This window comes from Aquila chrysaetos, chromosome 22, assembly GCF_900496995.4.
Source record: "Aquila chrysaetos chrysaetos chromosome 22, bAquChr1.4, whole genome shotgun sequence".
Taxonomy (NCBI): Eukaryota; Metazoa; Chordata; class Aves; order Accipitriformes; family Accipitridae; genus Aquila; species Aquila chrysaetos.
In genome coordinates, this window is record NC_044025.1 from 11,680,202 (window position 1) to 11,801,323 (window position 121,122).

Below are 121,122 nucleotides of genomic sequence, written 5' to 3' on the forward strand. Positions count from 1 at the left end.
TCATGTTCACCAGCCAGACCACCCTTGCTTTCCCACTTTCTCCTTCCTGTCCATTCTTTATTTCTGACTCCATAAGATTCTGGTGAAGTAACACATCCAATATCAAACTGAAAATTACTTTCTAAGAAACACATTCTTTAACTGCATGGTGCAATTCCCCCTATCCACTGCATGAAGCCTCCTGTCTGTCTTTTCAGTTCCTGGGCAAAATACAGTGGAGTGCATGGAGCTGTATAATGCAAGAGCCCAAACCTCTCACCATTTGCAACAGCTCTTGGAAATATGACATTCACATGGGTGCAAAATCTGGCTAAACCCCACGCTGCAAAATAAACAGTGACTCAAAAAAAAGCCCAGCTAAATCCAGAAAGATAGAAACAGATTCTTACTCTGGGCTTTATTACCAGGCTACACGCTGCTGTGCACAATGCACTCTTTGGAAGTCAGCAGCAAGACACTCAGTGAACTATCCCATCCACCATATATGGTTTTTTCCAGTTTTATATTTCTATCATTTTTGTAATGTGCATCTGCACAGCAAGGCCCCTCTCTTTCCAGATGGCGTCTTACATGCTTCACTCTGGCTTCCATCTGGAAGAATTTCTTTGCATCTGCCTCCAAAACTACAGCCAGCTCAGCTCCAGTTATCAGTCAGTAACATGAAGCAGTGAGAGAGTTCATGCTCTCTTAGATGAGGATCATTGCTATGATCCCTGAGATTTCAAAAGGATTAGCCTCCAAGCTAAAAGCTCTGCTATCTCCTTTTCTCAGCAGAGCTGCTTGGAGCAAACCACTGGCCTAGCTTAGCTGATATTCATGGACCAGAGCTAGATGGAACCTGTGCAAGAGAAAGATATTAACTGGATCTGTGACATACATTAAGGACTGGACTACTATTTTTTAATTCCAGACACCTGAAGCTAAATCCTGACAGAGTTAGGGGGGAAGCAATAGAGAATATTGCAAAGTGCCTCTACACCAAAGGCGTCCTCTCACCTAAGCTTGAAAGGAGAATGTTTAATCAAAACTAGTCATCTAGTCAGAGGAGAGAGACAGACAATTCATCTGGCTTGTCTTATCTTAGGATAGGATGAATTGCTGACAATCATGTTAAACTAGCTGTCAAGCCTGGCTAAAATCAGATTACATGAATCCCAGCTCAAGATAGATCTTGATCACTATTCAAAGTAGGCTGAAAAGTTAAAAAGTGATTTGCTAAATCTTAGAGTCTGTCTGTGACAGTGCTGGAGATGACAGATGTCATCAAGATGTGTTCACACCAACTATCCATTTTAGTTGAAATATTACAGTAGTTTCAAATGCAAGTGTTCAACTATCTGTTAAGAAGTTACAGAGGAGATATCTTCCATGAGACATGAAAATCATTGTGTTAACCTTGTCCTTGGAATAGCACAGGGAAAACTCTCTCTTTGCAGTCATTTGTAGCCATCTCCTTAAAGCTCCCCTCCCATTCTTCTGACATGGATGATGGCGTATCTAGAGCGAATCTTCTTGCTGACATGTGTGGGCCTACTGTCTGCTAAACACGCTGGTTGTGTTCAGTGTAAGGATAAACTTTGACTAATTAAGGCTTATAAACTATCAGCCACAGATGGTACCAGTTTTAAAGTCTCCTTGAATGAGTCTGCATATGGCTGGAAGAACAGGAGCCAAACACCACCAGTAAACTTTCATTAGCAATTATCCAGGACCTAAAGCAGGTCTTTTGAAAAGGTTGGGTTTTATTCTAATTTTCTGAAGTGCCCATGAATTTAAAAGCATGCATCTCCTGTAACTTTTTTGGTTTGGGCATTTCCTTTCCTATGTGTTTATCACTTCTGAATAATCCCATAGCAAAACTTCTACATTAACACACAGGTTGGAAGTTAAATTTAGCCAGGCTATTCCACTTTGATTTTGACTTATTGTGTACGTACAGATAGCAGGTGACTCCGATTGATGTTCAGTTGTGGGTAGGTGTTTATCTTCTGCTTATACTTTGAAAAGTCTCTCTGTGATCTTTATTTTTCCTGTCACAAGTGGAAAAATATTATTTAACGTAGTGCTCTTCTCAAGGCTTCTCTCAGTGGGCGTTTCTACTGGTCACCTCCACCCTAGCATCTCACCTTGCTAGTACGCATGGTTTTAAGTTGACATACAGGTATTAATAAGTGAAGACAGTCCGGTTTGGAGTGTGACCATGGCACAAAAAGTAAATGGCACACCTCACACAGCAGAAGCACTTACTCTTTTTGCACAGCCTTTTCCCCGGGAGTAAAATGGGAGGCTTATATCTTCCACAGGCAGGACAGAGAGGCTTAGTTTAAGTGGTCTCCAAAGTGCGCTGTGATTTTTGAGTGAACTAAGCTGTATTAGCACCGACATTGTATTCCTACTTCAGCATTTCTATTCCTGTCTGCAGCCCAAAAGAACCACAGTATATGAAATGGGACCAAAAAATGAGATCACAAGTAATAGCTTCAGCAAATGGAAACATTCTGGGTCAGAAGTAACTTCTTTTTTTCCTCCGCAGTGGACCATTATCACTGTCCTACAGTCTATGTCATTTGATAACATACTAAGTATTTTACAATCAAGAGGCCGACAAACAAAATAGTGAAATGGAAAAGAATGACACAGTAAGGAATGTTCTTTGACCTTTCCTCAAAAGTTTATCCCACTTAAATATGATGGGAGGTGGTTTTGCTTATGCATTCAATATAGTTGCAACTGCTAACATTCATATTACGCTGGGCTTTTTCTTTGTGGATATTGATGCCACCAGCAGAACCTTTCCAACAGATTAACATACATTGTTTCTTAGCTCTCAATTTATTTGTGAAGCTATTTTTGGTATCAGCATCTTACCTGATAATGCACTTTATTCTTCCTGCAAGATAAAAGTTGCATTTAGCACTTAGGAAAAATGTTTGTACTGGATTAACTCTCAGGAACCGATAAATGAGAAACTGGGCCAAATTCTACTAGGCTGCAAATGCAGATGCACAGTGAAAACACTGATTGTTAAAAAAATATCAGGGGAGGAATCCTGCAAACTCACCTTAACAAAATCTGTAAAGAGGAATTGCAAAATATGCATCTGTCCATAGTCCATGTTTATATCCATCCACTCTTTAACGCAGTGATGCCTCAAAGATATCTGTGTATTGGATTCCTGCCTCTGGTGGATATAAAGCATGGAACTGAGATATAGATAGGACTTATCTCCTCCAGGCAGCTGGCATGGAATAAAAAAGCTTTTTCAGTTCTGTGCGTGTCTGTACAGAAAACAGCCACATTTGAAATGACAGCATGATTGTATTTTAATGGGACAAATTCACGATTAACCAGCACTGAACAGGTGTCAACCCCAAAGTGCACCACAGTTGTCACAGCCTCTGAGCATTAATATGAACTGAGCATTTGTTCTAGTGCTGCAAGAATCTGGTCTATCAAAGCTGTCAGTCATGAGCAAACTTTACTTAGTAAAACCAATGCTGTTACTCAGCAGCTGAGTTATCCACACTTGTGGGCAAGGATGCATTTATGAACACACCAAAAGGAATCTGTCCCCACATTAGCACAATCCAGCGTATCCCATGCTATAGGTCATACAAGAAGGAAATGTCTGTGCTACTCCGCAGGTGCTCTGCTCCACCACCCAACATCAGCACAGCGTCCAGAGCCTTGCCCTAAACCGCAGGCAAAAGGCATGCCCAAAACCTCAGCCCTCTATTTTTTAAGACAGCTTCTGGTACAACTTGGCAGCATGCAGGAAAGTAAACACAGTCTACGTAGCGCTGTTTCTGTAGTGCACCTGCTTTACCTCAGTCCCATGGCAGAGGTGCAGGACCGTACTCAAGCCCTTTGCCCAGTAAATGTATACACAAACATTTGCAAGAGTCCCCCATGGAGAAGAGAGGACCTAAAGCGTAGCTGTTGTGGTTGGCTGGATGGTGTGAGGAGACCACTTAAAGAGATGTGTAGAAAAAACCTCCATAAGATGCAAGGTTCACAATGTCACTTCACTCGACTTCTTCTTTTCAATGATTCAATGTACTGAAAACATGTCTCCCTTCAACTTCAGGGAATTTTATATCATACTGTATGTTTTTTTCATCTGAAATGAATAAAATATAACAGCTCTATTAATAACTGAACAACTTCAGCTTGTCTTCTTCAAAAACTTTTAGAGCATCAGTAATAGAGTAATAGCAGTGGCTGGTAATAGGCCTGCTCCACCCACTCCTTCTAAATAATGGAGTAATGTTTTCAGTACAGCATTTTAAAGCTGGATTTGCCAACAGAGATTGTTTCTCATCACGTGCTATGGTTAGAATAGTGCAGCTTTGCATTTTCCTCCGCAGTTCCAGTCCTGAAGCCCAGCGGTAAGGAAGCTGCTGTATTAGCTATTCTAACTGTGCCAGGGAAATGGTTGTGACAGTGGTCACTGCAAGTAGTACGGTAATCAGATGTAACTGGACATGAAGGAACGCTTGAAGCATGTCACAGCTTATTTTTAACTCACTACCCTGCCCTACTTACTCATTATTTTTGATGCAAAGTACTTCTAATTCCATGTGAATAAATGAACAAAACGAAGCATGAGGCACAGCATGTCCCCAAGTACAGCACTGAGCGTGAGACCAACAGGCTCAGCCTCTGCAGAGGGGGATGCTCTAAGCGTGTGGAAAAGGGTTCTTCCAAAGCCCCAGAGAAAGGCTGCCTGAGTCAATGGAGCATATTCACTGAAGGCAAGAAATGGGGCTGGACACAAAGAACCCACTTAGTATTTTTGAAGGAATCTAAAGAAGCTGAAGAGATTACAGGCAGTGGTAAATGATGGGTCAAATTTCTGTTGATCCAGAAATCACTACAGTGATGATTGTATCGAACAACATAATCAACACAAGAAAAAATCTGGGCCTAAAATTGCAGGGAAATAAATGTGTGGGAATGAGAAGCAATAGAACCAAGGGAATAACATTGTTTATCTGAATAACGGGGAGAATTCTGGAAGTGCTACCACCAAGCACAGTCTTCCTTAAGCAGAGACGACCAAAAGCAGAACTACTCAAAAGATGGCAATACCCAGATTACACTCCAGAAAGGAGTCTTCCAGTCTCAGTACGCTCTTCATCACAATGTTATTTGCTTAATGGGAAATTGGTGATTCCCTGCAGCCAGAATTTCCCATTGCTTTATCTCTGAGTGAAACACATGGATGTTTGGAAACAGATGCTCAGTTGTCCCTAGGCTCAAATCCTCACTGCAGGGAGGCTTCAGGGAAGCTCTGCTCTTCCACTTCTGGACTGGAGTTTCTCCATCCACATCACAGCTTTTCTATTAGGATCAGATGTATATTACCTCGATGCACTACATGGCACTTGATGTCTGTAACTGGTGAGCTGGAGGAACCTTAAGTTTCCATTACAGAAACAAAATTTATTAAAAACCTAGAAATTTATTAAATTATACATTAGGCAGACTTTTATTTAACATTACTAAAATTGCCTATTCTTTCTTATATCGGATTGCTTTTTTCAACTGAAATTGTTCACTTCATAGTGTCATTAACCACCACAGAGATCCCCAGACCTTGTGACATGCTGAATACCTCACTACTGAAATTCCATACACGTTTGGTGGTTCCATAATCACCAAATCCAAAATCATTAGTTTATAAATACAACCTTGCATTATCAGAGGGTAGAACTAGCATATATTTCTGTAACTATATGTCTTCTTCCTTTTATTTATTGTATTTAATACATATATTAAAAATATTCTAAAAATATTTAAACACTTACTCAAAGAGAAACAGAGAGTACAATTCAATTTGTCAAGTAAACAGTGATTCTGGAGGTGTTTTTAACACAGAGAAGTCTGGCCATATATGTGCTTTAAAATTGATCTCTCCTCTGTTCCCACTTTGATTATTTAGGCAGAGAAGCCTTCCTGGATTTTCCTTTCCATGTTTTAAAATTTCACTGCATGAATTAAACTTACTGTGCTTTCACCAGTTCACTGAATCTGTGCATATTCATACATATACCAATAAATGAATTGAGTTCATTCATCCCATATATTTTCTCTGACCTCTCAGGTCTTTAATTAAAGGATTTCCTTCTAGCCTGCATGTACAATGCAAATAAATATTTTTATGCTCCAGTTTAGCGAGCCATTCCTTTCTCATTAAAATGGCAAAGCTATTGGCTCAACCAGGGAGTGAACAAGCTTAGGGAACTGGAAAAGACCTACTACAAGGGAGCAAAGGAAGGCACGTTAGCAGAACATCAAAGCTGCTCAGTCATTAAAGAGTTGTTAGCAGCTCTCAAGTGAAAGGTCCACAGAGGTCAGGAGCGGTGCTACATCTCCCACAGTTTGGCTCACCAACCCACTGAAATTCCAACTGTTGTTGGAAAAATATCAATTAAACCTTTCCAATATTAGCTGAGCACAGACAGGGTTCGCACATGTCCAGTGTGGGACTGTTCGACACCAGACAGCGCTCAAGATCCCTGGACCAACCAGCGTGAATGAGAGCACCTCTTCTCCATGTCAGGTCCCACGTGGTGAACCAGCCCCTCCACCATCAGGGTGCTGGGTGCTGCCTCTGAGCCACGTTAAGCCTTCAGTCCACTTCAGGGTCAGCTGGCATCAAGGCAGCGACATTTTCACCTCTGATATGGCTATGACCGTGCCTTCAGTCTCAGCTGCTTGAGACCTTACTTTATAGTGATGCACGTTCTCTGTCACAACAACATGAAGAAGAACAGAAATATACAGGAAGATAATTAATACCCTGAAATCCAGCACTCTGCCTCAGTGTCAGCCCCAGTCAGGGATGTATCGATCACAGGAATTAACTGCTGCTACTCATCAGGCTGATGAAGCTGATTTACTTCATGTCACTACAACCATGAAAGGCCACTGAGGTGGTGAAGAAAGAGGAGAAAAAGGAAAGAAAACTATGGCTGGCATGTTTTCAGCTTGAATAAGATTGCTTTAGCAGAATACTTTACTGCCCTCACATCTCCACACAATCAATGCATAGAGCAATTCAAGGGCACAGTGTTATCACCTTTGGAAAGCTTTGTGCTCTCCAGTATAAACTCAATATAAACTTCAATATTTATAGAAAGTGAATGGCCCATAAGGCAGGTTACTGGTGTGTGAAAATCCGCTACCTAATGCAAGCCTACTTTAAATTCAATATGGATGGAAATTGAGGGAGGGATTGAATTTAAAAAAAAATATGTCCTGCTAGCTTCCTTAAATTCAAGCTTTTTAATATGTTCTACAACTACGCAAACTGAAAAGTTTGAAACTGAGCTGACTTTATAGAAGGTTTAGGAGAAAAGAGCTAATATGCCAGTTTTCAAGTGAAACAAATATTTGAGTTGATTTCTGTTTTTTAGAAAATATATCTTTTATATTGAACATACAGCCATCTTTGTAAGTGAAAAATACATACTAAACTTAGAAAAGAGAGAACAAAATGAAAGGTAAAAATAATGCCAAACAAAAAAGTCAGTTTGCCAGCTCCTAGTACAGTTATTCAGATTATCCACATGGAGAGTCTCATTTGATTCTCCCACTAATCATCCACAAAAGAGAAATTTACTGATGACAACCTCTGAGTTTAATCTAGTACACTGTAATCCACTCCTTCCTAGATGTCTTAGTCCTGATTTATACCCCGCCGCAACAAAGACCAACACAGAAAATCTGCAGAATAAATCAACCAAGATCAGGCCATTGTTAAAAAGTACCCCACTAACCTCAAGCAACAGAAGAAGCAGAAACCTTAAAATTAATTATCTTGGCCTCATAACTGCCATGCTTCATTTAGGGCCTTGGTGAAGACACACACAAGAAGACACAGCTGGAGAAGCCACCAGCTGAGAAGACCATCAGTTCCACAGATTTATTTTTTTTAATCTTGTATTCAAACTCATTTGCTCCATTCCCAACCTCTGTCCAAGAAAAAGTAATTCTGAGCTGCCCATCTTCTTCATTCCGACTTCCTTCAGGAATCTCACTACAGTTACCACCGTCTAGAAAACCAGAGCACCGGGATACAAACTTTGCTGCCAATGCGTCAAGTCCAAGATCCCTCCAAGGCCAATCTCATTACAAGTCCTCCAAACCTGAAGTTTACCCAGCCACCAAGAACAGCCATCAGTGGGACTCAAGCATGCCAGCAACTACCATTAGGCTTAAACCCAAATGTTCGTCTAATATCCTTGTTACCAACATTGCTTTTTTGCAGGTCCCGCTCCCACAGTACTGACATCTAATGACTTCCTGCAGTGTCTTTGCCTCTTAACTTCAAGGCTAATTCAGAATATCAGTGTTTTGGACCATTCTTTCTCCAGATGAGCCCCAGCTCAACTAAGCATCTAAAATGAAAGATGTGTCAGGATCTGAACACATTGTACTGTGAAATTCTTTCTGTTCTTCATCCAGCAAATCAGCTGTTCAGCCCTTATGATTGTTACCTCCAAATCAGAAAACAAATAATTTCTTTGTAGTGAATCTATTACTAATTTTGAAATCTCCCACTAAAGCTATATGTCTGATAAAATACCAGTATAAAAATCTGTCTTAAATATCATAAATGAATACAATCTCAAAACATCTGGGCACAAACGCTTCTTCTAGTGATTCTCTAAGAAACAATAAAAACATCTACACTACATAAAAATGGTTCTACCTACTCTTTTAAAACAATCCAGGTTTCTGGGGACACTCAGCACGTGCAAACTCTGCAACTCGTTGGAGAATGTTTAAAGCAGTTCTGATAATAGGTGATTAAAAGGCTGTTTTCACATAAATTCTCCAGTGGGAACATGTGCTTCCATGAAAATACCCATTTAATAAAAACAGAAAAAAACAAGAAACTTTTCAATTAAAAAAAAACAAACAAACCCCAGAATTGTAGTGAGCAATTCATAAATGTATACTTCTCAGTCATAAAAATCAGATATGTGCGTGGTTTCTAGGAGAGGGATGAGGTTTCCTGAAGATCAGAAGTGCTGTATTCATAATTACTGATAAACTGACTGATTAATTAAGTACTAGCGAGACATATTAATTCATCTAGTGCCTGATACAATTCTCATTTAGAACTCCCATTAGTAACATTAATGTGAGTTGCAATAGGTATCTCATCCATTTCAGTCTCTCCACCCATTATGCTTTAGGGAGAGCTGATTGAATGCTGCAAAGAGAGTGAGTGCATCTTGGCAAATATTAATTTGCACTTTGAAATGAATTTACTGTGACTGTTCTAGTTTGCCAGCTGGAATACCCATCAGAACAGGGAATTTTAAACAGAGATTGGACATCATTCAACAGAAATAAAATTAGGATGGTATGATATTCCCCAGGAAAGATTTTCTGCATATTTATAAATCCATTCAAGTAAGAAAAATACACTATATGACTATAATGTGCAATAAAAGGAGTAATGTTTTGCCATCTGATATCATACATCAGTTAAGGATTATGAACTACTTCTTATAGCATGTCACAAACCAAGCACTATTCACAGAAATCATTTGATTAATGTAGGCAAAGAGCAAAAACATGCAGATCTGGGGTGATCTTCTGGCTGGCAGTTTGCAGCCAGAAAAAGACAAAACTCACTGAAACACCTTTTCGTTTCAAAGCCTCCTTAGATAACATGAAAGCCTCAGAGGAGACCCCCAGTATTCAGCATGAGGTAGAAACAAGCTGCACATCAGCTGTTATGTTGGAGAAAGGTGGAGCAATCTCTGAATCAATTCACCAGCCTCATTTTCACACTGTAATAGCCCCAAAGCTGACCTATCACATCAAAATTCCCATATCGTCTCTGTGAACCCAGGCTCACTGAAAAACCAGGAATAAATTTCTAAGAAAAAATTCCTTCTGTATTCAATGGTTGGAGAGCAAGAGGAAAAATTCCAAAACATCACGACATATCAGCTGATACCTGTCAACTGAAACATCCGTGAGACTTTCCCCATGACAAAGCAATTCACACGTCAGCCTGCACACTCTTCTTGCTTAGCTCGCTGTTCCCTAGTTTATCCCTTAATAAAACACAAGGGCTAGTCTACTCCACTTCTTTGTTTCAGCCTTCTGAGGACATAAATAGTTTCACGTCCTCAGCATTATTCAACAATTGCATTGTATGAACCAGATCCTTGGTTGACTGGAAGCAATGTTAATCCTATTTCAATATTTCTCTAAACCAGGACCAAAAATTAAGCATGGTTAAGGGCACTGTATTTGTAACTCTGTTTCCCAGTGGACCTAGCCAAAGTGTGTGTGCGCAGTGGGGTATACTTAAGGATAAAAGAAAATCTTTCAGACATTATAAAAGGATGTATTTTCATTTCCATTTTTGGAAACCTGGAAAATAAGCTTCTGAGAGGCACCTCTAATAAGTCTGGCAACTCTTTGCTGGTCTGCCTGCAGACATACATGGTACTACTGCCTGGCTCTGCCTTGCTCTACAGAGGCTTTTAGCTCTCCCATGCAATTAATTTTTTTTAACCAGAAATATGTGAATCAAGTGCTAAGCATTGCTGAGGTCTCTTGCATCTCCTCTAAGGCATCCCTGCAGGAACAGCAGTTTTGCTGCAGCTGGCAGCCGTGGGGTCAGACAGGGAGAGGACATTACAGGATCTGAACTGCTACGTGGACAGATGAAAAAGGGACATCAATTAATTTTCATCTTCATGTCCTACAGTGCCCAGTTCCTGTCCTCTTAAAACACAGTGAAATAAACAATTTAAAACAATATTTCAGCAAATCTTCCAGCTCAAACCTCAGCTGGGTGGCATAACCCTGTGTGCTGAGGGCCAGGACCAGTAATTAACTGATCAGTTGACAAACACAGGGAAATGATAGGGCTGCCTGTTACAAAGATGGCACTCACAGAAATTAAAAGTGCTCAGACAACAAACAGAGCTCAATTTATTGACATACGAATCATGGGCAAAGCTTAAAAAAATGAGAATATAAAACCCAATTCGTGGTATTTAAAGACTCAGAATACTGCACATTTAAATGCTCTTTATACAGAGAAGCTAGCAAATAGCTTAATGTTTCTTTTACAGCCTTCTATTTTCTGCTTCTCAAATTTTGGACACCTCCAGACTCAGGAGAGCAAAGATGGAATTTACATGAAAATTAAAAAGCATTTTACATGTTCGATCCGTGTCACTTTTTAAAAGTTACTTTCATGAGGGTGGAGGATGTTAGATTGACAGCTCTGGAGACTGGTATCTCTATTTATAGCCAAGAGGAAGGGAAAACAAGGGCAGGAGCAGGGCAGGCGCCTGCCCAGATGCCCTCTAGTTTCCTCCCTTCGCTGCCTCCTCTCTGTTTGCCCGGAGCCCCCCGGGGAGCAGCAGACATTGGGTCTTCTGCTCTCCCTGCAGAGATGCCCGGAGAAGAGGTGACAATCGCTGCTAGCCACCGGCCAAGCTGGAGCAGACACCATCACCCTGTGTGTTTGGGTGCTCACAGCCCAAGGGTGATCAACCAATGTGCAGTCGACAATATGAAGAGACTGAGAAATGTAATAGAGAAGCTCGGCATTGTTTTTCCAGCATAATGCCCATCAAAACAGTCTGGGTTGGGCTGTTTCCAGGCTAGAGGCGGAAAGGTGTAGAAATAAGGTTACTGCAATTTAATGCACAGGGCTGGAGGGTGAGGATTCAAGAGCAGGTCAATTAATGATAAAGGAATTAGTGTGAGGCAGGAGTGGTACTTAGCACAGAGCAACAAGTTTATCATAAATTCATCTGAAGCCAGGGATCAAAGGGAAATGTTCAGGTAAGACTAAAAAAGTTTCCCAAGCCTGAACCAGCACAGGCTACATAGACCAGTGATTTACATTTTGGGGAGGAAAACTTTTCATGCTTGCAAGACTGTGAACACTTGATTCAATTGTCAGCTCTGTTTGAATATCTTAACATCTCATTTTGGAGAGGCTCTTTCTTTATTTTTAAACTCTTTTTACATTTCAAGAGCAGACAATAACATGTCAAATATTGACAAGACTGTCCTTTCTTTTTATTTGCAAATTGAAGCAAGGTAATAGACTAAAAAGGCCTGGGGCAGTGGCTAACATGAATTGGTTAAAGACCAGGCAATGGTCATTAGATCAGATATTATTCATGCAAGAGATCTGAAGGATCTCGAAAAGGAATTAATGACAATGTCAACAAAAATGCTGAAACTGGAAACTGTACCCAACATCTGGAGCCTTCTTTTGAACGTCAGTACCTTGATTACAGGAATTTTTAACTAACGAGTTTGACTTAGTTTACCAGGTAATTGATTGAAAATATAAAAAGACATAAAATAATAAAACTGCTAGGAGATCACAATGAGTTACAAATGAAACAGAATAGCTATCTACATGAGAACACTGCTTGTTCAAACCAGTAATGTCACCCGGTTAATGAATAAAAGGAAAAAATATGTGATACAGTCCACCTGGCGTTTCCTTGAAGAAAGTCCATCAAAAAACACTGTAAATAAAACAAAGTATTTCTAGATGCAAAGTGATAGTATTGTCATGGTTGAAAACTGTTGAAGAAATCGGTTCAAAAACCACTGAAGTGAGAAGTTACTTCAGCAAATCTGGAATCAGACTCGAAGGAAGGTGGAAAACCAGGATCAGTAATTTGTATATCCCGAATAACCATGATTTTAGCTGAAGCACCTTGAAAACCTGCAGGCTTAAATTTAAATTTGGAAAAGAGAAGTGAATGGACATTGGTTTTGCAAACCTCCAACCGTAGCTAGAGGTCAGCCACAAAATCCTCCAAAATCCGTGCACCCCTTTACCCAAAGAGCTGGTCATACTCTTCCATGCTTTGCATGCTTCAACTGGCTCATCCTCTAGTGACAAGCAGGGTGACTGTACCTGACTTTAAAAATGTGCCTTACACAGTGCTTTATCCTGATCCAACGCCACTGGGAAGGCTCTCGTGGCTTCTGTGGGATTTGCTTTTGACTCTTTTTGGAGCAGCCTGTTTATTTAAGAGAGAAAAAGAAAAGACAAAGTGTGCCACATGGAAACCTTTCTATTCAGCCATTCCAGCAGCATTTGCATGAGGTTGCAGAGGGACAGGAGGACCAGAGGGAAGGGGAACACTTTCAACAAGCCCAGTGGCAACCAGACCCCCCATTAGGATGGGAGGAGCTCCTCCCCAGGCTTGCAGCACAGGTGCTGCCTCAATACAAGCCTTGCTTCCTAGGCAGATGGTTTCCTAAGCAGACAGGATAAATAAAAGGTGATCTGTCAGACTGTGCTTTCTCTCCAAAGATTTGAAAGGAAGGCTTTTAAAGTTGTGCTAAAGGCAGCAGTGACTCTACCACTTGGTGAGTAAGAAGTGTAACATTAGCGTGAAAACTGAAGCCAAAGAGGGGAACAGGAAAGAGAAAGCGAATGAGTCAGAATAGCGATTGCGGGGGTGTATCAATATTTATAGCAAAAATCCCCAGGCTTCAACTGACTCTATCTAGTGGCATGAAATAGATTTTTTTTTTTTTTAACACTAATCAGGAGATCTGTTTGACAACAATGAGGACCTGTTGATTCAAACCTTGTGCTCTGCAGAGCTACACTAAGCTCTGAAGATTATTTCCTGAGAACTCTGTGCTATTGCCTGTGTATAAGGACAGGGACTTGTTGGAGTGAGTCCAGAGGCGGGCCACAAAGATGACCAGAGGGCTGGAGCACCTCTCCTATGAAGACAGGCTGAGAGAGTTGGGGTTGTTCAGCCTGGAGAAGAGAAGGCTCCGGGGAGACCTTAGAGCAGCCTTCCAGTACCTGAAGGGAGTCTACAAGAAACCTGGAGAGGGACTTTTTACAAGGGCATGTAGCAATAGGACAAGGGGTAATGGCCTTAAACTGAAAGAGGGTGGATTTAAATTAGATATAAGGAAGAAATTCTTCACTGTGAGGATGGTGAGGCACTGGACCAGGCTGTCCAGGGAAGCTGCGGATGCCCCATCCCTGGCAGTGTTGCAGGCCAGGTCGGATGGGGCTTTGAGCAACCTGGTCTGGTGGAAGGTGTCCCTGCCCGTGGCAGGGGGGGTGGAACTAGATGAGCTTTAAGGTCCCTTCTAGCCCAAACCATTTGATGATTCTATGATTCTATGATATTCCAAAACAGAAATGATTGCTAACAGCTTCCTTAAAAGCCAAATCGCTTTGCTTTTTCAGCCTACAATGACTGCTTTTACTGGATTTTACCTAATCTGCTATCCTGCAATTAAAGCAAAAGAAATATTGAAATTAGCTAGATTAATATATCATTTGTTTTCCAGATCCCAACAGTTCTTTCAATTTCATAGTTGAAACAATCTGAGTTTGCTGAATCTGTTGCTAAGCAATTGAAGCCATCAAAGTTTAAATCTTGAATTATTATCCTTTATTGTCTGAAAATATGGTGCAAGTGAATGGTTCAAAATGTGAGCTGATATGTTCTAGTTCAACTCCCAAGGGCTTCTCCCGGTCAAATTTCACCATGATCCATGTGGCATAGGAGTAAGCTCATTTTTAAAAGACACAAATTTTCTTCTTGTTAAGCTGTCTCTTTCAAAATAGCATTTGCCAAAGAGACTTTTGAGGGCATGGAAGCAAGTTTGAATTATGAAATGTATAAATGTATCATCGAGCATGTTAAATGCTTATAATACAGCACTTAGCTTACGGGGAGGCATTTTAAAGAGTGGAGAAAACAGCACTTAATTGAACAGACATTTTCTCACGTCCAGCCATTATCTTGTCCCACAAATGAATGTCTTTTGCTTACAACAGCTAATGATATACTATGCTCTGGTTGTGTTCGGAGTTGTGCTTTGTTTCCTAAATACTTATAATTCTGTTTATTACCCACAGACATTTAATAACCCCTGGCTTAACTTTCAAAGCACATTATCATCACTCGTTCACTTAATTGCTTGTTTCAGACTGGGTTTTCAGCAGGAAATTGTCCTCGGGCAGTATGATAAGTTTGGATAGCCGCTGCTGGAAGCCAGTTTGTGAATTATTGATTGCTGATATTTTCATACTGTGCATATTTTTATTTCAGGTTGGTAGGGATGTGGGATTCTGTGCTCTTTCATGTGGTGTGAAAAGATTTAGAGCAATAAGAATGAGTATTATTGGAAAAAGCAAAGTAACATTAACAGCACTCCATATCATGTTTCTGCTTTGATCTAGCTACTTAGTGGCTTTTAAAATGTAGTTCTTGATTGTAGAAATACTTCTAGAAAATAAAATCAGAGTGGATTTTGGTTTCCTTTTAATGTTCTTGATGATTTCAGATAGACATGTAAGAATCTCTAATGTCACATATAAAAAATATACCGCATGAGATACACAGTTCTTTATTCTTGCACAATCTTGTAATGTTATAGAAAAATTATTCAGTGGAGAATATAGGTACAGTATAAGGTACAGAATATACCCTGGAAAAGATTCATGGCGACTTTTGTGTTTTTAAAATGGGATAAACCTAGGTGTACGGATACCCTGGGACAGCTTCAGGAAGCTGATGTTTCTACTTTTTAAGTGAAACCATCCTGGAAAAGACTGAAAATTTGGCCTTGCATGAATTCACATATTTCAGGCTTTTGTGGATATATCAGACCAAAAGACCATTGAAAACTGTCCCATTAATCAATTATGAATGTGTGCACAGTAATGGTAGTTCCTAAGGGCTTTCAAGGAAGTAATCCACTGCAAATGAAACTTTTCTAGTAGCTACAGATTTTCCATCTGTTTGTCAACAGCAGGGGACACAGAGCTCCTCTTCCTATAGAAATTTTCTCTTTTAGAGTCAGGACAAATACTCAAGCGATGTGACAGCCTCTTCTTCCTCCTTTCTGTCTGTTCACTGGCAATGCAAGAGGGCCCCAAACCCTTTGGAACGGCAAAAGATGAAATTAAACACAGAAGTCAGAAGTTAGTCTCTTCTCAGCCATGGATCAAGGGAATTTAAGTTTATTGCTGATGCACAACTCACAAAGTACCCTATAAACAGAAGCTGTAGGTCATGGACTGTTAAATCAATTGACATTTGAATATCGAACTATGGGAAGCTGTGGAGGCAGAAACAAACAAACAAACAAATACACCAAAGACTGCATCTTTTCAACGGAGATATTTCTCCCCTACCCAGTACTTCTTAAAGCATGCACACATGGCTGGGAGAGCGATGTTTCCTTCCAGCACAATGCTGGCCACATCAGCGTATGAAGGCCAAGATAAGCATCTTCAGGAGGATGTTTCAGGAAGCTGTTGTTTCTCTTCCCCTTCTGACAAGGCTTCTCTCTGGCTCCCTGACAGGTTTTAGCCCTTCCATCCTCTGAGCCACATGATGCACAGCGGTACCTGCATGGGACTACATGTGCTGCCGACGCTCCCTCCCCCTCTTCATAACCACCCGTTGGAAGAGGGAAACACACTCTGATGTGGCTTGTGGGTATTAGAACTGGCTCTGGTTGAATTGTTGAATTGATCAAAAGTACGGTGAGAGTCACCCAAATGCAGATACAATTAAATATTTTTAAAGAAATTGACTGTTCAGTGTGAAAATATTGCTGGGCTGAATCCAGCTGATCAGATGGACCGATTGATAGCAATGCTGCCTGTCAGAACGACGAGGCACCGCTCTAATTACCATCACTGCGTAGGTATAGGCTGCCTACCTACTCACTGCAATAACGTTTCTCAACAGAACTGTTATTTAAAAAAGAAAAAAATTCAAAAATTGAGGCTTTTCTGTGGAGGCTTTCTCATACATTCCTATAATAATAGTATACATAATACATGTGCTCTGTTGCTTCATTTTCTTTCCTTTTACTTTTGATAAGGTAGATTTACTAAAATCTGAAATTTAAATATTTATACTGTAGGTTTTTTGATTAGCATATTTTGAAGCTAATCATAATAGGGCTTAGCTCACTTAGTAGATGTGTCAGTAAAATGAATAATGAATTCAGTGACAGGGATGAAGAGGAAAGGATGAAAAAGAAATAATTTGAAATTGTGAAAAGGATAATGCCTATTACACGGGGACAGACCTACAGGAGGGTAAATAGGAGACTGCTCCTGCTCCCCTTCTAATTCAAGGAACGATTTTTAGAGAATGCACTTTCTGAATATTAAATATCTTAATCTAAAGTTAAAAACTTCCACTAAATTAGTTTTCAAAGCTTCCCTTAACTTTCATGGGAAAGGTTTCAGACTCTTTCAATATATGGTACAAAGCTGATCACCAAAAGCATTTAAACCCTGGTTTGAAAGTTTACAAGTGGACACAGTCATTAAGATTTCAAATACCAGCCTTTTGCAAGTCCAAAATAGAAGATTAATAGAATTGTTCTGTTATCATCTATACATATATAGATATGATCCTGATCTTTTGGAGATCTTGTTTGTTTATTCTTTGCAGCCACAAAGGTCAGAGGATTATTAGGAAGCCAAAACTGATATATTCGCATGACTGAAAGTACTGAGCTTTGAAAGAAATGCCTGGCATCATGTAATTTGTCACAAAATGATGAGAACAAGCAAAACAGAAGTCAACTAAACAGCAGAGAGGGATTTATTTTGTCTTATATTAGACAACTATGACAAATACCCTTTTGTCTCAGCTAGTCAGCCCAGACAAAGAGCATCTCTAGAGCACCATCTACCCAGTCTCCTGGAGAGGTTGACTTTCAATGAGGGGACTGGTGCTTGGTATTGCCTTTTGTTTGCTATCAATGATTTCCTTGATTTTTTATCTTTTTTTCCCAGCCCTGCCACCCAGAGACAGTTCAAATGTTCAAATAATTGTGTTACACAGCAGCTGTGACCTAGGACCCTATGATGATGAATCAGTTCTGCTCTTCCTCTCCCACAGTGCTGTGTGCCAGAAGTCTGGAGCGCGCCTGTCCTCAGAACAGACTGACCTTTCAAAGCACGGGGTTCCAGGTGTTGCACCTCTTGGTGCTATAAACCCCTGCAGGCAGCATTGCCTCAACCATAAATCCAGAGCAGCCATAGATTCATAAGAATGTCTTCATCTGGCTATTCTTCAAAGCAACTAATCGTACATTTGTGTCTTGGGAAAAAAATTGAAAACCAAAATCTAAAATCATGCAGAGCTTTTTCTACCGTGTTTTAGAAAAAGATAATAATATTCAGGAAAGTGCAGTAGGTGTTGTGGACCTCAGTTTCATTTTGGAGATAGTGTGATGATGTTGGACCTTGAGCTTGCTACAGCACAGAGTAACAAGTTTCAGGCATGTTCTGTGGCGTAACTGGCTTTCACAGCAGTCTGCTTGGACTTAAGTGCATTGCAGGTACCAAGAAAAGCCAAGGCCATGAGGAATATAGTCCATACATCAACAGTTAATAGGAAATGGTCAAGCTCTGGGACGCTGTATAAATGTTTCACTGCCGTATAAGATCCTCAGCTTTCCACTTTGGCAGCATTTAGTACACGGCTTCTGTCAAGTAATTCTGGCACAAACAAATAAACCTTTAGAGTTTGGTTTCTTAGTGAAGTATCTTTTTGATTAAAAATATTGAAGTTGGTTTTGGTTTTCCCCTCAATTTTCCTTCATTTATTCCTTCATTTATTTGCTGTCCAGGTGAAGTTCGAAATTCTGCTAGCACAAATCCAAAGTCCTTTATGTTTCTTAGATGGGGTTACAACCCAACTTGACTTGCAAAGACTTTCCAAATTACCTCAAAACTAACCAATGTTCTTTAGAGGAAATTACGTGTGGGAACTTGGAAGGTGAAACTGATGAACTGATGATTAATTGCCTAACCCATCAGATGAAGACCATGTTGTGCAAGATTTGCCACTCAGCATTACAGCAAGTCCAAGAAAAAAAACACCATTTACATCAACTGAAAGCATTCACAAGTATGAGAGACAAATTCATTGACTCGGTTTGGCTAAGAAACCCAGAGACAGGAATTTCAAAACTAAAAAAAAAAAATTGTTCTGACATTTTTCTAATGAAAAGCCCAAGGGCTTTTTCTGTGAAAAACATTGCATTTAGATATTAACTTAAATACATTTTTAAAAGAAGGAGTCATCCCTAAATGAAAAAAATTCATGAATGCATTTTTAAAGGGTCAAATGGGGTGCAATTTTTAAATCAAAACCTAATTTTTCTGTGTTTTTTTCTTCCATCCAAATCATATTTGTAATGTAATTAATGAATTAATTTAGCCAGGCTGATGAGCTGGCACAGTGACAAGCTCCATTCAGAAAGCCAGTTCATTTCTTTTGGAGAGTTCAGGATCAGGAGCAAACTATAGGCATGATCCTGCCAATTTTATGCCTATAGAAGAACAAATTTTTGTACTGGTGTGATGACTTGGTCTTTTCAGACTGTGATTTATTCCAAAATGATTATAACAGTGAGACCCATGATTGGCTTTCACTAGAGCCATTGCTTGTTATCACCCTTCTTGCAGAACTTCCTTTTTTGCCAGCTGGTTGCTCACACATCATTCCCTCACCTATTTCACAAGCCAAGTAGCCTAGACCTATACCGGACCCTGGACACACTGCAGCCCCTCTGCACTCCTTCTCAGCATTTCACCTGGGCTTCCACTGAGAAATCCTGGACAAATGTAAAAATCCTTAAATTCTTCCCAAACAGAATTTGCAGACAGGAATGGAGGCAGTGTTGCCCTGCCGTGTTTCATGAAGCTCTTCATTGCAAACCAAAACTACAATTGATCTTCCCAAAGAGGAGGAAGTTAAATGATCCTGTCTTTTTAAAAGAGATGCAAATCATTAATTTCTAAACACTTCTTTCTGTAACAATTTTCAGAGCATAGCTTGGATCCACTTAGGAGACCAAGGTGATGAGATGATTACGTTCTTATGATGTTTAATGGAATTTCAGCACCTAATTCCCAGAGGCTTCTTTGACAACTGCATTCAAAGTCATTTCCCAAAGAGATGAAGATCTTTTTAAAGCAGTTTCTCTAGTCTATACTTGATATCTTTCTTCTTTCCTTTTGTTGTGGTGGTTGTTATAAATATTCAGTGATTTTTATGAGCCTCAGCAGACCAAAAATTATCTTCAAAGAACTCACTTACATGTATTCACATATTTTAAAAACCCTATGAGTTTCTTTAAAAGAAATAATATTATCTGAATTTCTGCATGTCTGTAACTAGTGAAAAGAAATGCTTTAGAGCAAATAGTACTTTCACTGAGGAACAAAGGAGCGGAAGAAAGGATGAGGAGACTGGAGAAGTGATATATGTTCAAAGAAATCCTATTATGGAGCGCTTGAGAAATACTTGTTTATTCCAACACAAAATGTCATTAAACTAAATTTGTTCAAGGGTTGATTGTGCAAGATAATGAGAGAACTAAGACTCCACTGAGATAAACCAGAGGCTGGTTGTTCTCTAGCCTACCTATTACATGTTGTCAAAGAAGGGAAAGGGCAAGCAGAACTGTTAAAATAACCCTGAAATGTTGTGATTTGTACTCACACTTCCAAAGCTGAATTACCTGATGGGCATTTCAGTTAATGCCTTTCCAGCCTGCTGAAAGCAGTAGAAACAAAAGCTCTTTCAAAAATGGCAGGTGTCAAATGGAACAATTCCAGGAAAAAGCCAGAAGAGTAGGAGATGAAATCAAAGTATGGGTCTAGCTATAACGAAAAAAAAAGTAAGATTACCCTCTCTGTGTCTTTGTGCATGCTTATCAGAACTGTCGCTAAACAAAACCTGGGTTAGTCTGATGCACACTCTGCCCATCACCAGTAAAAGCCAACATGAAGGTCCATGCACAAAGACACTCTCTCCCCATTACAGGGCTACCAGCAGTTACAGCCTTCAGAGGCCCCTCGAGCAACATCTTTTTTATATCCTTCTTTATCTTGCAGGCTGGTTTGTGTGAAGACAAACATTTGTCTCCTGAAGCACAGGAATCCTAGCATATATTAAGCTAAAAGGTAAAATTTCACTCTCGGTTTTCAACCTATCATTTGCACAACTGCTGTGAAATACGTGCAAGAAGTAACTTCAACAGTATCTGGTGTGTACATTTCAAAATTGAAGCACAGGAGTTAATAGCTCTACTGCAAAGCTGTCAGGAGTCTTCAAACGCTTTGGGCTGAAAAATCACTTATTTAGCTCAGCTAGAGCTGAGCTAGATTCAGAAACCACTGTGTGCTGTATTAAAGATGAAGTCCAGTAGATGCTGAACTCTGCATCTTAAGTCTGTATGGTAGCTATCAGTTTACTCAGTTTTGCCTCATGCTAAACAAAAAGTGGAACATGCCACTTGAGCGATACCTACAGGGTAATCTATCACTGTGGGAGAAGGCTGAAAACAATCTGGCCTCCCACAGTAGGTTCAAAGCCACCAGCACCATTTATGGCACATGTTTTATGCATCTGTTATTCCATAGTGGGAAGCCATTCAACAGATGGTTTCATTTTCACTTACGTTAGGTATATAAAGTTATGAGCTTGTTTGTAACAAGTGATAATCAAGTTTGAGCTATAAAAAAAAATGTGTATATGCCACCCAAATTTTCATTACAAGTTTTCTACTACTTTAATGAGATGTAAGGTTTCAAATATGCAAGGACCCGTGCTGGTAAGGACACTGAAGGATTCACCCTCCAAACCAAGATCAGGGGACTGCTGCTGCTCCAGCTCCTTCCACTTTAGCTCTGATGACAGTAAAAGCAGGGTGGGATGCTCAGAGTTTTTCCTGGTCTGAAATTTCAAGTTTTTCCAGAATCATACAATTTTCAGAGCTCAGTTATTCACCAGGGTCAGTTAGAAGTCTTAAGAGGTGTAGTGACTGGAAGTGAGGACCATTACATCTGTGTGTAAGTGGGCAAAGTGTTCAGCATATCTTAATTGTGTTTATTGTTTGAAAAAATTCTTTTCAATTTATTTGAAAATTGAAAAAATTAAAAATGCCTCCACTAGGTATTCAAGAAGGAAGTGGTATAAACCTAAAATACCATCATTATGGACAGTTTGGAATAGTATTGTATTTCATGCTGAATTCATAAAGTCACACTAACACCTTTTCATGTCATACTTGGTGATTGAAACAGTGGAAAAAAATGAGACCAATACAAAAATAGAGAACTGCAAACAACTCTAACCAGACCTGAAGCACAATTCTTGAACAAAAAATGTTTACAAAACACACTTTTCATATTTTCTTTTTATCCCCCGCCCCCCAAATGGTTTTCATTCCAAATTCCAGCACTTGTTGTTTTCAAGACATTTTGAGTTTTAACCAGCCCTGTCTCCAAGGTACAGTTTGCCCTTGCTCTTTCTCTGTCCCTTTATTATTTGAGGCGTATCCCAGTGTTATTTGAGGAGTATTTCAGTCCTTAATTCTTCCTCAGGGAGAACTATAAGTAGATTGACAGCAGAAAAGAATTGAGTGTGAGAATTTAAACAGATGAATGAGCTTTGGGGATAATGCTAATGGGGTTTTTTCCCTTTTCATAATGAGACAGAAGATCCTTTTTCTCTAAGGTGGCAATACCACAGACACAGCAGGGCAAGTTCTCACATACCTCCCCAGCAACTCCACCTCCGTCTTTCTATTTAGGGGATAAAATAGCTCAGTCTCCGTGACCTGCCCAGTGGCTCCCCTTCTGACCCAGGCTCCCAGCTAGGTGGGCAGCTATGGAACGGGTTTCCTTCCACATCCAGATGTGACCACTGAGGACAGAAATGAAACCACTGATCTACTGAAATGGCCATTTATCAGGGATTTAAACAGAAAGGGCTTTCAGACAGCATCTACCTGTGTTTAATATCAGTTGACGACGAAGGCAGTGGCTTGGTATTTGAAAACCGCTAGCTAGGTCATAAGCAATGAAATGCACAAAGTTGAACAACTTCTCCAAAATTCTAATTATAACCAATAATGAAAACTGAATATTCTTGATATTCCTATAAGCACCAAATTCCTTTGGAATTCTTGTCAAAATTCTTGTTCTCAACAACTGTTGCTTAAGTGAATGTTTCGTGAAATTATTCCCCACTGCCAGCAGCTTCCCACCTTCCAGCGTCCCTTTGTTCATGTAGCATGATACAAAGAGAAGTTTCTGACCCACTGCTCACTGATCAGGCATTGCTTTGTGCCTTTCCATCATGTTCACTTCTTCCCAAAATAAAGAATCCATATATCAATTCCAGGAAAAGGGTTCTAACTATGATGAAACAAAGTTATTTTACGTTAAGATTTTAAGCAAGTAAATGATTTGCACGTAATGGATGAGATGACAGAGCTGAGCTGAAACACAGCTTCTCAATGCAGATGTTTCAAAATCGAATGTAAAATAGACTCAGAGTGGATTTGTAGTGGCTTTGGGGAAAAAAGTGAAACATTTCTGACAGTGATGGTGTCAGTATTTTTCTTACATTGTTTTCTTTTTCTTTTCTTGCCATTAGCAAATTTCACCCAAGGTAAAAATTATTTCCATTGCTTAAGGAAACAAACAGATAGGCACTAGTGAAAAAACATGAAAGCTGAGCAGATACAGGCACGTGGCATTAAAAGGGACGTCCCAAGTCATTGAGCTCAGCTGCTGCTCCAGGCACAAACGATGTGCAGCCACTTCCACGACCCGATGGAGCTGCTGAGATGCACTCGGAGCCCTCATGTGTGTCTCCCACTCACGTTACACCTCGGGAGGAGGCAAGGTGCCCCAGAGCCACAGCATCCCGAGGGTGAGACCTTGTAATCTCCTGCTGAAATTCCCCCATGACCTCTGTGTACCAGCTTCCTCGTGAGTTGCCCTTTTCAGATAAACTGCTTTCCCCCTCCCTTTCCAGGGTATTTATTCCCTAATGCATTCATAGACATGTCTCCCACCTCCCCTCAGCACTCATGTCAGGAATGGAAGCACAACTGCCTTTCAGCAGGCTTTCTGTTCTCTCCTGACCATCCTGGTGGACCTTCTCTGCATGTCTCCCAGTTGGCCTCCCATCCCCTCACGCCATTTCACCTGGCAGTCTTCATTGGGTCAAGAATTCTTTCTTTTGAGCAAACCATTCTGGTAAGCCCCCTGGTTTGTTGGGTTTGGGGCTTTTTCTTGGCAACGTTGCCTGAAATGTTCAGTTCTGCTGGAAAAAATGTTGGTGTTCTTCTGCGACATTTCCTGGGCTGCTTGCCTGGAAGGATCTTCTCAATCTCACACTCTGCCCATGGGGAAGGAAGGGAGCTGACAAGCCCCAGGGAGGGAGAGGAGCTGGCAGCGAGAGCAGAGCGGGTGGAGGAAGGCTTCAGTGGGGTGCGAGGGAGGAGGAGGAGGGTCTGCCATCAGCCCCCGCCAGCCAGCTTGGCAGACGCCTGCCAGCCTCATCGGGAGCAAAGGCCTTCATGAAAATCTTCCAAGCCCTTGGCTGGCATGTCAAAGAAAAAGAAATAGAAGAAGAAACCTATTTTGGTTTCTTCAAAACAGAGACTCGCTCAGTACTGCTGGTGCAGAAGACGACAGCATTTTTATCTGGAGCTATTTTCCATGAGACTTTTTTTCCCCATCTCCAGCCAAAACTCATTGCAGCAATGCCCGCTTTGCTTCCCTCACTTTTCACAGTTCTCAATTTCCTTATTTTCCCTTTATATTCTAATCTCATATTAAAACACCTTCTTCTCTCTTGCTTGCTGGCAAAGCACAAGTTATTTGTATTTCTCCCAAAGGTGCAAAGCATAGAAAATCACAGTCCAAAGCATCATTTCTCCTGCCTTGTTAGCTTCTCTAACCACAGTTTAGGGGTTACAGCCTCCAGACCCTGCAGTCTGGCCAGTGCTGTTACCTGAGTGTATCCTTCTGATTTATGGCTCACAGACACACTGTAAACGCCTTCTGCTAGCTCAGGCAATGCTTCTATATCACTGACAGCACATTTCTGTGCTGCTGGATCACCCAGCCATGTAACACACTTTGGATGAGGTAGGGACATCCAAATGCTTTGGACAAGGTGTTAAGTTTCCCAAAGCCCAGAAAATCACATTTTCCCAGTTTTGTAGCTGTGTACTTTCTCTGCATCTCTCTTTCCTTTCTCCTTCATGGGGCCAGATTTTAAAAACAGCGGTTTTGATTTGCATTTTTTTCTTGCCAAGAACAGTGTCACCAAGACAAGGGCTGGAGATTTCCTTCTTCCTGGCTATAAACTAACATGTTTCAGGACCAACACATTTCTAACCTGTGCTTTCTCATAGATTTCCATAGCCATCTCTTCCAGCCATATGTGCAGAGGAAAAAAAATTGCACTTAAGAGGAATTATCCATTTGGAAAACAACTATTATTATTCCCCCCCTTCTTGCCCCAGGATTTGAGGGTTTGGTTCATCACTGCACTGGCTGCAGCTGGTGTGGATGGCAGAGTCAAGGAGGGGACAGAGAAGCCTGCTCTGCAAGGGACAGGCAAGCAGGACCGAGGGTGAGGGCAGGGCAGCAGCCCCCAGCTAGGGATGCAGCCCCCCAGGGGAATTGAGTGGGTCCAGTGGCCACAGCCAGGGTCAGCCACAGTCCAGAGCCCCAGGCAAGTGCATAGTGATAGGGCAACTGCAAATCAAGCCATAAGGTCAAGGCACAGGTTTGGGCATAACACCCCGGCAGCACAGCTCAGGCAAGGACCAGGGGGGCTGAGCCAAAATGCATCTCTGCGGCCAACTGGCACAGGGTCCATGGATGGGGGCCCAGGCGGGGCTGCGCAGGGCACCAGAGCCTCTTGGCATCCTCATGGCCCTGGCTGGAAAAGGCTGGAGAGCAGCATGGTGATTCCCCTGTCCCGCGAGCCACAGCACCCTGACTGCGCTGTCGAGCCTCACCATGAGCACTTACACCAGGGTGGCTCCCAGGAGCTGCCTTGCCCCAGCCAGCTGGTTGTTTTGCAGTAGAAACATTTCATTCTTGAAACATTTTTGGCTGCACTTTGCCTTAAAAATAAAATGTACAAAATCAGTCTGTGTTGCAATATTGAAATCTGATAGCATCACTCCGCACAGGGCAGCCTGGTTATTAACATAACCACTTACAGCAATTATACTACCTCTCTCTAGAAGCAGTGTCATAGCCATCGGTACAGGGTGAGGTAAAGGAACATGAGCAAGTTTGCTCCTTAATTCATGTGGGTCACACAGTAAGCAAGTTTCTGCAAAGGAGTGGGTACACTCAATGTCTTTGCAAATACGTCTTCTGGGGAGTTGCAGGTAGGGAGTATGAGATCCCCTCTGTCAGCTCATGTCAGGCAGGGGATGTAGAGCAAGGCAGTGCTGTTTCTGGGCAAAGAAATCATTAGCAGACTTTCAATGACACAGTGGTGTAAATCAGGTGAATCAACCTTGCAATACAAATTCAGAAAATGACCAGGCATGGCAGGCTAATAACAGGAAAGTGGCAATTCACAAATATCTGGGCAGTTCTGTGTAGCCAAGATGCCTTGAGTGTGTGGACCAGTGCCTGGGGATTAGGCACACCAGAGTCATTGATAGTAATGGCAACCTCATGGCTCTGCCGTTCAGTGTGCTGCTGGGGAACACATCCAAACACTCATCAGACACGAAATGCTCCTGGGATGGCATCTTTCTACATGATGACTCCTCTGTTACTGAATTGTTATTTCCCTGCAAACCGCCCATCAAGTCTGTCAACAAGTCTGCTGACATATTAATTCATGCTTTCATTTGTGTGTTGACTTACCCAGGAGAACTTTCTGAGAAATGACATCCTGAAAGACTTCACAGGAAGAGCTAGGGAACTGCAGGCAAAAGAGTACATGTCATTTTATTTAGTGGAAAAAATAAAATATGCATCAAAGCAACTTCATGAAAGTTGTTAGGATGCAGCTTAGCTTTAATTTGTATGTGTAAGATCGCAGGACTCATTTTTACACTGTCACTTCAGTCACATCATTGCTGTCATTGGCATCACTCATTATTGGCAGCTTTGAATATTTGATTACAACCTCACACATACATGCATGCCTACCAACAGGCTCCAATTTCTTTGTATCATCACAGCTTAAGCAAGATCCTGCTGGATCTGTCATGGATCCTAGACCTCTAAAGAAAATTCATGTAGCTGCAGTTTAAGAAGGGTAAAATGTCTACCGTTGGCTCACTGCTTAAATCAGTGGCAATCATATACTTTATCTTAGTGGTGGGCTGTGTTAGGTTTCGTTATATGAGCAAAACATAAAAGGAAAGATCTGGCTCTCATTGCTTTGTAAAGATCCAACAATTAGTATGGAGGATTTCTCCTGTTCTGCTGAATTTCTGTATGATCAGTTAACTGCCTTCTACCTCAAATTCTCTTTCAAAGGTGATAGGTACAGGATATTTTCTCCCTTCTTGCCCCAAGCTGCTTTGCACTGACTGACGTACACTGTAAAAAGACTGTTATTTCAGCCCAGGAGGGGCTGCAGGGAGCTGGTGGATAAAAGGATAAATTTTTAGACAGGTCCTTAGAAAACTGTGCTGAAAAGGACAATAAAAAGATATGTTACAATGAAATTTTTCCACAAGATTTTCTGAGTTCTGAGAAATAACGAATTTTACATACATGGTTGTTCAGTTAAAGTGGACAAAATCGCACTGGATACTTTCAGGAATCACTGCAACTGAATTTTTTTAGAAATTAATTAGCCCTGACAGAACTGTGTCTTGTCCAGATTTTAATGATCTATGCCACCAAAAGCCCTGGTTTTTGTCTGAGCTGAGTCCTCTTCAACAAATGCTTTAATCAGCCTTGGAATATAACCCAAGAAGTGGTGGGGATGTGGCTGGATGCTGTTCTGTGCCCTCACTGATCCGAGCAGTCAACCACACCACTCCAGCCGCTCTGTGGGTTTGCTAACATGATTAAAGCAAAGCCTGGGCATTAATTTAATGGAAGATGCCTGTGCGTGGGAGAGGTCAGAGATGCGTGCACGCCGAGCAGAGCTGCCGCAGAGGTCCCGGAGTTCATCAGCCGTTATTCAAGCCCCGGAGAGAGAGCGATCCTCTGTGATAGCTACATCTGACAATGGGATTTTCCAGCGAAAATGTCATGACAAACTGCCCCTGTTAGCACACTGAGCACAACAGTAGAGCTCCCTTGTGGTAAAGGAAAATACAGACATTTTAAGTCTCCGTTGCAGGGAAGGGAGTGGGGAGGGAAGCTGTGTGCGTGCACAGCGGAGGAAGAGCAGCTGATGAAGAACAGAGCTTTGGGGATAGGAAAGCAAAGGTGATCTTTGCAAGCTCTGTGGACCCTCCTTCATCTGGCTGATAAGCCTTAATACATTTGGGCAACATAAGCAAAGGAGCTGAATGGGGGAAATGTTGTTATTCAGGAAGGGACTGAAAGAAACCCTCACTAACAAGCCTTCAGTTTACTTCTAAAATAGCCCACTTTTTATATGTGATGCATTAGTAACCTAGATATTATCTAAAGTGATAAAACCTACTTTAATCTTATGCTACTCTGAAGCTGCAAAATTCTCTTTTTTTTACTTTTCAGTTTTGGCTTTTTCCTTTTATTTTTAAATATATATTAAATTTCTGGAGGTTTTACTTTTGCTTTGAATTTTCAGTCTCGACAAGTAGCCACACTGACACATAAACAGGTCAGAAAATGTCCTGTGAAAACATTGCTTGGAATATACCACCTTCCACTGAAAATCTCACAAAACCAGACCCACTTACTCTATTTTCAAAGATATTCAAAAATGCTCAGATTTCAGGGATTTCACATTTTGCTGCATGCTTTCTGTATGCTTTCCATGACATACTTAAAAAAACAATCCTGAGCCTTTTGAATGACTTAATGCTCTTTCTTCTTTTTGTGAAAGAGCTCCGTTTTATAAGACAAAAGGTTTTATAATTCTCTCTTCTATTTCAGGAGAATATTCACACCAAATAAGAATTCGTGCTTTTATAACCAAATCGTTTATCTTTACATTTTCTGTGGGAGGAGAACTTCTTCATCCAGACTCAGAGCCTGGAATCTCATAAAAATTTCCAAATAGGTAGGGGCAGCATACATAAGAAATTATACTTTTTATGTTTGTTTTGCAGATATAAGAGGAAAAACATCGGCTGCTGAGACCACCCTTAGCCCATCCAGCTGTGTTTAGTACATCTTTATTAGAGAGGATGTTGGCAGAAGGAAGGAGCAGATGGGGAAGGAGCAGAAAATGCCTCAACTCCTACAACACCAGGGGTTTGGGTCAGAGCCCAGGAGAGAGCATCTATCACCATCAGTAGCCTAAGTTTTGGGTGCCACATCTACTTCCCAGCCCAGGGACCACCTAATTCAGAGCCACCTCTATCCAGTCCTGACTCAACAGGATAGCTTTGCCTCATGGCTTTTAATATTTGAAAAAATAGCAGGAGTTATATAACGCAGCATATTCTCTTTGAACCACTTAAAAAGAGAGAAAGGGGAAAAAAAAAATGAAAAGGAAACCTTTACTTTAAAAGGGCTTTGATGCTGGGGAAAATTTTGAAAGGGGTTAGGCTTAAAGCATTTGCTTCATGTTAACAAGTATTCTCTGTGGTTCAGCAGTAACACAGCTGTGATTCTGCTTTCGCCTAATCCCTCTGGAGAAGCAGAAGAGCAAGTTGCTGCCTTCGGAGGTGAGGCTGGACCTCCCCATGCTGCCAATCAGTGAGAACAGAGCCTGCCAGGGCTTCCTTGGGCCACCAGCACTGAGCCCTGGGAGCAAATTCTAGACTGAGACAGAGGTTTTCATTTCACTTGAAGTCCTTGCAGAGCTCTCTCCACCCAGCCTCATGGTATGGGAGGTCTAATTTGGCCAGGGAGAGAGGCACATTCCCTGCTGCACTCCTGTACACTGTGTGTTAATGACTTTATCCTCTTCAAATAGCAGGGAACACTTCTAAACCTTCTCGGGAAGCTGTGGGTCTGACTCCTTTAGCTTGGAGCTCTCCTTTTAACCCCGTCCCCATGCACACAGAGAGGTGTTCAGCCTGCTGGGAGGTGAAGGCGACAAGAGATTCACTGCAGCTGCTCCAGGATGCTGCTCCAAAAATTTCTCCCATCACGTCACCTAACAGCCAGTCCCTCCTGCCAGGAGCGCAGGCTCGTGACTTCCCCACGCACAAACCTCCCCAAATTCTGCAGCAAAGCAAGCGCAGGGGCATGCCAAGCAGCTCTCTGCACTCGCGTGGGTCTCCAACCTTTTATTTTCCCAAAGTAGCCCCCTCTATTACAGTCTTTCCTAAACAATGTATATAATAGTTCCTGCACTCGAATCACCAGTCCACCCCCAGCCTCCTTTGCGTAGCACCAGGCAGGGTGCAAGGTCCTGGTTTGCAAAGCAGCCGCGCAGCAGTTGCACGTTGCCGAGGTGCTGCCGGAGGTGCAGCACCGGGGCCGGGTGTTCCAATGAGCCTCGCTGATCTCCTGCTGTACATTTCCAGTGCCAAATCTGAAAGAACCACAAAGTAAATCAGCTCTAAAGTCAATGCTGAAAGATCCAGAGCAAAGCAAGCATGGATCAAGTAATAAGACAATACAAGAATGCTCTTCTTTTTTATTTACAGGATAGGCTAAATGACACTGTAGTAGGGCCAGAGCAACAAGAGTTACATCTGGATGAGGATTTTATCTCAACCCTCCTAATGAGAGCACGGTGGGGGCTGGAGGGGTTAGAAATCTGCCCTCAGACATCTCTCCGTAGCTTCCCTTGGCAAGCAGCCCTAGGCTGAGATCTCCTGGTGCTCCGCATGGCCACCCAGCTCACACGCTGGCTGCTCTTCTCCCGCTGCAAATTTTCCAGTTCCTCTCTGGAACGAGCATCGTCATATGTCTGTTTGCCTGATTCATTCCTGCCTGGAGAGGTTGACTGAAAATCTGAGCTCACTTTCTACCTCTCGGGCTTGTGATTGAGTTCCTGTGACTCACACATTACAGTCTCAGTCTCCTTTGGGTTCAGGCTATTTTCTAATTTCTCTCCATGATACTGTAAAGATAGACTGTCTGTGACCCTTTTTTAAAAATTTAGGGGGGGGGGGGACACATAATCTACTTCTCTCTTTCTGCTGAATGCCTTCACTGTATGTTGTTATTTCCTGCATCTTAAGCATATAGTCTGAGCCGCATCCTATGTCGACACACATGGAAGGATACCTCTCATGTATTATTCACCCTTTCCCCTCTTTAACTCTGCTTTCCAGGACAAAGTGGACTTCACTGCAAACACCAAATTGTTCCAGAGACAAATTGCTGCTTTTGTTGAGTATATTTTCCAGCAGACATCCTATTTAGTTTTTCAAGCTCTTGGTCCTGTCTGAAGACAGTTGTCCATCAGACATGCCTGCCTTACGAGCTGAAGAGCAGGCTTCAGAAAAGAGTATCTTGGAAGCAAATCAAGCCTGTGGCCCTACCTGAGCTCCTTGTCTCCTGGCAGGCTGTGTTAAATACATCTCACAATAGAGGTCCTGGACTATTCCATGGTGAAATATTCCCTTCTATGGTTATTTGAGCATTCAGCCAATGCCTTACTCAACCCCCAGGATGGATTACAGTGTGCATGAAGGGCAGAAGCACATTACAGAAAATAGGATGCTAAACTTGAAATTTGTTCTATTGCTTGTGCTCAACCACAAGCTGCTTGCCTTTTTCTTTAGATGTTTACCATAGTCTACATATGCTATGATAAGATTTATATTTCAAATCTGAAAACAACCATTTCTTGAAGAAACAAACAACCAACAAGCAACTGATTCCAATCAGAGAATTTGTTTTTCTTCATTTTTTTAAAAGCCTCTGAAGAGTTATCTGTTGCTATCTGAATAATAGATAATAAATATAGTAAAGTGAAAGATAATTCAAACTGAAATCAGAGGTGCACACAATGTCTTGTTAGGCAAGTTTAGGGAACTTGGGCATACAAAAGTATAACAAGGACAGTGAAAATACAGATTGAAATTCTGAATACAGTGCTGCCTATGCAAACTATTTGCAGTAACTGAGAACAAGTATAACCCTTCACATTACCTTCTCCCTGAAAGCTAGTGCAGTGAGAGGTACTGCTCTGTGCTGGAAGCAAGAAAATTAGCACGGACAGGCATTAGACAACCACTCATGCACCTGGCAGGATGAAACCCTGCCTGTGACATTCACTGTCCTCTTCCTGACGGTCTGATATTCCCCCCGAGCACCCCTGGGCCGGGGCAGAAGCAGTAGAGTAGCAGGGGACAAATGGAGCTGCAGCAGCTCCTGCACAGAGGTAGCAGAGCCAGTCTCCCAGGTCCGAGCTGGCACCTTCTCCTCATTCGCACCCACATGCCGTAGCAATGCTGTTGAAAGGATAAAAGACAATAAAATCAGATGATGGATAATACAATATGCAAAGGGAGATAACACTGTTTGCGTGGGCGGGTAGGCAATGGAGCAAGCTCACGGCAGATCTTCCCTTTTTTAGGAAATTAGGTGAAGAGTGACAAGAGATGTGGTAGCAAGCTAATATTCATAGGCCTCAGCAAAAATGTTCAGTTTTGTGATTTCTCAGTATTCACACCCATATTTAAATGTCATTCATTCCAAAGGGTTGTTTCAACATGAGGTGCTAGTTGTAAGTGCAGTGCTATTAAAGCCAATGGAGCTGTGACAATTTATACGTAATTCACCGTGACTGTAGAAAACACTTGTGAAAAATGGGCATGCAGTATGCAGTAATAAATTTTGCTTTTGGAACAAATATTTCAAGGGGGTACTTGCTTTTCATGCTCATTTCTTCCTTCAGTGAAGCCTGACATTAAACTGAAATTATTTCCTCTCATTTAGAGAGCAATATATCTGAACACAGTAAAATGCACATCAGCTTTATTATTATCTAACAGAGAAAACAGTGGTTAACTGACAGCAGAATGAAGAGGGATAAAACAATGACATTATTACTGTCTGCTTCACAGACGGGGTGGTACTATATAACCACGAGTCCATTACAGGGGATTTCTCAGATGCTAAGAAGGTTAAATGGCTGAACGACTTATCCAAAAGTGATTGCTTTTCTGATCCCAGGTCCCTCGTGTTATGGCAACATTATCTTATTACTTTCAAAATCACTCATGTGGCTTTTTTTAATTATGATTTGACTCTTCTGTAGGGTACCATGCCGACCATCTGGAGCCTGTCAGCTCTACGCAAGGAATGTAAAGCCACTGACAGCTCCATGCACCAACACGGGCACGACAGCAAGGCGTAAACAACCCCAAGGCTGTGCCCACTGGTGCAGGGACCAGGGAGATGTCGAAGGTTTTGTGTTTCACCCATGTTACCCAGGAGCAGGATCTTCTGTAGCTGTTGCAGCCTTGCTCAGCTGCCCACAGGTCAGGATGGGACTTGGCCATTCACTCCAGCTGATGGGAAATGCTTTTCTCGATGAAGCACAAGGCCACCCATACATAGATGAACACATCCCATTGCTCCCTGCAGGAAATGGCCGGGGCTCTGCCTTCTCTGGCTGATCCGGAGTATTCCTGTTCCACAGCAGGGAAGTGGACGAGTGGGTGGCTCATTGCAGGAAGAAATAGTGTAAGTGCGGAAAATGTGAGTGAACGAACGTGACCCAGAGCAATACGAAGGCTAGTTTTGTCCTCTCCCTCCTTTTCCTTCTCTCCCTTAGAGACTGCAGCTTTTCCATGAGCCTAGATGGTTTATTTCTCTTTGTCCAAGCTTCCATAAGCTTTAGGGGAAAATAAGCCAATCAACACTAGCCATTAGCCCAGGCAGAGAGGAACTGGTTGCTGCAGTTATTAGTGGTCGGCTGGGAGATCAGGCTTAGAGCCCAGCAGGAAGGGATACCTCCTGAGTGTCTAAAGAAGAAATCATGTATGGGGTGGTCGGACCATTACGTGAGGTCACCCTGTGACATGTGGCAGTGGCGTAGATCTCCCAGGCTTTCTCTCCTCTCTCTAGAAAGCTTCAAGCACTGAAGAAATTGGTCAGGAAGAAAGTGAAGACATCAGTAAAATAAAAGAAATACTTTTAGGAGCTAGAGACAAAAGCACTGAGGTGTCCATTCCTTCTGAGATGCTCCAGAAAATGAAAACTGTAGCTTGATTCATTTCTGGATTCTTTCGGACAAACTCAGATCCTCAGTCTAAGCAATTCTTGTCCTTCTCCCTTCCTATCAGCTCCATCAAAAGACCTGGATACTTGAAATGGAAATGAATCATGTAAAGGAACTCTGGATTTGTCTTTCAGTTCTGGTAATAAAAATCTTCCTTTGATCCTGTAAGTACCCTGCAAGATGTCACACTCATTGCCTGAGCATGTCAATAAAACCAAATTATAGATCTGCCATGTTTTTGCTGCCTCTCAGTTCCTGTGATGCAAGAATTGGAAGGGATTCTGCTTCTTTAGGCTCAGATAAATATCAGCAATTTAGTTGCTTTCCTCAAGCTTGGGTTTGGAAAGTTGATGGGAGCATTAGGAAAATAGGGTCACTTAAGTGCTTTTTTCAGTCAGCTAAGAAAAAAAAACTTAACTATGATGCCTATAGGCATAAAAATTAATTTCAACAATTCTCCCCCCTCTCCACACTCTTTTTAATACCTCAAAAAGGCCACATCTAATTGGAACATAGAGCTGGAATGCAGCTTGCTTTTATTTCAGACCATTTCGTACAGTCTTTATCATCAAAATTCCTGTTCAGAGAGACTAGTAACATAGAGAGGAGATTTTTTTTTTAATATCACAGATTATTTTAAATGTACAACATTTTGCAAGAAAACACAATCCTGCAAAGCTGCTGCAAGCAATTCCTGCTTCAAAGCAGGCATATGCGATGCCTGAAACCAGACCACAGAAACTCTTTGCATGGTGGGTTCAGAACATGAGTTTGATATGTCGTTAGTATGAGGCAAAATTGGTGTGAATTCCAGCAATGCAAGCTGACAACCTTGTGGGGACTGTTCCCCCCAAGCTGGTGCCCAAGGAAGCCTTCTGCAGTTAGGTTTGGGCATCACGGGTGGGAAGAGCAACTCACCAGTGTAGATCTTTGCTGCCAGCATGATGTTATGAGTAGGACACTACTCCTTTTTTCAGACTCCCCAAATCCTTCATGCCTCTCCCCCATCTTTTGCCTCAATGTGAATGGAAGCTCCAGCTGTTCATTTTCCTTTTTAGTTTTGTTGTTTAAGTCCTCTCAAGCTGTGTCAGCTTTAATAGGAAAGACTTCTGCTGGTTTCGTTTCCTGGATGGCAATACTGGAATCACCCTGAGCACAACTGTCAATTAAACACACACACAGAAGCAAGCCATAAGCAATATCTTCCCTTTCTGACACTCTGATGTATCCTTTTAGTAAAGACAAAAAAACTGAAAATGAAACCTCTCCCTCTTTGTTATTGTCTAATAATAAATCCTTAATAGTGGTGGGGAAAACCCAGCTTCGCAGCCAACACAGTGGGGCTGGGAGTGGAGGGTCCTGGGTTCCCAGCTCCCATCCTCACCACTGTTCCCCACTTGCCTGTAGCTTTTCTGTACCATTCACTAACAGGTGCCTTGTCTAGCTGGACAGCCTTCTCTGGGCAGGAAACCTTCTCAGCCCTGTTTTTCCACCTTTTCTAATAACAAGTGAAAAATACCTTAACTCATTTCTGTTAAACTACTCATGCAATAAGGTGATGCTGCTGCAAGAACAGCCATTTTTGTCTCTCGTGTTTAAACTGAAATGTCTCAGGTAGGGAGGTGCAGACCTCCCTGGGAGCATCAAAATGGGGTTTTGAATGCACAGGATGGACACCGCTTCTCCTCCTAGCTGTGGTACCACCATAGTCAAGGCAGGGAAAATCCTCCTCTGCCTCTGCAGACCTTGTCTTAAGTCACGCTCAAAAGTTCAGTGGAGGTGAGCCCAGTTCCAGATGGAAGGAGAAGGAGCACACCTGGTGGACATCCATCCATCAGAGGTGCTCAACACACTCCTGAGCACACACAAAGTGAGGTGGTTCCAGAAACACTTAAATTGCTGAAGTTCAGGCCTATTTTTCCCTGACGGAATAGCAAAATCCAACAGAAGGCATCACCAGCACCAGCCACCCGCAGAACTGTCTGCCCTCACTCCAAAGCGCAGCAACCTTTGAGCTTCTCCTCACAACAGCCGTAAATTTTCATGTGCGAAACACAAGTTTCCTTTTCTCCTGTTCTCTTATGCTGCATTGACTTCACTGTTGTGACTGACACTTTAAAAGTTTGTCGATTTGCCTGAGGCACATATCCAGCATAGAAAAATCTCTATCCAAACGGCTGAAGCTCAGCAAAGAGATAAGCAACTGAAAAAAGGGTCTTCTGAGGGAAACATCAGACAGTCTTAAGGGGGTCTGGAATTTCATCCGAATCACGTTTTGCTAATCAGCTGGGGGACAATGCGTGCAGAACTTTGTGATCTCATATATGCCAGCATAAATCTAATGCAAATCCCAGGGAATAAATTATATTACTGTGGATTTATTCAGCTGTAATAGATCAACATTTGTCCCTGAGTGACTCAGGCATTTCTTCCCTATGTGTATAGTCTCTTCCCTGCTAACGCAACCCCACGGGAGGGAACATTTCTTCTGCTAAGCGGGAAACAGGGGAAGAAACCAATTGCATTTTGCTTGATGGGAGAATTTCAAGTGTACAATTGCTCTAAGACAGGGCCTCCTGTCTCAAATGAATGCAGATATGTAACCATGCCCCCACATGGAAAAAAACGATAAACGTGTGAAGATTTGAAACAGAAGCTCCTCAAAGCTCAAGAGGATTCATGCCTCTGTGTTTCTTTCCTGAAAACACCTTTCACATTAATCCAGAAAAAGACCAGTTGTCCGGTTTCTTGTAAGCACGTACCCCACTTTCTGAGTGCCTTAGGATGCATCAGAAATTAAGTAGCTGCTCATCTGGCACCGGCTCTTTCCCTAAACTTGCTGATTAGAAAGTGCTCCCAGGCAGAGCGGGGATTGCCTGAGCGTTGTTTCTAATCTTGTTCCAAATGACACAGATAGTCAAGTTAACCAGATGCACTCCACGCAGATCCCACACAGCAGAGCTACTCCCAACCCTTGCCATGAGACAGGAGCGAGGGAACAGCTTTAGTGTGCTGTGTCGTGACAGTGGCACGGCCAGATCCAGCTCCCTCCTGCTGCACGTGGCTGAGGAGAACAACAGGCACAATAAAGTGAACACTTTATTGCTTAGATTTTGCTTAACTCATTGTTTTCCAGTAAACATCATAATTTTATATGACTATATTTCAGGTGGTTCATTAATTCCCTGCAATGACTCCTTTTTCTAGATGTTGACCAGGTAGCTTTTGCAATCAGAAAATCTCTGGGACTGGAAAACTTTCTCACCAGGGTGACTTGGTGAGAAACTGCAACCCAGACTGAGTTAGAAGCGGCAGGCTGCATCAAGAGCTGTTAACTAGGACCTAAAATCACCACCAAGTTTTTGCTCTCCTTTCTCATGCAAGCACCCCAATACCTTTGATCCCAACTCCCAGTTCACATGGAGAAAGCAAAGATAAATGCAGTGCTCCACTTGCTTCCTAATGACTCTGTGTAAGGGTTGGCAACTGTCCAAAACCCAGAAAGGTTTATTTTGTGGGGTAACCCAAGGCAAGAATTTCTCTCCCATCTAGAGCACAGTGGATATTCATGCAGGAAAATCATCTTTAATCCTCTTCCCAAATTTTTTTGTGACTATTATCTTATCCTCATACGGATGACTGAAAGGAATCACAGATGTCCAAGAATCAAATAGGTTTGTTTCTACCTCACAGTGAGTTCTGCATTGGTGGGGAGGATGTCTGGGATTTTTTGGGGGGTGGTTTTCAGTATTAAATCTCTTCTGCCCAGCTCAGAATTCAGATTCATGAAGCTTGCACTTTTAATCACAAATCTTTTATACAATTAGGGAGCAGTTCACAGCATGACCAGGTGTTGTGGTTTAACCCCAGCCAGCAACTAAGCACCACGCAGCCCCCCCCCCCCGCAGCCCCCCACCGCAGCATCACTCACTCCCCCCCCCCACCCAGTGGGATGGGGGAGAAAATTGGGAAAAAGAAGCAAAACCCACGGGTTGAGATAAGAACAGTTTAATAGAACAGAAAAGAAGAAACGAATAATGATAATGATAACACTAATAAAATGACAACAGCAATAATGAAAGGATTGGAATGTACAAATGATGCGCAGTGCAATTGCTCACCACCCGCCGACCGGCACCCAGCTAGTCCCCGAGCAGCGATTCCCTGCTCCCACTTCCCAGTTCCTATACTGGATGGGACGTCCCATGGTATGGAATACCCTGTTGGCCAGTTTGGGTCAGCTGCCCTGGCTGTGTCCTGTGCCAACTCCTTGTGCCCCTCCAGCTTTCTCGCTGGCTGGGCATGAGAAGCTGAAAAATCCTTGACATTAGTCTAAACACTACTAGCAACAACTGAAAACATCAGTGTTATCAACATTCTTCACATACTGAACTCAAAACATAGCACCGTACCAGCTACTAGGAAGACAGTTAACTCTATCCCAGCTGAAACTAGGACACCAGGATGAAAGGAAAAAAAAAAAAAAAAACTGTTCTAAATGTTTCGCAACTTTAGCTGAAGGTTGGTGTCCATGTCTAGACACACAAATTTTCCTGCAGTGGTAAACATTGGTTTTGATTAGAAAATTGTTCTTGCTCCAATTCCAGCTCACAAGACAGAATTACTAGTTGGCAGCTGAGATCTGAGAAAGGTCAGAGGCTGGCCAGTTAAAAGTAATATTTTTCAGTTTTAATGAAATAAAATTATTTGTTGTATTTTTCGCTGTCCTCGTTGGAAGCAAGTGTTGTTTTACTGCAAGGCTCTGACTGCAGTTATGCATCACATGGGAGTCCTATGGTAGAGAACAGCACTTACAGCATTAAAAATGCATTTTCCGTGTATCAAACCAAAAAAGCATGCCTCTTGGCAGCATTGGTGGCCTAATTTTGGCTGTAGCATGCATAAAATGAAGGCTCCTACTGAAATTCCAGCATCGGCTCCTGCTGTAGCTCCTAAGCTGCAGAGAGGGAGATAACATAGGGAGGCAATTTGGGCAGCCTTTGGGGAGCTGGGGCTGTGGGAGCCCCCTCCATCAGCCATGCAGAAGGCACCACGCTTCAGCAGCACTTGCTGACCATCCCAATGGCTCCACGTCCAGTTGCAGTGAGCGTGGGATTGGATCAGTAATATTTGTCTCCTGAAATTGCCACGTTTTTCTAAAGCAAAACCACCCCGGCCAGCCCGGGCTGTGTCTGCCCACCAGAGAAGCGCTCGCTCGCCTGGGCACTCCCATTAATGTCAGCAGCAGCGGTCAGAGCAACGATTTCTTGGCAATGATGAAAAGCTGCCCCTTGAGCTCCGCCGATGGGAGGTACCACGGGACCGCAGAGCGGTTGCTTTGGTAGCACCCACGCTGTCAGTCATCATGTACCAGCTGCGCGGGTGGGAATGTCTCCATCTACTCCAAATGGAGCATTCATTCCAGATTAGCTGACCCTGCCTCCAGAAATCGCTCGTTGAGGGACTGTGACAGGCGATTCTTGTTTTTCTACAGGAGAAGCTGATTTCAGACAGGAACAGAGGAAGCAGAAGTCCTTTGGGGTGCCAGTGTGGGGCACAATGTGACAGCTGTAATGAAGACGAATCAGGGAGCATTACAGTGATGCCCCGTAGCAAACCTAACAGCAGTGTCCCCCGAACCCCCGTGCCCAGGACTGCTGTGATAACAGGAGTGATGGCTCCTCCAAGATTGACAAATGATAATGACACGAAAGCGGCACTAAAACCTCCTCGCGCATGTTCCTCCCATCTCAGCTTCCCACTGAGACAGATGTGATAGATTGGAACAAGCTGGAATTAAAGTATGTAATGGCATTACACCCTGCAGTAACAAACGGTAACTGTGTCCTCCCTGGCATCCCAAGTAAAAGATTATACATTCATCACAGGATGCTGGCTTGAAAAGCAAGCACAGAAATCGTAATATTTAATATGTCTTAGCACTGTGAATATCCCCAGATCTGTCTGTGGTGACTAGGACTGTGTATCATGAGGCCTATTAATCTGTATATTTTTCTTGTACAGTTTTTCCATGCACTAAACACACAAGCGACAACCCATGCTGTGACTGTGCATCATTGCAGACTAGCTCACATGTGCCTAAGAGACTACTTCAAGACTGAGAAACTACTCTGCAACATTACATGTCATTCCTTTATTTTCCTTAAGGAATGAAAATATAAGGGGCATTTTGATTAACTTAACTGTTGAAACAATTACAGTCTGTTTAGGGCACTTGATTTATGGATACAACTAAACATCTACTTGTTGCTGTCAAAAGAAGCAACATTACAAGACGATGCCAAATTTCCCAGTTCCAGTCAGTTGAGTGAGGAGGGGAAAAACCCAACAATACACTCAAAATAAGGGAGTCCTTCGCAATAAATGAGACTTTCAGCCCTAGGAAGGGAAATCCTTGCTTCAGAGGCCAGAAACAGCTTATGAGAAAGGAAGGTCCTGCTTCCCAATGTTACCCTCCTCCTCAGCTCAGTGTCTCCAGGTTCGTCCACAGCATTCCTCGGGCACCATTTCTGGAGCACCTGGGCCAGACCTTAACAAGCAAGCTGGTGCCTTCGTTATCTACAGGTGTTAATAGTTTTAAAATATTACATAAAGCACATAGGAAAGTAGCTTTCAGAAATTATGTTTTGTCAGCTGTGAGCAAGGGAAAGCAGTAAAGTAAAATAAAATAAAATAGCACAGAAGCCCTTCCATTTTAAGGAAAAGTGCATTTTCTACTCAGCCATCCCACCCCACGCATCCCTCTCCACAACAGTTTGGCTGCACTATAAATCCCAGAGGCTTTTACTGGTGACTCTTTCCTACATTTAACTTTGAGCACAGCCAGCAAATGGGGGTGGAGAGGAATCACCAGTCATTCTGAAAAAGAAAGTGACTGAAATATTGAACGCTCCATTGATTGCTGCCCATGGCATGTAAAGTGTTTCTTTTATTGTGTTGTTCTCGGAGTGGAAATGCACGCGTACTGCAGACCGGACCGCGGCACTGCGGCTGGATGAGACCCCGGTCTGACTCCTTGCTCACACGGCATCAGGGCAGCACAGTTTCCATGTGGTTGCCCTGGTTTACATTCGTGTCAAGGGGGTGGGAATCCAGCCCTTCGCTGGCAGGGTTTTTTCCTGGCTGTCAGGATTGATAACTATACTTTATATTCTACATGCTTTTATCATGCAGCTGGGTCTTTACTTAAATTAAATGTAGGAGATATGTGTGTTTGCACATTAGAGCTGAGTAAATACTGCAAAATAAAATCAAGTGTTGAAAATATTTTTTGATCTGGGAAAGGCAGATGCTTGGCAGTACTTGAGGAGCCCTACTTCAAGGGTTAAGTATACTGTCACCACCAAAAGGGTATAAGCTCGTCGATTTTTTAGCCTTTTCTTGAGAATGACTCAGTCAATACACTGGCTGGAGCTCTCCCCACCCCACTTCAAGATGTGCATCATTCACCTCGGGACTGTGAGTGTGGAGGTCCCGACAGACGAGCTGCCTGGGACGCTGCGTCCACGCACGTGTGTGTGTGCAGGGGACGTCAGAAGGATCGGAGTGAAGCTCAGACCATGGCTGAGTTACAGACAGGATCTTGTGGTGTTATAGCAAAAAACTGTTCCCTGTCTCATTTCAAACCAGATTCCCACAATTTACTTTATCCTAATAAGCAAAGGGAAAAGAGGCAGAAGGGAGAGAATATGCGTAAAAGGCAGGGAAGGGGGAAGAAGGAATTTGCTCCTGCCGAAAGGCAGCAAGACAGACACAGAGGGCAGGAATTCATGTGCTGTAGCCTGGGTAGGAAAATGCTGCTCAGGGGGGTAAAAGTCCCTCTAAGTCCTGGCCAGGACTCCATTCTCGCACGGTCTGTGAGACTCCCAGCAAAAGACCAATTAATGACACTTATTAGGATGGAAGTTACCTCCACATACTTACTTATTTTTTAAAATATTTTAAATATTGTACAATGAGGGGGACTAAATAGCATGAGTGGAATGACTAAATGTCTAAATGTGACTGGTTACACTGTTTGCTAGGAAATGCTTTTACTAGTGCTACATACTATCACAAAGCTACTATCATTACATTTTATCCTCTCAAGCAAGAAAGAAATATGACTGGAAGTTTCTGCATTAAACTTCTATCATCAGAAATTGTTCTCTTATTTTGAAGAATGTTGTTGAATTATTATTTTGAATGCATTATTTTGAATTATTATTTTGAATGCATGAACAAAATGCATTTAAAATTTTCTACTTTATAAGGTTGTAATGATATTTAATTAAAATATTTCTGAAATGTTAACTATTATAATGTTAAATTCTTTCTCATTTAGAAAATACTGGTGTTCTTTAAACCATTAAGTCTTGCTTTTGAGAAAATTAATTCAAACTGTTTGCAAATAAATCACAAAAAAATATGGAAATGGATTAGGTTTAGGACCTACAAAATGGATACCGACTTGAAAAGTGAATTTTTTGCTCAAAAATAATTTCCCACTGTTCAAAAGCAGCCATTTCTGGGGAGCTCCCTTCACTGTTGTCCCACATCCCAACGGACAGGGTGGGATGCAGGGTTTCAGCAGGCGCCAGCAGACTGGAGGAGCTGCTGGAGCAGAGTCTGTTCAGCTGAGAACACAAATTGGTATCAAAGTCTAATACAACCACAGAGGAGCGAAGCAAATGAAATTGGATGGTACCGTTTACAACTTTGAAATCATTATGGAAATAGCCTTAGAAAACCAGAAAGTGAAGAAGTACATAACAGCATCATTAAATCTTTTTATTATTATTATTTAAAACACCTTTTACGGAGCAATTTCAAAGCATGTTTTTACCATTTTCTGAATGTTTCATCTCTCAGGCACACATGCTCTCCCAGGCAGGCAGAGCACGACCAGCTCTAATTAACTGCATTTCCCAAACTGCTGGCTGCGGCGCAGCCCCTGCCAGCCTCAGCCCGTTTCCAGTGTGGTGCTGGTGAAATGTGCTCCTGAGCCCCAGGTCACACATGAAGGACTGCTGGCATTAAAGATCTATCAGTCCTGACAGGTTTGTCCTTTTAATGCAGGCAATATGGGCCTGGTTCATCTTCTGTGGTCTGCTTCTGTAGCAAAGAAATATATTAATTTGAGTTCACCTCTCGTCACTGCACATGGAGCTATTTGTTTTCCTCTGCTCTCTGAATCTACTAATTGAGAACAATGTATGTTGTATATGTGTATGAATGTGCATATGGAAGTAAAATTGTTGGTACTCACACAGAATGGCATCGAAAAGATTAGGAAAAGCAGTACTATCAGAAACTCCTTTATTAACAAAGAAAGAAAATAAAAACAAACTGAGGAAAATGTCTCGGTGTCTGAATCTGTAATCTCCTCTCTCTGAAATTAAGAGAAACTTTGCAATGGTACTTTAGTTCAGTGAAATATTTGACTTCTCTGCTCACATCACTGGAAGGAGAATCTGGGAAGCAAATATTTATCTCATTCTGTGTCTTCTTTCAAGATTTCAAATCACTTCCTTGTCTTAGGAAAATGTGAAATTAATAGGAATTTAATGATCTGAAAATCAAGGGATGGGAACAGGAAAAGTTTTGAACAATCAAATTGTTTCATGCAAGTCATATTAAACTATTTCATTTTACTTTTGATTTTTAACTTCTTTGTCAGTATTTTCAAACCAGAGGTCTGATCTGAGTTTTAAAAATCTAACACTGCAAACTGAAAAGATAATTAAAAATAATTAATTTTGAAAATGTCAAAACACTCTCTGATGATATATTCAAACAACACTTTTTTCTATATTTTTTTTGTTATTTGAAATATCCCACAAACAGTTTTAGATCTGTTGGGTAGGAAGGCTTCAAACAGGAAAAAAGCCAACTGATTTAAAGGGGAGCTACTGACAAAACAGATACAGGAGATGTGAGAAAAACAAATGTATGACTTATGTGGAGTAAAAGAAAGTGTAAGATAGCAGTACAAATCCCCTACCACAGACATTATTACAACTTCCATTTCTTTTTGAGTCAAATCACAGCCCGAAGCCAGACCTACTCCTCAGCTGAGCATCTCACCCAGCTGTACTGAGCGCTCTCGGGCTGGACCGAGATCAGCCGCCGTCGGGGTACCCAGGCTGGCCCCAAAGCGAAAGCCGCGTTCCCCGCAGAGCCGGCCCCGTGGTGATGCAGGGACCGGGAGGTGGTTCGGTCCGTGGCTCTGGCCAGAGCAGGGTTGGACCTGAGCTCTTCCTTCATCCGTGTCCTCTGGCTGCCCGGGGTCGTGGCGGGGAGCTGGGGCACAGGTTTCCCCAGTGCCACCATCCCCAGCGCTGCTCCCCTGCAGCCGACCCCGGAGCCCCTTTGCCACTTGCTCTTTTATGCCTCTTTTGCACCAAATCATCCATCTCACCAGGTCCACACGGTGATGACGAACGAGGCCCAGGGTATCCCTTTGATCCCCACGTTGCCTTCCTGGGTGAAACCAATGCCATCCAGAGGGACAGAAACTAAAGCAATGTCTTTGATGCCAGTCAGTCACGTCATTTCGGTGCGCAGCCTGGATCCCAGGTCTGGTGGTGCTGCTCCGCGTGAGTGGCAGCGGGCTTTGCGCTGTCCTGCCAGCGCCGTCCACCACCGCTGCCCATGCAGGCGCTGAGGAAACTCCTTCACCAAAGAACCGATGGGAACATCCCTCCTGGAAAGGGGGAGGAACAGCCTGGCGGGACCAAAAGGGAAAGCAATCAAAAGAGAAAAGCAATGTCCATCGGCACAGCAGGGCCAGCAGCCTTCTCCTGTATCATTGCCCAGAGTTTTTTCCTAGAAACAGAATAAAAACAGGCATGGCAGAAAATTGCCATTTCATTCTGACCATGACTGTAAACCAACCAACATGCAAATAGCCATCGTATACTCGATTTACACATTCAGCCTCAAAACTACATTTGTAGAAACACGCTTCCAGTGGTGCGTTGGAAAGACCTGTGCCTGGCTGGGGAGGGCAGCAGGGCCAGCAGCGCGGGGCTCTGCAGATCCATCTGGGAAGGCTGGTGTTCACAGGTGTAACCCTGACTTTGAGATCTGGGGTGGAGAAGGAACACCGCCCTGCAAACCCCCCACAGGGCTCGAGGAGGCAGCCAGACAGCCCAGAACCTCTCGCAAAGAGGGGATCAACACCGACCTGATCCGAGGCTCACGGTGGGAGCCCAACGCTTGGCTCAGCCCATCTCTGCTGCAACAGAACAGTGCAAGAACATTTTACGCTATGTGTTTCAATCTTTCAGAAGTTAAGAAACAGATACCATTGTTTTCCTTAGTCTTTAAGTTACATTCATTGTGTGGCCACATAAGTGGTATCGCTAGGAACATATTCTACTATTGTTATATCAAAAAAACAAAATATTTACTGGAATAATCTGTCTCTCAAGATACTAACCAAAGCAGGTTTTTGAGATTTCAATCTGATTTGGGTGCTTCTGAAAACTGGTGATTTGAAAAAATCCAGGACTGGCTCCCAATAACTGTTATTAAAACTGTACATCAGCAACACCATTTCCTCTTCCATCCTCTATCCTTTATATGCTTTGTTAAGTTAAAAACCCAAATCAGCATAAAATGCTTGCCAAGGGAAGGGAGAAATGTATTCAGATTTAATCTAGTGATTATGGTGCATTCGTTGCAAACAGCTCCTTCATCAAGGCCATCAGGTGAATCATTAACCTCTTCCATCCACAAACAGAAAAATACCTTCAGTCACGAGGAAGCAATGCAGGAAAAAAGGTTACACGGGTTATTTGCGGGTGCATCGGAAAGGCACACAGCAAGGCTCGCTCCACAGCAGAAAATACTGCTTGGGGGCGGGCAAGGTGGGGAGAAAAGCACCAGACGCCCACAGGGTAGACGAGGTGGCCGTCCTGGTGGGAGCAGTGACATCCTGGTGTCCTGGCACCTCGCTGCTTCTCGGTGGCTCTGCCTCTGCCCGACCACATGTTGCAACTCATGGCGAGAAAAACATTCCTAGGGAAGTGTTTCACCAAAGTGGCTGTTATCTCAAAGATGACGTTATTGCAAATGAACTTCTGCTGCTCTCATCCTCCAGAACAGCAGAGAGGATGCTGCTGCCTGCTAGCATGGAACAGTAAGCACTCCTCGCAGGTTACTCGCAGGGTTACTACGGCCAAACCTCACCGGTTAACTCCCTGCTATCAGCTCCACCAGAGCCCGGCATGGCTCTGGCATGTCTCCAGCCCCTGGGGTGCTTCCTGACATTGGTATGACCAGTAGTTTCAGCAGACCACTGGTTTCGAGCAGCTGGGGACCAGGCGCAGAACAGGTAACACAGCTCCTGAGCAATTAGTTCAGCACATAAACAGAGTAGTAGTTAGCAGGCACATGCTGTTGTCCCTTCTAGTCACCCCTGACTCTGGTCTCCAGGCTCTGCAACAGGTAAGAGAAACATTTCTGTGTGCAGGCTGTGGGAAGGGGACTCTTGGCTGTGCTGGGTGGGTAGGATTTTAATTTGGACTTTCTCCCAAGCAAAGGATTATTGGGGCCAATAAATCCAAACGGGTGACAGAACGGCTCTAGCAGCAGTGGGAAGAAAGGAAGAGAGGGCAGATAAAAAAAAAAACGAGCTGGGAAGGCTGGAAAATGAAGGAGTAAATGGAGTACATCAGTAAACGAGGATCAAGGCAAATTAATGGTACTCTGCAATGTATGTAAGGGAAAGGAGGCAGAAGCAAAAATTAGTTTAAAGAGAAGTAGAGAAAAAAAACAATAAAATACACTCAGAAAAACTTCTCTCCTGCCCTGCCTTTAACAGGGAGCCTGTCACACCAAATGGAAGCACCCAGCAGCAGTAGCAGGCAGCATTTCCCCACCAACCTCCACAGAGTCCCTCTGGAACTCAGGAGGGAGGTCCTGGGATGGCTCCTAGTCACACTAGAGCAACCATTTGTTTCAGAATACAAATCATCCTCATACAAACTAATACAAGAACAGCATCTTGCTTTACATGATCTCCTTAAATCGTATTTTGTATTTTGCTATTATATCAGACTGCTGGGAGTTTGGAGAATAAAAGCTCTTGAAGACAGTTGTATTTAAGTAGGCAACCACAGAACTTTATCTTTGGCCTGTGTACTTTTTAAAAAGTAAAATAATTCTTCAAAGGTACAAAAAAAAAAAAAAATCAGGCATCAGCACCATGCAAGGAAATTTTACCCAAGGAGCTAAGAAAGCCTGGAGGCAGACACGACTCCCTGCCTGCCGTCAGACCTGCTGCATTCACTGCCCAAGGGAAGTTAGCACTAAAGGAAGGGGAGCTGGACATCACCACAGCTCGTGCACCAGCTCAGATCCCAGCTGCTGAATGGGCCACACTGGTAATGCTTGAGGCAGAAGTGACCACGTACGTTTGGTTTTTTTCTTCATTTCAAAATGAATCTGCTGACAGGCAAAAACAAAGTAGAGGGCTGCCATGAACAGAGGGACACTGGTGAACCTCACTCAGCTGCACCCACCATCGCCTCGCTTCTGAAATGATTCATTTTGTTCCAAAAACCAGACACTAGCAGTGAGGCTGTATCAGGCTTTGAAAAGTATTGCACAGCTTGGGGGGGGGGGGGGGGGGGGGGGGGGGGAGGGAGAGAAGGAAAAAAAGCAACAATATAAGCATGCTATAAACCAAGTTCACTACCCTGTTACACCAAGGCAAAAAAAATCATTGAAATAAGAGTCACCAGTAAGTCGAGTTTTACATATTTTAACTAGTCACATTAAAGCAGAGTGTGGTTGTTTCCAAACTGTGTTTACTGCTTTCAAATCCTAGTTTAGAGCAAGGGCTCAGAAGTCTCTCAGTAGAGAGGGCTTTCTCCTGCTTCTAATAAAAATTCCCATCTGCCTTACGGGTATGATCCCAAATAAGGGCAAATGGAAAAAGAGGAACCATCCTTGCCTTTAACACGATCAATGCAACTGCCAAAAAACAGCATGTATTTAATAAATGCAATGTAGATCATTTTATTTGACCTTCTGTTCACAAAATAATTTTATTATATGTATGAAAGCAGCATACAAGCAATAAAATTATGAAAACATTCACAATACATAAATACACAGACCTGATGCAGGATGTATATAGTTCATTAGAGTTTAAATTTTTTTTTCCTCTCAGTTCTCTTTTTCTGACAACACATTTTTTTTAATATATGTTATGAAAAAGTTGCTCGAAAGGGTATTTTCGGAAAACAAATAGCTTTCTTTGAATGCTGCTGAATATTAACACCCAATGTTCCTGTTGCTAACGTTCACTGATTGCTTTTGGCATTACAAAGGGAAAGCAGCAGGGAAGGACAATGGAAAAGTAGCAGTTTTTTTGAATTAAACATTAGCAACTTTTTTGGAGCTCACAGGACTTTTTGAGGTGGGGGCTGCAGTTCCATCCATATTTAGAAATGTCTTAATCCAAAATGGTAATGAGGCACTATTCCATATCGAATGGACTATTGACATGGTAATTACTAAAATGTAACATCCTCCTAGTTTCCAAAGTAAAGCACTAGGTACCTCACTTTTTAATTCTGACCGTGATACAGTAGCAGACAGAGAGCATGATCCTGGTGGTACTGCAATAATACAGATGATAACGAGGTTTGGCATGTTTACTACCATTATAACCAATTGTGTTTGTTCAGAAAAGATATCCAAGACTTGAAATAAGAAAAGTCTGAGAAAGCTGTTTATCTTACATAAATACAAAACATTATATACTAAGAATTGTTATCTAAGAAGCTTTTCTTCTCAAATTGGATTCTTCTTAAGGTTGTAGTCATATTTAAGGTATTTACAGATCCACAAACTTGACATTCTAGCAAAGTCTTTGTAACATGAAACTTTTTAAAAATAAATAGCAGCAATTTCTTTTATTTCTATAAGGGAAGAGAATTCACAACTCAGTCAACGCTGGTCCTATCTTTTGAAAGAAATCCCACTTTAAAAAAAAAAAAGCCCACAAGCAAACAAACTCCATACAGCATCAGTTTTGTTGATTCCTTCATTTCTTGCTGAGCTTCTTAACATTCCTTCATTCTCCTCACCACCTCTCCAGACTATCAGAGCTTGTAATAAAGTGCTGACTGGTTGACTGATCAAAATGCAGTTGTGACACTCCAAAAATATCCCATTATTTAGACATCTTAAATAACATAAATAAAGCTAGATCTGTTATAACATATGAAAAATATCGATTTAAAACAATAAATAAATAAAACCAGTATCAACATATTACCTCCCAAAGCTTTAAAAATAACCATTCTCATTATAAGGCTCAATTATTTGTCAGAAATAATTTTAAGAAGGCATCTACCTACCTTTACAATCCCTCAGTCTTTAATTAGGATCTGTTAACACCCACTATCACAAGACACAGCAATCTTTTAACTTCTAGTAAACATTAATCTTTAAATACTTAACATTTATCTTTTGCCTCATTTTAAGCTATAAATTGGTTTCTCTGTGTAGAGAAGCAGCAATACTTTCTTTGTCACTGCACTGTATCTGAATTTGTATATTTTCCTCAGTATGAACAGTACAGTTTAATATCCCTTTTTTAAACCAATTTTCAGTATCTTTTTCTGTTTATTGTTTAAAAAGTTAAATTTGCTTTGAATGTCAGGAAAATTAATTCTGGGCTTGGTGTAAATGTGTTTTTCTCCCTAGAGCTTAGTTTCTTACCAAAAAATCTTGTATATCTTTCTTTTTTTCTTTTTTTTTTTTTAAAGGTTATTACCATATAGACTATTAGGTCTTGCTGGGTAAACCTTACTGTTCAGGTTTTATGCTGCCCATTTTGTGTAATGGGATTGATCTTTTCCAAAGAAACATCAGCTTCATAATCCAAGATACCAGACAGTGCTGGAGACATTTTCTCCAAGGTCTTAGATAGTTCACCCTCTTCTTCCTTTTTGAGAGGTTCTTCTTCTGGACAGATAATTGCATGTGGAATCAGATAAACCAGATTAGACTCTTTGGGGCTGGACCCTTTGGGCTCATGTTGGCTCGAAAAAACAACTGCTCCATTATTGTTAATACTAACAGTCTCTATAGCATTGCTGGACATAGGGCAGAGCCTGTAGCATCCTAGCAGGGTCGAAAATGCCTTGCGGAAATCAGCATTGAAGGCATAAATGATGGGGTTGAGGGAAGAATTAGCCCATCCAAACCAAACAAAAACATCAAAGGTGGTGGAATTAATGCAGAAAGCTTCTGCTCCCTTGGAAGGTTGGGTAGGCTCACAGAAGGGAATCATGCAGTTCAATACGAAAAATGGCAACCAGCAGCACACAAAGACCCCCATGATCACCGACAAAGTCTTTAAAACCTTTGTTTCCCTCTTGAAGGACATTTTGAAGTTGCTCTCTGGTTGCTGGCAGTCCATACTGCTTCTGTTGCCACTCGTGTTCTGGCAGTTCTTGGCATGCACTGCTGCTCTCTCCAAAGCTGAGATGCGTCGTATTTGCTTCTGAGCAATCCGGTATATCCTCGTGTAAGTTACTATCATGATGGCCACAGGTATATAGAAGCTAATTAGAGAAGAGGAGATGGCATACATCCTGTTTAGGCTAGAATCACAGTTGTCCATGCTTATACCTTGTAAGCTGGCATTTAGGTCCAAAAGGCTTGTGGTTGTAGCCTTGTGCCAGTTCAGCTGCACAGGGATGAAGGAAATCAACACGGACAAAGTCCACGCCACGCTGATCATGATGAAGGCTGCCTTGGGGGTCATTTTCCTCTCGTACCTAAACGGGCTGGAGATGGCCCAGTATCTGTCCACACTAATGACACAGAGATTTAAGATGGAGGCTGTTGAGCACATAATATCAAAGGCCACCCAGATGTTGCAAAATGAACCAAAAGGCCAGAAACCGGCGATCTCAGCCACAGCTTTCCAAGGCATGACCAAAACTGCCACTAAGAGATCTGACACGGCCAAGGAGATGACAAAGAAGTTGGTCACCTTGGACCTGAGGTGGCGAAACCTAATGACAGCTGCACAGACCAGTGTGTTTCCCAGCAGCGTGGAGAGAATCAGCAGCGAGAGGAAGCAGCCCGTGAGGATCCGAAAGGAAGAGTCCCTTTCCACCAGCAACCCTTCCCCGTCCATAGTGGTGTCGTTCCAAGTCATAGTTTCTCCTGAGGGAAAATCATATCATGATTTTCATGACGGCATCAGCTCCTTTCCTTGCAGAGATCAGAGACATCAGACGTCCATTAACTACTCATCACCAAACAGACCAAAGGTCCTTTCTTATGGTCCCTTCGCCCCCGGATGGACTTTGAATCATCCTGAACCCACTGAAAGCTTTATGAGCAGGAACTGAAAATGCACAAATACGGTCCACCCCGCAGACTGTTTTTTTAAGCAATCCCTTCAGAAACACACTGCACCACCCCAGCATGAAGAGGCCTAATTCAGACAGCTCACCTGCAAACGTTCTGCTGCTGTCCTCTGCAAATATACCCCACAGACAGGAAAGCAATCACTTTTCCATGCTTGCACATATTCCCACTTAAATAGGCTATTGATCGAGTGTTTCCAGAGTCCACTGCACTAGCCTTTCCTATTTACTGAAGCGTACTATACGAGGTGCTTTTCTCTAGTTTCCTAAATGTCTCACTGATGAAACACTCCATCCTTCCTCCTCGGTACACTCCTGTTACAAAATGCATCAGTTCTCTGTTTCTGGGCAGCGTCAGAAAGCAAATCTTCACTTTGTTTCAAACTGTTTTACACTTCCAAGACAAAGAAAATAAACATACAGTAGGTGTGTTTTAAAGGTTTTCAGTAAGAAGTAGCTCAGGTTATTTAGTTTTATTTAAATGAGAAATGCTGGCTCCTACCTTTCACCTCTGATTCTCTGTTTGCTCTGGGATGCAGGGCCGTCTCTCCTCCTCTTTTAGTTTTGGAATTGCATAGCAAATCTTATACACAAAACCACCACAAAAACACTGCATTGCATCAGGTGCGTGTGTGTGTGGTTTTTTCCCTGAAAGTGCAGATTGGCAGGGGAGAAGTAAAAACAGGAGCTGGCAGAGTTTGACCATCAGGAGTTAGTTTTCAAGGGAGCAGCAGGTCTGTGCTGTCGGACCATGCGTGACGGACCCCACCGGCGTGTGCCCAGCTACCTCCATCCCACTGCCCCTGCCGATCACGCCGCAAACTTTGTTGGCCGGATCGGTCCCAGTCGCACTTTGTACATCCCGTCGAAGCGGCACGTCAAGACAAATCATCCCAGGCAAAAGGCACGGTATTCCCAACGCTGGCAAGAGCCGAGTACCAGTTCTTTCTTCTGCCGTTCACTAGAAGGAGAAAGAAGGGCGAGAGGAGGAGAAGGACCTGAGTGACCTCCCCACAGCCACGGCGCGGGCTGCCACGCCGGCGGTGCCCGCAGCGGGTTCCTCTTCCAGCGGGGACAAGTCGCTTTAACACTCCGCTGCCAGGTTATAGCTCTCCGTAACTACCCTGGAATAATCCCACCTCCTGCTCAGCGGGGCTGCGCTCCAAGGATCGGGGCCAGCTTTTACCATGCTTTTTCCCCTCTCAGAAAAGCGCAGGCGGAGGCAGCTCCTCACGCTCTCCCGCAGCCTGCCCCGGGCCGCGCATCTCCGGTACCGGCGGGTCCCGGCGGCGAAGGCTTTCTTCTGCCCGGGGCAGGACTCGGCAGCATCGCCCCTCCAGGAAAGGTCTGTCTGCCCGGCGTCTCCTCCCTAAAGGATTAAGACAAGGGAAAGACAGGCATGGAGGCACGCAACGGGCAAAAAGCAGCCCCCCTTCGCCTCCTCTAACATCTTCGGTCGGGCGCAGCTTCTTCTGGGCAGCCTCTCCCCGGTTTTTCCACCTTCCTGGGGAATAACGTCCCGGCCAGCCAGGCAGCCGGGGCGAGAGGCGAAGCCGGGCTCCTGGAGCGGCTGTTCCGGAGCTTAGCGCAAACGGGATTACTTTGCCCGGTCTTGAGCTCCGCCGAGCTCCGGGACGCCTGGGGTGCTGCGCGATGCCTCGGCGCTGCGAGCCAGCTGAGTTCAATTAATTGATGCGGAAAGTAAGTACCGGCACCTAACTTCGGGCTGGGCGATGCTCAGGAGGCGGGCTGCGGGCCGAGACACCCGCGGCTTCCCCGACCCCCAGGGGAGCAGCGTTACCCCAGAGCACACTCGGGAAGGAAGCGGGGGGGACGACACACCGGCCGGGACGCCCCTCCCGGCACAGCGGGGACGGAGCGGTAAGCCCGGTGGTACTCACCGGCGCGGGGAGGCCCGGGGCTGGCGACGGGCTGCAGCCGGGGCAGCGCACCGCACCGCACCGCTCCGCTCCTCTCCGCGCCGCCTCTCCGCCGCCTGGCGCAGCCCCGCGCCCCCGCGGCTCCCGGCGCAGCCGCGACCGCCGGGCTCCCTCTCCTGGGCGGCCGCGGCCCCGCGCCCCGCCGCGCCGCCCCGCGGAGGCGGCCGCCCCGGTGCAAGGCAGCCCCGAGGGGCAGGGCTGCGCCGGGATGCTCCGCGACCCCCAGCCCCAGCCCGCCGCCAGCCGGGCTTAACGCCCGGGTTCGTAACACAGGCGAAGGGCATCGTTATCCCTGCGGGTAGACGGGGAGGGGGACCCCAAAGCCCAGGTTCCCAGGGGTGCGGTAGCTGGCTGAGGACCCGCGTCCTGACTAACTTGTTCGGAGTCAGGCGAGGGGACAGCAGAGGAACATGCGGGTCCTCGGAGCGGCACCGCCCGACGGCAGGTGCGGCTGGAGTCGCGTCTGCAGGGAAAACCCAGAGCCACGAACTGCCCTCCTTGGGCGCAGAAATCTGCCACTCTCTTCAAACCGTGGTTTCTCCTTTGCAAAAAAATCCTTCCGGTTCGGTAGTAAGCACCAAAAACAGAGCGGTTACGTCTCAAACCCCTTCTTTCTCCAAAAGGGTTTTTTCTTTCTTACCTTAGCCACAACAGGCAACGAAAGATGAACATGTTGCTACCTTTGTATAGGAACCTTACTCAAAAAAAATCAGAAAATGAAGAGAAAAGACATCACGGGGAGGTTAAAAACCTCCTAGAAGAACAAATAAGCTCACTAAGTTGTCAAGACAAATTTCCTAGGGTTCAGCATTAGTGAAGTTGCTTTTGTGCCATCCATAATTTTTCATAATGTCAGTTAAAGCAGATACAGTGCTAAGCTAACCTTGACTAGCTAACTAAAACACTTGGTTTTCTTTCCCCTTCTCTTTCTTTTTTTTTTTTACTGCTTTTCTTTTTAACTGCTTCTCAGCAAGTTCTCATGCTCCCCTTCTTATTATCCTGTCCTTTAATCATCATTCATCCCCAGAGGAGGGTGAAAATAGACAAGAAAATGAATCCTGTGCTCTTTGGTAATAGAGATCTCTAATGAAACTCACTGTAAGTTTTCTTTTTTCAAGATTTTTTTCTTTTTTTCTTCTGTTCTTAAAGCACAACACGGGTGAGGTTTACTGCATGATACTTACCTTCTGAAAATGTAGCATGCTCCTGTTTTTCAGTAGAAACCCTGGGCTGAGGGGAACATTGCCTGCATAAGAAGTCACTGAGTACATGTGATTTTATTTGTAACAATTTCCAGAGGCTCCCCCAAAATGGCTTTCTACCACAGCCATCCTGGATTATTCCAGGAGAAATCACAACTCCAGACTACAAAAACAGCACAATTTTTGAGACATACTGGAGAGAAACGCCGAGGTACACATTGCAGAGAAGAGAGCAGTCTGCTCAATCATCTGCTTATCAGCTCATCGAGCGAACTCTTCTTTTCAGTTAATTTTTGCTAGGGAGCAGCCTTTCCTGGGGAAGAGGCTGAATTCACTGTTGGAAGACCCTAATGCTGCTCATATGGGTGAGGGTTTAAAACTTTCATTTGAATCTGACATTAAAAAAAGCCTTTTAGCTTCCCGCTCACAGCATCCTGTAAGAATCTCACAGTCGTTATTTGTCTGGCAATTCGAGTATCTGTTTCAGAAGTCAGAGCCTCTCTCCTGTCTCATCTCTAAGTTTGTGTGATCAGTTCAGGGATGACAACGAGGTCTGGCTCAGCCAAGACCGTACTAGTGGAGTAAAGCCCCTTCAACAGCTACGCAGGTTTCAAACACCAGCGTTTCATGCAGGGCACCCTGCGGTACTCATTTGTCGCTTCAGCTAATCTGTAAGCTTTTAAAACTTTCATGACTTAATAGTCATACCCAGGTGAGGAACAAAAGTGAAATCCATTAAACCCCTACTATTATTTAGGTAAATTTAGTGGTGTGATTAGGCAGCCGATTGACATGACTCTGGGAGCCAGTTATATGAAGTATAAGGTGAATTTTCCTTTTGCTGCTCTCTGCTAACCTCCCTCCAGCCAGTGCGAGAAGGACCAGCTCTCGTCCAGATCGGGACTTGCCTAAAACTGCCAGCAACAGGATGACAGTGCAGGTGTTTCCTGGAGATTCAGAAACAAGCACAGAGCTTGTTTAATTCTCCCTGGATACCCACATAAAACAGCTGCTTAATTTTATTTAATGCTTTTCAATCACTACTGGCTGATGCTGGAATCAAAGCAATGCCCAGCAAAGGAAAGCCCTGTGAAGCACCTGCTCCTCCCAGGAGACTCTGGTTGGAGAAAGTCCTATTTGGTCCATATGAAGATTTAAAAATATAAATACTGAGTAGCATCTTGATCCAAATGATCTTCATCCAAACAGTAATTAGCTACTGGAAGACTAAGTCAGAGTTGAACAAAGTCCAGATCTTACATTCAGAGATAAACATGCTTTAATCTACAAAATAGCGCACATACTAGAGCTAGAGAAAGGCAGCTTAATTTACAAAATAATATTACATTACGTGGATACAAATTGTACTTGCATCACTCTCGGGATGACTTTTTGAGTCTGCATGCATGGGATTCATTAAACATGAAATCAGCTGAGGCATGTTAACAGAAATAATATCTAAAAGAGCTGTCAGGTTTCTAAATAACTGGTTATACTAATAAGCCAAGATAACTTTAGCCTCAATGTAACCTTCTCAGAAAAATCAAGGGTTCCTGGAAATTGAACAACAGCTATGAAGTCTCTTAAAGATCAGTGAAGCACACTGGTTAAATTGACATTACCATGTTGGGCATTCCACAGGGAAAACTGCAGTAGTGAGTACAAAAGCACAGAGCAAAGAGTAGCAGCAGAAAAAAATATTACTTTGCTGCTAAAAAAAAAAACATCTCCAAGGATCTCAAGCTCACTCTTGAATGATAAAGATCCACCAGCAGGGAAAAAGGATCAGTGAGAGAAATGATTTCTAGTCCCCAAACACTGACGACAAGAAGCCTAAATATTCAGTATTGAGTGTGGGTGCTTTTTTTTTTTTTTTGGCTGTAAATTATAGGCATGTCCATCTGCAGCTGGACCTTAGAGTCTGGAGGATTCCGTAGGACTGATCTCAAAAAGCACATCAGTGCCCTTGTGAATATTGACTTTTGAACTATTTTCAATGGCAACCAGTGCACAAAGCATCCCTGGGTTTCAGGTCACTGGTGAAGCATGTGCAAAATTCTGGACACTGACAGGGAGAAGGAAAATGAAAAAAGCCCAAACAGAAACACCATGTATGCAAGTCTGAATTTAAATTACTCATTTGAGGCAGCTAATTCAGGCAGCGGCAAAGCTGGACACAAAGGGTAATGCAAGGAGGGTATAAATGGGAAGGATATGTTGGGCAGTGCTACTGGTTCCCAGGATCTGGAGCTCACGCAGTGGTTGTGGGGTGCTCGTGAGGCAGGACCAGGCACTGCTGCTCCTCTGGCATCTCCCCTCCCCATTACATTGATGCTCGACTGTCGGAGCACAGCCCTGGTCCCAGCCAGGAGAGCCCATCTCCATCCTCGGGCCACAGTGGAGGAAACCTGCAGAAAGGATTTCTGCTCTGCAGGAGATCAGGCAGCAAACTCTCAAAAAGCAGCCTCGTGTCTGCAGGACTCTGCACACGCAAGCTTTAGAAGTGGTGGAAAACCATAATCTGGTTGTTTGTACAGGGAAAGGAGCGGCGTTCCCGTCCCCTCTCCTGCTCAGAGCCCGTTCAGGCTCTGTTCCCCTTTCCTTCCCTTGCCAGCAATCCCTCTTTACATTTGCAGTGCAAACCCAGAGTTTCAGCTGTAACCCCCCAGATTTTACAACAAAATGGCTCATTTTGGAGAGAGTGGAAGACAGGAAAGAAAGACAAATACCAAACCTGTGGCCAGGGATCTGAGCAGAAGCTGTCATCTAAACAGTCCCCAGCCTCCTGCCATGCAGGAGCCATGGGTAATTTAAGCTCGCTGCGGTGCTGCCAATAACCGTGTTATTTAATCGGCAGAGCTTGTGCAGTGACTTTTTGTGGGTTTTTTCCAGTTCCACCCACTCACTCCCACAGGAACAAAGAGAAGTTTTCCACAATCAACACTTGGAGTGACCCTTCGTCTCACAGCTCAACCTGCTCTGTCAAACCAAAGGCCATTACTAGATCTTAAATCACCCCAGAAATGGCTCAAGCAGGGAAGCCTAAAATTTCCCCCCCTTCTCTTTCTGGGATTTGCATCTGCCACAGATACGGGGTAGGAGAGGGACTACTGCCCTGCCAACACTTCCCTCCAGAGTGGGTAGAGAGCCAAACTGCAGAGGATGATGAGACTAAATTATAGCTGAGAGGAGAGGAGAGCTCTAAGGAAAGAAAAACACTTCATCCGACTGCCTCGTCCCTGCGGCTCAGCAGAACAGTACCAGGAAATCCACAGCAAACCAACAAGACCCCTTCTTTAAAAGCTAATCTAAACCAACAAATACAGAATATCCAAAATCTCTGATCAATTCACCGACAAATGTAGACACCTGATGTACTGCTGAATTTTATATTCTAATCCATGTACATAAAAATCCTACACAGCTGATTGCTGAGGACCTGCTATATGAAATAGCACATAAACTAGTAAGTCAACACAAAAATACAGACTGGGCCATTGCCTTCCAATTTATGCTTTATTTGCATATGCATAATTTTTTAAGACTGTATAGCTCGCATTTTTGCTTTCGCTCCACACTGGATGGACATTTTAGGCCCTCAGAAAAATTGAACTTGAATATATTAATCCAAAGAAAAGTCACGGAAAAAATGACAGCACTTTCAATGTTAAAGATGGCTTTGACATATTAATTAGTATCTCAGAAATGAAATAAAGCCAGTGATACAGAATGATTCATTAGAATGAAATTAATCTGAGAAATAATTAATTCTGAGTGGATGGATAAAAAGAATACAAATAGATATATTAGCAGCAAAACTCTTCACAGATGAGTGTGACAGTGATTTCTAGCAACAGTGGATGAGACTGCAGATAATACAATTTCTTTAGCAGATGGCTTGGTAGGTGGCACTCTCCCCTCCTAAACTGGTGTTATAGATTTACTCCTGAGCTGCATGCCAGCATAAAATGGATCCTTCCCCATATTCCAGCCCAGCCCCTGATTGATGGATGGAGAAGAACTGTCTAACTTGTACCAGCAGATTTTTTGTGGTTTTCTGATGCAGGATCTGTGACAATGAAGAGTGTGCTTGGTACCTACAGGAGCCTCTAAAGGTTAGTGGAGCAAGTGAGCGATAGTTTGCACTACAGTTGAGTATTAAGCCCACATTATTGCACATCCAGGACGGTCAGACTCCACAGCCCTTCCATCGGCAGGCTACAAATCCTTGAATTAAAGATAATTAAACTAATACTTACCAAAAAATAGAAGCTGATACTGCACAGAGCATCACTTCTTGCTCATAGTGAAGACCAACAGAAGCATTTTGCACCTGCGCCGCCGGGAGCCGCAGGAGCAGGCAGCTCTGCCAGGGATGCCCAGCCCGGGCTCTCTGCATGGGGGGCAGCCCCACAGCGCCCATGCAGGAGCGCGGCAAGTCCAGCTACGGTAGACAGGGTCAACCAGCTGTCCAGCAATGACCAGACCTCTCCAAATGTCCCAGTCCTGAAGCTCTGCTGTCTCAGGCAGCATTTTCACCTCTGCAGCTCCCCAGACAACCCTGCTACCATTGCGATGTTGCAGCTGAACCAACCCAGGGTCTCACCTTCAGGTTCTGGGATTAAATCGTTCTTGGAGGCAAGATGCTGGTTGTCAAAGTCCTCACCAAATCACACAGTCTGGACTTGATGGCAGTCAGAAATGTTCCACCAAGATCAATAAAACACTAGAACTATATTCCAAGCAAGAGTCCACACCAAGGTCTAAACTTCGGGCTGCTTCACTCCTCCTGCCATAACTTTCATTCGAACTTTTGAAAAACCCAGTGATCTGACTGGATTACCCCAAACTAAGATATAATCCCAAATCCACTTTCACCCTAGCTCATCTGGATCTGTTTTCCTGTTCCAGCCTCCGTGCCTGTCCCACCACATCAGGCAGCAACATAGGCAATGTCTCCCTGTTTGCAGCCTGCCTCGATGCCCTTGGCTTTTCCCTGCCCTGTGTTGCAAAGAGTTGTTGCTGTGACAGTCGCTAACAGACAGTACTTTCCCAGGCTGGAAATGTTCCCTGAGTTTCATCATCCATTTGTCAAAATCTATCTCAAGGTCAGGGGCCTTCCAAGTCAGCAAGTTCCCCCTGCTCCCTTCCCGCAAATCTCAGCTGCCCAGGGCTGGGTTTAGTGCACGTTAGGGCTCAGCTGCACCAATGCAGGCATTCAGTGTCTCTTCTTCAGTCCATCAAACTGGTCCTCTCCATTTAGGAGAGGTGAAAATTAGGGATGTCTTCTAGGTACACGTTACATTTCAGGAAAGGCTATGGGATTTCATCCTATCTACTTTCTGGCTTCACTTTTTTCCCCACTCTTTACGGTGGTTGATTTTCTCCTGTGCTTTTCTCAGCATTACTTCCTAAGAGCTTCCCCCGCGTCTTTAGGAACTACAGGATGTACAGCTCAGCCAGGATTTTTCCATTGCTTTCTTGCATTTTTCTACATCTTCTTCAGAATTTCACATGCCTTTCTAGGATTTTCCTAGTGATCTCTGGGAATGACCCCTCCAGCTTTCTAGGGATTTCCACCCAGCTTTCAGGAAATTTCATACTGCTTTCTAGGAAACCTTCCCATTGCTTTTCAAGGATTTCTTTCACCTTACTAGGAATTTGCATTTGCTTTCTAGGAATTTCCAGGGCTTTCAAGAAATCCCTAATGCTTTCTAGAAATTTCCCTGATGCTTTCTAGTAATTGTGTACTATTTATAGGACTTCCCTTCTGCTTTCCAGGAGTTCCCTTCTGCTCTTTAGACATTTCCCATAGCTTTCTAGGACCTGTGCATTTCTTTCTAGGATTCCTCCTTACTTCATAAGAAATTCCCTCCAGCTTTCGAGGAATTTGTAGCCAGCTTTCTCAGAATTCATATTTTGCTTTCCTGCAATCCCCCCACAGCTTTCTAGGAATTCAATTCTGCTTTCTAAGAATTTCCCATAATTTTCCAGGGGTTCCCTGTAGTTTTCTAGGAATTTCCCATGGTTTTCTAGACATTTTCCATACCTTTCTAGGAATTTCCTGCTGCTATAAATCTCTTACTGCTGTCTAGGCATTTCTATCAGCGTTCCAGGTATATCCATCATGCTGTGGCATGGTGTCAAGTGTTGTTCCATGCTGTTTGTGCTGCTGCATGCTATCTCGTGTTGTGGCATGTTGTATGCTATTCCGAGTTGTCCTCTGGTGTCTTGTTTTGTCATATGTTCTGCTGCCACCTCATGTTTTCACCTCTTTGCTCGCGTTGCTGCGTGCCTTCCCATGTTGCTATGGCATGCTCTTGTGTGTCGTCTTCTGCTTCTGAGTGCTGTCAGAGGTTATCAAGTGCCATCCCATTTTGCTGCAGGAATAAACATTTGAGAGTGTGTATTCTTAATTGCTATTTTCAGAAGCCATTGGAAAGACTCAGAAGGTGAAAGTATTAGGAGTCAGCAATACCTGGTCACTTGAGGATGATAAAAAAATTTGTCAGGCCTGGTTGAAGCAGTTGTGAGCTCCTGTGGCTGTTCTCTGTGCCCTATGGGATAGTACTACACCTCCCCTTGCCCCCATACTACATCCATAGCTGCATATTGACATCCCAGATCAGTCTGCCTAGTCAAGTGTCTTGTTGCTGACAGTAGCTGGCACAGCTGCTTCAGGGCATGAACGATCCCACAAGAGCATTTATAAAATAGCCACATCATGGGGGAAATGGCTTCCTAATTCCCTTGAAAGGCTGGCTTATCCCTTTAAATGTATCTTTGTGTCCCTTCTAAATGCAGATTGGCTTTTCATGTTCATTCCCTTCCAGTCTTATCTGAAATAACTATGCATCTAGATAAATAGGTAAATTGGATATGCATCAATTTAGCTTGGCACAGTATAGCATGAGTAACATAAAATTGGGTTCAAATATTGCAGATGGAGCCAAAACCTTTAACTGATTTTGTAAGTAATCCTCTATCAGCTTATATAAGGGTTTCATTACAATTTATATTGCCAAACAGTGTAGTGTTACTTGTCTGTTTGACCAAATTTCCCTAGATAATAATTTATTCATTATTAGCTTAGACTGGGAAAACAGGGTGGTGGTTTTTTATATACTGACACAGACTCCCAGAAATCCCTAGCTCATTTACAGAAACTTGAACTTTTGGGTACTCCTCAGACTGTACTGATGTCCCTTCCAGTCTGGGTTTGGATTTTCTACATAAAATTAATGCACAGTAAGTCAGTAGACCATAGGAAATGCTGTATATACATGGTTCACCTTGCCCAGTATTCTGCTCCTGATAGCAAAACCCAGCACAAAGCCTTCACAGGCACCTCCCGTCGAGTGCTAATGAATAGTTCCCAGAAACGTTGCCGGTTTCTTCTAGCAAACCCCTGATAACAGCCAGCTTGGTGCCAAGGCCAGTTCCTAACACCACCTTCCCGAGCCAGCAGCTGAACACCCCCCAGTTCCTTGCACCGCACCTTCAGGGCCGTCACCGTACATCATTTCCCACCTGCTCTACAACTACTTTTTTCATGGCGCAGAAAAGTCTTGACACATCCCACGCTTGCTTTTGCTCTCATTGACGGCACTGTTTGTGAGCCAGGGTCGCAGAAAAGCCGGTCCTGCAGTGCCACTTACTGGACATTTATGTTAACAAAAGCAACGTGCAAGCAGCTCTTCGTTTTTCTCCGTTGATTCCCAGTGCCAATTTGAAATGGTAAAAAACATAAAAAGCATTAATGTCCAATGTAAATATTATGAATACAGGAAAGCTTGAGGAAAGCAAATACAGTAAAGCTCATTTCTTAGACGAGGCAGTAATTGTAGAGGAACAGAAATCCTCCTTTTCTGGTCAGCATAAGGAAGAATTTGCCCTGTAATAGTCCGGGAATTCTTCCAGGTGGAAACATACACCAGGTCACACCTCAGAACAGAAGCAGGATCAGGCCAAAATACACATCTGGATCTGGGAGCTGGCACATCCTCCTGGATTCTGCATTTTTTAATACAGCCAAAAACATTTTAGCATGAAAACTAGCCCAGACTAAGAAACGCATGTAGCCAGAGGTAAGATATTCTTTGTGACTACCCATATTTGCCCATTTGCCTTCCAGTTTTGTGGCTCATGAGCAATTGTTGTTGGTTGGTCAAGAGCCATTTCAAGACTTTTCAGGATTCATGGCAAAAAAAACAGATTTGTTTCTCAGCAATGGGAGAAATGACTAGTCTAATGAAAAAGTTATGTAGCTGTTCAAAACCACCTGCAGAGTATAGAGGAAATGATTAACTCAAGGAATGAATGTAGGTTTCCATGTAGCGAATCAGAGAAAGAATTTAGGTATTAATATATTTACATTAAAGAATCTGCAAGCAGAGTTTCTATTGTGATGTGCAGAAAAGACCATGTGTGGTTTTAAAGCAGAAAAACAAGTTAGTATCTTTGGCATATAGGAAAATTATTAGAGACAGAAGACATCAGTCCTCAGAATATAAAACCATATACCACAGTACCAGTTATACCCACCAACAACTAATTTATTTCAATGCATGACATCCAGCTGTCTCCAGTTACTGAATGAGATGTCTTTCCTGCTCTGTCATTGCAATGTTTTTAGCAACAAGTGTTAGGGCCAGATACATCAAAGATGTATTCAGTGTTGGATCTGTCAGTGGTCATGGAGACTGGGATCTGCCTGACAAGATCAAAAAGAACTGAAGACACTAGCAGTAAAGTACATAAATTGTGAACAAATTTTGTTGTGCAAGAAAAATGCAGTACAAGTTTTTACTTTTTCATGATGGAATCTCACCTGGTATATTTGCACCTGCAACTGTCATATATATATCTGTAAGACCTAAGTTGTGGAGCCATGGGGTAAACAGATAGGTGGACATCTGAGATTTGATGTGTCTGTGTCAGAATGAAAGTTGAATCTTAGCTTTTTATTGAAAATCATAAACTGAGTAGGCTAGTTAAAAGCTGAAAACAAACTCCAGCCTACACAGTTGTATCTTTATGAAAAAAAAAAAAATTTAGAAATTCAATTTTTCACAGAAGTTGAGTTTTAACAGCAAAAGTTTCACCAGTAAGTATATCTCCACAAACATTTAATACCTGGGGAGAGTTCTGGCTTTTTAATATAAAATTCCCATTTAGCATGCTGCAACAAACAGTGACAGGGAGGTCAGAGCTTGCCAGCCCTGTATTCTAAAACGTTAAGAGTAGGATTGCTGCAGATGCACAGCTGCAACCCCTTCAGGGGTGAGACCTGTGGACAGAGCAGCGTTGTTACAAAGGGAATTTTAACAGAAGACTTTAGAGGAGCTGGGCTGCGTTATAGACTGTAGTTGCAATCGGCCTTTGTGTGTTGGTATGTTTTTCTGGTCCACAAAAGAGGTGAACTAGCACTGTTTGCAGGCTGTGATGGGATGCAGTACCGCTGTAACTGAACACATTTTCCCCCATTCCCAGATCCCCAACATCAATTATGGGGTAAGACCAGCTCACGTGCTGCTGACTTACAACACTATCAGACTTAAGCATTAACGTGCTAATTCTTGGAACGTGTGTTAGGAATCCAGTTTGTGCGTCTATCACCGCGTTCATCAGGAAGCTGGGCTGAAGAAAGAATAGAAGCAATGTAATTGTGTATCCCTACTATTTTTATTAAATCTCAAATGATTGCACATCTAATCTCAGAGAAGCTATTGGATGCTATAAATATAAAATGTGGCCTAACCATAATTACTAAAAGGAAATAAATGCTCTGAAATCCATCCTCGGCCTTCCAACAAAATCAAGGACCCACGCTTATTTGACATTTTTAAGGCATCGTACACAAGAAAGTTCTCATCAGCTGGAATGGATTTCATAGGAATGCATTGCTTTATTATTTTTTATTCCTTTTTGGGATTAGGACCTAGGAGTAAATTATTTTTCTAAGGGTTCTGTCACTGTGGTTTCCTACGAACGTTTCCCCGCCGCTGGCTGCTTTCTGCAATACATGATAAAGCGGGAGCGATGAAAACGAGAAAGCCAGCAGAAATCCACCTTTGCTGTCCCAGCTGCCCCGGCCCACCGGCTGTCTTGCTCCCGAAGCTGCTCTCGCTGCGGACTGATGAGCCGGCCCTCTGTCCCCAGCCCCAGCATCCCCGTCCTGCCACGGAGGCGGCCGGTAACACTCCCGGTAATTCTTCCCACGGCTTTTCTTTCGTTAACTACAGAAGGGATTTCGGGGCCCGAGCTGCCTTCCACAAGGCGAAGGGCGCCGAGCGGGGGCACCGCCGCTCCCGGGGGCCGCGGGAGGAGCCGCCCAGCCCCGGCAGCCCGGGCTCCTGGGGGCCGCCCGATCCCGCCGGGAGTCTTCGGGACTTCGGGAGAGCGGGCGGAGGGAGAGGGGAGGTCGAGCGGGCGGCCCCGGGCCGGCTCCAGCGCGACCGCCACCACCACTGCTGGCCGCCCGCCCGCCCGCCCCGGCCCTGCCCGGCCCGGCCCCGCCGGGGCGGAGCGAAGCGGAGCGGGGCGGCCCGACCGCCTCCCTCGGCCCCTCGCCCGCCGCGCCGAGCGAGCCTCTTCCGGGCAGCGGGGCGAGGGGCGGCGCGGAGCCGAGCCGGCGGCGTGCGGCGGCCGCGGTGAGTACCGGCGCCGGGCAGGGGCGTCCCTGCGGCTCGGGGTCCCCGTGGGGCTGGGCCGCGGGCTGGGGAGCCCGCGCCGGTGTCACCCCCAGCGCCATAGCGGTGCCCTCCTCAGGGGCCCGGCCCCGCGCGTCACCCCCGTCCCCTCCACGGGGGCCCAGCCCCGCGGGTCACCCCTGTCCTTCCCCCACAGGCCCGGCCCCGCATGTCACCCCCGTCCCCTCCCCAGGGGGCCAGACCCATCCGTCATTTCTGTCACGCCTGCAGAGGCCCCGATCCGCTTGTCACCCCTGTCCCCTCCACAGGGGCCCAGCTCCATGTGTCACCCCAGCCCCGTGTGTCACCCCAACCCCTCCGCAGGGTCCCAGCCCCGTGTGTCACCCCAACCCCTCCGCAGGGTCCCAGCCCCGTGTGTCACCCCAACCCCTCCGCAGGGTCCCAGCCCCGTGTGTCACCCCCGTCCCCTCCACAGGGTTCCAGCTCTATGTGTCACCCCATCCCCTCCACAGGGTTCCAGCTCTATGTGTCACCCCAGCCCCTCCGCAGGGTCCCAGCTCTATGTGTCACCCCATCCCCTCCGCAGGGTCCCAGCCCCGTGTGTCACCCCAACCCCTCCGCAGGGTCCCAGCCCCGTGTGTCACCCCCGTCCCCTCCACAGGGTTCCAGCTCTATGTGTCACCCCATCCCCTCCGCAGGGTCCCAGCCCCGTGTGTCACCCCGTCCCCTCCGCAGGGTCCCAGCCCTGTGTGTCACCCCAACCCCTCCGCAGGGTCCCAGCCCCGTGCGTCACCCCATCCCCTCCGCAGGGTCCTAGCTCTATGCGTCACCCCATCCCCTCCGTCCCAGCCCCGTGTGTCACCCCGTCCCCTCCGCAGGGTCCCAGCCCCGTGTGTCACCCCGTCCCCTCCGCAGGGTCCCAGCTCTATGCGTCACCCCATCCCCTCCGTCCCAGCCCCGTGTGTCACCCCGTCCCCTCCGCAGGGTCCCAGCCCCGTGTGTCACCCCGTCCCCTCTGTGGGAGCAGAGCCGGTGTCCCAGCGGGTCACCCCTCTCCTGGGGAGGTGCTGGCTGGACACTCGCAGTGGCAGACAGGTGGCCGGGGGCTGCTGCAGCCCTCCCCTCCTGCCTCCTCCCTGCACACATAACAGCTCCCCGCTTCCCCACCCGCTCCCAAAATCTCTGTCCCCTGAGCGTGGGCTGTCTGTCGCAGGGTGGTGCGTGGCAGCGGCACAGATCCCGGGCCTGCAGCAAACAAGCCTCCCTGCTGGGGGAATCGTCCTTTCCAGGGGAGGAACACGCCGAATAACTTGGAGGTCAGGCACCTGGTAGCCAGGAGGAACACACTGAATAACTTGGAGGTCAGGCACCTGGTAGCCAGAAGCAGGATGTTTAATTATGAGTATTGATTTATTTGTTTTAAATTATTGAATTTATTGTGATTATAATGGGTATTGGGAGAGCGGGAAGGAGGGGATGAAGACTGGCTTTGTACTAATGTCCAATTAAAAAATCACCTGTATGGATCCTATCAGAAAAAGATACATGAAATAGTGAAAAACTATAGAAAAGGGCCATGAACATGCCTGGGTAGAGTCAGATAATCCTACTTCAGTTTACCAGGAGGGGGGGTTAAAAAATAAGAAGCAGAGACAAGCTTGCAGCAATCAGGACTGAAAAAAAATAAGAGCTTGCACTAACCCTTTTTAGCAAAGAAGCTTTATTTTTCTTGACGAAGAGACGAAGTGAACATGTGACGTGTCTCTGTGATATACCTCATGCTATGGGAGAAGAGGTGGCAAATCAAAAGCCAACACCACTGAGCTGGCTGTGGCAACCTCTAACATCTGGAGGTAGCTTTAATGCAGAATGATGAAATCTCTCGTCAAGTTACATGCCAAAGATGGCTGCTGTTTTGAGGAGAGAGCCCCAGCAGCAGGCTCTATCCATTTAACACAGACTGCTGCTTTTGTTGCTAGGCTACAAGCAGGACGTACATTTATAAGCAAAAAAAAAAAAAAAAGTATCTTGTAGTGTTGCCATGATTTGCCTTCTCCAGTGTTCAATTTGTTTTTATGATTTCAGTAGGAAAAATCATAGTGCAGACAAAGCTGTTTTTCCTTGTGATTTAGATATATATTTACTGATAGAAGCTGCTTTGGGGAAGGAAAACTTGGCAAGTGGCTTTGTTAACATTTGGTGTAAGTACATTGCATCATACTTCTCCCAGTCATCAGCTGTGCTGCTTCTTTCAAACTGTGGTAGCAAACATAGTGCAAATAGAGGAATACCGTTGCTTAATGACCCCAGTAAGTCTGATATGTGCTCTTTTGCCATCACACAAAAATGCTTTCTTCCCCTAAAAATCTATTAGTGCTTCTTATTTGTACTAATTATACTGCCATAATTGATGTTGACGTCCCTGGAGAACGCATTGTATTCTTTTCTTTGCCAGAGCAATTAAAATATGGGTAGTAGCTGGGTTTGCCTTTCTGCTGTTGCTTTGCCAATGTGTTGTAGTTTTAAAGTAGAATAGGTCACCTTTTACTAATCAGAGGGTAATTAATTTCCTGTCTTTTCTTCTAAGCCAACATAGCAGCTGTTGTGGGGGACATTGCTTGTGGAAAAGAAAAATCTGAGTTTGTTCAGGTAAAGGAGCCCCAAAAAGGGCTGGTGTGTTATTTGAGGAATAAAGAGGCCTAACAGGATCCCTAAGTATTTCTCTATCAAAGCAGCATGGGAAATGCTTCAAAAGAACTCAGCTCTGCAAAAATAGACATGCGTCCATGGGCACTTTGGTTTATAAACATGTCAGAGGAAGAAGAGAAGCTGTTCTTCTCCCCATTTTATAGCAGCAGGTACTTTTCTCAACTTCAAGATTTTCCAGCCTACATCTCTCATTTCCCAGAACAGGGCATTGACAGCTGGACAGCAGGCTGTTAGGGGACTGCTTTGAAGAATGGAGATCTAGGGGCCTAAGTGTGTCAAATCTTTTTTTTTCTCTCCCAGTGAATCTGCACATGAAACGTTTTCAGCAGTACCTGGCTCTAACTTTTGAACTATTCCTATTCTTTAGGATTCTGGTAAGAAAGAGGTACTGCTGTTACCTTCTATTGTTACTGGGTTTTCAGGGAAAAGCCTCACTCTCATTTTTCAAAAAAGGAACTCTTTAGTTGCTTCTAGGAGATTTTGTGAATCATGATCTGACCTGAGTGCCTTCACATCACCTGAAGTTAGGAGTCTAAGTCCTGGTAAAGGACACCGTACAAGTTAGACCTTTCTTTTAGCATTTGCGTTGGCTAGGTTACTCACTTGCCCTCCTGTACGCAGGCTGGTTTGAATTCTCTTTTAAGCTAGAGAACCCAGCATGCCCCATGCTTTGTAACAGAGGGTTGCAGGTTGCAGTTTGGGAGTTGAGCACTAAGAAGTGAGATCTCGCAATGATCATTATCACAATTATGTCTGCACTGCTTTTGGACGTAGACTTCTCTTTAGACTTCTCCCTCCCCCAGCTCAGTTTTTGCTGACTTTCTGAAATTGCATGCAAGAGAGGTTAAAGGCTGCTCTCATTAATAGAGTCCATTTCCACAGGGGAAGGTGCAGGAGGCTATGATCTGGACTCCAGCCCCCATAAAAGCAAAAAGCAACAGAAAGTTCTGTATAGAGAGTGAAGCAGTACCCTATCTGGTACCCAATCTAAGGACATTTGCTGAAGGATCCTCACTCACGAGAATTCAGGCGTTTGTATCTGTTGAGGAAAGCCTGCTTCTGGGGTAGTTCTCAGGCAAGTTTCTCCCACAAATAGTGTCTCTGACAATACCATGCTCCTAGCAACCTAAGCTGTCTGCATCTCTCAAGGAATGGACATCTTGCCATTAGGGATGCTTCTTGACTCAGAACAGTGACTGTTGCTTTAAAAATGTGTATTTAGATCAGACATGGAGAATTAGGTTCACAGTTATACCATCAAGACATTTCTTTTTCTGTCGCTCTATTCCCAATTTTAGCTTAGATACTGGAAAAATTAATGATATACCTGACAAAGTTTCTCAATTGTGAAGTGGATTTTTTCAAGACTTGGATTAAAATACAAGGTGTCAGTCACGTAAGAAGATACAAATGTTTCCAAGGAAGGTAGCAAAGCTGCTTTTCATCATTCGTGCACTGCTGCATGAGTTTAAATTGCCCAGAATTTCCCAGATTATGTGCCCATCCGGATTATTCAGTCATGCAGCAGGGTTTAAAATAAAGGACCAAATGTCTGGGTTGTTCAAAATTGAGTGGTATGTTACTGTCTGAAATAAATTAAATAGTTCTTGCTACTCTTTTGGCTATTGCTTTGGTTTGAAAAGTGGTTATGTGACCTTCAATGTGATGTTTAAAACGTGAACTTTGAAAAGGAACAGCGGAGAGTTGAATTCCTGACAACTCCTGAATCTGCATTTTGTAGAATTGCTGCAACTGCTGTTGTTAACCTTTAAACAAGGTTTAAAGTCTTCTACTACTGCTGGTTCTGTGGCAAATCTAAATGTAGCCTTTGTACTAAAACTGTTGATCAGACTTTGTGCTAGGTTTTATGTAATTATTTTTTAAGAGAAGCCACTCTCACTTACTCTTAAGCCCTCTTTTTCCCTTCAGTTAGTGTTAGTATTAAACATTAGACCATGAACTGGCAGATGATTCCATCTGATCAGAAAGGGCAAGAAGTTTGGGTGTGCTCGGTACTGGGGCTTCCAGCTCAGTTCAGTGTCACTTTCTGATTGAAAGTACAAGATGAAAAAGATAGTCAAAGAATTACTGATTTAAAATAAAGATTTTTGTAGGTTATTAAAAATACAGAGTTGAGAATTTCTCTTCAGATAAACAAAGACCTTAGTTTTAGCCGTCAGTGAGTCTTTCTGTGCTTTTTAGTTTGTTTTTATTTTCTGATTACTAGGGCTGGGAGAGCATTGGGGAGAAAGATGAGGAGGCAGCAGCAGGGGTATTTGGAGAGAGAGTGGTAGAGGAGAGGCTGGCAGTGGAATTTGCTTTAAAGCACTTGGGAAGCGCAGTTCACACAGCGGTGTCCTCTCTGTGATGTGCCATCTGTATCACCACATCTAATTGCCTCCAGTCTACAGAACCACATTCTCAGCTCAACTTTTGGTGCCAAGTGCATGGCAAGCTGTGGCCATTTCTTTAGCTTAACAGTCATATGTTTATGAAAAACTTTATGAAGACACGATTGTAGTTATGATTCTGAAAATATGCCTTGGTACATAGGAAGAGCCGCAGTGTGAAACACATGGATAATCAAACCTCTGTGTCAGTGCTGGGGAGCTAAATAGTCCCAAAAAATGTTCCCGGTCACGGGAACGCTGTCCCCTGTATTGTTAACTTGCTGGAGCGCAGCATGGAGCGGTTTTGCCCAGGACAGCTGATGCTCACCCAGACAATCCCAGCAGCACAAGGGAGGATTTAGCTGCCGTTCTCCATGGGCAGTTTAGATACAGCTGCCCTAGTTTGGAAACGGAAAGGGTTTAATAATATGAATGTGCCAGAGAGCATAGTCCGTTCTTTACTACTGTTTTAATTTACTAGTGTGGACTATTACCGGCCTCAGGGTGTGCAGGTACAAGGGTTCTATTAAATACCTAACTGATCTGTTGTTTGAAACACCAAAAATATGTATTATTTCCTTCCTTAGTGCATATTTTCCATGATAGATGTTAACTGTTTGACTGCGTTATGATGTTGTCTTTTATCCTTTCCAGTACTGCTCATCCTCCAGTGTGAACATGACCTCAAAGTGACATTTCAGTATGGATTATTACAGTAACTTATGTGTCTGTAAAATTAACGTTGTTTCCCAAATGCTCTGTTGATGGAGTTGTTTGAGGAAGAGAGTTGTTTCAAGATCAGATTGGGTAATTTTGCTGCTTACCTTTCCACCTTAAAATTTAAGGTGCTGTTGATTCACAGTTTTGTCCTATTTTACAGGTGGTCTCCCCTCTGTTGGTACTTATTGAATAGCAACAGGTGTGGGAACAATAAATTCAGATGCTTATCTATAGGCAGTTAAGTGTTAGGTAGTTGTTGAAGTTTGCCTTCATTATTTGACTGTAACACAGCAAACATTTTTATCTTTGCTCTAGAGGATTTGTGCATTTACTTTCCAGTCCCTTTGCAAACTTTCTACTTATCTCAGGGTTCAGATGGATTTATTTTAATTTGATTTAACCCAAATGTCCTTTATTTTTGCTTTACATAATTCTGTTATGGATATATGGATAATGAGAACTTAATGTATATGGAGAATTATATCACTGAAGGTAGTGGAGTTACACCCTTGACAAAGCATTGTGGTCAAAATAATAATTAAATCTTAAATAGTTTTATTACAGTGCTTTTGTTATTGAGTACTTGAATGAATTATGCAAACAGCAGCACCCCTCTAAAATTGTATCTGAAAATTAAGGTGACAGCTAGGTAAAATACTGTTGCAGCAACTTAAATTGAGGGTATTGTACCTATTTCTTGCAGTTTTACAGTCTCACTGTTTAAATAAAAAAAAAAAAATTTAAAAAAACCCATACAGTTTATGATGATGACTGCATGGCTGTTGGATGATATACTGATGAAACCATTTTTGTGCACAGTCACCATTTTTACTTTATAGTTGGACATTTTGTTTTATAAGAGGATCCCTTCGAAGTACATAGGCATTTTATTGGCTTATGTTTTTGCTTTATGGGACTTAGTTCCCTTTTCAGTATTTACTAATAGGGGCTGATAAGTCATGAGTAGCATCTCTTTAATATAGGAGGTGGGGCTTTTATACAGAAATTCACTGGTTCTCTTAGACAGGCACCATTGTTAACAGATCTATGACTCAGAGTCCCGAGACTGGCAAACTCAGCGACCTTTTTTACTTCACTGCAAGTTTTATGTGTCTCCAAATTCTATTATTCCAGTGTCTGAACTTTTTACACTCCCTTGTGTGCACGACATCTGTTCCTTCTCTGTGGGCATTGGTGGTCTGTCCCTGCCCACAGTCTTTATGATTTTTATTTTAAACTTATTTAGAGCAGCATTGTTCCTACATATATTCTTAAAGTGCAGGTCAATTACATCCATCACATCATTTTGAAGAAAATGTTTTTGTGTACTTAAATAGCTGTCACCTAAATTTTTAATCCCTTTTTGCATGAGATCTAGTCTTTTGCAGGGTGGACACCTGTCCTGTCCCCCACCACCCTATGCAGGGTTGGAGGCTATATACTATCCATTATTAAGATTAGTAATATTAAAGTCAATGTTTTCTGCTGCTATCTTGCTAAACAGACACAGTGATTTGAAGCATCATCTTTTGTTGTAGCACGTGCCAAGGGTCCTTCATTAGTGTATGTTTTCCATTTTCCTACTGGGTTGCTTTTTGCTGCTACAGCACTAGCCCTTTTTTGGTAGATTTACAAGGAGAAAGAGAGACCAAAGCATGTGCTGACATGCTTCTGCTAGCTTAGTCTGGCTAGCATAGGTAACAGCAGCGAGAAGGGCATGGAAACAGGAGTTTTACCTTGTGCTGGCAACCAGAGTGGTTGTGTGTTGTCTTTGGTGTGCTTTTACTCTGCTAGCATGTGTTATGGCCACCCTGGCTACTCTCTTACCACTACCACTTAGATCACATTAGCTCTTTCTACCATCATACCTTTTTTTGGCTGTGTAGACACACAAGGACTGGGAGTTTTTCCAGTTTACAGCAAGTTAGGTCTCTCATGTACCCATTTTCTTGATCTGTAATGTAGACTTTCAATCTCTTGACTCTGGCAAGCCGAAACGCTTAAAATTATCTATGCTTTATGTTTCTTGTTCCTTGTCTTCCCTGCAGATTTAAGGCTAGGCTTCAAGATTTGCATTACACGTGGCTCCTCCTGCATCTGCAGATCCTGAACTTGAGCAAAATGGTAACCCAAGGTGGTCACTGGTTAGTCTGTTGAAGGAGCATAGGAGTGCAGACCTTTGATGCTCCCAGAGCTTTCACGCTCCCAGACCTTCTACGGTGCCAGTTAACATACTAATCCAGGCCTCTCTTCTTTCTGCTGCATTGGTTTTCTGCTAGGGTAGTAAGTTATATCAGCACACATGGTTCAAGGAGCATCAGAGCAGACACAGAGTAGACCAAGTGGGGAGGGGATAAAGATAGGACATGAAAGTGGTAAGTCTTCTATTTTCTGTAGATCCACCTTCACCGGGGTAGGCTAAATGAAATGGAGTGAAACAATCCTGACTTGAACCATGAGCCATCTGCAGTGAAGGCAGACCCTATTGTTTAGATTTCTTATTACTAAAGGACTTGTTTTTGTGGACAGAGGTATCATAAGTATGTAAAAACAATTCACAGACAACCCAGTAGTATATATGCTAATCAGAGTGAAAAGCAAGAAAAGAGCTTGTATTTGTGGACAGCTTTATTAAGCGTTCATTAGATAGTGTTAAACAGATTAACATAAGCAATCCTAAGAAGTTTTTAATCTTTCTTAAAGAAACTGATAATTTAATTATAAAAATATTTAAACTTGGGCTTTCCTACAAATAATATACCATAGGGAAGCATTCATAGAATGACTTACTAGCCCTAATGTACAGATTTTTTTTTTAATTTATTTTTTTTTAGTAGAGAAGAAGTTTTGAATAAATGAGTTCACCCTGCTTTCATAGGGTACTGCTTTGCAAAACCAGCAGTTACCATTTTAGACCAGAAGATGGTCTGTTTCTTCACAATATACCACTGTTCACAGGAGGGTGTCTTTAATGGTATAGTACTCAGAATCGGAAAAGAAACCTAAAGAGCATCTCCTGTTCAGACACTCTGCACAAGAACTCTGTTCAACAAACCTGTCCTGAGTATTTTTTCATTTCCATGACCTGTGTTCATTCTGCGAGATGCCTAGTGAGAAATGTAGCACGTAAAAATAATTCTATTAATCCACAGGTGTCTCCACATTGTGGTGTTTTAAACTGTTTCACAACTGTGGAAGTACTTATAGCAAACAGGAACGTGGAATAGAAAAACAAGAATATTCAACTGGACTGGAAGTGAAATAATAACTTGTGTCTTGCTGTATCAGCAGTACTTAGAGCACAGGTCAGGAGGTCTAGGTTCTGCTGTCATTTGTGACTTGACCTGTAATCTTGAGCCAAGTTATGTTATTTAATTGTTGTGTTTCTTTTACCTGTGTGTGGGGAGAACAATGCTCCTTAACAGTGCTGAAAAGCTGGTAACACTGGTTTTACTGGTAATGTCATTTATAATTCTGATACAAATGCCTTCATGCTTCAAGGTTAGCTTAGTAAATGATATATTGCTATGGCGCGTTATTTTCTTGAAGTTTCTAAGATTTATTGTTTCATTGTAGGGAAATTCTGTCTCAGCATATAGTAAAGACCTTAATAAAAGCTCCCGTACAATAATGAACTTAACAGTGAGGGAAGTGGGAGTGGAAGGAGGGTGGAAAGGTTAGTTTCCCCTACTGTACCACATTTATTAGCCTTCTAGTATCCTGGGACCCAATCCCTTTAGGACCTTCCCTAACTTGATGGTGAAACTGTAAGATCTGATGGTAGCTGAATCACGACTATATTTACTGTAAGTTGGATGCTCCTTGTATACTTGCTTTATGCTTACTTATTTGAGTTAATGACTGAAAATTTTAATACATGAACAGGTCTTTGGAACAATATGTTTTTCTTGAGGTCTCTTGTACCAAAGAAAAACTGAAGGCCACTAGGGAAAGATGATGTAGTGAAAGAGCAAGAAAGTGTATTCAGCAGGTTGGATCTAATAATATTAAATAAATTTAGCAATGTTCATTTTAGTCATTGAAACACACATTTAGCAGTTATTTCTATGCAGTAGTGGATCCCCTCCTTAACAGGTAAAACACTATAGAGTGAATAGCTTTTAAATATTCATAACACTCACCAAATACAATAAGCATATTATTCTATTGCACCTCACAGTAGCATTTTAATGTATTAAACTAAAATTATGTAATTACTTACTACGGCAAATAGCTCATATTCCATGTAGTATACACCTGAGGGGAAAGAAGACACTGCACTATGGGAGTCTTCATTGTACCCAGGTGTTCAGAGCTGCTGGTTGGGGTCAGTGCCAAGTGAACAGAGCTTTTTAACTCTTGAGAAAGGGGTAAATCCAGCTCTGTATGCTCAGTTCTCAGTAAGGTCAGTGCTGGTCATAAAAAGGTCTTAATTTTTGTTACTAGAAATCATTATTTCATCATTTGTTCTGGTTTCACATATTAATACAGAAAGAGCACTGCATTGGGTGCAGAGTGGTATAGAAAACCCTGGCCTTGTGGTTTCAGGTGATCACATGTTTTTAACAGTACCATTTTCTGGGGATACTTCAGTATATTTTCCTTTATCCTAGCATTCAGAATGATTTATGCTTTTGTCGAATAGCTGGGGGGTGTTAATTACTGCAATAAAAGCTGTGAGAGCCTATACTGATTTGGGAGTCTTTGAAACAACCTTGCACATGATGACTTCGAGCAGAAACTGGGAATTTTAAACTTGTCTGGAAAGGATTAATTGAGCACTTAAGCTCTTAATACAGTTTATCAGGAAAAACCAAAAGCAATCCTACTGGTATCCTACCTGCAGCCTGTGCTGTCAGTTCATGATTATCCAGAAGTCAGCAATATCTGTAGAAACACAGCTTGGTTTTACACAGTTGCTGCCTACATTCCAAAGGCAAACAGCTCTGCTTTGCCAGTACAGCTCTGAGTTTCTCCCGATGTCAGGAAAATTTAGCAAGCAAGACACAGAAATACCTGTGTAGTTATAATCTTTGTGTGATTTTAGCCAAATTGATTTAGCTTGTCTAAAATTCAATAATAAGATCTGTTCTATAGAATTGGAGATTATTTGTTCAAGGAAGAGCTTGCATCTGGTGGAAAGCAGAGATCTTTCTTATTTAATGCTTGTTTTTCTCACTATTCTATCATAAATAATACAAACTAAACATAAAAATAGTACATAAACATGCTAAATGCTTTGGGTTTTTTTTTTTCATTTGATGAAAACAAACTCCTTTGGTTTTTAATGGAACCTGATTACTTTACTTAAAGAAACTTTAATTACCACTAAACATACAAAAAGAAGGATGTTTATGTTGAGTGGCACTAAATTACGATTTTCTTATAAATTTTTAACAAACTTATTTAGTAATACTAGCTGAGATATGACATTTTCATCATTCAGCTGTTAATCATGCTGTGATTGTGAAGGACAACCCTTCATTATTATTTATTTAATCCATTCTGGGTTCTCAAAGTTTGGTGTACTAGCAGTAGGCTACTTTGCTTTCTTCATTACCAGATGTGGGACTTTGCTTCAAATATTTGGCAGTGCTGAATAGAATGTACTTGCCAAATCTTTAAACATTGCTTAACTTCATGTATAATGCAGTTATTCTGCATTTTTGCAACCTTATCTTTACAGCTTTACAGTTGTGTCTGGTGCTCAGTGCCATCATGTTTATGCATACACGGTTTCTATTGACTTCATGAGCATGTGTAACACTGGAAATAATTTGAGCAATCTGAATGTCATTGGCGGTTCTTCCTGGCAGATGATATATCAGAAAATCAAATATTTCCCATAATGTTTGTACGGTGCACCATAAAATAGTATGGGGCCACTAGGTTTTCATTGTTATCAAATCACAGCAATAATAACCACAGAAGTCCTAAATAAGAGTCATGCTTTTGCTATTACATAAGCATAAAAATGCTAAGTCTGGGTAAATACAGGGAAGACAGTCTTTTCCCTGAATAATTCCCACTCTAAGAGCAATTCTAACTGGTAAGTGGTTCAAGGCAGAATAACTTTTACACAGTCCTCAACTGCTTAAAAGGTTGATTTTATGGTTCCTGCAAGAGATGTTACAAAGATGGATAATCTCCTTCTTGTACGACTACAAGCCGATTTAGCTCACTTTCAAGAACAGATTTGGGGCGGGGCTGGAGGGTGGGTGCAGCTAGAAATGCTGCTCTATAGTGTCTTCTAAATATTTATTAGTTTCCTCCTCCTTCCTGTTGCTTAAAGCTGCCAATTTAGGGCTGATTATGACAGATGGGGAGACTTAAGCCTTTATTTCTGTAGAAGTTTACTTTTCCAAAGACTTCCAAGTTTTTCCACTTGAGGTAGAAGAGAAGGATAATAATTACATTTGAGAGATGGACAATAGCTTCTTCAGATGTCATGAATAGTCTCTCCTTTTTTCCCATGAAGTTCATATTTTTTATGATGGAGACACTTTACAAGATTAGTTACTTTCTTTTTGTGATTTTTTTTCAGTTCTACATCATGTAAGTTTCATCAAATTAACCAAAATGTCTCAGACAACTTCATGGTGTTCTTAAGATGAAAATACTCTTCAGTGGCAGCTTACACCATATGTATCAGTTGTCCTAATAATGTTGATGGTTTTTGCTATTAAAACAGATAAAATGCTATGTGATGTCATCTGTATTTTTATAGGTCCAATTTACTTCAGCCATTTGAATTACAAGCACTATTTGGAGGATGGCTTTTTTTTAACTGCAGAAATTTCTCTTAAGAAAGTTAAAGTTCATATAGCTTGTGCTATGCAGGGACTGTCCTTCCTTCATTAGATGTTGAAGTAAACTTAGTCATCCTGAAGTAATTTTTAATTTTCTGGGCTTTAGGCCCCATAAATGCACAACTATGTTAGTTCAGTGCCCTTCATTGTACTTCTTTAACCATCTTTGAAGTATCGTTAGGAGATCTGGTCATGTGTTCATAATGTGGCAGATTGTTGCATTACATAATCTTTGTTTTGTTAAAACATGGATTTAGAGAAACAACATTTATTGCAAGAAATTGTTGGGTTTGTGTTTCTAATTTTTGTTTTGTATTGCTATGCCAGAGAAGTTAAGTGAATTTCATTAAGTATTTTTTCTGTCACTGCACTTTATAGCAGCTCTTCAGGCACCTCTTGAAATATTTAATTTCTCCTTCCCTTCAAGACAATATACTCAGCAAACACTAATTCATAATTGAAATAAAGGACACTTCTGATTAGTATATTGTTATTTAGTACAGCTATTTATTAATAAATTTCTATACTTCCTTTGCATCTCCCTCATCATCAGATATTTGTACATGTATATGATGTACCTCTACCTCATAATCAGATACTTGTACTCTACAAAGATGTAATGTATAAATGTCTTGGGGAAACAGGCACAGAAACATAACTAAGTTCTTGCTTTTTTACTTCTGTCAATACCAGCCTCATTAAAACCCATGGTGATATCTGACATCATCTGCTTTTTTGATACATACTTGTGCCTTTAAACCTCAGTTCTGCAAGTTGTTTGGTGTTTGTTTTCTGTTGTTTTTACCCTAAGCATAACCCCTTTTCATCTTGCAGGTTATAGATACATTATGAAATAAGTGGAATTCCAAATTGTAAATTTTCATGTTTTCTTCACAGAGTTTTTGAAGATGTCAGCAGATATACCATTAAATATTAATATCAAGGAGCCCCGATGGGATCAAAGCACTTTTGTTGGGCGAGCCAGTCACTTCTTTACTGTAACAGACCCCCGGAATATTCTGTTATCTGATGCCCAACTGGAAAATGCAAGAAAAATTGTTCATGACTACAGGTATGGCATTGATCACCTTACTGCTGTCCCAAAAAAGTCCAGTCAATGACAAGTACATGGTTATATATTTAAAAGGAAATATTTAAAACACCATTCATTGCACCACTCTTTCTTCTTACTTCAGACCTTGAAACACTTTTTTTTTTAAACAGATTTGCTAGTGAATGGGGAAATTATGTCATCTGAGAACGCCTATTAAGTATTCTGAAATACAGAAGTGTCTAATTCTGAAAATAGTTAATATGAGAACAGAGTTTAAAACTGCTGCTTATGTTCTATATTGTTTGGAGCAAGTAGTTTCTTAAATACTTGCAAAGTAAATTTTCAAAGTTTCACACTAATGACTCCAGAGATTTTAGCTCTACATTTCAGCTCTAAAATCTAGTACAGGTTTTATTAAATGGAAATTTGGTGCTGGATATATTGACTCAGCCAACATAACCACTGCTGGGAGTTTTGATTCTTTTTATTTTACCAGTCCATTTAAAAGCTGAAGATCTGCAAGCTAACTATGAGACTAGATTAACTTAGTATGAACATCCCAAAGTCCTCTCATGCCACATTTGTCACTGGAGGTTGTAGCATTTTATAACAGTTGTGCTTTTTGCTGTTGTCTTGTTTTGGTTTTTAACTTGTCCCAAGACAAGGTATCGTGGCACCTGGCTTGACAGAAGATAACTTGTGGAGAGCAAAATATATCTATGATTCAGCCTTTCATCCAGACACTGGTGAAAAGATGGTCTTGATTGGCCGAATGTCAGCTCAGGTACCCATGAACATGACTATCACAGGTTGTATGATGACCTTTTATAGGTAAGTGATGGTAATATAACACATAAAACATTTGTCTATGAATTAGATAAGTGAAAATCAATGTTACTGTCAAAAGAGCATTTCAGAACATTTATAATAAATATTTCAAAATGTAAAATTTTGCTTCCTTTTCTCTTCTCTCTCTGCATTCCCTCTCGCTGATTAATGGTTTCCTCTAGAAGTAGTTGTGAGATAAGCCCTTAGCCCCTCTCCTTCACCTTCCCACTTTTCCTCAAACTGGGAAAGTTGAATGTTCCAAAATCCTATCCGTGTAGGAGAGTTGTGTGGAAGACAGAGGAGGAGATACCTGGGAATTTCTAACCTTAGAGATCTGGCATGTAGGATGTTCTATCTGCCAAGTGAGTACTCAATATGCTTCGGTTCATCAGTCATCAAGTTTCTCCAGCACCTGCTTGATCCTTTCATTTCCTCAATAGTTCTTGAATCACCAGTACAGTGAAGTCCACAGCAGAAGCCAGTATCATCTGTTAGTAGACTCCATGTTAGAAATATTTTTGTGACACAATGCTTTGTCAGAAGGAACTGGTGGGAGGCTCGGAAGAAACAATAGTGGTTTTGATGCTGAGATTTTACAAATTCTTGACTCACACTCCAGAAAGGCACAGCTATTTTGAATGGTGCATATATATGTATACGTGTGTATTTTAAAAAACAGCCCAGAATATGAATAAAACCATCAGTACAGCTGCCCATTCACAAGCACTGCTTCCTGTTAACTGCTTATTCTTTTATGCATGTTCTGTTATTTTCCACAGTACTTATAGCAGCTATATACCTTTTCTTTGCATTATCGGTGGTCACTCAGATTCCAAACTAGGTGATTTATTAGCCTGGACGACGTCGGTTTCTTTGGACCAAACCCTCCGCAGTGCAAACAGGATTGCGTAGAATTCCTTGGACGATGCAGCATAGCCTCCATCTTACTGCACATCACTGTGTTCTGGTTATTGCTGGCCACTGGAAGAAGCAAATTCCTCATTACACCTATGAGGGCTCTTGGGAGTGCAGTAAGGCAATGGGAGTCACGCCTAAACTTTATGGCAGGCATAACATCCCCTACAAACAGTAGTGAGGAAACAGGAAAAGTTGAGTCAGGAAAAGAGTTGCACATGCACAGGAAGAAAGGAGGAAGAACAGCAGTACTGATGGAAAAAATCCAGCTACTGTATCACTGTTACTTTGGCATCTCATTCAGATACTGGAAATCAGAGGGAATAAGAATATACTTTCAAATCTCCTGAATCTTTCAATTTTTTGCAATTTAAAGAAATAACATATCTTCCCTTTTCAGAACCAAAGCCTCATGATAGACACACACCTTCTACTCTAGCATCTCCTCTTTGCTTTCCCACCTGTTACAGAATAATTGGAACAACTACTGCTTCTTCTTTAGCACTCTTAATTTCCGTATCTGCCCTCCAATGAGAACCGCATTCCTGTTACTGTTACTGCCTGTGTTATTAAATAATTTAATTAAGTACAAGCTTTAACATCCTATGAAAAGTTATTTTAATGATTAGGAAATAGTTTTCAGTAGCAACTGTTATTTTTGGTGGCCTGGTGGCCCTGACAGAAATTCTGGTGGAGCAGAATCTTCAGTGGTGTCTCCACTGAGGGCAGAGTTTGTGGTATAAGTACAGAAAGAAACACTTTTCCCCTGGTATACTCTCCTAGCCTCCAACTATCTGTGGATCAGAAACTTCCTGATCCAAAGGTAGTGTTTTATTTAATGGCCCTTAGTGGATTTCTTTTTCATAAGTGTGTCCCGTTGTTTAGATAAACTACTAGATTGAGAGCAAAGCATTCATCCCTCCACAAGACAGCTCCATACATTGTGAAACAAATTGACTGTCGCTTTTGTAACTTATCAGCATAGCCATTTGTAAAATGATTGTGCCTGCAGTTTAACAGGGACCACATTAGCTTGTTAAATGGGGACGCTGCAACTTGTACAGAATACATTTTTTCACTGCCCGCTACCCATGCTCACAAGTTAGCACCTTTTTCTCCTAAGCCATCTGCATACCGGCACAGACATAATTTATGAGGATTCCTTGGAGCTCTTTTTTTTTTGATGACTGGTCATCTGGTTCATGGTGTACCAGATTAATTTCCATGCTGTACCTGTACTTCTTAAGCAAGCAGATATTTTCATGAAAATAATTTTTCATTTTGGAGTTAAGTGTCTTTTAATCTGGTTCTACATGTGACCAAATGTTTTAATGTCACAGGGATTTATTAAAACCATGGCATCATATTAGCTTTTTGAAGACGGAGAGGATAAACCCTGTCTCCTAAAATCCACTGCTAAGTCACTTACGGAGCTTCCAAAGAGAACTAGCAGACTGTAAAGGCATAATAACCATGGAAAAGTATTCTAGAAATTAGAGCATTTCATATTTCTCTGTGTGATTTTTATAGCAAGGTTTGCTATAATGCTTTTGTTATTACAACAAATCTTTGTCCCAAGTGAACCTTGCTATTTAATTACAATGCTTTCAAATTCTGTTCTTAGAAGTAGTAGTACTTTCATTATCAAGACAGTATCAGATTGACTGTATTGTTTCATTCAGATAAACAAGAACCTCTGCATGATTACTGCTTGCACTGGCTTTTCTTGATTTGCCAACATTTTTCTGTGCTGTTGATGCAACTATGTTTTTTAATAATAATAATAATAATAATAATAATATCTCTTTTCAAGAACGACACCAGCAGTGGTTTTCTGGCAGTGGATTAACCAGTCCTTCAATGCTATTGTAAATTACACGAACAGGAGCGGTGATGCCCCAATTACTGTCAGGTCAGACACTGAACCACATACTTCTGATGTGTTTATAAGTTGCTCTCCGATGTACTGGAACATGGTTGGGCTTTAAAGTTTGAGGTGATGGATAAGCTTTTTCACCTATGCTTATGATTCATTTGATATGCGCAGATGAGGTCTGATAATGATGGAGGCAAGAACTCTATTTCTGCCATTAAAGATAAGCCTAAGTGCCTTGAGCATAAGCACTTAACAGCGTAGGATTTGATAGGAGTCTGTGTTGCATTGCTTAGTCAACCATTTGAGAGTGCCTCATCAGTTTGGTGTTATACCAGGATATTTCTAAGTTGATATTTTGTGTGGACCTTCAGGTGTCTCTCTGTGCCATCTTCTCAGTGCTCTGCAGTATAGCACACACCACACTGTGTGCTTATTTACAAAAAGAGGACGCTCCAATGAACTGGTCTGCACAGTACTTATTTCTACTTGAAGGCAAAGAGAGAGGCTAAATATAGATGCAGAAGGCTAGAAATCATGAATAGGAGACTGGAATTGCAGTGCTTGACTTTCCAGTTTTGAGGCTGACTTGCCTATAGATGTCCAGGAGAAAGCCGTGGGTTTGAGGATATACAGACACCTCCTAGCTGGGAAGTATGCAAAGTATGTTTTAGGGCAGATTGGGTTGGATTTGGGTTTGCAGCATAGCTGGTCTGCATGTATGGGGTTTGGTACAGTTGATTTTAATTACTATTGTAGACATGGCCTTAGAAATCCAAACTGATTTTATTAGTTTAAGCAATTAGGAAATTAAATACAGAACTAAATCCTTCAAAGTGTTCATTCAGACACATGAGAAAATGCTGAAGAGATAGCAATGCAGGACCAGCAGAAGCTGATTCAGTGTTAAGATGTTGCTTGCATGCGATTCCTACTGCTAGTGAAAGAAAAGTGTTTAGTTTTTAATTTAGTGTCCCATTTGAATCTTCCATCCACATCTTATTGCAGTATCACAGAAAGGTCTAATTCTTAACTTTTGGTGGGGCGTAACTACATGTGTAAAATGTAATTATTTTTAAAAGTGACATAAATGTAGTTGTTGTGTATGTGCACACATTTTTATTTTTGTTTTAGCCAGCTGGGAACAGCCTATGTTTCTGCTACCACGGGTGCTGTCGCAACAGCTTTAGGACTTAATGCACTAACAAAGGTATTGCTGATATTTTTTTCCATTCTTAACTAGACTTTGGTGTTCTATGAGATGCTCATGGCTCATTTCTCCTCCTGTGTATCTGTGTCATGTTGTGCACAGCTCCCAGTATGGAGTTGTAACGGCCTTTGGCAGCTCCCTTTAGATCCCAAGCTTATTTTTGCCCCATGTAGATGGTTTTATATGTATTTCAAACAGCCTGTCCTCCTTATACATCTATCAAACAGCCTTGTGTTCTGTTAATACAAACTGTATCTAATAAGGTGCCTTTTCGGCAGTTTTGTTTTTACATGTCAAAGTATCTAATAGCATTTGAAAGTTAATTGGGGTGGATATGTGATTACAACAATGTGGACTCATTATCCCACAAACTGTATAGGTGTGTTTTTAAGGTGCAGTATCACTTCTGCAAACATGGACGCCTACTCTAGACTGGCTGAAGAACTTGTAAGGAGGTGCCGCTCTTAAGTGCAGAAAACTCAAATTCTTTAAACAAATGCACAACACAATCATGAAGAAAAGGTCCTTTAAAAAAAAAAAAAGGAGTAAAAATGTATTTTGTACCCCTCCGCTTATGCTTTAATGTACTGGGAGTGGTATAGCATTGACAAGTTATTTGAGAAACTATTCTAAGCAGAGTAATTCAGATTATACAAGATATTGACTAGATGAATAGCCTCCATAGTCAGTGCCTTTAGATACAAAGCAGCTGGTGTGGATGTTGCTGGCTGGACCTTGCCAGCAGAAACACTAAAGTTAAGGTCTGTTTAGTGTTGATGTTGGGCTGACAGGCATGCTCAGAAGCTGACACTTCTCTGCAGTGATGCTACTAAATTAAGATTGTTTTTGCCAGTCTCCTGCCACTGCTTAATCTGAGAGGTATTTATGACTTATGTCTTGTTTTACCTCTGCCCCATCAGTGAGTTTTCACTGAATTTTAATTTAAAGGAAATAAGTCTGGTCTATCATTAGTACATGAAGCATTTTAATATGACCTTTAGAAAAGAAAATGATTATGTAATTATTTTTCTTCTTTTTCTTCTTTTCTTTTTTTTTTTTCTTTTTTTTCTCCTCTCTGTGTGTTTTGCAGCATGTCTCACCTCTTATAGGACGGTTTGTTCCTTTTGCTGCTGTTGCTGCTGCTAACTGCATTAATATTCCACTAATGAGACAAAGGTAGGAAAAAGAACAAAGATCACTCATTCTAGAAGAAAGGATGTTATTGAGTTTTTAGATCAGCAAGTTACTAGATAAAGCACATTCTATCTGTTTAGCTTGTTTCAGAACCTTGCAAAAACTTCATGCATGATCTTGTTTTGATTGATTGATTGTGACAGGTATAAAATAGAATATCCACATTCTCTTCAGGTAACTATCCATAGAGTTCTTCAGTCTTAGATCTCAGAAACCAAGTACTGGTCCTTCAAAACTTGATCACATGGACCCTTTAATAGAAATTCCACTTTGGAAAAATACAGTCATTTAAAAAATGGTGCTTCAAATCCCACAAGCAGAAGTTAGTCATAGAAGTCAGGCTCTTCAGTTCTGTTTAATCATCTGAGATTACAAAAATATGCACTTTCTCAGAAACAAAATTTCATACGTATTCTGATTTGACTAGGACTAAGAATAGAAGTGGGGAAAAACAAATGAAAAGCATCCTCTGTTATAAACACAAGGTTATGGGCAGAAAAGGGAATATTTAAAGTTTGTATTTACAATGAAATTCAATCCATGGTAGTATTTTATCTCTTATAAAAGATGAGGAGAAGAATAAAGGCAGTCTTCAGTATATCTGCCCTTCTGCCTGCGTCTCACTCCCCTAGAAGTTCTCCCCAGTAATGTGAGTTTAACACCTAACCCTGCACTTGAGCAAAAGATCTAATGGAGAATAATACAGTTACAGAAATGTAGTTTGTTTTGTGCCTCCTTTTATACTTTCAAATAAGTTCTTAGTGGTTGAAATGAAAACTCAGACTAGAATGCCAGAGGGGAATTTTCACAAAAACTTCTGTTTTAGTTCAGTGAAACTAGCCTTCCTGTATGCCCTGTGTTGTCTATCAGAAAGGACAGACTACTTCCAGAGCAGTCCAGGAAATTCCACTTTTCCAAGCTGCTTTTTGAAGGAACCCCTCTACAGAAGTAACACACCTCCTTTCTTCCCCCTTGGAATGCATGTGACCAGGCTGAAGCGGCAGATTGCTGGTTGTTTACTTTTCAGCATATTTTCCCCCAGATCTTTCTTTGCCTTTTGAAATTTTTGTGCCAGAAAGTGTTGCAGACAGGCTAACTTGGAAAATAAAATAAAAACTATAGTTCTTATAACTGACAATTTTAAGAGGACAAAGATAAGGTGACAAAAAAGGTGAATAAATGCATGTCAGTCACTGTTTTATTTTTACCCTTTATTCAACAGGGAACTCAAGTTTGGAATCCCCGTCACAGATGAGAACGGAAACAGACTGGGTGAATCAACAAAAGCAGCTCAGCAGGCAATTACCCAGGTGGTTATATCAAGGATTCTTATGGCTGCTCCTGGCATGGGTAAGAATAACTGTAGTCATGTGCAGCTCCTCATTATCAGTTCCCAATATGAGAGCTTAAATTCTATATAAGTGATTTTTCTCAGAGGCCAAATTATCTTACAGTTATGCAGGCAGTATTTACATTTCTGTTGAGAAGTTCCACAGAGAAATGTACATTTCTTACTCTGAAAACATCCACAGCGTGTTACACTGAACTGCAGCAGAAAAGCTCCTGGGATGGTTTTGCAGAAAAGATACAGATAGCAAAGGAATGGTAGCAAATTTCGCTTGAGTGGAATTGGTTTGGTGAAGAGTAGGTGCTTTGACCAGTACCAAGTTACTGAGCTCAGGTTTACTTATGCATGAAATTAGAAGTTTTGCTTATTGGGAGAATTTACTTCTGTAAATACCAATCAGGTATCTTGAATTGGCAATGTGAAATGAAAGCTCAGTTAATGACAAAAGGCTGTGAAAATTGTATTATGGTATTAGTTCATTCTAAAAGAAAATGAAAACAAAGTGCCTTTTTCTCCAAGGTTAATGTTTTGGGGGTTTTTTTCTCATTTGCAGCAATTCCTCCCTTCATAATGAATACATTGGAAAAGAGAGCCTTTTTAAAGGTTAGTCTTAGATAATCTGTGTATATGTATTTCATATCCTAAGTTAATATTTTCATGAATTTAAAATACTTTCTGAGTCTTCATATTTGCCTCCCGAACACTCTGGGAGGACATTACTGTAGAGCTTGCTTTATAGCTGTCACTTTCTTTATGCCTTTCTTAGGGATAGCTTGGTTCTTTTTATCACAGTGTAAAATAACATTAGGAAAATATGAACTTTTTTGTTATTTTTATAATTGTTCTTAAAATGCAGAATTCCTCCTAGTAAATAAACCTTTCTTGTACTGAGACTTGGAATACAGTTTATTAGAAAAATACTGAAAATTTTAATAATGCCTTTTTCTCAAGATAGCAATAAGGAGGCTTTGCTTAGCTGCTGTAGTAGCAATTTGACTTTGGAAACAGCAACGATGGTAAAAATCTCTTTTGAAAATGATCCTTTAAAATTTACTGGATGAGCAAGTGCAGGGTAGGCATAGAATGGGCATGCTTCGTCAAAGATTACTTGTTTCCTATATTCTGTTTATGCAAATGTAGTGTGAAGTCAAACACCTGGTGTTAGTAAATACATAAACTAAATCAACGTTATACACTGTGTGTGCATGAGAGGGTAAAGAACAATAATGAAATTAATTATAGGGTTGTCTAACACAAGAAATAATATTCAGATGAGGAACTCTATAATTCTTTACCAGTAAAGGCAGTTTCATCTTCACCAGCTGATATCACTGATTTACTTACTGCATAGCTCCAGGCAAAGTCTCTGCCTGTGAAACCCACCCAACAAGCTGGGAAAAATAGCCTAAGAGAATCTGTCTGCTTCCTGTTAGAAGTTAGGAAAAGCAAGCATGGTCTGAGTCGCCAGACCCTGCCTTGGAAAAAAGTGGTTTGGGTGGAGACTGGGAGCACAAGCAGGGGAAATTGCCTGGTTTTGGTTGGCTAAGATAAAGCTTTATAAAATATTTAAACTATATTTCTTATTGTTTCTGCCTTTCATTATTCTCGTGCAGAGTTAGATTACCCAGTTATATACACCATTTGAAAGTGCTTCTGTGTATATAAATGAGGCATTGGGAAGAGGTCCCAAGCGTCTTCCAACTTTAAAAACTTTTTTCCTGAAGTGCTTTGCTTCCCTACTCCCTTGTTAACAGAAAACACTATTGCTCAGAATGTAAAAACAGGAAATGTGATGTTTTATAGTGAAAGTCAGTGTGTGCTGCTTGTATCTCCTGAAAGAAGCAAGACTGCGGTGCATCCAAATACACTATTTGTCTGCAGCATAAAAGGCCCTACACTGATTTGGCTAATTCTTAATTGCTGATTTCTTTTGACCCATACCCTGTTCATAGAGCAGCTTTAAGCAGCTTGTGATACTGTTATGTTCTTGAGAATGTATTACCTGGAACATTAACCCTTGTTTTAAAAAAAAATCATAAATTTAGAGCAAAGATTATTTTATATGTATTTGACATAGGAGAAATGTCACATGCTATCAACTCAACTAGCAAATACCTGACATTTGTGAAGAAGTTGCAGCAATCCTCAGGGTTTGGAGACAAATATCTATTGTTTTTGTGTGGCATAATCAATATAAGGGTGTTGTGAATTTTTCAGATCAGCAAAAATGAGCGATTTCTTCAGTGACTACTCAGTGGTCTTTGGTACCATCATGACCGTTTATGCTCACCTGTTCCTCCCCCTCAGCCTCAAAGACTGTGAGTTCAGGTGAAACACTGCTCTGCAGGTAGTCAGTGGTAACACTTGGTAGAGATTAGTATTAAAACCATTAAGGAATGAGCTGCATTTTTAACAAGCAGCTTCTGCATGTCCTCTTGAGGTTTCAGAAGCACCATCCCATTTGTAGTACTCCAACACCATCCACACGATGCTTTACTAACTCATTATTCTTAGCCTTTGCTTTGCACACCATCACTCTTGAAAATAATTCTTGTATGCTTGCCAAAGCCTATTAAGCAACACACAGGGACAGAAAATAGGCAAATGGTTGTGAAATAATGAAGAAAATAGACTGGTGTTCTGCATTAAGATAGAAAGAAATGCTTCTGGAATGCTGGTCTCAGTGATAGCAGGCTATCATCCTCTGATATTTGAAATAAGATGTAAGTTATATAGCACTGTTCATCTGCCATACTCCGACATCGTTTTGCATGAGAACATTTTGATGGTAACTTTAGTATGAATTAACAATGTACCCAAAAGTTATTGCTAGCAAATTACTCAAGAATGTTTTTAGAATACAAGCACATACTTACTGCTTCAAAAAGAATCCAATCATTTCTTGACTTGAAAAAAAATTTTTATATATATATGTACTTTTGCTATAGGTTTCAGCAGTGGCTTTGGCTGCCTTTTATGCGATTATGCAGTATAGTAGTTCTTGATTAGGCTGTATAATGTCTATGTTCATTATCCCTACTGACATATAGTTGACTAGCTCTGCGCAGAACCAAGTTATTTTATCTGCTGCAGCAGGAGGAGCCATAAACAACCTCGCCCTGAGGCACAGCGTTTATAGATGTATTTTAGTTACAGGTAACCTTTCTCCTAAGGAAAGAAATTGGTTTTTTCCATAGAAACTTCTGAAAATTCCAGTCGACACTGAAGTTTTAATTTATATTAGTACTCTTACAGCTTCAGCTACTGTTTCTCTCCTGTTCTGCATATTGTATTAACATTCAAGTTGATTCTAGAAATTTCCTCATATAATCTTAAAAAGAGCTCCTTGGGGTCTCTCAGTCTGCAACTAAAATATGTATTCAAAACTGTTACAAAACTAGATCAGAGAGCCTTTGCTTTTTTTAAACATCGTTCTTGAATGTCTTATGCCTTAGAGTTTTCCATGCATTCCTAATTTAACTGTCATTTCATTTATTCATTTTTTTGAAAACAGGCATAGCTAGCCTGGGAAAGCTGACAGATTTTGAGATCCAACAATGAAAGGAAGCAGTTAGAAAAAAGCTGATTCTCCTTATGGCTTTTGTTTTCTTAATTATCATTTCTTCATTTCTCTGTTTGTACTAACCACCAAAGATGTCATAAAGACATCTGGAAATTAAATCTTAATTCATTGAGAACTGCCTTCTTTCAGAGTTCAGTGATAGTTCTCTAACACACTAAATTCTTCTGCTGTTTTGTACTTCTCCATTTTATCTCTTTGTAGGGATGTAGAGCCTGCATTTGAGTTTGGCTTTATTCTTTTACATTGTTCCCTGGGCAACTCCAATTCTTAATATTGACCTCCCAGTGTCAAGTGTTTTACCTCACCATCTTTCTTGATTAGTGCAGCCTGGTAACATTCTTGAAAAATAAAGGCTGTAACTCAGATCAAGTACCTTGGCAAAAAATATTCTACCACATGAAGTAGATATTGTTTAGTCTGTACTAGTAGCCACCTCTCTCTCTCACATTAATGACCAACTCTGATAAATCAAGGCATGAAACTATCTATTATTCTCATGACACCCTCCAACAGTCTTTTCAGTTATAAAATAGTTGGGGCTTTTCTGTTATGTATCTCAGGTCCCATGCTCACACTGCAATACATAGCATCCCTCTCGCTTAATTCTCCTCAGAGACTGAAGTCATTTGCACTACAGACTTTGACTTGTGTTCCCAAATACTTGTAGCATTCACCAATGCCACAGTCAGTCCTACATACCTTCCCGTCAGTCACACCATCTCATCATGAACTGTCCCAATATATAAAATGTAAAGCATTTGAGTGAATTTATCTCAGCTGAGAGTCAAATGAAGGTGTGTTTAGTGGAATGCCAGAACAGCAGAACACTGCTCCATTCACTCTTTATCCTTCTTGCTATTGCTGTCTTTTTCCATTTGTTATCTATTGTTGCAGGTTATTGCTGAATTGCACAGTTCTTCCTGCACTCATTTCTGGATTACAGATTGACTCCGGGGGGGGGGGGGGGGGGGGGGGGGGGGGGGGGGGGGGGGAGAAAAAAGAAGCAATCTTCTACATCTTTTCTTCTCCGTCAGGCTCTGGAGAAAGTTTAATCCACACAGGCTTGTTTTCCATGCCTCTTACACTGCTGTGACCTTCCTTAGCACCAAGCTTTGTCCTACTGAGCTTTCTAGATTTCTTTTTTCTATTTCTACTCTCAAATAGTGCCCATCTTTTGTTCAGCAGTTTCCCCTCTAACTTCTACAGCTTGAGAAATGCTGCTTGCAGAAAAAACATCATCTTTGTTGAAAACATCATCCACTGTAACATGATTTTTAACTCTAATATTAGCTGTTTTGTTTTAAAATCATTCCTGTTATCATAGCAGTTGTGTACGTCCTACTTACTGGAAACACTGATTTTGTTGTAGCAACAGAAGGCCATTGCAGCAGTGTTGTTTAAACAGGTCTGGCTTTATTTCATTAGTAATTAATTTCAACTGAAATTCTAACATTGGGGGGGGGGGGGGGTGTTTGGAATGGATTCCTAAATCATTTAAAGGCCTACAAGAAAACTATCATATTTCTTGGCATACATTCAAGTTCTGCAAAAGTTACAGTAATGAGGAATATGCTAAAAATGCATCCATAGGTTATGTGTTGCTTTCTCAGCTTTGTTTCCCCTATTCTTCTACCCTTTTTCCCTTTAATAAAAGGTGAACTCCTGCAGAACTGGAGCGTACCAAACTGCTACAGGGGCAAGTTCCTATACATCAAAGCAAACCGTAAGACAGGAAAAAGGACTGAGAGAGGCAGACTTACATTTTTCCTTGACACATCCCTTATTTATGGTTGGTGGCTGTAGTTGCTGTTGCTCACAGAAGTAAATCTCCAGTTGCAAATTAAAACCATTTGGTGTCACCAGAGATAGGAGCGGGAACCAGACCTAGCTCTTCTTAGGGATGCCTAGGCAAAATTCACTGTGCCTTTAGGAAGCATGGCAGCACCACTCCAAATTTTAGCTGCATTGCTAGCTACTGTGGTCTGGTGTGACTCCAAGAAATAGCCCACATACTCAGGATCAGGTAATAAGTAAAACAGTCAACCACCTATTATAGTTTCTAAGGGACACTTAACTCAGGATAACAGTGTACATTGGTATCACTGGGAATTTTCTTAACTACTTTTCAAAGGGATTGGGCTCTCAACTTGGAGCTCAACTTTAAGCTATGCTGGTAATTGTTTTGCCTTCATTGTGTCCAAGAGTCTTTTAGGTGCAATCTGTCTCTTATAATACAAGAATTCCAGGAAGCTGGGAAGGGGAGGAGAAAAGATACCATACTCACTGTGTGCGGTTTATTTTTAACAGAGGTTTCCTTGGATGAGTGCTCCCATTCAGGTTGGATTAGTCGGATTCTGGTAAGTGATTTCTTTGGATTGTGTCTGCTATTTTAAGAGACACTTGTAGGGTTTTTTTGAGGAAGTAGCAATATTTGCACTTTGTTTAAAGGAAAAAAAGTTTAGAGAGTTAACAAGGCTACAGCAGTTGCTTCACTTCCATATCTGTAACTGATAGTACCATATTAAAAAAAAGCCGTTAGTAATGAAGAAGCTGCCAAGAAAAGCAGAGGGAGAAAGAGAGGGAGTGGCAAAAAAAAGGCATGTGGCAGCTTGATTAGAAATGATGCTTTGGCTACTACCTCCATAAACAATAATTGGAATCTAATCCTGTAGCTTGATGAATTCTTGAAACACTTGGTTAATGGAGAGTTTCATTTGCTGTTGTCTAGCATTTTATGTCGTCATGCACACCAATGCAAAACACTGAAAGGACATCAAATGATAATTTTATAGACATCTGTAAGCACGGTATTGATGCATTTAGTACTACATAGTAGATAAATGATTTCATAACGTATAATGCAGCGAGAAAGAAAGGTTACATAGCACTTCATGGAACTTTACCTCGCTGTACACAAAAAAAGCTTTCTGCCTAGAAGGCCATGCCTTAAGGGTTTTGGATTGTCCTTTAGCACCCTAAATATTTGTAAACCCATTTTTGTCTCCTCTAGTCTTGTGTTTGCAACACCCCTGTGTTGTGCACTGTTTCCTCAAAAAAGGTACGTATTCCTGTTACATTATTCTTACTTTAACGTTACACTCCCAGATGCATGCAAGGTACTGCAAAAAGACAGAAACAAGTGGTCATTGCCTCCTAGAGCATACAGTCTTAATTCCCATATAACAAGTGTGATAAACATGAGAATATTCAGAAAAGTAATAACTATGTTACTCATCAGTAATACATAATAGTTGAATTGGGCTCATTTGTTTACATACACCTAGCAGCTTGAGATGCAGCTACCTAGGGATAATGAACAAGAGGTTTGGGTGAGTAGTTTAACCATGCTATTTCAAGCTGAGAAGTTTGAGCTTGATAATACAGAGTTAAGAATCACTGGAATGATTCATTAAAAAAGGTTAATGTGGTCCAAAGAATGTATTCATGTCCAGTAAGGTTATGGCTTCATTACAGTCAGAGCCCATTTTATTTTCAGCTGTAAACTCCTCTGGTTATACAGAGCAGCACTTGACTATACATGCTTATTTGTAATTCGATTAATATTTTTCCATGAAGAATTTTTCATCAATACACAAATAGCTCAGTACTAAAAACCATCTTAGAAACAATATTCATTATAGCTGAAATCATAATGAAACCTGGGTGGGTTACCTACAAATAAAGTTAACTCAATTTGCTGTATGTAGTACGAGCAGGGTCTTAAATTCAACTAAGCTGTCCCTCTCGTATTATTAGTGGTTGTCTAAACTTGACAAGCTGCCAAATGTAGCTTAAACCATGAAAGCTGGAGCTGAATCTGTTAAAATATTGAGCAACTAAAGTAGCTTTTGACTTCCAGAAAACAATACCTAATTCTCATCAGATGCAATTGAGTACAACAAAGCAGTCTGACACCACCTGTTTCCCTGCCTGGCATAGAACAGAGAATTGTAGTAACTAAGCGTCACTAGGCTACCTGGAGATGACTTGACAAACTAGCATAGCAAGTATGGTACAGTTCTTGATTTTAACCAGGACTCTCCATTTCATAGGAATATTAGACCTTTAACTGTATTTAAGAAATTGCAGCTGTTTAAATGACCTGGCAGCTTAATTCACTTTACTGTGAGAGGATTCTCATAAAAATAAACCTTTTATTCAACTGAATGAAATCAGGCAGTAAGTTAAATAGGCAAATACAATGTATTTAATAAAAACACCTTTAGGAAGGTAACTTTCTATTACCAGCAACAACCTGAATCAACTAAGTAGATTCCTGCCATCATGGTAGTAGCAACAGCCATTTCTTGACTCTATAATTGCTTTTTAACGAAGGATTCATTTGCCCCTGGTCTGTGAGCATGATTCCTTCATAAGAAGTTAAAAAAAGATCTGAAAACTCTTTTCACAATCCAGGAAGTTTAACCAGATGCATTGTCCATCTTACTTTGCATTCAAGTGCTTGATATATATAACCATTTTACTGTTTCTTTCGCTTAGTTCTATGTCTGTAACACGCTTGGAGCCAGAATTGCAAGCCAAGATCCGAGAGAACAGCCCTGAACTAGAACGTGTATACTTTAATAAAGGATTATAATTCAAGGAAGGGAAAACACCTTTCAAGGAGGATCTTGTGGACTTATTTTTGAATTATGTGCCAGCATAGTTGAAGATGAGGACTCAGTTTTAACTTGTCCTTTTGTTTAACAACTTTGATCATCCACATTATATTTAAAGACTTTCCTCATTGTAGTGTTTAAATTACAAAAAGTCATTTTGTCCACTTTGGTATTGATTAAAAGTTTAACCATACATATCAAAAAACGTTTACATAAGCTCTCAAGCAGCTACAATAATAAACAAGCACACAAAAAAAAAATATAGATATTACATTGGATTTGCCACCTGTTCCAGTAATAGTGGGGCAGGGATCTCTTTGTGAAAAGTCATAGAGCAACTGAACGAAGTTGCCACCCTCTGCCAGCAACAGGCCGGGTAGCTGAGCGTGACAGAAGGTTGTGCAGGAAGGGCTTTTTACCAGGAGGTTGATTAGGTTGGAGGTTTTCCCTGTTGGCACAGAACCGTTTCTTTAAGGTAGATGTTGGAGGAGCCTGGAGCTTCTGCACAGTGTGGTACTGTTCAGCAATACACGCTGCCTTCTTTCGCAGGTCTAGTTTTACCAGCATCATATTGTTCTGCAGTTCTGCCAGTGTTTGGTCCTGAGAAAGGGAAGGCAATATATATAAAGATATTACAAGTTGCCTCACTCCCTGGTTACTACGAACTGAAGACGATAAACTGCCTTTGCCAAAATTCACTAACTGGTGTGCTAAATACAGCTATGCATAAAAGCTTCTTCAGTCAACAGTGTAGCAGTTCAATAACAAAATAGGAATGGTAAGGCTAAGAAAAAGCTGAATCTGTCCTGCTGCAAAGATGCTGCCATAGCAACTGTGATAATAAAGTGCATAAGGAAATGAGACCTCTGAATTCTCCTACTTTAAGTGCCAGCTGTCAGTTAACTGAACAGGGACGATTTGGGTCTCCTTTGGAGAGTTAAATATGCAGTCTGACTCCACCATTGAAAAAATTAGCAATATAGCTCCCTTAATGTAATAGACAGTATGTATCTAAAGAATAAGTCATTTTTATTTGCAGCTGCAAGGTTATTCTGCTGATTATGGCAAAGTGCACAGACTAAATCCTTCCATGCAACCCACAACAAAACAGACACATTACCTGTCTAGCCAGAATGTCATCACACGTACAGAGGGCTTCTCGAAGTTTCCCTGCACTTGTACTGTGGCAGCACGCCCTCTCTGCAGACTGAAGAGACTCCCCAAGTTTTTGTAATTCTGAACGCAGCAATCTGACATTCTACAGAAGAAAGACATTTAATACAACAGCTAGCTTTGACATTGCTCTGCAAACAAAGCCACTCCAGGGTAATTCAGACATGTGGTACTGAGGGAAGATCCCATCTTAGTGAGGTACACAGGGATCACAGATACTACAACCTTCCACACCTCTAGTAAGGGTTTGTTTTCAACAAGCCCATTTCAACTTCAACCATTTGTTTAAAAACCTGGAAACAGCAGCTCCAAACACTGTTTAAACTGGCAATCATCCTGCCCTGCAAGTGTTCCTTTCTGTAATGCAGAGATGGAGTTACCTTCTGTCCATCCTCCAGCTTCCTGTCTACATCCACAGTAATGGGTTTGGCGGAGGGAGGTGGCTCCAGTAATTTCTGGTACTTGCGCAACTCTAGGAACAGACAAAAAGTAGTGAGCAACAGTACATTCATAAGCTTTCAGTTTTTCTGAAGTCAGGACTTCCCTTGAGACAAGCTGCCACAGGCAAGCTGAGAAAAGCTTTGGTTTGTGCAGACATGCACAAACATTCCAGGCTTCTCCCTTTCAGTTATGCAAAGGGACTTTAGAATTTGAACAGGGAGATGATCCTGCCCTAAAGTCCATTTTCATGTGAAAAATGAAGTGAAACCCTGTCCATCCAGCACATTATTCTTATTGTCTACAACTCAGAATAGTGGTTTCAGGATGTCTGAATCTGATGTACCCTACTGAAAAAAAAGTTACCTCTAACCCTCTACAAGGATTGCTTGGGCATAGTTCAGAACCAGTGCAGCATCACTGCCTTACCTGCTGTTGCAGTATTTAACTCCATTTGACATTGCTCCAGTTTGGCTTTAGTATCTACCAGGTCCTGTTGCAGAGCACTTGAGGTAGCCACTCGCTTTGATCGACGCAAGCCTTGCCCCGAGTCCTTTTGCTTAGTATCCAGGCTCTCCAATTTTTGCTTTGCCTCCTGCAGAGCAGCTTGGAGCTCCTCAATCTTCTCATCACGCTCCTTAGAAAGCAAGTTTGTTCAAATATTCAACAAGATTTTCTTAACATGGCTTTTCTGAAACTTTCAATGTCTTCCTTCCAGGAGACTTTCTCAATCACACACTTCACATAAAGGACATTAAAGCCTTAGTCCAACAAGTGAAAACAGTGACCTCATTTTCTGGGAGCCTAAACCACTTTTTTACAGCCCCTGAAGACAAGGGATTTTTTGAAAGTTGGCATCTTCAGAGAGGTCTGCAACAAGTCCCAGAGGCCACTAAAATGCCATAGTCTGAAAAATATAGACAGGCCCATACTCATCATCACAACTAAGAGAAGAGAAATTCACAGAACTTGTGTCAATCTGAAAAGTGCAAAGCAAGCCACTAGTGAAGAGAATAAGGTGGGGGAGAATCGTGTTGAACAAATAGAGGAATAAGAATGGTTGCACATTAGCTTCCAGTTTAAGGGCTGAGAATAGAAAGCCTAGTGAACTACATAAAGGAGTAGACAAGAAGTGAAAATTGTGGATCAAGCTATCAAATATCACAAAACTACCAGAAAAAGCAAAATCTTGCCTTTCAGTTTGCATAAGTCACCTTCCTGGACTCAAGTACCCCAGTCCCCTTTCCTGATATCATTTCATTGCCCTGAACAAACCTGGATCTCCTCCTGGTAATAGTCAGTCAATGACTCCTTCAGGTTATTCAGTTTATCCTCATACAGTTCCTCCAGCAGCTCCTTCTGAGCATCCACATGTTGGCTACAAAGAGAGCAAACAACTACATGTCAGAGTCTGGCAGTTCTTGGTACTGTAGCTCACCCTGAAAAAAGGGAGGGAGATCAGCCTAAGCTGTACCTGCACCATTGCTCCTTCTGTTGCATGTGCTCCAGCATCTCATTGCAGATCTCCTCACGGAGGCGCATTTCTAGTTGCAGCTTCTCCTGCCGCTCTTGCACCAGCAGTTCTCGTGCAGCTTCCACTACACGCAACAAGTCCTGCAAGAAGGACATAAACTCCATTGCATGCACAACAGAATTAAGACCTAGAATAAACTAGGTGATCCCATATCTGTAGGCTGGGGTGATCTAGGTTTAAGATTCTTTTAGTCATTTGGAAAGAGAAGTTGCCAGGCATGCTCTTAATTCCTCTCCCATGAGATGGCTTAAACAACACTGCACTGTAGATGGAGCTATCTCCAGAGCAGCTTCCCCTACTGCGCTACCCAGGGCTGCACCTGAATTTGCTACCTTGACACATTACAACTCAAGTCTCTGTAGGTATATGACTTCCATCTTGATCTTTCAGTTATTCCAGCTGCCTGCTTTGAGTATCTAGGAAGTTTGATTATTTTTCCTCAATTTAGCCGTCTGTTTTGTGCGCTTTCTGATCTCTAGATTTCCCTTGCAGAGTACTGTCCCTATTCCACAGATGACAAAGTGTTTCCAAATTAAGCATGTGCATCAGATTTAGACCAACTGTGGAATGTTTTCCTCATGGATTCCCAATTTCCTGGGTCCCATATCCTTCTGAGGTTCTCCGTCATCTCTTGGTATAGTGCTGAGCTCCAACCCCACCTCCCAGGCCAAAGCTAACAGTCATGTTCTTGCCCCTCTGTCCATAAAGGCTGTAAAACAAATCACAACCCACCTCCTTTTCATACATGGAGACATCTGCTTCATCCCCACTGTCGTCTTCTGATTCCACTTCTTCCTTTGCCACTGCCTCTGGACCCTGGCTGGTTCGCCTGTTGTGCTCTTTGATGATCGATTGTATGGATGGGAGTCCCAGCTTTGTGGGAGGTGCCTGAACAAGCTGAAGGGGAAAAGGCCATCATTACTAGTCCATAAAGCCTGGAAGTTGTGTAGTCTTTAAACACAGCACTTCTCTGCAAACTGTCAACCCTTTCAGTTTAGCAGAAACTGGAAATACTGTAAAGGTAATAATCTCCTGGAGAAGCACAGGGAAGACTTGCAAGCATTCCCTCTGCCTTGTGATGGAACGGGGCCCATTCCCACAGAAGCAGAATGTATCCTGACCATGCTATGATCCTGGTGTGTGCTACTTACCTGGCTGGCAATGGCTGAGAACTTGGCTACATACAGAGTTTCATCATATGTAGATGCACACTGATTAATGTTGACAATCATGCAAGAGCGCCCACGCCCAGTGAAGAAACCCTGGAACACACGGGTTAACTTGCTGTCCCGGAAGGGAACCACAGTCTGCTTCAGTCTAAGGGGAGAGACAAGAGTGAGCCCATGGGAAAGCAAAACAGCCTCCCCACACACTCCGTTTGGAGTTGTGGATACTCACTTGGACTGCTGGTTCTGGCGGAGGGCAGCAATGCAGCGACCCAGTGTGTGGAGGGAGGTATTGATGTTGTTTGCTTCTTTCATTCGGTCCCCACTTTTCTGGTCTTTGCAGCGCTCTGACCCTGCGAGGTCACACAGGGATAACCTGAAGAAAACACAAGTGATATTCATATGACCTACTAGGTTTGTCTTGTTCTATCCAGGTTTACAATTCAGACACCCTGCGATCACCTACCCTGCTCACCTTCCCAGCTTCCCCATAAGGGCACAGAAAGTTCTTTTGGGGTGTATGGCCTATTACTGGACAGAAAGGCCTACCTTAAGCGTAGGGGTTACACAAGGTAACACCAACATGAGCTTTGCGGTGTCAAGTTCAAAGATCCTTTGCCAGTTCTCAGGACAGCCACTTCCCAGGTACTGAGACAACCCATTTCCAGACAACTACATCCCAGGGGCAGGCAGCAGCAGTACTCAAATCAGCCCTGCTGCAAGGGCAAGGTTACTCACATTTACCTTCATTCAAAAAGCCTGACAACTACCTCAAGTTATACTTTGCAGTACTCCTCACAAACTCCTCAGTCAGTTCCAAGACTTAAGAGTGGGAACATTTACTCCTTCCAAGTACTTTCAACAAGACCTTCCTCAAGATACTTCCCATACCCCAGATCCACAACAAAAGACAGAGGAAAGTTGAGTCCACAGAGAACACCCCCAAATCCTAGAGAGCATGAAACTTACTCGCTGATTTTTGGAACAACTTCACTGCCACCTCTTTGCAAGTGCAGAATCCGAATGGAGAAGACACTGTGACTATAAAGAAGGATGCAGATATTTTAAAAAGGAAATGCAACCTTTATAAGCCCCTCAGAATTGTATTTCTGCCTAAACAACCCCCCTCCCCCTTCAGACCTGCGACTGGAGTTCTGGTTCATGTGGGTGCTAGCAAAACTCTGGTTTTTCCGACCCAGTTTCAGGAGCTTCCAGGCCTCATCAGCATCCCGGACATTGATCCAGTTCAGATCTGGAAAACCAGGCATGCATCGGGCAAGGCAGTTAGGAGACTGGCAGAAAATTATCTCAGCCCTAACTTCACCATTGCATTTCCTTGACATTTAACAAGTGTAACATTCCTGTAATCTAGAGACCTCTGAGGGGCCATAGAGGTCATCGTGCTCTCCAACACATCACTGCTAAGCCACCCACCCACTCAGTCCTCAAGTCTCCCTAGCAGGCCACTAAAAATATCTTTCAGGTAAATCTACCTTTCACATAGGGGTTGCCAGTCTGGTCTTCACAGAGCCGCAGTGTCTGCCTCTTGCGGTTCTGGCCAGGTAAAACTGGTTCTAACAAGTCATAGATTAACTCATTGTAAATCTCAAAGAAGGAGACCCAGATGGAGAACTGCATATCTCCTGTGTTGGTGAGTGAAATGCGATCCAAGTCAGCCCAGTGAGGGCCCACTTCTGGGGAAAGAGAGAAGACAAAAAAAAAAAAAGAGAAAAAAGTCATGACTGAAGATTTTCACAGGTCCAGCCTGAATGGTTTAGCTATAGAGTGAGATATCTTTCTTCAGCAGGAAGACTACCCCAGACTCAAATTATTCTATATACCTCCTCCCATTTGGACCTACTCTAATGCCTGTCCCCAGTGAGACAGCCTAAAGTTTCTGTTAGCAGTATGCTCCTTCTTATATATTTAATCTTGACTCCAGAAGTGTAGGATATTTCAAACATGAACTCTTCCCACTTTAAGTGAAGTTTTAGTCCTTGTTACCTCAATCACTCCATAATTCTGGACACCTAATCAGCTAGTAGTTCCTAGGTTTTAAAGTCTGGGCACAAGTGCTCAGTGCAACATGTCACTTTAGCACCCCACTTTCTAGCTATCCCCATCGCATGGCATTCAGCTGCTCAATAACCATATCCCTTGAATGAAGTAAGGAGGCATCAGGCAACTTTTCATTTCACAAGGCTTGGTTATTACGCGGTGGTGAATTCTTCATAGGTTGGCAAGACATACACGCAAAGTTCTTCAGCCCTGACATCCTTATCTTTCAAAGGGAAAATTTGTGAGACTACAGCACCTTTGCCCCCTTACCTGCAACACAGCATCCAAATAGCCATCACCCTTTCTTCCCCCATCCTCCAACAAGAAGCAGGTAGTACAGAACAGGCTTCCGGGCTTACCTTCTGTCTGGCTGATGTCTGAATGGTTGGTGAGCTGGCTAGACGAAGAGAGGCCAGCAACTCCACTGTCAAAACTGCCACTGGTAGTCGCCTGGAGCTGAGATTCGGCACTGCGGCTCCTCTTGAGTGGCGTCAACAGCTCCTCCTGGAAGGAAACAAAGAACATGAGCATGTATGCAGTATGACACCATCCTTTCCCTATTATTAACCTCCTAGGAGCCACACTTACCTCCCACAGACCCCCCCGCAGCATGGTCTGCTTCTTGGTCTCTTCCTGTCGCACCTGCCTGCTGTCTAGCCAGATCACCTCATTGGAGAGGGAAGGCTTCAGATCCATGGCTTGGTACAGCCGGTCCCCCACACTATTGAAGATGACTGCTAAGGAGCGAGGCAGAATCCCTCCATCTTTGTTGCTGCCTAAAGCAAGAACAGCAGCAAGCTGAGGACTCACATGTAGAAGCAGACAACTCCCTCAACCAGCTACTAACACCTAGTGCTTTCCTTACCCTGAATAGTGTGAGTCTTCCCTGAATTGGTGATGCCATAGGTGTAAACCAGCCAGTTCTGCCCATTCAGTACATCCTTTACCACCTGCTTCATTGTCTCATCAAAGAACAATTTCTGCCCCACATCTGGTCCAAAGATCTGCAAACAAGACACATGAAAATTGGCTTCATGTAGATCTTTCCTATCTTTTGACTGCTGATGGTTGTTCAAGTGATACTATGTAGTCATTTGTTCCCTCCACTAGCCCCATATCATGAGCAACAGACCCATCAGCAACTGTAGTCCAAGCGCCCTTCAAAAACAAGCTGTTCACTTGCTTAATCCTGTAACATCCGATACCACTACGGCTTCTAGTGCATTTAGAGGCTCAGGAACAAAACAAGAGTTTGGCATTTGCTGCCAAAAAAGTTGTCAGAATCAGCTTAAAGAGAGAATAAGGAAACAGCAACAGAAACAAACTTAAGTAGAGAGGATTATATGAGACTACATAGTTCAAGCAGTGCATTTGAATCAGTGTGTATTAGTAGGCCAGCTTTTGAAGCTGTAAGGCTGGTTTGAGCTCAAAAAACTTCCAGATGGATTGTTTGTCCCAGTTACCTACCTGGGTGAAAGAGAATCTGTGTGCTGCTTGTCCCACTCCACGTTCTGTGCTCCGCATGGTGAAGGAGTCCTTAGGGGCTTTTAGAAGAAGGGTCTCTGAATTCTCAATGCAGACACAGCCCTAAAGAACACATAAACCCCCATAACTGCAATGGCTTACAAGACGCCGTAGCATAGACAGCAAAGGATAATAGCATCTCCCAGCAGGCACACAGGCAACCAGCTCAGAGACTGGTTCATTCAGTGTCTCACCTGGTCTTCTCCTTTTTCCATTTCTGTAGATTTCAGAGGTCGAACTCTCAGATACACCTTTAATTTTCCATTATTATCTTCAGCTACAGCCTGCAAAAATCAGAAGAGGTTAAATATGGTAGCCAGAGAGGCAGAACACAACCGTCCATCAGAACACTAACAGGAACCACAGCATGGAACACATGGGTGGTTACCCCAACTAGTACTCAGCAACTAATGAAAACTTTTCCGGTCCCAAAATCCCTAGCAATGCCAGAAGCTTTCTTAGGCATTTTCAGGCACACCAGCATTTCTTTTGTTTGTCTAGTGAATCAGACCAACAACCCAAACACCTGACACCAAAACCAGCCCCCAGACAAAGGGCATCATGCTAAGAGGCCCTTACTGAGCTCTTCATAGTACACTGCTCATAACAGGAGCTGCTCCCCCCAACACAACATTTTGTTCTAGCCTCTTCTGAAGAGTCTCTGCCAGCCCTGCATCACAACACCTTCGTACAGAGACACAGCAGCCACAAGTCAAAACACTGCCCTGTTTGTGACAGACGACCTCCAACCTCACCTGCTGGGAGCCCTCCAGATTTGGAGAGATAGCAGAGAACTCTGACAGCAGGTCTTTGCGCACATCAGCCCCAAACCCTGTTGCTGTGGATTCAAGAACAGGGGAGGCTGCAACATCATCATCAGACAACAGCCCTGGGGAGGCAAGTGCTTGCGCCATGGCGTCTCACACAGCTCCTGGAGAAAGAGGGGCACGGTGACGATAGGGTGATGTTACAGCAGTCTTCCAGGAGTCCAAGCTTTGCTTCCCACGCATACACCCCACTACACGCAGTCTGCCACCATATCTGTCCATTCCTCGCAAACACAGAGGCTGCCACATGGAAAGCCCCCTCCGCACACACAGACACGCGGAATGCTGCTGCAAACGCACACCCCCACCACCACACAGGACCCCAGACACACCACCTACGCACACGGACCTCCACACGAGAGACCCCCCTCGCACACCCAACAGACACAACACGTACACAGACCACCACACAGGACCCCTCCACACACAGCTCCACGCAGGCCGCCCCGCACAACGCACACCCCCACACGCCCCGAGACCACCGCCACGCGGGGCCTGCCCACACAGACACGGACCGCCGCACCGGCCGTCTCCGCACGCACAAGAAATCATCGCCGCCGCTCCCCACAGGCACTCCCACCCGCCCCTGACGTTGCCAGACCGCTACAAAGGCCTCCGCTCCTTGCGCGGACCCGGCCACGCCGCGGCCCGCTCCGGCTCCGGCGGCTCCGGCGGCTCCGGCCCCACCGCCTCGCGCCCGCCTCGCGTCCGCGCAACGCCTACTGTTGGGGATTCAAACCTCGCCGCCCGCCCGCTCAGCCAATGGGGGCCCGCGCCTCCGCGGCCGCCAATCAGCGCCCGCCGAGGAGCAGCAGGGGCGGGGCCCGAGCGCTCGGCCGCCCGCGCGCCCGGGGATGGCTTAGGGGCGCGCGCGCGCGCGCCTCCCGGCGGGCTTTGCGCGCGGCTCCGCCCTTGCCTCCCTCGGGCCGGGCGGGGAAGATGGCGGCGGGGACGGGCAGTGAGTGCGGGGCCTGTCGGGAGAGGCGGCGGGGAGCGGGGGGCGGCGGAGAGGGAGCGGCGGCGGCCCGCGCGGCAGCGGGGCTGGGGCGGGAAGGGGGCGAGGGAACGGCCTGAGGAGAATCGAGCGGCTCCAGAGGGAGGAGGCGGGGCCACGGCGGCGCGAGGGGGGCGGGGCCAACGGCCCGAGGGAGGGGTGGGGCTATGGCTGTGGCGGTGGGGGCGGGGCCAGCGCCGCGGGGGCGGGGCCAGCGCCGCGGGGGCGGGGTTCCGGGCATGGGGTCCCCGGGGGTGCTGCCGGGGGTGCGCGGCGGGCTGTGGGGTCCCTGCACTCCTTCGCCTCTCCCGGCAGAGCACAAGCTGCTGAGCGCCGGCCCCACGGAGCCATGGTCCATCCGCGAGAAGCTCTGCCTGGCCTCGTCCGTCATGCGGAGCGGGGACCAGAACTGGTAAGGGAGCGGGGCGCAGCGAGGGTCATGTCCGCTGCACGGGCCCTGGAGTCCCGGGGCAGAGCACGGGTTGTGTGCGGTACTGGTGCGTGGCTTTTCACCGTGCCGGTTTGTTGTGCAACGGCTAGTCGTAAACACTTCTGCTTTCTGCGTACTTTCTGCTCAAAACAAAGTTGGGCTGTTAAAGATGGAAGTATTAGATGTGTACCTTGACAATCTTTTTGCTTCTTTCATAACTACTGTGTGAAAGCAGGAGTGTGTTAATCAGAACAAAGAGTAACGTTATTCCAACACAAATCAGAAGAGGTGAGTTGTGGTCAAGGAGGATATTTGGTAACGGACTCCTGTGCGTTGCTTCTGCACTTGCCGCTCTGTTTTGCTGCCTTTTTCCCCCCTCACCAAAGTTTCTGTGGAAGTGTAATGGTGTCATCAGAAGCTAGAAACTTGCTTTTGAAAGCAAGGGAGGGAAGCTGTTGTTTGTTTGGGAGTAGGCAAGTATTTTTGAGTCCACGGGCTGTACTTCAATAATGCCCAAACATAACAACTCACTGACAAGTTCTTTGTGTTTACGGGGGCTATCCAGTGATGAACGTCAAGACAGGTCAGCATCTTTTCTCTGCATGTTGGTTGGGGAAGAAAGTAAGTTGACAGTGACTTGCCATTTCTCTCCTGTAGGGTCTCAGTCAGCAGAGCTATCAAACCTTTTGCAGAGCCAGGACGCCCACCTGACTGGTTTTCCCAGAAGGTAAGATACTGACATTTGAGTCTTGGAAAAAATGGGTTCTGCATGGGATATGTAAGATAGCTGCCTAGGACAATGTGTTCCTTGTTTTTAGAAAAGATAGCAAAATTAATTTTAAAAAATCAGCTTTGTATAAATCAGATTAAATACTTTTTTCGGTTTCTGAAGTTAAATTTGAGCTTACAGTACAGTTGGATAAGGTTAAGGAAAAGACAAGGATGATCAAAGACATGAAACAGCTTCCTTGTAAGAGATGGCTAGGTAAGGTAGAACACTTCAGCATAAAAAAGAGATGAATAACAGGAGATACAACAGATGTCTGTATAATCAGAAGTGGCATGAAGTTGAGGATGAATAAGGATTAATTTTGTGCTTTGTCCAGTACAAGATTTAGAGGCTATTAATTAAGACTAACAGGAGGCAGGTTCAGAGCAAACCTAAAGAGATTGTTCTTCACCAGGCTTGTAATAGAGCTGTGGAATTCCTTTCCCCAGGAATTTGTAGATGCCCATGTATTTTGGTATGTCCTGCTGTTTGAGCAAGCACCTGGGATTTTTGCTGTATGAGGAACAGAGAGATTAAGAGAATCAAGGGAGGAGAACTTGGGGGTTTTATGTTGCTTACTGTTTCTGTTAAGCTATGAAACTGGCCTTGATACAATGTTATTTTGTTTTCTCCATTGAAATATTTCTGGTTCATGCTCACAGACAGAAATGTTATGGCTACAGTTTTTGTAATCATGCTTGCTTGCTTTGATTTCTAAATTGTTAGTTGGGAGCATTCTTTAGCTTTGTTTTGGAGATCAGCCTGGGCAGAGCTACAGTAAAAGAGTGAACATGCTTCCTCACTTTGCACTACACTAAATTATTGCCATGGGGCAAACTCTGGAGAAAACTTGTCAGATATGTTCATAAAGCGTTAGACCTCTGAAAAAGTAGGAGTAAGTGCCCTGTAGGCTTTGTTGATAGGCATTTGCTGATGCCGACTCTTTGGTGTCCTCTGACTTTTTTTGTTTCTTCTTAGCACTGTGCATCTCAGTATTCAGAGCTCTTGGAGACTACAGAGACCCCTAAGTGAGTACAAAGTCTGAAGCAATGCAGTCTGCAGCAATTTTGGGTGGACTTGTCGGTTCTTACAGCAAAGGACTTGATGGTGCTTCTCCCAAAACGAGTGTACAGGAATGAGGAAATTCAGTTGTGATAGCTGGCGTGGGTGGACAGTGGGATCAGGGTATGGCAGATGGGGGAGATTGGCAAGCCTAAGGTATTTCTTGGAACATGCTTCCCATATCTCATTATCTTGTCTCCTTTTTTCATAAGACCAAAGTATTTCAGTATTACATGGTTCTAAAACTGGTCACGGTGTACTTGTTAGTGTCTTCCATATGCCCCTACTGTCGTTAGAATACATAGCAGGGTAATTGGGGCCTCTTTGCCACAGCTCCATTTGTAGGAGTTGCAGTGTGCATTTGGGGACTTAATGCAGCAAAAAGAAACATTTATTTGGCTGGAATAAAACACTACCTATTAGTCTTATTGATCAGAAGCTTTACAAAATTATAAAATTATATATATTATTATAAAATTATCATTCAGAGTAGGGGTAGAAAAGACAGCAAGAGTGAGAAGGGGAAACATTTTGTGTTTGTCTCTATTTTGCAGTGGTTTCTTACAGTTTTCTTACCAATGCTATCACTACAGCTTTGTGGTCTCAGATATTTCTCACTCCTAAATCCAGGCATTTTGTTTTGAGACTTCACATCAAATTAAATTAAAGGCAGGATGTTTAAAAGCAGTATTTGTTTGTGATAGTGCTGAATGATCTCAGCACTAGACTTGCAAAGACAAAGGGCTTAGTAGAGTTACTGAGGAAAAAAAATAGATGTTTCTTCGTGGGTAGTAAGACTCTTCTCTGAAGCTGAATGATTTTTTTCCAGGTTGAGAATTTGCAGTGGGATTGCATCTTTGATCTATTTCTGAAGTCTTTAACACTGGACACATTTAACAATTAGATAAACTTTTCAGCATAAATTTTTTGAACATTGTGCTGTCCAATGTCATTTAAGAGAAATTGGAAGAGGAGGTTGATTTTTTTTTTTTATTTTTTTTTTTTGTGCATGTTTGTGTCAGGAATGACGGACAGGAGCCATTTATGAAAGGAGAACAGGGATTTTCTGTGTTTCAGGTCTGAACTGTTTTTGCTTTTCTCTTATTCTGTAGGAGAAAACGTGGTGAGAAGGGAGAAGTTGTGGAAACCGTGGAAGATGTTATTGTGCGGAAACTGACTGCAGAACGAGTTGAGGAGTTGAAGAAAATGATTAAAGAAACGCAGGAGAAATACAGGTATGTGGCAGAGGCATTAAGCTGTGGTGTACCTGAGGGCCCTGTCTTGAAAAAGTGGCATAAGTGGGATGGTGCTTGGGGTGAAAATGCTGCTTAGGGTGTATTGTTCAGTGGGAAGTAAGAAGATTTTCTGATTACAGGCAACTCAAGAAGGATGCAGAGCTGATCCAGGCCGGACACATGGATAACAGACTGGAGGAGCTGTGCAATGAGATTATGATGTGGGTTATTTAATTATTTCCATGTTATGCTTTCTTCTGAGATTGTAGTTGCCTGACACTGTGTGTTTGTCAGACACCTCTTGCGCTGTGTACATTGGATTAAGAGAAACAGGGCAACTGGGCAGATGCTTTGGCCTCTGAGGGTGGACTTAGTTTAGGTTGGGGGCCACCAGCTTGTGTGGAACATCTTTTGGAGTTTCTCAGTGAAGAGCTCGGTGATGGCTTGCAGCATCATGCTTGCCTCCTCTGTTTTGATAATCGGCTGGAAGTGAAACTTCCTCCCAAATGTGTCGTTCTCTGACTGGCTTCTGACTCTGCTTCCCTTCTCAGAGGACTTGAGCCTGAGTCTGCAGAGGCAGGGCATTGCTGTCTGGAGATAATGGGTTGGGGGTCAGTAAGCTGATTGCAGAGGAGGAGCTAAGGGGAAGTGGAACACTGTGTGACAGTAGGTTTTGGTTCTGTACACAGAAAGAAAAAAATGGAGGAGGAGGAGGCAGAAGTCAAGAGGAAGGCTACAGATGCTGCTTATCAAGGTAAGCTGGAAATGAGCTTCCTTACTCCTACTCAGAGAGAGATGCATAGGTTCATAAGAACATTTGGGAAATATTTAAGTCTTGTTAAGACTTGTTCAGGAGGAATTCCATGACCCTAGGAGTTGGAAGGAAAGATTATGTTCTTTTTCCAGCACTGTATTTGTAACAGGGCAAAATGCAGACACTTCTGAGAAGGGAACAAATACTGTAGAGAAGGTATATCTAAGAGGAAGCAGGATTAGCAAGGAGCTCTCTGTTAGAATGTCAGGCTTCACCCCTTTAGTTTTCCTTCTAGTTTTGCTATTGTCTGAAGATAAAAAGAAGTTAGATTTGTTCTGACTGTTTAATTAATTTATAATTCCTGGGGCAATTCGGTGAACTAACCTATCAGTGGTGGGAGGTGGTGAATACCCAACTGCTATGGAAATCTGAAATTAAAGCACATTACCCAACGCTAGTATTATTTGTGAACTGGGCCTAGTGTGGTGCAAGAAATGCCTACAGTATAAATTGTTTTCTTGGGGTTCTTTAGGATAAAGTCAGAGGTAACTCTCGGGGACTGTCCAAGATGGAGTCATGGAATCTCACTTTTTTTTCTGTTCTCTTCCAGCTCGTCAGGCCATTAAGAACCCACCACGACGATTAACGGGTGTGATGGTTCGCTCCCCTGCAGGCTCAACCTCTCCAGGGGGAGACTATGCTCTGGGAGATCTGTCTCAGCCCGCTGTGGATGAGGCCAGTCCAGGGGTAAGGATGCTTCCCATGGTAAGAGGGAAAGACCAGCCTGGGACATGGGGCTCCGCATCCATCATGGAGCAGGAGCCTGGGGAGAAGACCTTGCCTTGTTTTGCAGACTTCTAGCTGTGGTAGTGCTGTAGTGTGACTGATGTACAGTCCTGCTCGAGATACGTGTCCTCTTCCATGTCTGTGATGATCAGGTGCCTGGATCAGAGGCTATGTAGGGGCATCAGTGGGTTGGCAGGCAGTCTTCTGTGTGTGCCTGGGAAATGGCACTACAGGGCAGGGAAAGGGTGAAAGCATATGCCTGGAGTAGGTGTAGTGAGTGAATGGAGTAGGAGTCTGTGGTGTGCTGGATCAATGTTCTTGGGGGAAGGAGCAAGTGGGGCTAGTCCGTGTGGTGGAGTGTGGCTTTGAACAGTGTGGTTTTTCTCTTTCTCAGGTCACTCCAGGGACATTGCCCAGCACCCCAGTTGCCTCCTTCATTGGAATCCCTGACACCCCTCCAGGCTCTGCTCCCCTGGATGCCCCCATGACCCCAGTCACTGATGATTCACCCCAGAAAAAGATGCTAGGACAAAAAGCAACTCCGCCTCCTTCCCCACTGCTCTCAGAGCTGCTGAAGAAGGGCAGTCTCCTGCCCACAAGCCCCAGGCTGGTATGGAGCTCTCTGCTCATATATGCAAGCACACAAACAATTTGCTCCAGACTCTCCCACTGAAAAAGGGGGAACTGCAAAGGCTTTTTAAAAACGTAGTTTTTGTGAGAGTCCCAACAGAAGCGATATCTGAGAGAGATGAGTACCCCTGTGAGCCACAGAGGTGGGACCCTTTCCCAGCAGTACTGTGGGTGCAGGACTGCGGGGATCATTCAGCACATAGGACTGGCTATCTCCCCTCATTTGCAAGGAGTTGGAGTTGCAGGCTCTGCTAGAGGAGATTGTTCTCCTTGGGGGAGGGAGCATGTTAGTCAGCATCATCCCGCTCAGCCTGCATGGAGGTGTTCTTGATGATTTCTACGTTGGGCTCATGATTCTTCTTTATATCTTGGCAGGAAGTTGAGTTTCAATATTTGTAACAGGTCTTAGCATAGGAGTGGGGAGTCCTTTAATGGGGTTTATGACCAGTATTGAAGTGCTTCAGTTTTCTCCTAATTGTAAACAGTTATTAAAATCACTGTGATGGCAACCCATTTCTGGTGTTAGTGACTCTAGAAGTCTTAAGAGGGCGACCATGGCTGGCACTGTTCAGAGCCCAGTCTGAAAATAGCAGCCATCAGCCTGCCCGTGGCACGGATTCCCTGTGTTAGTGTTTGTGTGATGGAATAAGTGTGTTGCTGTTGACTTTCCTTTTTAATAGTCAGATTTGGGGTCTTCTCTATTTGTTAGCTTGGGTAGATGTTCCATGGGTTCTGTGTTTGCAGGGTGCAATGTAACATAGGGTGGAGCAAGGAAAGGTAGTGGCTGTGGAAGACTGGGTTTTCTTTGTATCAACAGGACTGTTTTACATCTGCTTCAAGGTCCATCATAGGTTTACTGGGTGACCTTGGTAGAGTTACTTTCCATCTTGGTGCTTCAAAATAAGGGATAATTCCATGCCATCTTGGGGGGTAGAGAGACTGTATCTGTAAAGGATGGTGAGGTCCTTGAACAGAGGAACTAAGGTAGAGCAAATTATATATTTGGCCTAACTTCAAGGAAAGTGGCACTGCAGCTGTATTGTAGCTGAAGAACAACAACTAGTTTCAGACTGTCATGTTGTCCACTTGCATAAGGGGCCTCAGGCAGTGACTAGACTGGACAAAAAGTGCAGAGGAAATAGTGAGACAGCAAATGATGGACATATTCATGGAGGTGCATATCTGGCAGAGAATCGCTGATGTGATGATATCTCCAGGAACTTAGTTGTGTCCTCCTTTGGCAGGTCGGTGAAAATGAAATGGCAGTGGCTTCTGGTCACATGAACAGCTCAGGAGTCCTGCTGGAGGTAGGAAGCGTCCTTCCAGTGCTGCACAGTGGGGAAATGCAGTCGGCACCTGGTGCTGTCCCTGCATCTCCTGCTGCTTCAGGTAACTCGGGACTCTCCCTGTACAGTTCTCCCTTCAGGTGTGCCTTCAGACTGTTCTATGAATTCTCTTTGGAGAGAGATGAAGGACACCTAGCCTGGGTGGTTTGGGGGCTTCTTTATGAGTTGTATTCCTATTTCTGTACCCCCGTCCCTCTCACCCCTACTTTTTTTTTTAAGATGACTGTAATCCTTACAGAAAAAAGAGTGCCTGGATCTAAAATGACTGAAACAGTTAGACTTGATTCGATCCTGGTCCATGCAGTCTAGTTTTCTGCTCTTGACACTGGCTAATACCAGTCATTTCAGTGTAGAAAGAAAGGGTTGGTTGACAGGGAGTTGGCAAAAAAATGGTCTAGTACCTGGTTCCCTGTGTGTCAAACTGCAGCTCCCTGTGAATCTGGAGAACTCGGGTGTCTTACCTCTGCTTTAGCTTAGAGGTCTAAGTATAGTCCAGACCACACTGGACTGTGAGCTCCAGAATAAGTTCCACAGAGTAGGGGGTGAGAGGGACAGTGCAAGAGTCTTTGCATTGGGCCTTTTCAGAGCAACCTGCCTAAGGTGAAGTTTCTTCTCAGCTCATACTAACCAGTGGTTTAATCACATTGCAACTGAGGATTTATGCCATTCATTCATGTATAATTCCATATGAATAATCTCACTTTCCTTATCCACATTTATTCTTTAAGACCTGTTAATTTGGTCCAGACAGTTCAGTAAATTCAGACTGGAACTTACAGCTAAGATGAGTGGCAACCTTTGACATAAGAGGGATTCTCCAGGAAAGACCTGCAAAGAGATCCCCTCTGCTCCCTTCCAGCTCCTGTGATGACTGTTTGTCTTGGCTTACCTTGTGTGGCTCTCTCAGCACTGTTTTTCAGATTTCCCATACTTGTATTGGGATGAGCCTTCGGAAGGGCATCTTTCTGCATGTGTGGCTTAGCCTGTCCAGCCCTTTCATTGAACACAGTGTCCCATAGTCTGCATGATTCTGTCTCAGACTGTACACACAAAGGAGTCGTGCATTTTTGGTGCGGGTTCTCTGTATAGCTTTTGGGACTGTTTATAGGTACCTCGGTGTCTTTTCCCAGAAGAAGCCACCAGACAGTGAAGAGGCCAGTGGTGGCTTTGTGGACTTCAGTGGTGGCTGCTTGCTCATGTGCTTTTCCCTTCTACTCTCTGTTAGGTGCTCCTACGCTTTCCCGGCTTTTAGAAGCTGGTCCTGCACAGTTCACCTCACCTCTTGCTTCCTTCTCCGCTGTTGCCAGCGAACCTCCAGCTAAGCTCCTGCCACCCCCCGTAGAGCCTGTGTCGCAGGCAACCATTGTCATGATGCCCACGCTGTCAGCACCATCCGTTGTGCCACCAGCTGCAGCTCCAGAAAGCGTAGCCACAGGTGCGTTCCTGAACTACGCACTCGTAGGTCATGCACTGCTGGAAAACAGAAATTCCGTTGGGATCATCACCCAGCGAGCTCTCAGCTGGCCTTTTATCACCTCAGACTCACCATCCTTGATGAAAGGATGGTTACGGCTGGGTTCTGGAGTAAACAGATGGTTTTAAAAAGGATTTGCTGGGTGGGGGTGGGGATACTAATGGTTTGTTGCTGGATTGTGGTTCAAGGGCTGGAATCTCACTTTGTCTCTACTGTGGGAAAGCAAACCTGTATTTGTCTTTTATTTTTCTAAGCCATGCTGTTGTGGGTGGACCTGGGATACTTGCAGTTGGTGCTTGGTCTTATCGACTGCAGTATTTGTTTATGTGGGCTTGACTTCTCCAGATTGGTCTCTGATTGTTACTCTCATCCTTGTGCAGTGAGCCAGCCAGAAGCCTGTGTTTCCATGGAGGCAGTGTCTGATTCCCATACCGTGACAGTGTCCATGGACAGCAGTGAAATATCCATGATCATTGATTCCATCAAGAAAGAGTGCCTGGGTTCTGGAGCTGGCAGCACTGCAGGGTCTTCCAAAGATCACTGCATGGATGGGAAAGAAGACCTGGATTTGGCTGAGAAAATGGATATTGCAGTGTCCTATACAGGGGAAGAGCTGGACTTCGATACTGTTGGAAATATTATAGCCATCATTGAGGACAAGGTAAACGGGCAAAGCAGAGTGCCAGTGCCTTTTGCTCCACATCCAGTTAAGTTAATCTCAAGTGATTACTGTTCACCAATTTAGTTAGTTTAAACAAGCAAGAAATAACTATTCCAAAATGCACATTCTCTCCATCGTTGTCCCGATCAATGACCCTATGACACCACTGCTGCTAGTCTGCCACGTTTAGCCTGGTGCTTCTCTTCAGAGTGCAGAAAGAAATCTCTTTCTTCCTCATGTTGGGTAGGGTTTGGGTCACATCTCTGGCAGACAAACGAGCGCTGCTTGCAGCATACTTTCCAGGAGTGCTATATTTCTGAAACTGAACCTCCACAGGAGACTCCGCAGGGAGTGATACAAGTCTGGCTGCGAATGGCAACTTTGTAAACCCAGTACACCCAGTTTTCCACAATTGTCTCATTACCAAATAACATGAACTTTTTTTTAATCCCTCTTTCTGACCTTGGCCTGCACTGCTGTGTGTTTGTTTTGGCAATAAAGGTAGACGACCACCCTGAAGTCCTGGATGCAGCAGTTGTTGAAGCTGCTCTGTCTTCTTTCTGCGAAGATACCGATGACCCTCAGACCCTGCCTGGCCCATGGGAACACTCAATTCGTCAGGAGCATGAGAAACAGGCCCAGATACCCCAAGTGTCTGTGACTGTGAAGCAGGAGAGACTGGAGTGTGAGGAGCCAGAGGCAAAGGGAATTCGAGACCTAATGGGCATTGGCGAGCTGGGATCAGAAATAAAGACAGAACCTGCAGAGCAAGAGCAGAATCAGCTGGGCCCTGAGGAAGCCATACCAGCAACTGCAAGAGTGACGGAAACACCAGAGCTTAGAAGTCAAGAGATAGAAGAGGATCAAAGAGCAGCTGTAGCAGTGGGAGAGACTTCTGAAATTGAGATAGAATCGGCCAAGGGAGAAGACGCAGTGCACAATACAGTGAAGACAGAGGTATGTGAGCAGAGAGGCTGTCTGGAACTGGTGTGGGGAAAGAAAGGAGCAGTTGTGGCAGGTAGGAGAGAAGTTTAGAGGAAGGATGACTGCTGGGTTGAAGGTGATCCTTCAGTGAATGTGACTGACTGTTTTCTGGGGAGTCATGCTGCTGATCTGTTCGATCTGCAGAGAAGCTCTCTGCTTTAGGCAGTACCTTTGTGTATCTCCCCCCGCCCATGTGCAGAATTGCAGTTGGGAAGGTGCTCAGTGAACTTCATTGCCTTGAGTTAGGTTAGGGTGAGTGAGATGTGCCCACACCTTCACTGAAGTAAGCTGACACAAACATCTAGATTTGTGCATTTCTCTTCCCTCCAGACCCCACCTGATGATGATTCATCCCCTCCACAAGTCCCAAATGTGAGTGAAGACTCCTCACAGGCTGATGTTCAGCACAAATTTGAGCTGTCAGGTAACTTAATTCAGCTAGGAAATCTTTTACATGCAACATTATTAGCTGGATAGTTGTCAGTGATCTGGTTCAGGTTTTTTGGGGAGGAGGGAGAAAAGATACATGTAGGAACAGTGGTAATTACTGCAGGACAGTAGGCATTGGTGCAGGAGCTTTTGTAGGAAAGACTGCTTTGGAGAATCAACCTTTCTGCTTTTCTCTTTCACAGAGTCAATGAAGGAGGAGGCCCAAGCCCTGTTTAGGAGTCAGATGAAGGTAATTCTCAATTGGTTTTAGTCATCTTGAGTTTATTAGTAACATCTCACTGCTGCTGCTTCCTGGCTCCCATCTGCTGAAAAGCAAAGCTTGCATTCAGCTTTCTGCACTGAGAAGTGGGCAGTCTGCAGTTGGAGCTAAAGGGGAGATTGCCTTAGGCAGTATAAAGCTGTGTGTGTATGTGTGTTTCTGTGTCTGCAGGGGAGGCAGGGCAAGATAGAGTGACTAGGATTTTGTGAAAGTGCCTGTACAGTTGTCAGCAGCATAGCAAGAAAATTACTTTGCTTGCTGAACCTTAGTTGCTTTGGAGGCTCTGAGTTGCTGCTATAGCTGGCTGTGCAGACTCATGAACTCTGTGTTTCAGGATGGGCAGGGTGAAGAGGATGATGAGGATGGTGCCAGTGAGGCTGCCAGTTTGGAGGAACCCAAAGAAGAAGATCAGGGTGAGGGATATCTATCGGAGATGGATAACGAACCCCCCGTGAGTGAGAGCGATGATGGCTTCAGTGTCCATAATGCACCTTTACAGTCTCACACGCTAGCCGACTCCATCCCCAGCAGCCCAGCCTCCTCACAGTTGTGAGTATCAGTGAAGCTCTCAGGCACACAGGTACAAATCCGAGGCTATTTTGTGGAGGGAGCATAGGATTCTCATTTCTGTTTTGCTGACTGAGTGGGTCCGAAGGGGGAATTTGTTGTTGATTTGTCTGGTTCTCCTTGCTTACAAGTGCAAGTGTGCAGACAGTGCCATAATACTACCAGGTCCCATTTTTTTCTTTCTGTCTTTGGCATGGATTAGCGTGGGCATGTCAAAGGGAAAATAAACCATAAGGTTTCTGCTCCAAGGCAGTATGCAGACTCCTGAAGGAAGTCCTGTTCTTTTCTTCCCAGCTCAGTGTGCAGTGAGGACCAGGAAGCAATACAGGCCCAGAAGATCTGGAAGAAAGCCATCATGCTAGTTTGGAGAGCAGCAGCTAATCACAGGTGAGTTTGATGTCTTGAGAACTGGCAGAAAGAAGTGACTAATCCTAGACAAGTCTCCACTCTCCCATCACAGAAGCTCATCTGCCTTGATACCAGGAGATGATGAATCATATTGTTAGTGGTAGCAGACAAATAAACATGAGAGCATGAAACAAATTTGCCAGCAAGGACAGGACACTAAGTGGACTCCTTCTCTCTACAGGTATGCCAATGTCTTCCTACAGCCTGTAACTGACGATATAGCACCAGGCTACCACAGTATTGTGCAGAGGTGAGTCTCAGCAGTCTTCTGTCATTAGAACTCTGTATATTTGCATATTTGTGTAGGGATTTCTGGCAGGAACAATGTAGTTTTTGGCTGCCATGTGGACTGCAAGACTTGGAAAATGATTTTTTTTCTGGCATGATTAAGTCAGAAACAGGTTTCACCCAGAAAAGGGTCATCTTCAGAAACAGATACGTGTCTTTACACAGCCTGTCTTTCAATGAAGTACACTGACTTACATAGAACATTTTTTATCACTAAAGTGGTATGTGACTGATCTGCTTCTCCCAGTTTCTATCCAAGGGTAGGATTTAGTCTTTGAAATTCCAAAGACCTATCTTCTTTAATCAACATTTTTTACTGTCCCAGATAGTGGATATTCTGGAAGAATTATCAGAATCCCCTCCTAGTCCCCCGAAATCTCTCCTGAACAGTTCAGTGGCTGCAGCTCTAGCTCCTTAGTGTCTCCTTCAGTGATGCCTGAAGAAGGCAAATGCCTCTTCTGAGGCCTCTGTCATGCCATTGTTACCATTCATGGTGACTGCTGGACAGCTTGTGGCTTCTGAACTGAGGCCTTGGTAGTCAGGAACACAGCCTGTTGAGGGGAGAACGTATTTGGCTAAATTAAATAGATGGTCTAACTAGACATGTTACAGACCCGGGGTTGTTTGCAAAAGAGCAGGGAAAGAGTTAAATATTTCTGTTGCTATTTTGACTGCGTTTCTTTCATAGGCCAATGGATTTATCTACCATCAAAAAGAACATTGAGAATGGGCTGATACGAACCACAGCTGAGTTCCAGCGTGATATTATGCTGATGTTTCAAAATGCAGTTATGTACAACAGCTCTGACCACGATGTGTACCACATGGCTGTGGAGATGCAGCGAGATGTCCTGGAGCAGATCCAGGTAAAGTATTGAGCTGAGGCCAGTACAGGACAGAGCATCTGCCTTGGCCCATAGGTATGGGAAAGACTTCTGGATGTAAGACCACAGTTTTCACTCACAGTGTCCTTGAATGAAGTAGTCCCATCTTTCCCCACATCTCTCTTGTGCTAGCTCAGGTGTTTGTGGTGAACTAAGTTGTGGATAAGTTAAAACTAATGCAGCAAAATGTTTTCTAAGTTCAGCTCAGACCAATTTCAAATCTAATTTCCTTCAGGGAAATGCTTAGGCCAGCAAGATGCAGGGTGTGGTTCAGGAACAGAAACAAGCAACAAGAATGGTGAATGACAGGGGACGCGATTGCTCTTTTTGGTGGCTGTGCTGGTTTACACTGGTATAAAGTGCACATGAAACTCTGTCCTGTGAATATATGCCATTTCAAATTTCTTGTGAAGTAGAATGTCCCAACTGGCAGGGCTAACAGAGTTTGAACTGGGGTTTTATAGTTCCTCAGGACTTGTGGCTTCTGAGGTAAATGGGGGAACTTATTCTGAGCAGCAGACGAGGAACTGAAACTGTCTCTGACCCAATCATTCCCACCCTGTGGTTTGTGATAGTTAACTGACACGCACTAACTGAGTTTGTTTTGCCTGAGAATCTTAACAGAGTGTGGTTTTCTTGCAGCAATTTCTGGCCACACAGCTGATCATGCAAACATCGGAGTCAGGGATCAGTGCAAAGAGCCTGCGTGGGCGAGACTCCACTCGCAAGCAAGATGCTTCAGAGAAGGTGAGAATGCTGCACCCTGTGGAAGGGCACTTGGTACCTTTTGAAGAATCCCAAGATACTGCATGAAGTTCCCATACCAAAGAGGCAGAATGTTTTTTGAGATTGCAATGGCCCCAGTATCTTCATGTGAACAAATTTTTCTTTAAATGTGTCCATTGATTAGATTTCAGCTCTGAAGCTGTACATCATTCGAGAGGCAGGGCTCATGAGTTTTTTCTGTAATCCCAATAGTTCTCTTCCCTGTTTTTAAAAGCAGGTGATGAAAACTGTAGGGAAATGAACAGAGTATTGGAAGAGGCGTGATATGGCAGGAAGGTGAAGGTGTAGAGAGTTGGAAGACAAGCCTCTGCTGTGTCCTTCACTTCGTAGTCAGGTTTTTAGAACCAGGGAATGACTCCAGCCTGGTTTGCTGTGTAAAACACACCAGAGAACCTTTGACTTACGCACTAGTCTAAACTAATAGCAGTGTAGGTTTCTTTGGTTTTTTTCTTCTGTAAAGACACATCCAAACTTGATCAAGTGATCTCAAGTGCACTCAGCTGGTGCACACGACATTGTGACAGCAAGGACTGCCTGCTTAGTTCTAGTGGCAACTGCACAGCGCAGAAATTGTTTGGTAAACCAGGCCTTGCCATGGCTGAGGATGGAATATCCCTTTCCTAGCATTCTGACTCTCGCAGTATCCCTCTTTTGTCTGTTTTTATGTTCCTGCTGCATAAGACTGATGCCATGCGGGAAGGGGAGTGGGGCACATGTTTCTCTATGCTCGTTTGTGGACTCAGTGCTTCTATGTGGTGTGTGCATTTCCATATCTGATATCTGATAAGTCCTTCTGTTTGGCCTTTTAACAGGACAGTGTCCCAATGGGCTCTCCTGCCTTCCTTCTCTCTCTCTTTGTAAGTATTGAAAGGCTCCAGCAGGTACTGCAGTACTGCTGGCAATGTGCTCTGCTCTTTGTCTGGGTGATCACTGCACTGTCACAGCATCCTTAGCACTGCAGCGGTGTGTGTTTAACTTAGGGGCTGTACAACCATGATCATTAGAGAAGAAACATCTCAGTCCCTTATTCTCAGTGTGGATGAGTGGGAGGGGCTTCAGTCTTCTCTTCTGGTTCCAACTGTTCTCGTTTTGTCATCTGCCTTTGCTTTTTTCCACAACTTCTCTCCTGCTTTCTTTCCATGTAAGTGGGAAGACAGACCAAGTGGTGCAGTACTGTAGTTCCTACATCTCTCATGCTTATACAGCTGCCCCTTCCACATGTTCGAGACAGTACAAAAGGTCTTGGGGAAGTGAGGACTCAGCTGTGTGCTCCTTTATCATTCATGGTCCAGAAAGCAAATAAGATACTCTGCAGAAATATCTTGCTCTGTGCCTGTGGTGATCTGGAAGTGTTTGGAAAAATATTCCCTCTGGGAAACCCCAAGTCTCTGAGTTGTGGGGAGGAGAGAGGGGAGGAAGATGGAGAGTTGTTTTTTTCTCTCGCATATATCTAAAGACAGAGGAGTACTCCGGGAGAGTCAGCATGTCAGCCAGAGGGAGAGGGCAGCGGATCAAAGGATGCTCTCAGCTCGCCTTCTACTCATGGAAAGGAGCTGTGCGGAGAAACTAGGGAGCTAGTGCCAGGGTCACTCAACTGGAGGAGCACTTCCCGTAGGGATCAGCAGCTGATAAGGTAGGTTAGTCAGCAGTTTCCTCTTCCCATCTTAAGAGCCAAGCTAGAATCTGCCACTTAGGAGAAAGCCTGTGCTGTACGGGCTCCAAAAGCATCTGTCTGGGTGAGAGCCTTGTTGCCTCTCTCTGCCCTGGCTGCCAGCAGTGCACAGAGATGCTGCAAATCCCAGGACCTGTGCTGTGTCCAGAGTGAATTTTAGGTAGGTCTGCAGGCAGGCCTCCCTAGGCCTTCTTAGGACAGTTTCCCTTTCTCCTGTTTGGAAGGCATGAAAAGTTGTTACCAGATACACAATTCCTTACCTCCCCGAGTGCTGGAGGAAGTGGTGTGTGTTTGGGGTTGCATAACACTTATCTTTTTGTTTGCCTTGTGACTAGGACGGAGGCACCAGAGGGCGTCGGTGTGCCATCGAGGCAGACATGAAGATGAAGAAGTGATGCTGCAGGCAGACAGAAAATCCCAGCACCTAGCATCCAGAGCTGGAGTGCAAACAAGATGCTGTTAACAGCTGTTGGAGGAGGAAGAAAAGCTGCAGGTCCATTTCTGGGACCTGGTCCACCTTCTTCACTTGCTCCCCTGGAAAGCGGTGTCTCGTCAGAATGTGTAACCCAAAGAAACTTCCCCAGAGGGGAAGAGTAGCCCCCCTGCCTGTTTTAGGGCAGTCGTTTTGGGCTTCATCAGTGTTCTGGTGTTAGCTAGCAACTGGTGGCTCGTATGTACTGTAATGTGAAGTGTACAGATTTTTACTAGTGATGTGTAAATGTGTATGTATATTAAAGTCTGGGAACAAATCCAGTGTACAGTGTGCAGTGTACTGAGCATCACAGCTCTGCAGTGAGGAACCCTGTTTTTGTACAAGCGTGCATACCTGTCTTGAATATCTGCAACCACAACTGTCTTCCAGTTATCGGTACAGCACACAAGCATAGCAGAGCTTTGACATTAGAGACAAACCATTAATCGTGGGAGTGTTGCATAGTGCTTGGATGGAGGGGAAGATTCCCTGCTTGAGCATGCGAGAATATGGCACTGTTGTGATGAAATATGGGAGATCTAACCATGAGAAGTTAAATACTACAGTCTTGTTAGTGCTTTCCTTGAGAGACCAATGTACTGAAATGTACCTTACATTCTTTCCCCAGAGATTTATAAAGGGTACGCTAGTCAGAGTGAAAATCTCTGATTCCAGCAGCTGTAGGCATGCCAGTACCTGGTAACACATCGGAGCTTGTGAACTGTTTACTGTGGAAATTACGGTCCTTTTCCTCAGCAACATGAGTGCTTAACTGAGATTTAAGTTCTCTCTGAATTTTCAAGTCACCTTATTTTCTGCTCATATGACCTGTGAGATGAAACTTGCGTATTTTCTGCCCCCATGACCTTGCAGGGGAAAAAAAAACCAAAACATTGTCCTTCCTGATGCTTGCGGC

The 121,122-nt window shown here is 43.1% G+C and overlaps 4 protein-coding genes across 21 annotated transcripts; 2 read left to right on the forward strand and 2 right to left on the reverse strand.

The window, feature by feature from the left end:
* Positions 1–48,136: 48,136 nt before the first annotated feature.
* On the reverse strand, positions 48,137–52,748 carry DRD1 (dopamine receptor D1). Of its 4 annotated transcripts, none has more exons than XM_029998448.1 (2): positions 52,032–52,748; positions 48,137–51,323 (listed from the first exon to the last, which is right to left on the reverse strand). In XM_029998448.1, exon 2 carries the CDS (start codon positions 51,313–51,315, stop codon positions 49,960–49,962), a length of 1,356 nt encoding a protein of 451 aa, XP_029854308.1. In that variant the 5' UTR covers positions 51,316–51,323; positions 52,032–52,748; the 3' UTR covers positions 48,137–49,959. The 4 variants fall into 4 exon arrangements, with proteins under 4 accessions (XP_029854308.1, XP_029854309.1, XP_029854310.1 ...); XM_029998449.1 differs by having other exon boundaries at positions 48,137–51,371; XM_029998450.1 differs by having other exon boundaries at positions 51,616–52,748.
* A 353-nt stretch (positions 52,749–53,101) lies between these two features.
* On the forward strand, positions 53,102–94,579 carry SFXN1 (sideroflexin 1). 8 transcript variants are annotated; one of them, XM_029998452.2, is made up of 12 exons: positions 65,217–65,323; positions 66,537–66,684; positions 78,849–79,023; positions 79,666–79,836; positions 82,562–82,660; positions 83,756–83,831; positions 84,922–85,007; positions 86,248–86,375; positions 86,927–86,976; positions 92,264–92,313; positions 92,967–93,014; positions 94,457–94,579. In XM_029998452.2, the coding sequence occupies exons 3-12, from the start codon at positions 78,860–78,862 to the stop codon at positions 94,551–94,553; spliced, it is 969 nt and encodes a 322-aa protein (XP_029854312.1). In that variant the 5' UTR covers positions 65,217–65,323; positions 66,537–66,684; positions 78,849–78,859; the 3' UTR covers positions 94,554–94,579. The 8 variants fall into 8 exon arrangements, with proteins under 8 accessions (XP_029854316.1, XP_029854320.1, XP_029854312.1 ...); XM_029998453.2 differs by having other exon boundaries at positions 66,537–66,639; XM_029998456.1 differs by lacking the exons at positions 65,217–65,323; positions 66,537–66,684 and adding an exon at positions 53,102–53,230.
* A 131-nt stretch (positions 94,580–94,710) lies between these two features.
* KIF20A (kinesin family member 20A) lies at positions 94,711–104,056 on the reverse strand. Of its 5 annotated transcripts, XM_029998445.2 has the most exons (19): positions 103,897–104,056; positions 103,224–103,399; positions 102,663–102,752; positions 102,412–102,531; positions 101,810–101,948; positions 101,533–101,720; positions 101,304–101,448; positions 100,380–100,580; positions 100,027–100,138; positions 99,856–99,927; positions 99,119–99,262; positions 98,872–99,037; positions 98,453–98,617; positions 97,661–97,800; positions 97,462–97,564; positions 96,616–96,823; positions 96,129–96,220; positions 95,696–95,833; positions 94,711–95,175 (listed from the first exon to the last, which is right to left on the reverse strand). In XM_029998445.2, the coding sequence occupies exons 2-19, from the start codon at positions 103,380–103,382 to the stop codon at positions 94,903–94,905; spliced, it is 2,655 nt and encodes an 884-aa protein (XP_029854305.1). In that variant the 5' UTR covers positions 103,383–103,399; positions 103,897–104,056; the 3' UTR covers positions 94,711–94,902. The 5 variants fall into 5 exon arrangements, with proteins under 5 accessions (XP_029854305.1, XP_029854302.1, XP_029854301.1 ...); XM_029998442.2 differs by having other exon boundaries at positions 101,304–101,720; positions 103,928–104,056; XM_029998441.2 differs by having other exon boundaries at positions 101,304–101,720.
* Positions 104,057–104,147: 91 nt separating this feature from the next.
* Positions 104,148–120,483, forward strand: BRD8 (bromodomain containing 8). 4 transcript variants are annotated; one of them, XR_003921096.2, is made up of 23 exons: positions 104,148–104,253; positions 104,605–104,701; positions 105,377–105,446; positions 106,467–106,516; positions 107,663–107,785; positions 107,926–108,006; positions 108,475–108,539; positions 109,150–109,286; positions 109,720–109,935; positions 111,200–111,344; positions 112,527–112,736; positions 113,156–113,436; positions 113,938–114,393; positions 114,751–114,844; positions 115,053–115,099; positions 115,464–115,678; positions 115,991–116,083; positions 116,286–116,354; positions 117,081–117,258; positions 117,919–118,023; positions 118,875–118,919; positions 119,519–119,695; positions 120,070–120,308. XR_003921096.2 is itself a non-coding variant. In XM_029998440.2 (22 exons), the coding sequence occupies exons 1-22, from the start codon at positions 104,235–104,237 to the stop codon at positions 120,127–120,129; spliced, it is 2,856 nt and encodes a 951-aa protein (XP_029854300.1). In that variant the 5' UTR covers positions 104,148–104,234; the 3' UTR covers positions 120,130–120,483. The 4 variants fall into 4 exon arrangements, 2 of the variants coding, with proteins under 2 accessions (XP_029854300.1, XP_040975352.1); XR_005931167.1 differs by lacking the exon at positions 112,527–112,736; XM_029998440.2 differs by lacking the exon at positions 119,519–119,695 and having other exon boundaries at positions 120,070–120,483.
* Positions 120,484–121,122: the final 639 nt, after the last annotated feature.

What these genes read in the sequence shown, in the direction of transcription:
- DRD1 (XM_029998448.1), bottom strand. Translation starts at nt 51,315, where the DNA reads ATGACTTGGAACGACACCACTATGGACGGGGAAGGGTTGCTGGTGGAA.
- SFXN1 (XM_029998456.1), top strand. Translation starts at nt 78,860, where the DNA reads ATGTCAGCAGATATACCATTAAATATTAATATCAAGGAGCCCCGATGG. An exon ending in TATGGCTGCTCCTGGCATGG is followed by an intron (nt 86,376 to 86,926) that starts GTAAGAATAACT and finishes TCTCATTTGCAG; the next exon opens with CAATTCCTCCCTTCATAATG. An exon ending in AAAAGAGAGCCTTTTTAAAG is followed by an intron (nt 86,977 to 92,263) that starts GTTAGTCTTAGA and finishes TATTTTTAACAG; the next exon opens with AGGTTTCCTTGGATGAGTGC.
- KIF20A (XM_029998442.2), bottom strand. Translation starts at nt 103,382, where the DNA reads ATGGCGCAAGCACTTGCCTCCCCAGGGCTGTTGTCTGATGATGATGTT. An exon ending in AACCAGAACTCCAGTCGCAG is followed by an intron (nt 99,928 to 100,026) that starts GTCTGAAGGGGG and finishes CCTTCTTTATAG; the next exon opens with TCACAGTGTCTTCTCCATTC. An exon ending in CGCCAGAACCAGCAGTCCAA is followed by an intron (nt 99,038 to 99,118) that starts GTGAGTATCCAC and finishes CTCTCCCCTTAG; the next exon opens with ACTGAAGCAGACTGTGGTTC.
- BRD8 (XM_029998440.2), top strand. An exon ending in GAAACGCAGGAGAAATACAG is followed by an intron (nt 107,786 to 107,925) that starts GTATGTGGCAGA and finishes TTCTGATTACAG; the next exon opens with GCAACTCAAGAAGGATGCAG. An exon ending in TGCCCACAAGCCCCAGGCTG is followed by an intron (nt 109,936 to 111,199) that starts GTATGGAGCTCT and finishes CTCCTTTGGCAG; the next exon opens with GTCGGTGAAAATGAAATGGC.